This window comes from Typha latifolia, chromosome 10 (assembly GCF_019914945.1).
Source record: "Typha latifolia isolate L0001 chromosome 10, TyphaL0001v2, whole genome shotgun sequence".
NCBI lineage: Eukaryota > Viridiplantae > Streptophyta > Magnoliopsida > Poales > Typhaceae > Typha > Typha latifolia.
The window spans coordinates 10,227,991-10,365,063 of NC_133095.1; the positions used below are offsets into that span (position 1 = coordinate 10,227,991).

Consider the following 137,073-nt stretch of genomic DNA (forward strand, 5'->3'; position numbering starts at 1 on the left):
TCATTTTATATTTAACTAGATATTAGTTTTAATTATTGAACTATTATCAATTAATATTGTGTTGAATAATGTTGTGTTCAATAGAGTTTTTAATCATATTATGGAGTGTTTAATCATTAATATTAGTTTTAATAAATATATTTAATCATATTATGTGTTAAATAACATTTTTATTTGACTATTATTATATTTTAATAAAATATGTCATTTATAAAAATAATATAAAGATAAAATATCATATTTTAGGTTTTAATACATATATTCAAATAAAAAAATCAGATATTAACGTGTCGAAGATCAAAAACATATTTAAAATATCCTAAATTTATTTATTAAAAATATGTTAAAGGCGTGTCACTAGCACACAGCACCGTGCCTTGTCGATAGTGGCACGACATGGCACGTGCCTTCCGCACGACCATCACTAAGTTGAATTAATATAGACCGGGAAAGGAAAAAGTAAATTCTCGTGCATTTGGTTTTAATGAATAAACTTGAAATTAACAATCTACTCATTTATAGTAGATTAAGATCTTGTAAATGATTGTTAAACAATTCTTGTAAATGATTGTTAACTCAATTGTTTACTGATTTTAACAATTCACATTTATGTGAATGAGTTCTCCACCTAGGGTGGATCATTCTTATTCCTGTAAATTGTGCCTCATAGTAGGGGATAATTTTTATTGAGAGTATATTTTAACAATTCACATTTATGTGAATGAGTTCTCCACCTAGGGTGGATCATTCTTATTCCTGTAAATTGTGCCTCATAGTAGGGGATAATTTTTATTGAGAGTATATTTTGTTACTATGACTATATGATGTCTATATATGTTGATGTAATTTAGCTTTCATCCATCACCAATGAAGAATGGACACAGACACGTTACGGACACAACGACACAAAATATTTAAAAATTAGGACACGAACATGGCACAAGACATGACAGAATAAGTAAATAAAATATATATACTTTATTGATATAGCTAAAGTAAAACTTTGTAATCTAGTAGTGTAAAATACTCATACATTGAGCTATAAGAAGTATTCATGAGAATGTAGAGATTGTAAGACAATAAAAAGTGTAAAAATTCTAAGAAGCAACAAGAATTGTCATTTCGAGTCGCAAAACATGTATGAGTAATTGAGTCCATAGAAATTAAAAAATTAACAATTATTTCAAAGGAAAGAGGCAATATTAGATCGTTCAGATTAAGTTGGTGGTGGATCCTCATTGCCTTCATTAAAAAATAATAAAATATTATGGTCTTCAAATCCGGTTCATCAATTGAGAGATCCACAAACTCTAATACTCCAGCACCATTAAAAAAATCGTTAGAATTCTCTCGATGGCTCACATCTTGGTCTTCTCTTTTAAATAATCCAAAGACCTCTTTGAATAAGGCAAAGATTAATATGCATATATACTAAATCTTCATTTCTCTATGGAGTTATCTTGTTTCTTTTTATTGAATGGATGAAAAATAGATATTCCAATTTCTCTCACAACCTAAAGAAGAGTAAGGTTGCCCAACTAGTCTAAGCGTTAAATTCTGAAGTATAGGAGCAGAAGTACCATGAGCAACCCACATGTTTAGATCAAAATCATTTCTCTCCTCTAGAATTATAATCAACAAAACTTTTAGTTGCTATAAGGAAACTGTTATATACTTGATATATCATTTTTCATTATTCTGTATTTGGAAATAACCTTTTTAAACATTTATTTCTAATATTAGAAATTTTCAAATTCTTATGTGGTGGTGAATGGTTTGGATTCTCTTGAATCTATAATGAGTTATTATACTTATTTACATAATCATTAAATTAGTAAACAATATATAACAATGACAATAAATAATAAAATATTTAATCATAAAAAAGTACTATAGAAAATAGAAATTAACTTCAATTTTGGATCCAAAAAATGTGCTAAGCAATGTAGTGGTATATTGCTGTTGTCCCATCTATCTACTAGGATCTTATGCAATATTGAATAGAAGAGAGATTCCTCGCCTTCCTTCTTGTTTTTGTAAATAGGTTTGTATTTACCTTTTCAATTATGGTATCCTATTACTGAAATCTAGCTACACATCAATCACAATCTCATTTACCTTGGTGTTTTTCTGGTATGTATATGTTCCTTAAAGTTAGGTTAAGATTTTGAAATACATATGGAGTCCAACAATTAGAAAAAAAAAATAATAAAAAATTAAAGTTAGGTTGAGAGTATGAAATACACATGGAGTCCAACAATTATAAAAAAAACTTTGCCTTAAGAAGCATTCCTATTGCCTTACAAACATGTGCATTATCTGTGACCACTTGAACTATATTATGAGATCTAACATCTTTAATGATTTTGATAATTAAATTGGAAATAAAAAATTTATCTTTATATACTTCTGTATTATTAATAGCTCTAAAGAACATAGTCACTATCATTCACTGTTAAAATTTTTATATCTCTATGCATCAGTCCAACTATCACATACATACTTTTCTTTCTCTTTCAATGTTTGCTCTCTCTTCTTGAAATAGTGTAGTTTTTAACACATTATAGTTATGGGCACAAATCTAGAAATATTATTAATTGCTGCAAATTGAAAAGCTCTAACATATTTAGAGTTCCTTGCCAAATGAAAAGACAAGCTAGCTGAATAAAACATCCTTATAGTCTCACAATTTAAGAGCATTGGAATTAAATGACCGTTCATTAGTTGTCATTCCTATTGCAACAGAAAAGGAAGGGGCCTCTGTTTTTGCCTAGTATTCTTCACAAATTGTCATGTTAGTTAATCTAGTCAAGTTATTCAATTTACAGAATGTAGCTTAGAACATTACTTGCTCAAACAAGACTTTCTGGGCATTCGGGCCAATATTTTTCTTAGTTGGGTATTATATATGCATTTACTTGCTGTGAGAAGACGCATCAAGGATGTTCTATATCTCTCCTTTAGCCAGTATCTATGTTACTGTCTAGTTCTGGTCATCTTCTATAATTATTGTAACAACCATTGCAGGATATCTCCACCAACATTACGCGCTTCTTGATATTGGCTAGGGAACCTATAATTCCAAGAACTGATAGGCCCTTTAAGGTACTAATATTGCACGATATATTGCTCAAAATACCATTTTGTACTGAAGGAACATGACCAGAGTGTACACTGATAATTCCAGACAAGTATCGTCTTCACTCTTGAAGAAGGGCCCGGAGTACTATTTAAAGCCTTGGCGGTCTTTGCTCTTAGGAGTATTAATTTGACAAAGGTATTGAAACAGCAAGGAACATTATTTGTCTTGTTCTCTGCCTTGTAATCAAGGTTGTTTCTTAGTTTGTTGACCAAAATGGTGATGTTCTTATCGTCCGACTAAAGATTGAAAGCAGACCACAACGAAGTAGCCCTATACGGCTTGTTGATGACTCAAACCATGGCACTGCCAAGTGAGTAACTATAGCTACAGTTTGTTAATTTTCTTGTGATTAAAGAGTACTTATCTAACTATGTCGTTCGCATGTCATCTTGTGTTGTAAATTCTTATTAGAAATAAACAATATTCCTTAAGAACAGCTAAGAAGCACCTTTATTTTTGCAGATGTATTTTTCCTGTAGTCTGATTGACAGTTCTTGATTTAGGTACTTCGATTATCTTTTCTACATTGACTTTGAAGCATCCATGGCTGAGCCTCGTGCGCAAAATGCCTTGGCTCATTTGCAGGTTAGAGTATTTTTCTTTGTGCATATACATCTTTAAGACGATACAATATGAGTTACATTAAATGCTCCTTTGCCATTTAAATTTCCATTTTCTTGATTAATTAATGTCCTAAAACATATTGTGCCACTGATAAACTTACTTCTTAAGATGCATCTACTTATCCATGAAAGGTCACTATGGGAGAATATCTTCGTATTATGGAGCTGAAGTTCATCTATTAACTGTTATTATTTCTACTGAGTGCCTTAAATCAATCCCTTTAAGATCATGGGAGAGCAATACCGAGGATTTACAATGTCAAAATGGTAGGTGATCTGTTAGAGAATAATGCAATTCTATCCTGGGGAAACTAATGCCTTACTAAGAAGAATAAGTGCCATACACAATGCCATGAGGTATAAGGTTACATCAAGTAACTTAAAGATAACCACAAGTACTGCCATCAGTATTAGCAAACTATAATTCTCGACAGTACTCAAGTAATTAGTAGTTGGTTCAAGCTTATTATGTTGAAACATAGTCACTTAGTTGTTGAAATCCAGGATTGATTGTTATGCCAAAATATGCACAATTGTGTGAGAAGTTGCTACTTCATCATAGTTACCTATTATTGTCACTGCACTTTTGATCTTCAGCTGCGATGTCTGCATTAACTTTCGATAGCCTCTCTGGCGAATCATTGGCTAAGGTCTCCTCCCCCTCTTGAAGCACAGTCTCCACATCTCAGCATAACAAGCAGCTAGCATTATCTGAATTATGCCCATCTGACGGGTCACGCGGTCCCCTGGATGCCGTAATGCCAAAATATGCACAGTTGTGTAAGAAGTTGCTACTGTATTGTAGTTAACTATTATGGTCACTACGCAACTGAAGCTGGAGAGCTGTGCACCTATGACTTCAATTTTCTCAATCTTGGACCAAGAGAATTGTGACTTCTGTTATCAGATCCTTTTGTGTTTTATGTTTGACTAACTTACTAGACAGTTTTGGGGCTCCTGTCTTGGCACACCTAACATTGCTCCAGAGATTTTACTTCTAGAAAGGTGGGTTTGTTTAAACATGAAAATGAAAAAAAAAAAAATCAGCTTGCAGGTAAATGAAAGGCACTTGATGCCACAAACCTTTTTTTTAAAAAACTTCCATCTTAATGGCCAGGCTCCCGCCTTAGGTCCCACCTAGATGACTGCCTTAGCATCTCATATCATATTTTAGTGTGTAGATTGACTGAAATTCAAAATTATTGTACATGTTGATGAATTAATAGATTCTAATGGCTTATTATAGTTATTAACAAGAATGCATTAGTATATTGTTTAGATTGTTTGTATTAATTTTTACTTCTTCTCTAACTATTATTTATTTGATTTAAAAATAATTGCTTTGAATTCTGGGTGCCGGCATACATCTAACACCTGAGCACTACATGATCCTTTGTCCGCCCATCTATCATCTATAGTGGCCACAACATGGGAAATCAAGCAATATTTGTTCTAATAAGTCCTGCTCTAGGTATACAACATAATATTTACCTTGCCCACAACATGGGAAATTAAGCAATATTTGTTCTGATAAGTGCTGCTATAGGTGTAAAACATAATATATCATGATATATGCTATTTGCTAATGCCACTATTTTAAATGATCAATCTAAGATATGGACATATGGTATAACACTAAGCTAGTAGTCTGAAAAAGAAACATAAGTTCAAACGGTTACTGTTCAGAATAAGGTGAGTAGTGTAAGGGTGTCACTCGGTGTTATAGTAACTTGTCCATTGTATCCAAGAGGCGACGGGTTTGTCGTGGAACCAAACTCTTTGGTAATGAAGAACTGAGTATATCTTGAAAGTAGTAAGCTGACTGGGAAGAAAGGAAAAAGAAAAATATTATAGCACTTGATTTGGCAGAGAAGCTCGTAAATAGAGCTGAAAAGAGGAAAGACCAATATTTTCAGTACTGATGACACACACTATGCTTGTTTGCACCACCTGTTCACTGTTATAGGTGCTAAATATTGAGATCAAAGGGTTGACGGTTGTTTTACTGTACATCTCTACATAACAATTGATCTAGGTCATGTGGTCAATCTATCTCTTGAGTGACCTTGCTTTTAGAGAGGAACAGGGCACCAACTTTAGATTTTTGATGTTGGGTTGACAAGAAGTCCCATATATTTGTTATTCTCTTGCATGCAGGCTTACTCAACTTACAGGTTTTTCTGGCCTAGTCCATATTATTAATGGTGGATACTTGATGATGATAATATTCATACTTTTAGGCTTTACATATTGTGGTTGGCAATCGCTCCCTTTCTTAGTAGCACACAAAATCTTATTCATACCTATTACAGTTTGAAGATTAGCTGCCATAGAACTGCCTATTTATTTTTGGTTGCTGTTAAATAACCAGTTGATCCAAAAATTCAAATTATTAGGTAACGTTCCAACAATGGGTGTCATATTTTTTTAACATGCACCCTCTTATTTACTTGGGCAGATGGTTGATAAGAGGTTGTGTCGCCCTCCATAGTAATTAAATTAGATGGTAGAAAATAGTGATTAAATGAGATTTGAGGAGGCTTGAACTTATGATCCCCAGCGACCAACATCAACAATATATATCATATCTTTACTAGTTGCATTGAACATATAACTGTTGAAACCTCCAAAGTGTATCTTGTGTTAGTGAGATTCCTATTCTTGTGTTAGTGTACCTTTGTGCGAATTTTTGGTGATGCTTATTGTCATAGAAGTCTACTGCAGAGTGTATGCATGCTTTCTTTGGTGTATCTTTTCTTCCAAAGTTCAAACTACTCTTTGGGTACAAATTTATAACTACTTGCATGCTGATGGTGGAAATCCATTTAGTTAACTTAAAATTATTGGGCATCTGCAGGAATTTGCTAAATTTCTTCGAGTACTTGGCTGTTACCCGATGGACACATCTCTGTAGATGTCTTACGTGGAATTCTCTATACCGATACGTGAACGCCCAGGGATATTGTATAGTACTAGATCCTCTCCTGGCTTCACCGACAGTCAACAATAATCCAACTACAACATATGACTCTGTCCTGCCTATGCTTCAAGATTTTGGGCAGATCTGTGTTCGTCTCATTGATTTGGCATCACAGATTTTGTACTTCTGCTAAATTTTTTGCTGCTCTCCAGATTTCGCTACCAGTGCAGCAAGTTCACCTTATAGAATGTATGCAGCTGAGTTAGAGCATTCTTGCACCGAATTCTATTTGTATGAGATTGCATTACAACAAGTTCATAACTGAAACAGAGTACACTGTTAACATATCTCTGGCTCCTATTTGTTAATTATGCCCATGGGACTATTCAATACAAAGTAAGATTTATTTGTTAGCTTAAACTTGCTTTGCAGTACTCTGTTTTGCTATTCAATTTTGTGGATCTATATGATATTAACTATCTAAATTCATGTGGTTTAGTTGCCAAGTCTGACGATTAAGCGATAGATGAGTTGTGCACTATGTTTCTTTTACAGTTAAGTTCACTTGTGGAATAATTCTCATATTAGTTTAACTGTGCTCCATTTTTAAACTTGCATGAGAGAGTTTATACCTGTTTAGACTATGTTTTAATGTAAACCATAAGAAAAGTAAAGATATTTTATAAAATGATTAGAATATCTTTTATGATGTAGGGATGGAGAGAAGAAAGAGAGAATGATTGAAATGATGGTCAATCAAATGATGTCTTTTCATAGGTAACATAATAATTAGTAAATATAAAAATATTGAATGGGAGAAAAGATGTTGGAATAAGTAGTATTGTGATAAGCCTTTATTTATATATACTTAGTATAAAGAGACTTATTTATTCTTCACTTTGCTGCTGCTACATCCATAAGGTAAGTGTAAAAGAGATGTGAAGGGAAGAAAAAAAAAATCAATCTACATAAACTACTGGTACTCATCTTAATAAAGTTCTATATCTATCAAAAAAAAAATGAGGTTCTTTTTTTCTGAAGAAGAAATGTCGGTAGACGTTATTTTAGAGTAGTTGGTTATAGAAATCCAACGGTGGATCGGTCCATTCTTTATAAAGATGATCTTTGAATGGCTAGACTGCTAATAGTGTGAGCTGCTTTGTATTTTTTTTATTAGAAAGAGCTGAAAATCAGCTTGATATTACATTAACCCAGATCGAGGTTTTGTCTATCGTATGCAATAATGTCAAACAACTCCTTAGGTCGGGTATCGGACGGACAATCCCACAGCCATTCGCCATCTTCCTACCTGCCTTCGCAAGCCAATCAGCAGCTCTATTACCTCCCCTATATGTATGACTACAAAATTGGGAAGCAGCTGTGAACTGTGCTCCCTAAGACACCATGGCACATTGCTCTCGCCTTGGAACATTTTGACCATAGCTTTAGCATCCGTCTCCACTATGATTTTGTCCCGCTTACCCTGAGGACTTAAATCTCATCATTTAGGGGTTGATAAACTTGTTATTTGATTCTTTTTGGAAGTATAATGTAATAATTAAAGCACATTTGTTTGAGAAGATGATATATATATATATATATATAGTAGGATAAAACTCTCTCTCTCTCTCTCTCTCTCTCTCTCTCCAAAAATAAAAAATATCATGTTGGTTTGTTTGGATCTCCAATACAACCAACATTGTTGGCATTGATGCTCAGTGGGTAACTTAGCACATGAATTCTTTTATTTATTTAATTTTTAAAGGAAATTTTGGAGATTAAACCCCAATTAAGACCATTAAGATAATGAAAAATATTTCTAAACTCAAAGAGATTGGTTTTACTGCCAGGGGGAATAAAAGCAACTCCACTTCCACTCATCGACCATCTTGATGAAATCAAATTCAATGAAAATATGTTGGACAAATTCATCCTTAACGAACATAAGCAATAGGCTAACAATGAGATCCTTAATAAAAAGAACATTGAATGCATGATTAAATGACCTAGAGTTTCATCTGAATCCACAAAATGAACACACAGTTCAATCACCAATCACACCTTAATTTCTTATTCAACATCACAGAAAACATTACAGAAAACACAGTTCAATCACCAATGACATTATACAATTTTATTACCTAACATTCAAATAATAATTATTTGATGATAATGGAAAGGAATTGCAGACATTACATTGCCATCAATGTTGCAAGATGGTTAATTTATTACTACTTGCTAGCTAGTGTTAGTGTATGCACAGATTATTGCTTCTGTATTAAATTCAAAAGAGAAGATCGGTCTAATATAGTTTGAACAAAACTCGTTGCAAAAAAAAAAAAAAAAAAAGTACGTCTGATTATTGGTAGCTATTTAAAGCTTAATGTAAATGCAAAACGTAATTAACTAATAAAACTTATTATATACATGATAATGATTCTGTATACAGCTTGAATATGTATAATTAGCATAATATAAGGTTCAAATCGTTAGATAGATTCATGTGCCAATTGTAAGCATAGGAAAAGCTTCTTACTTTTATAAGGATAATCTATTGATTTTGGGTGTTTTATGGAATCATTTAGCACTTCTGATCTCTTAATATTACTTCCTGCCATGTACTATAAATATTACTGCCAAATATTTGTGAGCATAGAATGATTCATTCTTGATTACTTTGTGGTCATCTATAGTTAAATTCCATTAATACTGTGAGGAAAACATTCTAGAGAAAAGGGTTTGTGAAGTAAACTTTTGCTATCAACTGGGTGCACACTTTGTTCTTTGGACATACATATAACCTACAATAGCTTTTTTTATACAAGTACAATATTAACTACCCTACCTCTGGTGTCATTGAGTGCTCATATTTGGCTAGACATCTGAGCTAGACTTCTGTCAGATATTCCACTAGCTATGGGTTTCTTACTGAAAGATGCAAACTCTGGACAAAGATAATTAATGCACATGAAGAACAAATTTCCTTAGGATTGTCTGTAGCCTGTTACATATTCTTGTGCTGTTTACTGAAATATAAACACACTTGTCGAACTACATATGGTTGCAACCCTGGCTATATAATTCATGACAAAATCTAAGACAACTGAGAGGCAATGTGTATGTCTTACTCATTTGTTTTGGGAACATCTTACTATATGAATATTCAAATCATTCTCAGTGCATGTAACTCACTTGTTGTTAAATCAAATTAATCATCATTTTGACACAAAATAAAGTGTTTTAACAAGAACATGTACCTGCATGCTTTTGATACCATGTTTATTTATCATCTTCTATAAAAGCTTAAGTTATTAGAGAACGATAATTTTAAGCGGTTTATGGAGACACTACGTATGCTTTATTGGTAATTAAGAGCTCTTAACAATTTACAGATGCACGTCATTGTGATTCATTTTTCTGACAAGGATGACATTAACTTACGCATCAGACATGTGTAGATAGCTTCACAGAGTAAGAAGATTTGCTAGGCCGAACATCATGTTGAGTTGGATCGACCCATTGAATTTGATTTAAATATTGCTACTCTAATTCCTGCAGAAGGGACAGCAAAAGACTTCCTTTTTTCAATCTAATGTTTACTCCCATTTATGGGATATACTTAATTTGAACAAGATCAATATTGACAAGGACTGATGATAATGATTAGATAGATCATACAAGTTCTCATAAACATGAAAGAACATCATTAATAATAGTAACATAAAGATATATGCCTGCTGAAAAATAGCTACTCTTGTCACTTCTATGGGATATATTGATATACATGAAGCCTCAGTTTAACTGTAATGACTAATTTAGACAAGTTTTTCTTAGTAACAAAGCACATAAAAAGTTATTAGGAGAGCATCTATCTGAAGGATATATATATATATATATATAGTACTTGCAATGCCATTCTATGGCAACTCCTGAGGCTGCCATATTTTTGACTTGGTCATCATATTTAGGTGAAGGTCCTTTTCTACGGCATTTGATTATAAAATTTCTCAGCTTCCTTTCCTAGTGTTGTTGAAAAAGCTTTACTAGGTGCTAACTGCACTAAAGATAATAATATATAACAATCAGAAACCAACCAAAAATTGTTGACAAAAGATTTCGGTCTTCCAGTAAGGTTGGTGGGTTAACCTAACTTTCTACTAGAAGCATCCATAAACATTTTGAGCTTTGAAAATTTTCATCAATAACTTATCATCTATCATTGCTAATGGCAGGAAAAGGAACTTAGCATATACATCACAAAAATCCATTGCTTCTTCTAAAGAAGAAAAGGAAAGAAAATTCAAAGTACTTTGCTCAAAAGGGAGGGGGGAAAGAAGAGAGAGAGAGAGATAACATGATATGTCCTAGTTTTATTCAAAGAGCGCAGCATAGCATCATGTAAGAATAAGAAGAGGAAGAAGAAGAAGAAGAGGAAGAAGAAGAAGAAGAAGAAGAAGAAGAAGTACCTTGGACATGAGCTTGCGTGAAAGGGAGATATTGACGCGGCTCAATCCAATTATATGGTTATCTAAGTACTCAACCATGTCGTCGGATTGAGGCACGCCAATACCTCCAAATCAATCAACAAACTATAGATCTAAGTTTCAACCTCCCAAGCTCGCATGACGATCGAGGACCGCAGCACTAACTGACCGTACCAGTAGAGCATAGGGTTTGAAGTACTTCTTTCCAGCACCATTTCAATATAGAGGCAAATGAATGGTGGGTGGATCAAAAGGAAGATACTTTGTAGCTTTACAACTCTAGGGAGGAAGGAATTAGAGGATACATCTTGAAATATATAACAAATTTTCCTCTATATTGGCTTTCTCCCTTCATAGAGTTATTCTTGCTCTTTTACATGGCTATAAATTGTTTGCATGAAGGGAAGCGTAAAGTGAGAGATGAAGAAAGAAGAGCAAGGTTAGGAGAGCACACCAAAATGTATGCCTTGTGAAACTGGGGAAAGAAACCGTCTTATTATAGTTAAATATTAATACCCTTGCCTACTTGTCCACCTCTCTCTCTCTCACACACACCTATTTATCCTTTAAGAGGGTTATAAATTTCATGGAAGCACCAAAATGTTATTATGAGTGATTATGAGGGTCTAAAAACCATATATTTTGGTGGCATCTCCAAGTGCATGCACTACTTGTCAAGTTTGATTTTTACCAAATTTTTTTATCACTTTAGTTCACCCGTTTATTACCGAAACGTTCTACTTTAGTTAGCTTAGTAGTTTCACCGTTACATAAAAAGTTGAACAGTACAACAATTTATTTAAAAAAAATTTATATAATATATATATATATATTCTTAATATGTTTATGTTTTCTATGTATTTGTTGCGCTTAATATTAGCTTCTTCTTTTGTGCGAATATTTTGAATCCATGAGTTAGCAGATATTTTTCTGTATGATTTGGTTTGTTCTAAAATTGAATGATATTTTGGATGTCCATGATATTTGTATCTAGTTTGTAACAAAGGAGTTTTACCTTTCTGATCGTATTTACCAAGTATCAAATTTTTACAGTTAAATGAAGTACTCTTTCTAACTCACCTCTTCCCATTTGCATCATGCCATGCATGTATCACTTTGTTCACGAGCAAAGTATAACCTCAATCTATTTGGAAGATTGTGATAGTTTAGATTATGGAATACGGTGAACATTAATTGTTTTAGTAGGTTTGAGTGTTGTTATGCCAGAATTGATAAAGCATTGAACAATTCAATATTTTAATATTAAAATTCTGAACTATTCAGCATTTCACAATGAAAATGCTTTTAAGTAAAACCATTGTATTGTTATTGATTTTAACTAAAAATGCTGAAGCTAAACTCTTTCAGCATTTTATATTCAAAACACTATGCTTGTTCTTTTATTTTTTGAATTCTTCGGTGTTTTATCTAACAATAAAATCACTAAATTGTTCAATAATTTATATATTTTTTATATAAATCGCTGAATAGTTCAATAATTTGTGGGTGACTTATGAAGTGGTTCTACGTTGATTCATAATCTTTATTAAGTCGAAAGGAATTTTAACCCTCTCTTATGCTAAATTGTGGAGGGAACTATTGTAAATTCCTCAAATATTTAGATGCAAACAATATTTCTGACAGCAAATGACAAAGCCATTGAATAAGAATCATTATATGATGAAATGTAGGAAGAATATAGTCAGTGATACTCGCGTTTGTCTTTATTATGTAATGAGAAAGATTTTCCTTTACTGTAGGAGGATTTCTTTTGGGTATACACCTATATATATATATATATATATATATATATATCTTACACTTTGGTTCATGTGAATACCTACACAGATATATTGGTACTTTGGAAAACTATGTCAGCAGTGTTTCCCACTTAGAGCCATGTATGTATAAAGAATGGCTTTCTTCCAGTCACCAGTACATCCATTTATTTATCATCAGCCTAGATAGATACTTCAGACCACCAATAAATTGAGAACATTTTCAAATATATATTGTTAGAAAGTATATTTCCTGAATAAAGAACTAATTTATTCAAATGCAAAGTTTGCTATCAAAGTAGTAACAAGTGTTTTATCAATTGCTTAATTTAGACGAATAAATAAAACTACTGTTATCTTAACGCGGAATCAGAACAGAGGTAGAATACTATCATATCCAACTGTTGTTTAAAATATAAAAACCTCTCTGAGTCCACTTCTTAATTGCCTAACAAAATATTATAGACTCAGAATTGTTCTCTACCGGCGAACTGTGAGTTAACAAGAACAAAACAGATGTCTGTTGGACCATTTGTGCTGACGTGATACTGAAGTGGGGTTGTCTTGCAAATTATTCCTGATAGTAACCACTAACCAGGTGCATGCATAGACTTCTGAATCCAGTAAGGACTAATTAAGTACTAGCATAGATTCTGAATTCAAATTAGTAATGACAATAAATTAAGTAAGTAATCAGCTAAGTAAATAGAGTCAGAGAGTGAAGTAGAGATGTAGAGAGAGAGAGAGAGAGAGTACCAGAATAGAAAGAGACTATGAACAACTTAAAAAGGCAATGAAAGGTTTTGACTGCAATTGTAAGAACATTGACTGCTGCTAAATGGTCTGGAGAGGAATCTTTGATGGACAGAGTCAGACATGTTAAGCAGAAGGTGGTGGGTGCAGTGCAATAACTGCATTGGGTCCTCTCTCTCTCTCTCTCTCTCTCTCTCTCTCTCTCTCTCTCTCTCTCTCTCTCTCTCTCTCTCTCTAGATCTCTCTTCTCTTCTCTCTCCTCTTTTCTCCCTTCCCTTCTCTCCTCTTCTCGTCTTCTTCTCTCTCTCTCTCTAACAAACTAAAGCAGTACATGTAGCTCCAACTTTAAAGAGCATTAAATTTGGGTACAGACAGTAGCTGGTACCTCTCTAGCTCAGCCATTGTGTCATACCTCCGGCCACCAACTCGGTGGGCCGCTCTTGAGGTCAGCTCCTCCAACCGAAGTTATTATTAGTTTTGAAATTATATAACAAAGCTTGGTTGGCATAGCGACATTCATTTTTCTGGTTTTGATTTGTTTCCTTGTTGCCATCGATTATAGAGACAATTATTTAGTAGTTTAAAATTTTGACTTAATAGTTTAACTCGGTTTGACGACTTAACGGTATAATTAATTTGGAGAAGCAGCTTGGCAACGTAACAACTTGAAACAAGTCTTAGCCGTGCTTAGTTAGAAGCAATTGTTTGACAATAAAATAGCTTGAATTCTAAAATAGACAACTTATTTTATTAATTAAAGTTTTGTTAAATTTAAGTGACTCTATCGAGCTCATAAACGATAAAAAAAATACCATAGAAAAGAGAAGGAAAAAGTTTAACCGCCAACTTCTCATTCTTGTTTTGTGTTTAATTACTACTCTGCCTACTAATTTTATAGATCCATTTTACTTGTTACATAAGCGGTTGATCCAAAAACTTGAAGTAATTAAATAGGGACCAACAACATATATTATATTAAACTATTAGATAATGATGATGTATAGTAAATATGGATACATGAAAGTTAGTGCAGGACCCTCCACATTATAAAAAATAAAGAATATATATATATATATATATATATATATATATATATATATATATATATATATATATATATATTAAAATATGTTATGTGTTATGGATGGACGATATATGTTTTACCTTTAAGAGAAATAAAAAAATCTTAAGAAAAATAGAGAGAGCTAAACGAATATATATATATATAAACTACTGTGTGGCTTAGATATGGAGTTCTAAAGCATGTCATTCTTTTTTGCTAAGTTGTTAGCTATACTCTCTTACATTTTGTATCAGAGTACATCCTAAACCTCAGTTGAATCAGCAGTGCTCCTCATTCTTTCTAACAAATATAGATAGATAGATAGATAGATAGATAGATAGATAGATAGGTCTAAGATTCTGGATCTCTTAAGTTATATTATGTGGCCTCTTTGATGGTTCTTGTAAATATGTAAGTTTTAATTGTAAAATTATGATGATGTAGTAGTCGCAGTGTGTAGTAAAGTAAACATAACATACGTGCACGAGAATATTAGCATGCACGCATGCAATATTACATTCAAGGAGACGCGTTGGATGCCAAGTAATTTAATCGATCTGGGATCAATTTAAAAGAGTCCTACTTAGTAAATAGGCTCCTAACAAAATAATGACGGATTCCAAACCAAATAAGACACTTAGCCATATGAATAATGAATTGTTAGCTGTTGATCCACAACATTAATATTACTTTCTCTTGTAAGCATTGTTTTACCTTGGTTTGAATTTAGTAGTTATAATCTTCAAAGGTTAATCATATTTAATTAATCAGCTTTGTCAAATTAGTCAATTTGCCTAATACCACATCTCTACATTAATCTATATTGATTCTCTGTTATGAGTAATTAATACAGATACACCCCAATCAGCGACTCATTTGTTAAAATTACTTTACGCTAAACTCTAGAGCTAATTCCCTATTAAAAATAATTAGTAACGACACTCTTAGGACAATCTTATTTATTAAAATTGATTCTAACAATTATTATACTTAACCAAGCCATCTTCAAAAAGTAATTAATAATTAGAGTTCAAGTTAACATGATTAATTAAAAAAAAGATTAAAGCAAATAAGAATAAATTATAGAACAATTAACCCATTTAGGTCAGGCCAAGGACCAAGCAACTGGCCGAGTTGCAACTAACTCAAAACCATAATATAAATCTATCAATACTAGCCCAAAGCCCAAACTTAACAAAGAAAACCATTTTGGTTGTGTTGCGGCCTAACCCACCAACCCAAACCCCAAACTACTTGGGTAGGACCGTAGCCCAACCCACAACCCACATGGGTTGGATCACAGCCCAACCCCTAAATAATGTGGGCTGAGCCGCAACCCAACCCACCCAACAACTTGGGTTGGGCTCAACCTAACCCAAGCCCCACAAGGACTAGGTCACAGCCCACCTAGGTGGGCTCGGCCCAGCTAGCCACCATCCTCTCCCTCCTCAACCTAGCTTAGCTGAGGAGGAGGGAAGGGACTGCCTATGAGCACTATCGCCGGCAATGAGGTCGGCACGCCGGCAAACACCTGTCAGCCGAGGAAAGCAACCATGGTGCCAATTGGCCGGTGAAGGGCCAACGGTCACCTGCAACCCTCCAAACCACCCGCCAATGGGGGTGAGGGAGCTTTCGACGGTCCCGGCTATCGGCAGTCCCAACTGACCCCATTAGAACCTTCCCCTTATGGACAATAGATGACAATGACCATCCTCACCGAGGCCAGCAGCTAGGGGGAAGGGCAGCCTGACAACTCCAGCCACAAGGGCTCAAATACCGGGGCCCAAGGCCACTCCTTTTAAAGATGGTGATCGGTGGTCGAAAAACTACTCGAACCTGATGAGGGGAGGCCACCACGTTTAGCCTCCACTAGGGGCCGAAATGGCCCACAAAGGACACCATTGGAAAGAAGTGGACGAGGGAAAGCCAACGGGGCCGGCAAGGCGAGGCAAGAGGTTGCCAAATGATCGAAATTTCGGTGAAGCCAAGAGAAGGAAGACATTGAAGAAAAACCTAAATTAATTAACGAATTTTAAATCAAACTTACCTAGAGAATGAAGGAGCTCCAACCCTTTGATCTAGGAGGTCCACGGGTTCGGCGGCATTCTGGCACAATGGAAAGAAGAAAGGGGGATAATGAGTTGCGGGTGAGGAGAAAAAAAGAAAAAAGAAAAGGAAGGAAAGAGAGAGAAGAAGAAAAGAGGGATTGGAAAAAAGAAATAGGGCGCACGTGCCCCGCACGTCTCCATGACATTAACTCTTATATCTCCTCCTCTTCCATCTTGTTCCAACATGTCTCCTACAAGGCAAAAGAGGCAGCTTTAAGCTCTTTTTGTATAAGGAGACTCAAGGTGTATATAGGGGTATAAATGAGCCAAGCCTATGCGAGATGGCTCCAACTCAGGCTTAGCTTGAAATTAACTTCGAGCCTTAGAATTGGGCTCAGTCTCGGCTCAGTTCAACTCGAGCCCAAGCCGGGCCAGGCTAGATAAAGCTCGAGCCTAAAATGAGCCTATCATCAAGCTGAGCCGGATTGAGCCCAAGTCGAGCTATAAGAAGAAGAAGGAGAAGAAAAAGAAGAGGAAAAAGAAAGAGGCCCGCGGGACAGCACTGGGGGACCTGTTGGAGAGTTGTGTGGCGGAGGTGCTGATTCGCTAGAGATTTACCGACATTTACCGGCATCGCGGTGGCTTACTATTGCCGAAGAAGGAGGAGGAGGCACCGGAGTGGCGGCTTAGCGAAGGAGGAGGAGGCGACACCGCAATGGCTGCTTGGCGAAGGAGGACCAGACAGCACCGTAGCGGCGGCTTGGCGAAGGAGGTCGAGCACCAAAAGAGGAGGACGAGGCAGCACCACAGCAATGGTTGCTGCCTCTCCACACCGCTTGGATCACTAGAAACAGACTTCGTGGCCCTCCGCTCCCTAGTGATGGGCACATCCTCAAGCTCCTGCCATATCTGGAGGATAGACGGTGCCTTGGCAACAATCGACTGCTCCATTGACGACGGCAACCATCGTGATTCCTTGAGGAAGGGAATCCAGCATGGAAATTGTGTCGCTCAGCTCCAATTCACGATTCTGCTGATCCATTGCCCTCGAGGTCCGACCGCCGTCGCCTTCGGCTATCGGCGGATCCTTGGCAGATTGGTGGCGTGCCAGGCTGAGGAGGAGATGGAGGAGGAAAAGGAAATGAGGAGAGAGTGTTGGGTTTGTTAAAGAGTTTTTTTTATTAAACATAGGGTTTGGATTAGATAGGGATAGGATAATAATAGCCATTAGATCTTTGATCTAATGGTTATAAATATATTTATATATAATATATATTAATATATATAATATTAATAAATATTATATTTAAACAAGCCAATCAAGCCGAGCCTGAGCGAGCTAGCTCTAGCTCAAGCTCGGCTCAAAATACAAATCGAGCTTAAAATAAGGCTCAGGCTTGGCTCGACTCAGGCTAAATTGAGCCGAGCCGAGCCTGAGTCGCTCGTTTATTTTGACACTCCTAGGTGTATATAGTAATACGTTAGATTGTATTTAACTTTGAGGTTATACATGTACCTTTTCCACAAAAGACAAAAATTTACATATAACAATATGTCTTTTAATAAAATTATTATTTATACCTTATATTTAAAAATTATGTCATATAATTTTACGAATAATATCGCAGAAAACACTCTTCTTAGATCTATTAATTAAACTTAATCCCACAGTGGGTGACAAAAGAAGGTCACATGCATCAATAAGAGACAAGATCTTGAACATTAATTCACAGTACTGAAGAATTAAAGCAAACCTAACAACCTTCCAACTATATTTCTTTTCCCCACATAAAAACAATGTCTAAGCACATTAAATCTATGAAAAGATACCAACTGTTGCAAAGCCATATTAAACATCAGAGCATATGGAAAAAGAGGAAGAATGAGACATTGTTCATCTTGCTACTCTTATATATTGGTAGGGGCCTTTAATTTGCACACACTATACTACTGTGGGATCTTTATTTCTATGTTGGCATAATTGTAGGTCGTGGAGCACACCTGAACGTGGTGCACATCCAAGACAAAACATACGGCTCTTATCGAGCTGAAAATAAATAAAAATTAGCTTTAAAATGACTATCATGACAATAAAAAATATAGCGAGATGAGTTTAGTAACATATTGACTATGTATGAAATGATGGTAGAATATATAGAAACCATTTAATGTGATCACGAGAGGTGTTACATCCTCTAGGGTTCTTGCTTGGCCGTACTGTAGCATTATACTGCACCAGAGGAGAGAATTAGGTGGCTGGGCTTTGCACCCAATTAATACCACTTAATCTATTCTTTCTTTTGAGCTTCGAAATATTCACCAAGCTTTATACACGTTTTATTAGTCCTTTAATAAATCAAACTCTATTGTTTTAGAATCTAGGCTTTCCCTAGTTCTACTTATTTTATATACATGATCTTCTAAATATTTAATCCTATCAAATAAGAACATAAAATTTGGAAGCTAAATTATGACTGAGAGAGACAGACGCAAAAGGTTTTATTTTTCTTTTCTTTAAATTGATTCAATTCATCAATCAACTAGCTTTCATTTTTCTCAATTTCTTTTGATCTTTTTGTTTTATATAAATTAGAAAATTTGCATATAACACCATTATTTTAACAAAATTATGGTTCACAAACTATATTTTCACTATTTGCAAATCGAGCTCAATAATTTAGTAAATATGTGTAGAAAATATCCTGCTATTAGATCTGTTAGTTAAACTTAACAAAACCTCTAAGTTTGGTTAACTATACTAAAATCATTATGTAAATACCCTTAATTAAGTCATACTAAGGATATTTTAGTTATTATAGAAATAAAATATTTCTACTTAACGGAATAATCTTACGATGTTAGTTCAAATCTAACTCAGGGTATTTTCTGCACACATTCGTTAATTCATAAGGCTCGATTTACAAATAATAAAAATAGAGAGTATAAACATCAATTTCATTTTAAAAAAATAGAGTATTATATATAAATTTTGTCACGACCAGAAATTGAAATCATAATCGGCCATGTATCTCAATATGCTTGAGATATACGAAGCCTTACTAATACTTTCTGAATACACAATAACAAGAATAAATAAAAGAAAATAATTTGATTTATATAATTTAAGCCAAATGTAATAAAAATAACCAATGTCGTCATTAATATGTCTGTAAACAAATTAAATTAATAAATTGTGTAAAACATAAGATCAAAGAAATGGAAAGATAGGGTCCCAGTGCATCTCGTTCAATCGTCATGCTGATCATTTACCTGAAATATAAGAAAAGAAAAAAAAATCAATGAGCCAACAACTATACCACTTGAAAGCCAAATAAATTAAGGATTTATAGTATTAAATAAAATCCAAATTCAGCGATGTAAAATGACCATTCTACTAAGCATGTTTTTAAATAATAATAATAACAGAAAGTCATAAGTCCTAATTCAACATACCAAAATTTTCTCCATAATAATAATGTCATTTATCTCAATTGAGTCTATACCTAACGGATCCATATTAATTAAAAGTCACATTGAGATGACGCTCGCATTCATAGCTGATTTAATTAGGGTCATTAGAAGGTATCACCTATGTGATGAACACACTCTGCCTTTTTCACTAACCGTTGGAAGAGATTAGAGTCACCTCAGGTAGGAAGTCTTTCGATCTATTTCAGAGTCACTTAAGAAAGTCACCGTAGTGATCTAAAATAGGATTTTCTCCTGGACTTCCAGTTAGACTTGAGTCACCACGGAAAGTCGCAAGCGATCTATATTAAGACTATTCTCTAAGTCATACCAATACTAGTTTTTTCCCCACTAAAATTTGTAATTTACACGAAGTACGGCGATGCACTGAATATAATAATGAAATGTACACAGAAAATGTAATAAACAAATTTGCATATAAAGAATGAAATAAATAAATTTGCACACAACGAATTACATGGTCTGATAAAAAGTATGAAATATAATATAAATAAATATGTGAGTGAACCCACTCACTTGAGTCTAAGTAAAATAATTGGAATCTCTAATATCTAGTCCACGTGCTAAAAATCACAATCTTTAATAATAAATAATAACAATAAGATTTTAAATTAAATAATATTAAAACTCTAAAAACTAAAAAAAAAACTAAAAGTATTACATATTTGAGCCAAAACAAGCTCGATTGGTTAGGTTGGCTCGTAGCCCACCTAACCACGCACTTAAATGGATTAGGCTAAAGGCCTAATCCAATTAAGTTAATTAAATTGGATCGGGTCCTTTAGATTCGAATCCAATCCGACTCGAATCTAATAACTTAAAGGAAGAAGGCCAGACTCGAGTCGCCCGAGTCTACCTTCTTCATCCGAAAGGGAGATCGACGAGAGCAAGAGAGAGAGACGCCAGTGGTCACTTGAAGGTTCATATCGCCTTTTTTTCTATTCTTACAAATTTCTTACATAAATTTCATATTTACCTTTTGCAATTTATAAGTTTCTTAAAAAACAGCATTGCTGGTAACTTGAAGGTTCATATCGCCATTCTCATCATTCTCACTTTCAGTTTATCTCTCTGAAAAGAAAAATCTTACAAAAATAGTCAGTAGATAACAAAAAAGTAGTAAAGATAATGAGATTATCCTATTTGGAAAAAAAAAGGACTCCACAATATAATTTTTTTTAATTAACTCATCCAATTATCCTCGTCATTGATTAAAGAAAGCACACGATGAAAGAGAAACAAAAGAAAATATCAAAAATATATATCATCTAAAAATCAATTTCTCTTGATAAAAACTGGTTAAAATTTCAGAGAAGAGAAGAGATAAAAATCCTAGTTTGACTAGGTAAAAATGATATGGAAAATCAAAGTCAAATGGTTAAATTCGAATCCTATTGGATTAATAAAGCTCAAGTCGGAAGGCGAAAATTCAATAATAAGAAAAACCAAAACTGAGAAAGAATAGAAAAATTAAGCACGATAAACACATGATCACAGATATTTTTTTTACAGAAAAGAAAAAAAAAATCACGGATTCAATTAAACAAGATCAATTTATATATCATATAGTTTTTAGAAATAAGAAGTACTTACAACTCTATTTACGGCTCTCCTCACTCTTTAATAGAATATCTTCTCCGTCGACCTTGAGTTCTTCTTAGATTGGATGAAGTCTCATGGCCTCTAATTCACTAGTTCTCAGAGTCTAATGGTTCATCACAATTGGTAGAAAGTTGAAAGCTTCAAGTAAATTGATCTTTTCAACAACTATAAATGTATCTATTTCTTTCTACATGTTCATCTATAGATAAAATTCTTGGTCCAAAGTCTGTTAGGCCCAATACAGCCTAAAGTGTTGAGTTGGTTTCAAGTCCACCAACTTCACCAATGCAACAATCTGTGAATAAACACGCAGGAATAGCTACTGGGATATCAATGCATATCCAAGCATTTATCCGGAAAAGTTATTACCAGACAATGTCAATTGAAAGGAAAATAATAGTGGCATATAACTTCATATACTTTGGAACTTGGGTCTTAGTAGGAGAATAGAAACTTTATCTTGTAGTAGAATATGTTTGCATTAAAAGCCAAAAGTTTTGCCGCCCCCTACATGCTTATCTTAGTATGATACTATCCAAACTATGCCAACACTAAGAATTGGAAGAAAAATATTCTTGTACAATAATTTTATTGGTACTAAAATCATGTCTCTCTAGCTAGATGTCACGAAATAATAGTATTGAAAAAGATATAACACCCTCCAAGAGATTGGATCTACAAATAATTAGAACCTCAAATTTTTCTTTAGGTGAAAAAACTTCTAAACTTAGAGTAACTGTAACTGTGAATCGTTTTTAAGATCAAATCAATTATTAATAACTATAGCAATTATAAGATTGACTTACAAACTACTTTTGATACCCACAACTATATCTATAATGTCTTGCTTGTTGGAACTTGCTATGTACTATATTCCTTGATTGGTTCTTAACATCAGTGATCTTAGATTAAGTTCTTTAAAATCTAAAGAAGATGAAATAGATAAAAACTCTAATCAATATGTTCCATCGAGACTCTTAAAGTCGTAATTTTGATATCTTCAAAAACTTTTGAAGTGAAGGTTCTTATAACTTGAAAGAGGTACCTTAGTATTAGGTCTAAAATCTTTAAACAGCTACTCCAAAAATAACTCAAATTGTTCTTCAAAAATTTATAAAAATGATCAAAAAAATCTCGATCTATACATACGCAAAATAGGTTCCGATCGCGTTTGAATGTGGCATTATTTAGGGACACTTTATCCATCTTTTACTTTAAGATTTTTATCAAACACCTTATAATTTATACAGAAATTTATACATAAAATCTAAACTATTACATTGAGTAAATAAAAATAAAAAAAAAACTTCTGGCTCAAATACGGACAATTATGTGGTGATCTTATTGGAAAGAGGTTACCGACTATGAACATAGATTCAAGTGAGAATTTTTAGAAACAGGCATTACTATACGTGTCAAATGTTTAATTTAAATGCTTGTTAACTTGGATTCTTGTGCTTGCGACATAGATGTCACGTATGGTTGGGAGGATAAATTTTGTATTCTTTTGTGTTTATGTTACCTAAAAGTTTTGCTAACAATATGAAAATAAAAAAGAAATTGTCAGTAACTCTTATAAATTTGAGCTCAACGGTGATGTACACAGTAAGACTCGTGCATTAAGTCTTATTCATTTTAAGAATAATTTTGTTCTTTATTTTAGAATATAATTTTTTATTTTAGAATATAAATAATATTTATCAAAATTATATCTTATACTACATAGTAATTTAATTACTAATTTACTCTTGATATCTATCCCATCAACCTACTTTATACCAAATCAAAAAGGTATTCATGATAATTTGATAACAAAATAAAACACAAATTTTTCATCTTTTTCTTTACTTTATATCATATTAAATATATTTATTACACTCTTATTTCATAATACAAGTGAACATAAGAACAATTATTCCTAGAATAAGGATCTCATTTTAAAAATAACAAAGAGGAGCACTTATTCTAGAATTGATCTTATTCCTAATCTTGTTTGTTTTGAGTTTAGGGACCCCTATCCTAGTTTAGTAACCAAATATTTGTTTATCTTTCTAATATTTAACCAAGTTTGCTCTAAAAAAAATTAAGACTAAAAAATAATACTAACTAATTAAGTTCGGAGCTTAACATCAAAATAAACTAGACAAAGTGTCTAAGTTTTTATTGTTTCATTAGTCCACTTAAAGCTTAGCAGACAATTATTATGATATATTAAAAACAAAATGTATGATATTTTGTTATAAATTTTCAAAAGAAAAAAAAAGAAAGAAAGAGAGAAGTGAATGCCTAGATCTTGACATAGATGAATGAGATGGACTTCCCAGCCTTCCAAAAGGTAGGCAATCTACAACAAAAAGGAGAGCAGATCATCTGCAATCTAAGACTATTGTAGTTAGTAAACAAATATTAGATAAGAATTAACCAAACTCCCAGAAATCCCTCCAGGTAGCTAGGGCTGCAAAGAGCCACTCTACCTTTGAAGGAGAGCCATGCAGCAAAAGCTGCAAAAGTCCATGGTGATTCTGATTGTGATCCACCCACCTGAATACTTGTATTAAAGTCGGCAGGAAGCAAAGAGAAGGAGAGACACATACCATGTGAATCCACTCCCCCATGCACATGGAGTTGCAGACTTCCCATCTCTCTCACTCTCTCACTCTCTCACTCTTATATATATATATATATATATATATATATATATATATATATATAGCTTTCCAATTACTTGTCTGAGCTTGGCTGAGTGGCCTCCAAGGCAAGAATATATACATGGCCTACTTTATTTATTAAACAGGTGAAAAAGGAGAGGCCAAAGCAACCCAGGTAAAGGTCAAAATTGTCTACATGTTGCTTGTATGGGGTCCTAAACAAGCCAACCTCATTCCACTCGAGCTTAAATGATAAGCAATTTTAAGCCTGAATCAATGCAAGCCTATATCGAGCTTGATCTAAAAGTTTGGTGACAGTATAAGAACTAATATATCTTGATCTAAAAGTTCATATTAATCACATATATATATATATATATATTATTTTTGAGTCTAACCGAACTTGATCAAGTCGGGTCACTTCTAAGCCAAGCTTAATCGAGCCTTGGCAAGCTGATTAATTAATTTTATGTCGCATCTTTCAAAGAAGTTCCAATACTTTTTCAGTCTTTGCTTGCGTTTTAAATATGTAAAAGACTAATATTAAGCTGAAGAGAGAATGGAGTATTTAATACAAAGTTTGTAGTCTTACATTATCAATAAATTCATCCACATGTCTACATGTTTAAAATATTTTGTAGATAATATAAAACTAGACATGACTTGTATATATACACACATATTATTTGTATATAGAAAGAAAAGGGATTTTCTAGATTTGCATACATATCCTTCAAAACCGATTGTTTTTTTTGTATAAATAGCCTTCACCCTTTTTGTTACCATTTAATAATTTATATGTTAAACTTTGAATCATTTATGGGTATCCATGCAAAACTTTTAAAGTGTTTTCAAGGGTGTAGTATTTGGTTTGTTTCAGAAGAAGAGTAATTAGGGCATGCATGCATGAGAGGTTAGGGTGAGCTTTCTTTTGAGATGTGAGCATGTGAAGTGAAAGCAAAGGTTTGGTGGTAGAGAAAGAGGAAGAGGGAGATGGGTTGGTTGGGATGTTGAGATCATAACATTAGGTGGGCATTTCCTCATATTAAATACCTTCATACAACTCTCTCTCATGTGACACATATCTTTCATATATATATAAAATGTTTCACCCCCTCTCAAGAGTTTATTATTCATATCTATGCCCATCTAAATTTTTATATTTGTATGTGTATATTTTTTAAGAATAATTCATAGTTTTTGCATGGGAACCATTCTTTTAACTCCAAAGAATATATAATAATAATAATAATAATAATAATAATAATAAATAAGATAAGAATATTTGTTTATTTTATCATAATTATGTTGACAAATTTAACGGCCAGTTTCGTATGAATATAACAGTATTCATATGAAAAAGATCAAAGCCGGTAGAATTCAAGTATTTCAACATATACGAAAGAAATTTCTTTGTGGAGATGAATTGCCATTTCTATAGGAGGTTTGGTTTTATTATCTAATCTGATTATTAGAGAGGAATAATTTTATTCATCAACCTAGAATATATATACAATTATAAAAAAAAATATTTTATTATTCATTTTACTATAATTATGTTGATCAAATTTAACCGTTAACTTATTTGGAGCGATTTTCATACGAAAAAATTAAAGGTTTTAAGGGCCGAAGATTATTTCTTATAAACTATAGGCTATTGAATTATTAAAAAAATATTTTGCTATTTGAAGTTTATTTTCTCTCTATTTGTAACATAATCTTACATTTAGACAAGAGAAATTATTTTTCGTTAAACTAACTGAAAAGATAAAAAAAAAAAATTGTGAAGAGTTGAGATCTGCTAGTTAAACAGGTGTTTTTTCCTCTTAGGGAATAGAAAGTACCTTATAAGGTACTAATAAAGTATAGGGTGTCATATGCACTTTTCCCTTTGATTTGGACAATGGGGAATTAATCTAATTGGATGTAATTAAGTAAAGCATTAAATATACACAAGAAATAATTCAATGCCAAGAAGTACAACACCTCTTCTTTAAGACATGGTCCTAAATAAGAGGACAAATAATAAAACAACATCAAATGACATTGGGATTAAAATAATTATGCATCTTGTTATTTTAATTCCCTGGGAGCATATTAGCTGAGTTTCTTGCTAATTATTATGAATTAAACTCATGTATGAATAAAATAGGAATTGGGAAGTTGATAATTAGAATAAGACTTTAGAAACTCATTAAGTAAGACTTTGAATTGATCTCATAGATCCAAACAGATTACATGATCAAATGATATAAACTTTTGTCAGTAAATTTAAGTTTTTAAAGTAATTACAACATGTCTTGAGTTTGACTCTTGTTTAATATAAACATCCATTCTTTTAATTTAGGAAAATTTGTAAACAGCATCCTGCATTTTACTTTTATTACGACATTAAATATAGTAAAAATGAAATGTGCGAAAAAAAAATTAATTTAATATTCACATCTTCGACCCGGCAATAATAGATGTAAGGGAGAGTATTAGAATACGAAAGATAAAATTATTAAAATTATTTATTCTCTAACGGCTTAAGTTTTAGTATACAAATTTTAAAAATAAAAAAGTCTCTTTCAATGATCCTCTCTATTCTTTTAACATGACTTGTTAGCTCTATGGCTTGTCAAGCACAAAGATAGTATGGGATGATCAAGCCCATCCTATTTGATGTAATGTCAAACCTAAACAAGTGTGACTAGTGTTAGGGTATATTGCTAATAGATTAATGTTTTAATTAAATCATAAAATTGACACTTAATAGATTAACCTTCTGGATCTATATAGGTTGTGAATCTTGGATGCATGCTGTCATTTTAATTAACCTCTAGATTCTATTTTTAAAGTCAATTGTAAAGGATCAGAAAATAGCTTGAAGAAGAGATGGATCTAGAGATCACATCAAATGGTGGTGGAAGTTGTTGGTGTAAAAAATATATATGGTTTCAATCATCAAGAGAAGTTTAATATTGAACATGCTACAAGTAAAGAATCCCCTTTAAAGAGAAGACCTTATTCTGATGCCTATTCATTTGCAAAGGGTTTGTTAATGGAGCTTGGTGTGCATCTTACTGTGATGGCTAATGTTCCTTTTCTCTTTATTCTCTCTGTTCTTAGACCTCAAGGAAGAAATCTTCATATATATATATATTGAGAATATTTAGTGAGCTTCAACCACTGAAATATTAGTCAAGAAAACTTTGTAAAACTATATTATCTATATTAATATTGATTTTGCAGTATTTTTTATTTGAATATTTAATTAGATTCTCTGAGCATGCATTCTCTTATGTTAACTATTCTTCCACTATTTAAGAGTATGTGAGGGTATTTTTTTTTGAAACAAATCAAATTTGATTATATTATTTAGGATTATATGAAAATCACTTTATATTTTAGTCAATTAAGTCATCTTTTTTATATCAGTTGATGGCATTTATATTTATAATTTATATCAAAAGTAAGAATACATTAATACAAAGTAAAATTTAGGATGAGGAGGTGATAAATATTAAAATTTTAGGGTGTGGGATGTAAGTTTCTCCTTAAAAAAACATGATAATAATTATAATAATAATAAATGCAAGCCCATGTCTGATGTATTGGTATTTGGTAAGAGTAGTTTTGTGTAGATCTGATGACGTAAGTAGACAATCATTAGACAAAATGATTTGACTCGCAAATCCAACCCACATGGCTGCTGGCTTTTCTATCGAGTGCTTAGATTTGAGGTTGGGTTCCAAGTCCGAGCTGTAATCCTCCCCTTGTCCACATGGCCATCTCCATTCTTTGGACACTTTGTTAAAATTGACTACTCTCTTTGGTCCACCCACCACCGTTCAGGGGCATTCTCGTCATTTCACACCGTCCAGCCCACCACCCCACCCGTCCATCCTAGTTGATGTTCCCAACTTCTAACATCAATTACAAAAGCAATACAACCAAAGTTCGTTGAATGCAGCGGAGGGGGAGAGAGAGAGAGGGAGAGAGAGAGGGAGAGAGGTGGAGAAATATAAAAATTGCGTCTTTTTACCTGTTTCTTCTTTGGATCTCTAGCGTAGTCGTGTCTTTTTAGAGGAATTGGAGAAGACCCACATCGCGGATTGCAGATTGGAATGGGTCGTTTCGCTTCTCCTCTGTCGGTGGATTGAGGAGGAGGAATAAGAGATTGCGGCGATGAGTTTCCGGAGCAGAGGAGGGGCGGCGGGAGGGGGAGGGGGAGGGGGAGAGGTGACGAGGAAATGGACTTTCTTGCTTTGCCTTGGGAGCTTCTGCTTGGGCCTTCTCTTCACCAATAAGTACTTTTGGTTTTTTTTTGTTTTTTCTTGGGCAATCTTTTCTTTCATTGCTTTCGGATCATGCTTCTTTTTGTTTGTTTTCCTAATTCGTGATGTTAATTGGGTGATTCTGGCCATATGCCGAGTTGGGTGTTTCCAATTTTGAACGAATTGAGTTCTCGGATTGTCTCTTCGTTGCATTTCGATGTAATTTCAGTTATTATCTTTTCCATCATTTTGATCCATTTATGGAAAGAAAGTTAGATTCTTTGACAAGCTAGTTCCTGTCTTGGTTATTGGATCAGTAAAGTCTTAACTCATAGTTTGGATGAGTATAAGCAGATGGAGGATTTGTAATTGCTTTTTTTTTTTTCCTACAACAATAGAGAATTTTGAGTCTTTGCTTGCAAATTGTGCAATAAGAAAATTTTCATTGCTCGGAAGATCTGGTGCACTAAAGGTTACCGAAGTGAATGTCGAAACACAGTAGTTGGATCTGAGTATCCATTTTTGTGTAAATATAATAAGATCTTTTGACACTCTAGTTTAGCCTGGGTTGAATTAGCTAGCTCCAATCTTTTATGACTTCAGGTGTTATGGTTGTACCTTGTTTCTCTTGAGAAGTATGATGTAGATATTTATGCTTGTGATCTTTCTCTTCTAGAAGAGCACTGGCTGCCATATTAATCTTAAATGCGGCGTGCTTGCAGGATGTGGACGTTGCCTGAAGCAAAGGAGATTATCAGGAAGACTGCAACTGAAGGGGAGAAGTTGAATCTGGTTTCCAGTGATTGTAATATAATAAGTGTATGTAGACTTCACTAAATGTGCATTTTTAGTTCAAAGTTTGTGCCATTTGAATAAGTAGTTTGGTATGAATCATGATATATTCATCTTGCTAATTTTATTCTTTGCATCAAGTGATCTACATAAAATATGTTTGAAATTTAATGGCTTATGATTCATATTCTTTTTCTTTCTTCTGGTTGTCAGACAAGCGGAAAGAGAGAGTCTGAGGATGTCATAGGGGAAGTTTCAAGAACCCATCATGTTATACAGTAAGTCTGCTAAGCAATGTTTACCGTTTTTCATTTCATGGTGTTCGAATCAAATTACCGCTGTAGGTAATTACATATCTATAACAATTAGTTCATTCAGAAAAGTAATATATTTGCCATCTTTCTATCTGCAGGACACTAGACAAAACAATATCGAACTTAGAAATGGAATTAGCAGCTGCAAGGGCTGCACAGGAGTCATCACTCAGTGGTTCTCCATTGTCAGAAAATGTAAAGCCTACTGAATCAATTGGAAAACGAAGATACTCTATGGTTATAGGAATAAATACTGCATTCAGTAGTCGCAAACGAAGAGATTCAGTTCGTGCAACTTGGATGCCTCAAGGTAGAGAGTACTTGCTGCATTTTTTTTTTTGGTTGTCAGTATTATCTTGATTGGATCATCTTTTGACAAACAATAACACATAAATGAAAGCAGGTGAAAAAAGAAAGAAGATGGAGGAAGAGAAGGGTATCATCATTCGATTTGTCATTGGTCACAGGTTTGTTTACATATCGACAATCATGATTTTGCATAGTTCCTTGGAAGCTAACTGATTTTAAGAAAAACAATTCATATGGTGATGTGCAAGGGAATAATTGAATAAAGAAAAATATGCCATTCATCCACAGAATTTTTTTTTATAAAAGTAATGCAAGCCTAAGGCAGCAAACTTCCACAACCAAACAATCGGCAAGATTTTTCTGTTAGTTCTTCAGGCAATTGCAATAAATGAAAAAATGTCAAGCACCAGTTACATCTTAGTAATTACCTCTTAAACATAGTCAATCTATTTGGTTGTTTTTTTTTTGGCCCTCAATCTATTTGGTTGTTTTTTTTTTGGCCCTCAATCTATTTGGTTGTTTTTTTTTGGCCCCCCTCATATCCTGGAACTTTCTACTGTTTTTATTAGTTTTTCCCTGAACTGTTCCCTCTTTTCTTCCTCATCATGGATTCTTGGACTCTTATCAAGTCATTTTTGGGTTACATGGGGTTGCTCACATTAAGCTCTTTATTTTTTCCAACTTATGTCATACAAGTAGACTGCTTTTCAAATCTACTGATGCATTTTCAATGTTCTTATGGTTTATCATTTTGGTTGCTATCTCCCCTTACACTACTTCATAAGCACACACATGTGTGCTCACACACCCACTCTATTTGTCTCTTATCATGTGTTTCTCTTGCATAGATTTGTAATAGATCAGAAGTTGAATTCTTGTGATATAAACATTGCCTACAGTTTTCCCATAAAATAATTGGGACTTGATATTAGACTATGTCATTTAACCTCATACTGGATGCTTCATAATTTGCAACAGTGGAGTAACCTCATATTTGTATTCAGATTCTTAATGCAACAAATGTATGGGCAATTAGAAGCTACTTACCATGAATTATGACTATCTACAAAACAAATGAGTATCAGATGTCCAGGTTTAGTAGTTTAAATTTCGATAAGCCAATCTGCAGTTTAGATTTGCTTCTTGTTAAGGCACAATCAGTTATAGCTGGCTGATTATGTGATTTAAAGGCAACAAAACATTTTGGAGAAGATCTTTTACCAAATATTAAACAATATCTTGTTGGGGATTAATAATTTAATATTTCTTCTTGAATGCAACCATGTCATATCGTTTTGCACTTTATATTTTGTTTGTTATCTTCTCTACTTCGAGACAGTGCTTAGAACTTTAGATTATACATTTTTATAATTTTAAGATGTCAAATCTAATTGCTTGATGTGTTGGATTCCATGTAGTGCTACATCAGGTGGAATATTGGACAGGGCAATTGCAGCAGAAGATAGGAAACATGGGGACTTCATGATGCTGGTAAAGTTTCTTTCCAATTCTCTGTACATGCCTACTGTCAGCAATTCTGTTAAATAGTCATTATTGTGCAATTACAGACTTGCTTATCTAGTGGAACTTAAGGTGGTTTGAAGATTATTAGAATCTTATTTTGTTATCTCGCTACATCTTTCAGGATCATGTTGAAGGATACCTTGAATTATCAGCCAAGACAAAAATATATTTTGCTACCGCTGTATCTATGTGGGATGCTGATTTCTACATCAAAGTCGATGATGATGTACATGTAAATATAGGTGCAGCACCTTAACCTGATGTGTTTTTCTATTCGAATTGACATGTTCTACAGTCAGGTTGGTCAATCATATTTGGATTGCTAGCAGTGTAATATGATAAACTTTTCAAGCGCAGCTATTTGCTGTTTACTATAGACTAGCAACATAAAAAATTGTGATCGAAAACTAAATGAACATGTAGATTTTTGAAGCTATATCTCTTCAAGCTAGAGATATAATAGTTTTTAGAAGTTGCAGTTAATTTATCATTTGATATCCTCATATGAATCTGTAATTGATTCATTTTCCTCTACATTCATGAGCATTTATAATTTACTTATATAAGATTGTAATCGTTGGCCTTATTGATTAATCCATCAGTGTTGGCAGCATGGGTTAATAGGTATTGTGCCAATAAATTACCTACATTGATATGGGGGAATGATATTCCACATGTCCAACCTATATCAGGATGATGTGGCAAAGGGGCACATGTTATTGGGCATGGAAGGCATGCCACTCCATGCCAATGGCTACTGATATTCTCCATGATGCAGTTTATACGATAAGTTGATAAGTTATAATGTCACATCCATGAGAAATTTATTTGCTGAATTTGTTAGTGATATCTTATCCAGAGATTATACAATAAGTTGATTCCTATTCAGTTATTCAGTTATTCCATTCAAGGGTATACATAACATAGTACATACTTTGTTGGTACCAATAAATTTCAATTATTTTGTTTACAACTTCTTGAATTTAGAGGTTTATATATAAAAGGCTGTCTGAATATCATTGACATTTTTTTTTGGAGAAATGATATAACTTTTGTTTGGAGTGTTAAATATGTTCACATATAAGTGATAAGTTTTGAATACTGTGAAGTAGCTAATAAGCAATTACAGAAAGTTCCATATGGTGATACTGAACCCTCTGCTTCAAAAACTGTTGCAGCTACTCTTAGAGCAACCTTGGCTAGGCACCAGTCAAAGCCTCGTGTTTATATTGGATGCATGAAATCAGGTCCAGTCTTGGCTCAGAAGTAAGTAGTCGCATAAAAGATGATATATGTAATAGATATGCTGCTCTAATACCCTAGTCTTAACTTGTCATTTTTATGGTCAGAGGGGTGAGATATCATGAGCCTGAGTATTGGAAATTTGGAGAGGCTGGAAACAAGTACTTCCGCCATGCTACTGGTCAGATATATGCTATTTCAAAAGACTTGGCTACATATATATCGATCAACCAGTAAGCCAATTTTTGACATGTCATATCTTTTTAATTACTGCTTTGTTTCTTTTTGGTCCATGCATTCCGTTGACATTTCATATCTTTTTAATGATGGGAATGATTTCAATTAGTGAGAGATTACTTGGGTACTGTGATAGAAGTAGACTTCTGAATTCTGATAGAAGCATTTGTTATCCTTCTCAGGCACGTCCTCCACAGGTATGCTAACGAGGATGTATCACTGGGAGCTTGGTTTATTGGATTAGATGTAGAACATATTGATGATCGAAGACTTTGTTGTGGTACTCCTCCTGGTAAGGTTTTTTTCTTTTGGTAATCAGAGTTCATATTTATCTTCCGTCTTTTCTTATATACCTATCATTCTAATTTGGAGTAAATGTATTCTAGTTTACAACATTTTGTTGCCAAGCTAGTTGTGCAGTTCTATCTTTGTTCTCTATGTTTGTGGAGACTTGAAACTGATGAGACAGATTTTAACAATAGTAATCTTCATCTGATATCTCTAATATGATCCAGCACTTTCTTCATCTTGCAATAACTTGGAAATAATATTCACTAAGAGATATCTTCCTCAACATGCTCTTCTTGTACATGATAATGCACTTATCTCATTCGAAGCTGCTACTTAGTGCTGTCATTATTTTCTTTTGGACCTCCTTTGAGCTTTTAAGATCTTCAGACCTCTTTTTATTTTCTCTCATATGAAATGCTTGCATCAAACCGCAACATGCCATTGCTACAAATTGTAACCTTCTCAATTTATTAGTAGACGGAAACTAAATTTTAAAATCATCCACAGATTGTGAGTGGAAAGCTCAGGCAGGCAACGTCTGTGTTGCTTCGTTTGATTGGAGCTGCAGTGGCATTTGCAAGTCGGCTGAAAGGATCAGGGAAGTCCATCAGCGCTGCGGCGAAGGTGAAAATGCTCTGTGGGGAGTCCACTCTTCTAGCTAAGAGTCCTTCGAAAGCAATAAGAAGCACTCTTGAGCTGGTCAATTGTACCTATATCAACATGCGCACGGTGCACAGTAAAAGTGATATAGAAGAGGATTACTTTGTGTTTTTTTTTTCTTTCTCTCCTCAGCTTGGGGTCCTCCATTTTCTGTTGGAAAATATAGATCCCTGCAAGCAGAAAGGAGAAGAGATGTAGAGAGATGGAGAGGGAGAGTCTGTTTCCCCCCAGCATTCTTTTCAAAGCACTAGTGCCCATTTTGTATTGTTACTGTTGTCTTGATGGCAACTAATATTACAATAAGTGCTAGTTATCTACAAGATCTTTTACTTTCTCTTTGTGAAGAAATCTGTCCCTCAACTAGACATAGTTGTTTTGGTAGCACTTCTCAATAGATGATTGTTGACAAAAGTAATGATAAAACATATGTGAATGGGGTATGTGACAATGGATCTATAATGTTCTTAGGTCTGATGTCAAATATTGGAGATTGCCCAATCACAATCTTATTATTTTATTTCACTGGGGACTGCCCTATTGATACAACCATATTGTATGAGCATTAAATCTTTGTCCACACCTAACAGTTCTGGAGTCCAAACACTTGTCAAAATCTCCTAGAAAAAACAATCCACCACCACTTTACCTATCAGAAGATGCCACTAATTATTAGCATTACACTGTTGCTAGTTGCTACTGAAAAGGCCATCCACCAACCCATTTGTCTAAAAAAAGACAAACCTTTACTCTTTCAAATATCAGTCAATCTTTCTTATTTGTTGCCTTCTTCCTTGTTTGTTTTCTTTGATCTGGGAAGATGAGGAATGGAGCTGATATCAATTCTACTACATCCAAAATGCCCAAATTGTTCATATTTCTGGAGTTATCCTTCAGGCTCTGTGTGATACCTCTCAGTGCAGCAACCATTGGGGTGATGGCCAGCAACAAGCAGTCCAATGAAACCTATGGAGGAGTGGCATTCTCCAACCTAACAGGATTCAAGTAAGAACCATCATTCTATCTCTTAGCTGCTGCTTCTTCTTCATCTTCTTCTTTCTTTTGCTCTCAGTTAGCCCATTTATGATAAGTACATGCATTAACAATATAGGTACTTGGTTTGCATCAATGCCATCTCTGTTGGGTATGCTCTTTTCTCAATTCTCCTCTCATGCTTCAGACACTTCAACACTGACTGGATCCTCTTTCTCTTAGACCAGGTTAGTTAAACTTCAAACCCTTGATTTACCATGAGTTTTCAATTAGGGAAAAATAAATCTTAAGCCCCCCTTCATTAAGACAGAATTCATTCATTAATGACAGCCCTTATGGTTCTGACATATCTGTAATTGCCTAACAATTGCTTAATAAAAATAACTTTTAATTTACAAGAATCAGTTGACAAAATAGATTGTATTAAAAAAAAATTATGAGTTTATACTTCTTTCATACAATAACTCCCTCATTTCAATGATTAGAGATTGCGAACATTAAAAAAAAAAGATGTTTTATACTTCTTTCATACAAAATCTATCACTTCAAAAGATTTAGAGAGTACAAACTAATGATTGCACATAGATCAAAACAAAACGGTAGGTTTAAAAGTGTCACAAATGAAAGTTCGGGAACACAATCTCGACCAAACTACAAGGGGGGTAAAATGTATATAATTCTCTTCCGCTCGAGTGTTACGCTAACTGATTCTGTTTGTAATATTTGTTGGTTTTTAACCACTTTGCAGTTAGTAGCATATTTAATGGTAACATCAGGGTCTGCAGTGGCTGAGATATTCTATGTAGCAAATGAGGGTGATAGGGAAGTTTCATGGAGTGAGGTGTGCTCTTATTATGACAAGTTCTGCAACAAGACCAAGGTGTCATTAGCACTGCATGCCATGTCCTTGCTCTGCTTCATTGCCTTGTCTTTGATCTCAGCCTTCAGGCTCTTCACCAAGTTTGAGGCTCCTACTCTTTCTCCCAAAGAAGTGGATCAACAAGGTGAATAGCCTTGGTGATGCTGGCCTCCAATTCTTGTTAAACTTCATTGGAGAAATGAATCAAATTTCCAAACTCTTTTTAGAGAGAGATGTAAATCGCTTCCCCCGAAAGCAATTCGCTATCAAATTCAGCAATCCTTCAATTTAGTATTCTCTCAGTGTTGTTATATGTTATTATCGAGTCATAACTATATGCATAAAACTGCTGATCCTGAGAGGGAATCGCGTTTAATTAAATGTGGTTTAACCTATTTACTTAAGATTTCTTTGAAACTCATCTATTTCTTCAATAGGATTGCAAAGTAGGCATATTTTGCATCAAAAGTAGCTCTTCTTAGTGTGTATGTGTTTTGTAACCCCTTGGCTAAGGGGTACTACTTGGTTGTTCCTCTTTGTAGAGTCTATTTGTGGAATCACTTGCCATGTATCTAGAGCTTGATGAACTTGGCAATGTTTAAAAAAATTCAGCTAAAATGGACATCCATATGTGTTGCTTTTAAGTAAATATGTCAAAATTATCAAGGGGGCTGACTCAAGCTTGGCTTGAGTTTAGTTGGCTAAGTCTCGATCGGCTCAAAATTAAGTCGATTCAAACATGGTCAGCTTAGCCAAGCTTGATCTTGAGCCAACTCAATCAAACTCAGCTTGATATAACTTGATATATAATATAATATACAATTAATATTAACTTTTAGATCAATGGTTATAATATTAGTTACTCTAGGGTTTGAAACTAGAACTTAGAACCCAACCAATTGTTGTTCAAATTATTTGCACACAAACTATTGAATCAAAGCTTAATTAAGCTTAATTCAAGCCTAAATATTCAAGTTTGATTTAAGCTCAATTTATTTTTGAATTGAATTGATTGGCTAGTTTAGGTTCAAGCTCAAAATTGGATCGAAATGAAATTGAATCAGTTCAGGCTCAGAGCTTAGCTCGATGCCATCTAGAAACACTTAAATAGTATTTTAAGTAAAAACAAAACAAAAATAAAAACAAATTGGAGCACCGTCCAAACTTGAACATATTTTTTCCCCATTAATGAAGCTAGCAAATGTTTTATAGTCTATGCCTTGCATTCTTAGAAATATCATAATTATCCTCGAAACTTTTGGTTCTTTTTAGAGAGAGTAGTGCTATATGTCCTTTGTTGAGTCATATAAATATGTCACATAGGACATTCTACTAATTAGGCGCATTTATAAAGACATTAAAAATGACTCAAAATATATCTCCATTTTGGCTAAATTTTTGAAAAGGAAAATGATTTGGATCGTTTGAAGTATCTTCATAAATACATACGATAAGTAGGATTAGCAATTGATAATTTAGTTCAAATAATAACCACAATATTTTTATGTATTGCACTTTTATTATATCACATAACTAACTACTCTTTCGAAAATAAATCTAGCTAAAATTGAAACTAATATCAAGCTTAAAATAGAATGATCACTAAAATTTAATCTTTCACTGGCGCAAGTTAGATTCAAGATCAAGTAATCCAGTGATAAAAATGAGGCTCAATTACATTTTACTCTCTTGAAATTTGACTCAATATCACTTTGACCTTCATTAGTTGAAAGGATATAGGTTAATTAAGCCTATACTCTCTCATTTATTTTGTCAGGCATTTATAATGGTGTAAACAGAAAGCATACTACCATCTTACTTTTAACTTCTCTCTTCTTTCTTCTAATATAAGTGTAAAATAGTTCTCAGAGCATTTAGGCTAGTGATATCTTATTAATAGAAAAATTAAAAGGATTACTAATAAAATGAGTATTTGAGAGAAAAAAATAACAATATATTTAAATATATTTTCACCCTATCACATGACACCTTGAAAAATAAAAGTAAATAATATACTTCTTTTTTTATTTTACTAGGGTATATATATATATATTCGGAAAGGTAACGGAGCGGGAGGGGTAATCTTGACGTAAACCTAGGGACGATAATATCAATAGAAAGAGATGTTGTAGAGATGCAAGCGGGAACCAAGTTAGAGAAGTCATTTAGAAAGTAGTAGAGCTTGAGACAATCCTGTAAAAATGACCACTCCATTCTGTTAAAAATTTTGAATAATAAATCCACCTTGAGTATAAATGAGCTGATCTTGCTATTAGAGCAATTTAGATACCTAACCGTTTCATGGGCTCTAACATGATTGTCGATAATTTATCTACTTGGAACGAAAGCATTTTGAGAGCTAGATATTAGAGAGGGAAGGAGAAGTTTCACTTGAGAAGCGAATATTTTTAAGATGAGTTTGTAAACAGATTTACATAGGCTAATATGTCTTAGTCACTAACCGAGCTACGCAATGCCTTCTTAAGAATAAGAATAATATTAGTTTTGTTAAGATTTTGGTCATATGTGGCCTAAATAGATAAACCTCCTAACCTCTCACAGATGTTAAACTTTAGATTTCGCCAATATAGTTGCAAAACATGGGCAAAGAAGACATCCAGAGTGCATGGATTCGGCTAGAAACTTTTAGCACAGTGATGATTTCCTCATCAGAAAGGAAAATCCAAACTTTCTATGACATTGGAAGGGAGCTTGGTAATAGCAGACAAGTTTATTGAAGTTAGCCAAGGGCACCTAATTAGAAGAAGAGAACATTTTCTAGAAAAAGGAGACGAACTCCATCCGAATGATCAGAGATTACCTCTTTCAAATAGAAGCTGTAGAGTGAAATGACTTGGGGATTTTTTACATCACACCTTATATTTAACCTATTTTGCGATCCACAACTCGTTTTTGAGTATTTTGTATCTCGACCTCTCTTTATCTACATTATTATTTAGCATCCTAAGTTAATTTGAACGTTACCAGCAAAAAAATATTTTGTTATAATATACTAAATAATTTTTAAATATCTAAATTACCTCTGTCTTCTTCATCCTCTCCTTCTCTCTCATCTTCTTATTATTCTAACCACGTCCACATGCCCAAGCTAGAGGTTTTGATCACTAAATTAGAGTCGATCGAAATGCTTGACTCTTTCTATTGTCTTTGACAAACTGTCATTCGAAGCAAGGATAGTTAGAAGAAGAAGAAGAAGAAGAAGAAGAAGATGATGATGATGATGATGATGTTGGTGAAGAGGTAGAGAGGAGACGAAGGGGGCGATGGAGATATTTTAGTAATTTGATCAATATCAATTAGTCAAAATAACATCATGATGTTAAATAAAAATTATAGAGAAAATAGAGGGGTCGAATTATAAAATTCTCAAAAAGGAGTATCAATCACAAAATATGTAAAATATAGGGTGTAATTTGTGAAAATCTCTAATAACTTATTATTATGATCGCCGGAGAGGTGATCATTGGGCATGTTCGGCTAGGTTTAGGCCACTGGGCTTAAATATTTATTCACGGCTTGACCCACTGATTACTCGGGCCGAGTTAAAATACCGTAGCCCATTACTGCCCATTAGCCCATTAGATATCGAGCTTGGGTCAGGTGTAATGGGAAACATAACGTGTTGAATTTAAAAAATATTATATCTTATTGGACCAAACATAATGAGCTTCTATGAAAATATTTTAGTTATCTTTCATAAGAATATATATATATATATTGATTTTTAGTTTACTAAATATTCGATGTGAGACTAAAAAAAATCATGAGAATATATATGTATTATGGCTCGGGCCATGGATAGGCGTAGAGGGCCAGGCTTTCGGGTTGGGCCAGGTGGGCAAAGGCTTAGCCCATATTGCCAACTACCTTCTCAAGCTTGGGTCCGGCTAAGCCCAAAGTGTGCTCGGGCCAGACTTAGCTCAATTTTCACTGGGCTGGTTCAGGCCGAATTTGGGTGAGTCGGGCCTAATGATCACCTCTAGGCTCTAGCCATCTGATGTGAGATCTTTAATACCATTACAACTCATGCTTGAGGAGAAGGTCTTGATGCTTCGATCTAAGGGCTCTTTCAATTGATCAGTCCTGCTCCTCCTTTGGGTTAGATTAGATATTGAGGATCTTTCTTTCCATGGTCGCAATCTGCTTGTTAAGGTCACCATTTGCCAACGTTGGCCCGAGCTATGTTAAACCCATTATACCCAATCCAAAGTCCAAACCCAATGTCTAATGGGCTAGTGGGCGGTAATTGACTAAAATATTCTAGCACGGCTCGAGTAATTAGTGGGTCGGGCCATGAAGAAATATTTAAGTCCAGTTGGCTTGAAAAACTTGACCTGAACCCGACCCAGCCTGCTTGATAGATAGATATGATCATTAGGCGGGCCGGGCTGGGTTCGAGCTGGGCTTTTCGTGTAACACCCTTAGTTACTGACAATCAAATAAATATGTATCAACCTCATAATTTTATCCACAATATCTAAACTAATCTAACTATCAACAGTATACAGATAACCCTACTTGGGCCCCCACACAGGCCACAACACATCATCAAGAGCTTTTCACAACCACATATACACAACAGTGGTATATACATAATTATACAAGTACAAAGTCACCTACTAAAATGTAAGATAAAGATATATACACATTTTGGAGAATGTCCACTAATACATCAGATAAGATAACTCATCTAGCATATAACACTAACCACACTCTACTCCTCACTCACCGATAAGGCCTTTAAGGGAGTATTGTACTCCACTCGTTCACTTAGGTTGTTGAAAAGGAGAAAACAAAGAGAGTTATGAGCTAAAAGCTCAATAAATAGACCTTACCCCGAATTAGTGAAGCTAAACAAAGAGTAAATCATGTACTGGATAATATGAATCAGAAAAAGCATCATGTCATGGATGAATATGTGAATGCATCATCAATAATATAAATGAACAGTAGATAACATGTCATGTCATAACTGATAAAATACATAATCCTCGACAATGTATAAATAAATCTCCAAGTCATATCATCATCATAACTCTCTCTCTCAAATATGACAAATAATGCGTGCCAACCATGACCATGCTATGATATCAAATACAACCATATATGATGCATATTGATCACTCGATAATCAGGTAACCAAATGATAATAAAATCATATGCATTTTTTAACATCACAATCATCACCGACATCTCGGTATAATATCATCATACTAGACCACTGTGCACAATCAACACCCAGTACTCGGTCTCAACATCATGCTTAGAGGCTCAGAGCATACTCTGCCACCCGCAAGAGTATCTCAAATATAACCATACCCCGCCACCCGCTAGGATATCAACATCCATCTAGATCAGGCACCCTTCTAGTTGATAAAAATCTCGTGAGGATAACTAGCCACATATGTCCTAGCGAACGGCATGTGTCTGAATGTTTGCTGCGCACACAGACTAACAACCTCAGAAGTAAGGCCAACAGGATCGCGACTATGTTGAGCGATCAATCATCCACCAAGCGCGTTCTAACCCTCGCGCCCACTCGAGTATCCTCACGCTTTCTATCAACTATCATATCAATCACATTTCATGCTTTACTTCTAAATGACAGATTATATGCATATATCCAGTACGATAACAAGTCAATACATAATAGGAATTTAGGTGGAACATGAATCAAGAGAAAAATAATGCAATATAGTCTCTGATCATGTAGTCAACACATGCATACTCATGCCAATCTATTATATGCATACTCATGCTACAGATCAACTGGACAAAATATTATAACAGTATAATCATCTCTCATTATCTCTATATATCACCAATGTGCTCATATCCCAAATCAACCTAATCAGATGCATGATAAAATATGCTCGTCTGTAATCATCAATAGATAAAGTCATATACTCACGCTGGATAGTAAAATATACATGTACATAATATATAATATAACCTAATTTGAGAAAGGCGGCTAGGGGATAAGACTACTCACCACTACTGTAATTACCAAACAACCACTCGTTCACGTTGCTACGACAATGATCAAGCCTTGATAACTAAGTCCACGGGGTCTTGAACAGGGGGGTCGGAATCTGAAATTATTTAAGTAGTATGATGTTAGCTGTTTATCTCATTAAAATCTGTTCATGTAATATATGATGATTTAGAAGGTTTTAGAATTTCTGCTTATCTTTGTAACTAGTTAGATTTTTAATTACAAATAAAAATATAAATATAAATATAGATGAAAACCTAACTATAACTATATCTTGATTAATTAGAAATTACTTTATAAAATAATAAATAAATACATAAGCCTAGTATTTTATTTGTTACAAAAATAACAATATATAATAAATTAATAGAATTACTTAAAATGTATATCATAAGAATATTAGAATATAAATCTAATAATTATAATTTACAAATCTATCTATTAATCTAATATACATATAAGTAAATAAATAACTAAATAAATATAAGTATTACCTATATTTATGTGTAATAGTTTATAACCTAATTAATCATTAATTAATTATAATTAGCGATAATCATAATGATGAATATGTATTAACATAAATAATGTCTAAATCTATTTGTATTAATTAATATAGAAATACCTAAATAAAATAATAAATAATAAAAATTAACAAAAAAAATAAGGGATCACTAGTACTAGTGCTTGGCTTGGCCTAGCACTGTTGCAGAAAATAAGGAGAGAAGAAGCAGCTGAGGAAGAAGAAGAAGAAAGGAAGAAGGAAGAAGAAGGAAGAATAAAAAGAGAAGAGAAGAAGAGGAGGGAGGTGCGAACCCGGGCCGGCAGGGAGGGCACCGGTCGTTGCTGGCTAGCAAGCGGCCGGCCTCTCGCCGACGGCTCGACTCTGATGAGCTCGACCTCAGGCGAGAGAGAGAGAGAGAGAGAGAGAGAGAGAGAGAGAGAGAGAGAAAGAGAGAGAGAGAGAGAGAGGTCTCACCGGCGGCGGCGGCAGCTCCAGGGAAGGTGTCGGTATAGAGAGAGAGTAGAGTGAGAGGGTGGCTGAGAGGGAGAGAGAGAGAGAGTGAGAGAGAGAGAGAGAGTGAGAGAGAGAGAGAGAGAGAGTGAGAGAGAGAGAGATTTAGAGAGAGAGAAAGCGGTGGAGGAGGGGTAGCGGCGATGCCGGGGCCCGTCGGGGCCAGCTGGCCGCAGGCGCGTGGCGCCCTACCACGCAAGATGCGTGAGCAGCTTACATGGGCACGAGGCCGGCCACAGTGTGGCCGGTCGCGTCGTGCCCTTTTTTTTTTACCTTACTTGGGTTATTACATTTCGGGCCAACCGGACTTAAGTATTTGTTCATGGCCCGACCCACCAATCACTCGGGTGGGCTGAGCTAGAATAGTCTAGCTTGTTACCACCCGTCGGCCCGTGAGAGATCGGGTTAGCCAGGCCGGGCTGGGCTGGGTCGGCCCAACCCACCTTTTAACTATTTTTAGAATTTTTTTTACCGTTAGCTTATTTTAAAATATATATATATTTGTTCCTTCATTTAAAAATAATAACAATAAATTAAAAATTTTAAAGGTGTGCTTAAAAAAAAATATAAAACGGTACAACACCAAAATTTCTATTGGTTTTCATTGTAGCAGAACAGGCACGCTATTGTAGTAGAATGGGTGGGCTACTGTAGCAAAACTGGCGGGCCTAGTTGCAGGCTGAATGGGTGGGCCGAACGAACTAGCTTCCTAGCTGGGTCGAGTGGGCAAAGGGCTAGCTCATGCTGCCCATTGGTAGTTCGGGCTTGGGCCAAGCCGGGTCTAAATTGGGTCCGGGCCGGGCTTAGCCCGATCCAAATTGGGCCGGGTTAGGCTGGGCACGAGCGGGCTGGGCCGTTTGATGAAGTCTACTGATAGATCATCTCTTGCCCGAGCCCACTTTTTAAGTTGATTCAAGAGGGAGGAAAGGCTAGCTGTGAGAGGTTTAATTGAGACAAAGGAAGTTGACCATGCAGATCTTCAAAACAAAGATTTTTTTTTTGATATTGACTCATAGTTTAGGTGGTATGTAGATGAAAATTATCTATAGTTTACCATGTACATATGTAATTAACCCAAATATTTCCTAAAAAAAAAAGTTGCCTCATCAAAGACTGGTGCACTGTTCCTTTTAGTCCATTAAAGCTGTCCTCGTAAACTGTGCAAGTTGACTGGTCACTTTCCACCTGACATGGCTAACAAGGAATTGTCATAAAAAAAAACCCCAACCAATCAGAAGGGAAAAGCTGAGTAATATTCCAAGTGCCACTCCAAACCCTAGATCTACACAAGGGTGTAGGAAATGCCCATTGGTTCGTTGAGATATAGGTCCCACTCTTACAAGAGATGGTGTGCAAATTTGTTGATAAAAAGTTCTACCATACCCAGCACAATTAGATATATCTTCTAAATGAGGGAAAGCAAGAGTGGTGTCATTTCCTACAATATCTGAGAGCTAAAACCACCTGTGTAATTCTTTCTCATAAACAAAGAGGTAACTCTCTCTTTCTCTCCTCTCTTGCTAGACTTAGTTTACTGTAGATTTCCTCCTTTTGTTTGTTGGTATGTTGTGTGATTTTTTGTTCCATCATAGTAGGCATAGTGATGTTGCTCTGATCTCTAGTAGAAGCTACTGGTTGTGGGGTTAAAGAGCTTAGAAAGACCATTGAAAAGAAAAGATAAAAAGAGAGGAGATATTGAAGATTTGTTTGGTACTCTCTATGTTGTAGATGATATGTGATAGATTGACATGACTAGGGTATGGTTTCCTTGGTCATATGAAAGCAATAGTTATAAGAAAAATGAAAGATAAATTAATCATCCCACTTTTCCTGCCATATGGATGTGGATGAATCTGTTTACACTTGTGCTCATAATTTTGTGCAATAGGATGACGAATAGTTTGAATATCTAGGCAGAGAACTTTGATATATCATGAATCCGAAGGTCAATCCTAAGCTAGATGAAGGGTGCTAACACTTTTCGATATATAGATTGGATAATTGAGTAATCCTATTAAGCAATAGGCCACAACAGGTCCAAATCATATACAAACAGCACTTGGTGAAAAATTTACTATATGTCATCCCTAATGCTCACGAAGGGTTTTGAATCCATAACTTCTAGGTTACAGCTAGAATTTGGAGTTAGTAAGATGGTAGAATCAGTATGAGCTTTTATTTGGTATGAGGTCATAATGGTTAAGAACTTAAGATGAAATGTTAAACTTGAAGCCTTACTCATTTTGGGATAGCAATTGGGGAGAGTAGCATTAATTGGCATTTATTGGTGAAATGAATTTCTTCTGGAATAAGTGGAAATAGATGAATCTGGAATAAGGAGATTAACTTATCAATTTATATGATGTTATTGTATGCCAATCACCTGATCCTATGAAACAGTACAGAAAACTTGAAACTTTTATGTATGATCCACAACATCAAATGTAATGAGAATACTAAATGATCGAATTCAGAATCATTTATGTAGTTCCAAGGAACAGAGGAATTAGTGGGATGAGAAAGAACTGAAAATGAACATCTGAATTGCAGAATATGGCGTCGACTGGCGAAGCTCCAAGCTGGGCAGATCAGTGGGGGGCAGGCGGGGTTGGCGACGACACTGTGAAGAATGAGACGAAGGAGAAGGACAACAAGAAGAACAAGATGGCCAACGTGAAGGCCGCAGCGTCGACGAGCCTGGATAAGGCCAAGGCTGCTGCAAATGTGGGAGCTCAGAAGGTCAAGAGTGGCACAACCATGGGCATCAAATGGGTCAAGAACCAGTACCAGAAGAGGACCTCCAAATGACTGAATTCTCTCTCGTATGTAAAACAATGAAACAAAGAGGAAATCTTAAGAGTGGTTTTATTATTGTTCGAGGAACTGAGTAGTTTGTTGCACAGAGTGTGTGTGTGTGTGTGTGTGTGTGATGTTAATTTTTCTCTTTGCTGCTTTTCAATCCAGCCTTTGGCAATGCATTGTTTGATTCTCTTGTTGCTGTTTGTGCTTGCCATCAGCATTGAAAAGATTATGGCTTGTTTTCCATAGTAACTCATTATCTTCAAACTCTTTCAAAACAATTCAATCTCCAACTATTCCAGAAGTTGCTGCTTCTATTGCATAAATCTAATATATTGCACCTCCATGCAATCATCTGTTCACAAAGAATATTGACAATAAACTGAATACTATAAGATTAGATCCAAAAGAAAACATTATCAGATTCAGTTTATCCTAGAATCCATGACAGAGCTGACTTTTAAGCAGGCGATACCTTGAGATGGAAGAATAATCAAACAAAAATAAATTGCAGACATCATTGCAGCTGATGGGAGAAATTACATAATCAGAAAGATAAATCTCAAAGTTGAAAATCCTACAAAATTACTGTTTTGTTCTGAACTGATCTACAATTATATTATACTATATTTTTGTTATGCTCTAAAATTTACTTAAGTGGGTTATTCTGTACTTTAATCTTATATAGAGTTTAGTTCTGAATTTATTTTAATTCTATTATGTTTTTCTTCAAAGACATGAAATTTTTTATTAGTTTATATTTTTGTAGTTGAATTAGACTTATTTTAAAGCTTGATTCAAGTATAAATTAAACTTGATCATATTAAAAGCTTATTAATCCTCTCATTTATGCTCAAGCTCTAAATTAGTTCGAATTAAAATGATTTGAATTCAAATTTGATCACAAATCTAGACTTCAAATTATTTTGGATTCAAGCTTGACTAGCTAGGCTCGATTACACACACCCCTTTACTAGTCCATATCTATGCTCGGTTATAATTATCCTTATCGGATCTATTCGGGTCCGACCCGTTACTTGAACCTTCTTCAGGGCGGTGCGAGGCGACCCAATTGGTGCTCTCCCAACGTTTACCGCCGGCATCCATTTCCGCCGACGAGAGAGAGAGCTCGGAAATGGCACGCTGCGAGAAGATCCATGCCATCTTTGCGATCACTTGCGTCGCGGCGGTCGTCTCCATCATCGCATCGGCGGCGCTCCTCCGAAGAAGGCGGCGGGAGGCGGCCGGCCGGAGGCGGCGCTGCTACGAGCCGGCGGAGAAGCCTCAGCACCGGTTCAAGCGCGTCCTCGCCGATAACTCCTACTCTCCCTTCAAGCATTTCAAGCGAGAAGGCAAAGAGAAAGGTGCCGATCCTCGTCTTTTCCCCGAATTGACGTTTTCCTTTACACGTATGTGGATTTGATATGGAATCTAACAAATTTATTTTGGAAAATGAAAGCTTTAAGTTACCTTAGTGTAAAGGTTTGACCTTTAGAGTAATCACATGCAAAAGCATGAACTTAGTTGATTATCTTCTAATATCTGATGTTACCTAAAATATATCATCCTTTTGCAGTTAGTAGATAGTCTTATCTCACTGTCTTCCTCTGAAGGCTTGAGCTAATATAGAACATTTGTGTAATCTTCATATTCTAACATCCTCTAGGACCAAAACGTGGATTTGAATTAAATGGCCGGAGATTGCTGTGCTAACCATCTTTATCTGAACTATCAAGCTGTTAGAAAGCTTTCTCAGAGTATACAGCAACCCTCATTGATCCCCCGACCTTCCCAACCAACGAAATGACACATGGAAATAAAAAGGGAGTTATAAAGTGACGAAAATTAAACTTTTGAATCCCACTCATATGCCGTGGTTGGATAACCATCTCATCAAAAAGCTTGAACTATTAGAAGGTGGGCCCAGAATAAGAATCGAGCCTCAACAGTGATTTTATATTTTTAATTGATTAGTAGGAATGGTGATTATCTCTCCTTCTTTGATCCCATGTTGACTCACCATCTTCCTAAACATTCAAGCTTATAGAGGACTATGGTTTGATCTCTTATTCTAGCAGATCCATTTATTCGATAAAGGAAAGAAGTTGGGAAGCATACTTATGACTAACAGATATGAGAAAAGCTATCACACACACACACACATATGTATATATATACATGCGTGTGTCTGTTAGGAAACATTTCTTCCAACATAGACATGCAACGAATACATGTGCATTATGTTTGGCAATGAGGAGCTTCCTTTTAGGCTTCTTTTGCATGCATTTGCTTCTAAGATCCCTTATATGCACGCATATCATATAAAGTTGATTTTTGAATTTATACCCCTCAAAATGCTTTGTATTTGCATGAATACCTTTCTAAACCAATTTTATTTTTACATGGATGTCTCTCATAGGTTTGAAGGGTGTATATGCAAGTACACAATTTAGAAGGGTAAATAAGGGACTTTGAGGGGGTACTGGGGATCGGCCGAAACTGATCGAGATCAGCCCGATCCTAATCCATGGCCAAAACCAAGTTTCGACCATGGTATTGGCTGATAACCAATTCGTATTGGGTCAGGATCAGCTGTATTGACCGATCCCGTCCGGTACGGGCTCTCTCTTCTCTCTCTAATTTTTTTTTCATTTCTTCTCTCACCGGTGCCCCATCTCTCTTATTTCTCTCTACTCTCTCTCCCTCTAGCATCTCCCTCTCTCTTCTTTTTATTCCTTTCTTTCTTTTCTACAATCTCTTTCTCTATCTATTTGTCTCTCTCCTTCAATTTCTATTACTGCAACAAAAAATCTGCTGCAGTAACAAAGAGTAAGAGAGATGAGAGAGAGAGTGGAGAGTGAGAAAGAGAGAGAGGGCGGACGAGATTGAGAGGGACTAACAGAGAGAGAGAGAGAGGAAGAGATTGAGAGGGAAAGAGAAGGGAGAGATAAGAAATAAAAAAAATCAGAGAAAAAATTACCTTGCAACAGTAAGAGAGAGAGAGAGAGGAAGAGAGAGATTGTGAGAGAAAGAGGAGGGAGAGAGAAGAAATAAAATTTTTTTTTGCCTTGTAGCAATAAGAGAGAGAAGATAGAGCAAAGAAGGGAAAAAAACTTAGAAAAAAATAAATTTGCCTTTACAATAATAGAGAAATGGAGGAAAAGAGGGAAAAGGGAAAGCCAATTCGATATTTATCAAAGTGTTGAATAAGTTAATATAATTTTTAGTTTTTTAACTTTATATGTAAATAATTATTATTTTCTTATATTCTAAATTTTTAGAATATTTTCCGTATTTTTAAATAATATTTACAGTTTATATGATTAAAAAATAGTCTGATCCGATTGATACGGCCGATACGTATTGTTATTCCCGATGGCCAATCTCGATCAAGATACCGAGTTTTGGAACCATGGTATACACAAATAACCCTTCTTTTAATGCTTATTTTGAGGCAAATATACTTCTTGGTCGATCTTTGTTGCAAAGTTTTAGAAACCGTGGTCCTAGTCGGGCAGGCAAGGAACCACATAATGCAAACCATTGGGCGTAGGCACTAGGTGGGTGCGTAGGTACTGCCTAGAGATCAAATAATTATTAAACCAAAAGTTTGAATTAGTATCTAATATAAAAAGAAGAAATTATTGTACCTCTACTAAGAACCATAATAATCTATTACAATCCACAAATCTGGAACATACTGACATCTACAATGAATTTGAACTTGAAGACTAACCTATGTACTGAACTATGATAAAATATAATAAGGCGGACATCTAACAGAAATCATGTACTCCTTGTAGTGCGGGTGCCTAGGTGGTACCATTGTAGGGGAATCATTTTATAAAGCAATGCTTTGTTGCATTACAGAGTGGTCCAGTACAATGATATGGGTGATTTATATGGTTCCTTTTGCAAGATCAAAACAATATGTTTACCCCCTGGGAAGTTAGGAATATCTTTTATCAATGATAAGAAGTCCTAGTTCGTGATGAACGTAAAGTGGTGTCTTAGATTTAAAGTTCAGTCTGTATATGAAGATGCTGAAGTATTCAGTTCTCGAACATGATAGCAGGTTGTCTACGTCAAGTTTATTGCCGTTGCCAACTTGATATACCAGGGTCATTTGTGGGTGGGTGCAACCATTGGCTTAAGAACATTAGCTAGTCTAATTTGTTCTGATGTTGACTTTTAATATGCTCTTTTTCTTCTGAAAAATTCAAGTTGAAAAGCCCAATCCTGTGGGCAGTTGATTATATTGAGTGCTATGATTGCGCCACATGTTACCCCTTAACTTTCCAAAAATCCAAGAGAACTAGAGGAAAAAATAAAATAAAGTAAAAAAAAAGGGAGAGCTTTAAGGTCATCCCTATGGAGTGTTTTCTCTCCTCCCTCATTTTTTATTGTTTTTGTTGAGACTGCAGTTCTTCCTTCTGTCTATTATACTGTACAGCTGATAGTGAACAGTAAAATAATGTGAAATATTTGGAAATTTAATAAGACAATGACCTCTCATATTGTTTTCTTCTTATTCTTTTGTAAGTATTTCCTTCTTATTTTTAAATCTTTCTTCCCCATATAATAATGTCATTTCTCTTTCCTTGCCTTTTATTTTCTTTTGAGTTTTCATCTGAATTAGATCACCCCTCCTTAATACATCATACCATCTACTATTTCTTTTCTGCAGCCAAAATTTTCTATCTATATAAAAAGCAAAGTTAAATTTTTCCTATTAGATGTATAATATTCAGAACTAAAGGTCATGTAGGTTTGGAATACATCTTGCAATCACACTGATGAGGCCATGATATGTGGAAATGCCTTATCAAGCTTCAGGATTTCTTGGGTCATTCTTGACTTGCAGATGATCAACCTTATGTTCATCTTCAATTTGACCTCTTCAAATAAGAAGGAACACTGATATTGTTGGTACATTTGATGCATTGACAAGTAACCCATAACTGTTTTTTAAAATGGTTGCCATGATATAGAATGATAATGCAAGATTGCAGCTAACATGGTACAATTTGGTTCTAAATAATTGGAACTAAAAAGAGATGAGTAAAGAAGAAGGATCCATATAGTGTATGTATTGGTTCTATAATTATAATATATTTCTTTCTTGCACCACAAGTTTTTCAAATATAATAGTTGTCAATACTGAAGATTTTTTCAACTAATCCTTTGTACAATGTCTTTGGACCATGGTTCGCCAGATCAGCCGATTCCAATCCAGGCCTGATCTGGACTCTTTTTCTCTTTCTTTTCACTCTCTCTCTTTCTCTTTTTCACTCTTTTTTCCTTTTTTTTCTCTCCTTATTATATGGCCATTGTTCTTTTTATGGAGAGATCTGGCCTTGACAAACTCCGGCAAACTTCGACAAACTTCGACAAACTCCGGTATATAATTTTTTAATTTTATTTCTTTATTTTTTCAGTTTTTTCCATTTCTTTTGCTCTCTCCCTTTTTCCTCTCTTTTCTTCTTCTTCTTCTTCTTCTTCTTCTTCTTCTTCTTCTTCACTGCACCATGATTTTTTTTTCTTTTGTTTGATTTTCTTTCACTCGCTCTCTTTCTAATCTCTTCTTCTTTTCAGTTTTCACTGGACTATAGTTTTTCTTTCTTTATTTGCTTATTTTTTATTTTTTATAATTTTTTCTGAATTTTTAGAAGTTTTTCTGTATTTTTAAATTTAGAATTTTACGTAATTAAAAAATCCAATTTGATCCAAGCAACTGATATGACTGTTCCAACTGATACATATTATTTTTTCGGAAGGCCGATTCCGATTCCAATCCTGATTTTTCAAACCTTGCTTTGGACCATTTACCAAATTATCATGGTGTTTATCATCTCTACTTTCTAAGGCCAATGTCACATGAGTGTATGAGAGTATCCAAGATGTGGTTATTTATTTGAAGCCTTCTGATTTGGAAACACACTAAAGGAAATGCTAAGGTTTATTTTTTGGGCCAATCTAGACTTGTGGTCTAAGAGATTGTTTTACATGTCTTTACTATATTAGTTATGTTTCTTTTTATGTCAAGGTTTTCCTATTTCTAATCTCTTAATATTCATGTCAGGAGTCTCGTTGAAGATGCATCCCTATGAAGAAGAGATCACTTCTCTGCTGGACAATCCTGTTGCTTTTTCGAACTTTGTTTTAAATCATGAATATTCAGATATAAGTACTTCTTACACCTGGATTAATACAGAACCTCAACTAGAGTTCCTTGCAACCCTACTGAGTGGAGAGCAGGTCTTTGCTGTTGATACAGAACAACATAGTCTACGGTCATTCCTAGGTTATACTGCTTTAATGCAGGTAAATGTGGATGAATATTGGAACTGTATAATTCTTCATTTCATTTCTCTCAACTGAGATAGTTTATTGTCCTTCTATTGTAGATCTCTACTCAGAAGGAAGATTTTTTGATAGATACGATCGCTTTACATGATGTGATGGGCATTCTACGTCCTGTTTTTGCTGATCCGTCCATTTGCAAGGTAGTTTCTGCACTTGCTGTCTTTAGTTTTAGTTTATTATGTTCACTTGCTGTCACTACATGAGAATTTCTGGAGATGTTCAATGTTATTTTAAGAACATATAGAGTTGCTATTCTATTTGATGTATATTGAGATTATTATTTTTGAGTATAATCTTACGTTTCAGGTCTTCCATGGGGCTGATAATGATGTTCTTTGGCTCCAGAGAGACTTTCATATATATGTCGTGAACATGTTTGATACTGCCAAGGTAAGCAAATATTGCAATTCATTTTTGTGTGGAATTATTTTCTTTTGCCAGTGTTGGTAGTAAGTAATTTCTGTTTTATACAATTACTTAGTTTGTTACAAACAGTTGCTTCTATGCAGCATTGGAAGGATGTTATATACTAATTGACGTCTAAATTCCTGAAGGGCTCTTTATTAAATATCTCTAATTTTGTTGAAATTTGAAACTTGATAGTTTCGAGTGTTGTCCGTTGCATGTTAATGAAGATGTTTGCTGTTATTTAAAAATCACAAGTATATCCCTAACTACTTTGATAGGAAAGAGCTGCTCTGTTTTCATCTTTCCAACAGCAATTTTGAATGCATTTATTGATCCTTAGTTGATCATATATACACTTTCATGGTCTACATACATTATTGTCATTGTCTATGTACATGCATACACTTTCATAGTCTAGACTATAGACTGTTGCATGTGATTTACATGGCAATAATGTATGCAAAAGCTTCCATTTTAAAACTTTCATTGTTAATGCATTATGTGGTTCATGAGTTATGATTAAGATGTTGTGTCATATGACATATGAGAAGGTTTATCTAGGGTGATTAGATGAATTGGTGTTGTGGTCAGTGATGGAAAGGGGTGAGTTGCCGAGCTGAGTTGGTGGTGGGAATGGTGTCGGCACTGAGAAAGAAGGAAGGTGGTGGTTGCAGTTGGGGCTAGGAAGGCTCAGTGTGGGTTGGAGGTGGAGATGATGTCAGCGCTGAGGAGGATTAGAGGTGGAGGTGATGTCGGCGCTGAGGAGGATTAGACGTGGAGGTGATGTCGGCGCTGAAGAAGAAGGGAGATGGGTGCTGCAGGTGAAGTGAGCTAAGGGTGAGGTTAGTGGAGTGAGGGTGAAGTGAGAGAGGGCTGAGCTAGGTGTTAGATGGGGACGGGGTAGGCTCAGTTGGTGGCCTCGGTATTGCACTTGCTGAGAATAGGAACCTTGAGGGAGAGAGAGAGAGACAAAGAAAATTAGGGTAATTCTCATTGATTTCCGTGGGGTGCTCATCACACCTCATTTCTAGTGGCCACCTCATTTTAGGTGACTCGTCCTCCAAGCAGACCTAGACTAGACTAGACTTAACTAGACCAACCCACCAGGTGAGTTCATGACTCGACTAGACTATACCAATCCTGACTTGACTAGCTCTGAGTTGGTTCACAACAATCCATCATGCTTTCTCCATCTTGTCCTTAAAGTATGAAGTCGAGAAAGCGCGCTCAGCTATCTCGGTCTCAAGCTCCCACATAATGTCATCGGAGTGTCAACCCAACCACTCCACTAGAATTTCCGTCTGCAATCTATCGTCTTTGCGTCACCTCTTGGCCTGAATCATAACCGGCTCTACTAAGTGTGTCTCCTCCACGGGGTTGGGTATATCCACATCCACAATCTGGTCTGCCCCAACTTGAGCCTTCAGGACTGAAATATAGAAAACTGGATGGACGCGGGATTCCTCTGGCAATGCCAATCGGTATGTTACCAGACCTAGCCACTTGAGCACTTGGAACGACCCAAAGTATTCTTGTGCTAGTTTTTGGTTGCGCATCGGTCTCAGAGTCACCTGTAGATATGGTTAAACACGCACGAACACTAGACCACTGATCGCGAAGTCTTGCTCACAATGTTTGCTATTATAGATCTGCTTCATGATATTCTGCGCCTCAACTATGTGGGCCCTCAGCCTCTTTAGGGTGACATCTCTATCTGTCAGCTCTTGGTCATCTCTGTTCGTGCTACAAATGCTACGGAATCATAGCTCTGTAAAGTCAGTGGTGGCCTATCATACATTGCTTCAAAAGGATCATCTAGATGCTAGTGTGAAAGATAGTGTTGTAGGACCATTCTGCCAAGACAGATAATTGAGCCATCTACTGGGGCGCTTTCCTACAAACCGACGAAGGTATTGCTCGATACACTAGTCCACCACCTCGGTTTAGCTATCAGTCTGCTAGTGGTAGGTCAAACCAAGGTCTAATCGTGTTCCTTGCAGCTTGAAGAACTCTATGCAAAAGTCATTAATGAAGACCCGATCTCTGTTTGAGACTATGGAATGTGACATGCTGTGGAGCTTGCCGACATCGCATACAAATGCCTCTGCTATAGGCTTCACTGAAAATGGGTGCACCAGGGCTGAGAAGTGGGAATACGTGCTCGGCCCGTCTACCACCACAAATATGGAGTACCCCCATACTATTGATAGCTCCTCGATGAAATTCATGGAGATTGTCCTCCCAAATCTGCTTTGGAATAAAAAAGGACTGTAATAATCCTGCTGGCCTGAGAGAGTCATCTTTTGCCCCCTGGCGCACCTCACATGCCCTCACACACTCTATCACTGTATTCTTCATCTCAACCCACCTATAGCTTTGTGAAAGCTGTTTGTAAGTCGTTACTGTGCCCTCATGTTTGGCCTCTAGAGTGGAATGAAAGTTATTCCACTCTATGACTTGAATGCGCAACCTATCATCTGCGGAACCTGGATGCGCCCTCTGTCCAACAATAATCCATCGCGGCTCTCGAGCTCGGGGTGGCTCGCTGGGTTGCCCGCTAGCTCCTGCATCAACCTCAATATCTCCGGGTTAGCTGTACCTGCTCTTTAGAGATCCTCGAGAAATGAAAAACTCAGCATCAATATGGTCACCAATTTCGTTGGTGTAGGCTGTCGAGATAGTGCATCCGCTGCTTTGTTCTCTGTCCCTTTTTGTACTATAGCTCATAATCATATCCTAATAGTGTGGTGATCTATCTCTGCTGTGCCGGAGTATGTATGCGCTGACTCATTAAATCGGAAAGGCTCTGCTGATCTATCTGAATCACGAACAACCGTCCAATTTGATAGGGGACAGGGTAGGCTCAACTGGTGGCCTCGGTATGGGTGCCGACAATTGAGAATAGGCTCAACTGTTCTCTAGTTCTTGATTTTTCTTTTTTTAATTATTATCTAGTTGGGATTTACAGTCACATCCAACTGTTATGTTGTGTATACTTAAAAATTCAAGTTGAAATTAGAAACACTTGTAAGGTAAGAGAAAATGTAATATAATTCATAACCATTTTCATGTATGTATGTGTATATATCTGCATGTGCATTATATCTTATATGTCTCTGTGTGTGTGTTTGATCCATTTTAGTCCACCGAGAGGCTAGCCATGTATCTACTATCATTATTCACAAGTTGTGACGAGGATCTGCAATTTATGTTCCTGAGCACTAAATTTGGCACTGCAGAGTCAGTGAGATTTGGCACTAAATTTTTAAGTTTTTGAGATATGCTGGCCAGCCCAGTCATTCTTGAATTATATCCTTTTCTACAAGCAATTATATTAAGATTTTGAAAAGGAATCCACTTGTGTCTAAGAAGGCATGAGCTCCTATATCTACAGTCTATAATATTACCAATTCAAAAGTTGGGAATTGGAAAGGCGTGGATTCCAGATTTGATGAAATAAGCAGCAAGGTCCATTGATGGGCAGGCTAGCATTCACATGGGAGAAATTGGCTATGAGTTGCTCTCAGCTTCACAGGCAGTTCTAAAATCCTTTTAGACTTTGATGGATGATATGTTGATACATGACAACCAAGGTGTTATATTTGAACTATTGCCTCCTTTTAAAATGATTTTTTTTTTGTATTTTTAAAATGGACAACATTGTCTGCTGTCTTCTTTTTTAGGTGTCTTGTGTATTGTCTATATGATGGTTTATTCTGCATTAGTACTCCTGTATAATGGTTTAATGATACTTTATTTGTTGCTCTTATATTTATTATATAGTATTGACTGTTTAACTTTGCTAACCTTTCAGTTAAATAATTAGCTGAGAACTCATTATCAGATAAGTTATTATGCATTGTGTTAGGTTGAATTGATCTTCAATTTATTTTTATTTTTCGTATTTTAATTAAAGCCATTGCTATATATATGGGCAAGAGATGCAAATTGCTGTCAAGCTATATCTTGTGCTTGAGTGATATCAAAGTGATTGTTTATGTTCAACAATATCTTATTTGTTTCCTTGTGCAGGCATGTGTAGTTCTGTCAAAACCTCAAAAGTCGTTAGCATATTTGCTTGAAACATATTGTGGAGTATCCACTGACAAAACTCTGCAGGTTTGTACGAGTATGTTTGTTATGTTTGTTATATTCATGATTGAATTAAATTTACATTATGAAGCAATAAAAAGATTTGAAGAAATAAAAAGATTTGAAGTGTGGGTATTAGATTGTCAATCACTTTATTAGTCTGCAATTATTGATATAAATATGCTATGGTTTAATTTTGGTATGCATTGGTGACCTATCTATCTGAGTATAAATTTCATGTTAGGGATTAATTTAGTTACATTGGTTATTCTACTTGTCTGGGTTTTGTCTTTGCTAATGAATTTTCTATCTGAAACTGCAGCGTGAAGATTGGAGGATACGTCCATTATCATCAGAGATGATTGAATATGCTCTTTGTGATGCTCACTATCTGTTGTATATTGCAGATTGTTTGGCGTCTGAACTCTGTATGAAAACCTGCGGTATGATCTTCCTCTACATGGAAGTTTAATATAGATGGTCTACATTAATATCTTAAGTGATTGCTATGAAGCTTTTGCCACTTGAAGAGTAGATAGAACTAAATCCAAGTAATTCATCCGCTGGGGGAATAGGAAGAATGTCACATTGATTGATTAGGTGATGTGAGTGTTCTACCCATTGAAAACTAAATGGAACTTAATTTTCTCCTTAGACAATCTATAAATTATCATTGCTTGATGGGCATTACTTCTAGTTTTTAGTCATATAATGGTTTTCTAAGGTTTAACTATTAAATCTCCAAAAACTGATTAACCTAACTCAAAGAAATGATTACTTCATGCCAACAGTCAGCATAGTTTCAGAACCATTGACTCTTGACGATGTGATCACATCTTTAAGACAACAGATTATTATCAGAAATTGTTTCGGTAGTCCATGGAGAATTTTCTTGTCACGACCCAAAATAGGAATCATGACCGGCCATGCATTTCAATATGCTTGAGATGCACGAAGCCTTATTAATACTCTCTACGTGTACGATGGCAAAATAAATAAATAAATAAGAATGTGCGATATTAAATTTTATAACTAATTGCAATAAAAATATAAAACAATGTTAATGTTTTTGAGTCTCTAAACTAAATAAATAAAAAGTCTAATCTAAAGTATAAAATCAAAAGAGCGGAAAGGTAAATAGGTGAATCCTAAGTGGAGGTGTAGTCCGGGTACATCTCGCTCAGTCGCCCCGCTGACTATTACCTGAAATAAATAAACAAATACAAAAAAAACAAAAGAACCCGTGAGCTAACAACTATAGCTTAGTGAGCGGAATCCACTCACTAACCTAATAAATTTTAATTCATATTAATACTGAATAAATTAAACTAAAAGCAACAATATCCATCACAATATGCAATAGGCATGCTCTCTAAATAATAACAATGATAACAATAGAGAGAGATGTTACTACTTGTAACCTTGCACGTTTTCAACATATTAACATCTTTTAATATTTATACTGTCATATGTCTCAATGGGTCTAAACCCTATGGATCCACATCAACTAGAAGTCACCTCGAGATGACACTCAGGACTTTTCTTCATAGCTGATCCGGTTATGGTCATCAGAGGGTATCACCCTGTGATCAACACACTCTGTCTTTTCCTCTAACCGTTGAGAGAAGTTAGAGTCACCTAGGAAATTTTCTCATTTGTTCCTAGGACTGTTCCCTAACCCCGCCAGAGTCACCTAAGAAAGTCACCGCAGTGATCTAATTTAGGACTTTCCCCTGGACTTTCAGATAGACTTGAGTCACCACGGAAAATCGCAAACGATTTATACCGGGACTGTTCTCTAAGTCATATCAATACTAGTCTCATTTTTCTTTTTACAAATTTCAATATTAGCACAAAGTATGGTGATGCACTGAATATAATAATTAAATGCACACAGAAAATAAAACAATTAAAGGCCCAATCCGATTTAATTGAATTGGGCTCGGGCTAACCCGCAGCCCACCAACTTAAGTGGTTCGGTTCGGGTTTGTGGATCCGAAATCCAAACCCGAACCGAACCCGACTTAAAAAGGAAAAGGTGGTTGGCTCGGGTTTCACCCGAGCCCAGCCAACCCTTTTCTTCCCCCCTCGCGACCGACGCGAGAAGATGACTGAGGGAGAGGGTGACCGCCGGCGACCTCTCGCCGGCGACCCCTTCACGACCACCTTCAACCTCTCCTCTCCCTCTCACCCTTCCTCTGTCGTCCTCACGAGGTGGAGGACTCATCACCGACGGCCGACGCGGAATCCGTCGCCGATCAGAGCCATAAGGGCCCCATAGAAGACATCTCCGACACCAAGCTCGGAGCACGGAGCCTCCGGTGACGATGCGGTTGCGACTCGAAGCCGCCGGTCGGTCAGATTTGCCGACGAGGCCGAATTCCGCAAATTAGGTATTTCGGATTTACCTATTTAATTTTAAATTAAACTAGAAGGATGAGAGAGGGCTCACCGGGGAGGAGTGTGGTGGTTCCAATTTCCTCCGGCGACGCTCCGGCTGGCCGATTCCACGGCGACGACTCCGACGGTGAGGAAGAAGCGAAAGAAGGGAGGAAGGAGAGAGAGAAGAGGGCTGGGGGTTGAAGAGAGAGAGAGGATTATGGCTAATTTATAGATTAGAAGAGGATTAAATCTAATCCGATTCAGATTAGATGAAATCCCTCCCTATCAGCCTCGACGCGTGCTGGAGAGGGAGAGGGGAGGGGCTGCACGTGCAGAGCACGTGCACCCTCCTCTCTCAACCCCTATTTTTTTTAATTTTTTTTTATTATTCTGGTTTTGACATTTCTTGTCTTACTTGCATAACCGATTGGATCAATAAATCTAACTTTGTCTAACTGATTGGCGTATTGGACCATGGTCGTAGGAGTTGTACTTTAATATTCAGTTATCTAGTCATGTTGAACCATGCAAGTCCCATGCTGACCTGTGCCGGCCGAGAGACAATATTTAAGCTCAAAGGCATTTATTTGGCATGCAGCCATACAGACATTTGGAATCTATGCTTATCAGAGCAAACCATGCTGATAGTTTCTTGGTAGGGATTGTTCTTCAACAGATTATTCCTTAATTAAAATCATACAACAAAACATTATTACTGAACATTAAGAAGATGGGAGTTAACATGGTTAGTGAAGAAATACTTAACTATTAGGAGTTTTTATCTGTGGAGTTCTTTGATAAGAGCACTAAGGAATATTTTGACTACGGATCACAGTATCAGACGAGATGGATTGGCCATAGCCGATTCCAATCTCAACCCGAGAGGCTGAGACATATCAAGAGAGAGAGAGAGAGAGAGCTCTTTCACTTCTTTCTCTTTCTCTCTCTTTCTTTCTTTCTTTCTTTCTTTCTCTCCCAAGCCATCAATCTCCAATGAGCTTCTCTGACGAAAATTTAGCTTCCTCAATCTTCGGCGAGCTTGAGTATGTTTTTTTTTCTCTTTTTCCTTTTTTTCTCTCTTTTTATCCGACTCCTCTCCCTTTCTCTCTCTTTCTAGCCTGTCCTCTCTTTGTTCTCTTTCTTCTGTTCTCTTCCTCCCTCTTCTCTCTCTCTGAGGCTGTTAGTGTAGCAATCGAATAGAGAGCGACAGAGAAGGGGAGGAAGAGAGAAGGACTGTTATGAGAGAGAGAGAGAGAGAGAGAGAGAGAGAGAGAGAGAGAGAGAGAGAGAATAGAGAAGGTGTGACTGAGAGAAAAAAAGAGATGGGAGAGAGATGTGGCAGTAGAGAGTGAAACAACTGAATCCACCATGTACCTCCTACGTGAGGTTGCCCTCACGTGAGATTCATGTGGAGGATAGGAGTCTAGCAACATACTATCAACATCGAGTAAGATCAAAATAGCATAAACAAAAAAGGGGCCCATAGGCTGTAACGAATCCATCCAAAATAAAATAGTACAAGTGGGGTCCCCAAATACAAGAATACATACCAATACGAATATACAACAAAGGGAAAACATAAACCCTTCACAAAATATTACAATATAGAAAGTGAAAGCCTAATGCCCTACTAAGTAAAACTCCTACTGGGTTCCTACCGTGATGGCAATCAATATACGTTATATATTAATTATGAATGAGCCTAATGCTCTATCACTAGCAATATAACATAGATATGATTCTACCCAATATGGAGAATGCAAGGATATCTAAACAATTGATCATCATAATAAAAGCATAAGCCATGCACATAATGTATCTAGTTAGCATGGTTCGACTCCACCACATTCACTTAGTCTTAACATCTGGCCCACTGACCGTCAGTCATACTCATCCAACATAAACGCCTCTAAGGGAGAGTAGGCTCTACAGTGAAATCGCCTATCCCTCATTGTCCGACACCGCAGATAGACCGATTGTCTGACACCACAGATTAGAGATTGTCATAAGCCTATCATATGAGTCAGCATCGCACATCAATACTACTCATTCGAGCCCTTAGCTCAATATTATCACACCACTATGTGAAAATTATGAATTGTCGCTTAAGGAAGCACTCATCCTGCATTATCGGGTACCCCTAGGTCTAGATTATTCTACCTTTTAATTTTTAACTTAAATACCTTAAATAGTTTGACCAAGGATGGCCGTGCCGGTCGGCACGCCCCGTGCTAGTAGAGGCATGACACTTGGCACGGGGTGTGCCAATGGCACACTCCCGTGCCGGGCCGTGCCGATCAGCACAGGGGCGTGCCGACCGACACGCGTGCCGTGCCGATCCGTGTCATCCAGCACAGCCTCGTGCCGGTCATGTGCCAATATTGAGACATTTTTTTAAAATTTTTTCTATTTTCATCAATCTTTATCAAATCAACTTTACTTATTTTCTTAACAAACATGATATGACATGTAGAACCCATTTTTTTAACTTTTTCTTATTTTCATTAGTTAACTTTTGTCATTTACCATTTTTGAAATGATAACTTATTTGTCATTTTTTAAAATTAGAATGACAATTGCTAGACCTAAACAACCACAAAGTCGAATTTATCAGAGATAGAAGAAAGGAAAGGGACCATCTCAAGCTCAATATGATTATAGTCAAATGAGGGAAAGACTTGAGTCTATAGGTAACAGGACATCAGGAGAGGTGTGCCCACAGGATGATATGAGTTCATCATCATTACCATCATATCAATCATACTCACTAGAGCCACAACACTCTTATTATACTCCATATCCACAATCTGCATATGTTTATAGTGTGCTTGTGCCGGTCGTTCCCGTATATATTCAATATCCATATCATATCATCGAAGAATTATAAAATTCTTATTTCTATGAAGACTATGTGAGATGTTATAACGAGTAATATTATCAGTAGATAAGTTTTGAAGAATATCGACAGTATTTAACGCAACATTCCCGTGTTATTCTTGTGCCAGCAAATGAAGTCTTTGATCCTCCTCGTCATTCTACATTCAACTAGATATTAGTTTTAATTATTGAACTATTATCAATTATGTATTGAATGTTTTTATGTGTTCAATTATATTATGGAGTATTCAATCATATTATGGAGTGCTTAATCATTAATATTAATTTTAATGAATGTATTCAATCATATTATGTGTTGAATAATATTTATATTCAACTGTTGTTTTATCTTTAATAAAATAAGTTATTTACAAAAATAATCTAAAGATAAAACATTGTAATGTAGATTTTAAATTTTAATACATATATTTAGACAAAAAAATCAAAGATTGACATACCAAAGACCCAAAAACATCTCTAAATATCCTAAAAAATTTATTAAAAAAATTATAAATGTGTGCCACTGACATAGGGGGTGTGCCATTGGCACGGGGGGGTGTGCCGAGGCGTGTCGCTTGGCACGGCCATCACTGAGTTTGACACTCGTCAATCAGATAGTATCACCTATCTCTCGGCGAACAACGTGCCTTCTTGTTTGGGATTCACAAACCGAGATCTCAAACATAGGTCATATTATATAATAATAATATAATTCCCTCCCCTCTCTTACCCTAGTTGGAGAGGTGTTGGGTACTATCGAGACACAGATGTCACCTCCTCTATGGTAGTGTATGTGTGTTGGTAGTATGATAATATACAACACAAGTAAGCATTATAAAAAGCATTATTATGATGGAGTAGTATGTGTTAGCATACATAAGCATGTAGATGAATATGCACATATTAAAGCTAATCATATCAATTAGCTTGTTAAAACTAACAAGTGCAATTAAAATATTCAAGCTATCATGTCATAGGTACATCACATCAAATAATAATAGCAAGGATTAATAATCCACTTGCCTGAACACCCTAATTTTCTCGGTGAAAAACTGTGCCACTCTAATCCCAATTCTCTCTAGGGTGGGTGTTGGTTCCGGAGACCTCTATGGTAAAATAATAAGTAAAAAAACCTACATTTCAATATTTAAATTAAAATGGAAATGAAAATTGCTCACAAGGGTCGCAAGCTTGGGCCCAGCCACCTAGCTCAGGTTAGGCAAGCCAAACAAGCCCAAAAAATAGGGCTTGTGCTAGGCCAGCATAGTGCAATTCAAAATGGGCTCGGGCTTGATAGCCTGCCCGCACACCAACCCAGCCAAATCAGACTTGGCTAGGCCAATCTAATTGAGTTGGAACCCAGCTAGCCTGATTGGCTCAGATAGAAAGGAAGGGGAGGGGGTCACTCCCTCACGAACACCATTGCTTGTGATTTAGAGTAATGTGAAAAATGTCACGACTCGATTATTGAATCATGACTGCCTATGTATCCTAATAGGCTTGAGATACACGAAGTCTTAACAATAATTTTCTACCTTAATAGTAATTATCTAACTCTGTAATATAATAAAACTCAAAATCTAATAATTTATTTAATAACTCTAATTCAAAAACTTCCAAAGACAAAATACTTAAATTATACAATCAATATCTTCTAAATACTAAGGCAATAGTTAGCTTTTCAATTTGAACCTAAAAACCACTACTATATTTGGAGGCATAAGTGTCAAAATCCTAAGTGGAGATAGAGTCTCGATGCCTACGTTCATTTGCCATGCACTAGCAACTGAAATTTTAAAATATTTTAATGAGCTAACAACTTTAGCTTAGTAGGTGAATCCACCCTAAAAGCTAGAAAATCATACTTTATTCAGTATAAAATATTAATTAGAGCTCAATAATTAATAACAATAGCTAGCATGCTCATAATATGAATAATAAGTGCGAGTAATGATAATGCTTTTAATAAGCTAATATCATGCTCAATTTTGTTCGTCAAGTTTTCTTAATCTCAATAATGCCAACGGTCTCGGTTTAGAACTGTGCTTATAGATCCATATCAACTAGAAGTCACCTTAAGATGGTGCTTAAATCTTTTCTTTATAATTGATTCTATTTGGGTCACCAGAAGGTGTCATCATGTGATAAATGCAACCGTTTTTTTTACTAATTGATGAGTGAGATTAGGGTCACCTTAGGGAGATTTTTTATCACGACCCAAATTAGGAATCATGATCGGTCATGCATCTCAATATGCTTGAGATGCACGAAGCCTTAACAATACTCTCTACGTATACGATGATAAAATAAATAAATAAAATGAGAATTTGCTTATTAAAAAAAATACTTTATTACTAAAATGCAATAAAAAAATAAACAATGTTAATGTTTTTAAGTCTCTAAACTAAAATAAACTAAAATAAAACTTCTATATCTAAAGCACAAAATCTAAAAGAGCGGAAAGGTAAATGGGTGGATCCTAAGTGGAGGTGGAATCGGGTACATCACGCTCAGGCGCCCCGCTGACTATTACCTGTAATAAATAAACAAATAAAAAAAAAACAATAGAACTCGTGAGCCAACAACTATAGCTCAATGAGTGGAATCCACTCGAACCAAATAAATTTTTACTGCATATTAATGCTGAGTAAATTAAACAAAAAGTAATAATATCATAATATGCAATAGGCATGCTCTCTAAATAATAACAAGATAACAATAGAGAAATGTCACAATTTGTAACCTTGCATGTTTTCCACATATCAACATCCTTTTGATATTTAAAATGTCATATGTCTCAATGGGTCTAAACCCTGTGGATCCACATCAACTAGAAGTCACCTCGAGATGACGTTTGGGACTTTTCTTCGTAGCTGATCCGGTTAGGGTCATCAGAGGGTATCACCCTGTGATCAACACACTCTGTCTTTTCCTCTAACCGTTGAGAGAAGTTAAAGTCACCTAGGAAATTTTCTCATTTTTCCTAGGACTGTTCCCTAACCCCGCCAGAGTCACCTAAGAAAGTCACCGCAGTGATCTAATTTAGGACTTTCTCTTGGACTTCCAAATAGACTTGAGTCACCACGGAAAAACCGGGACTGTTCTCTAAGTCATATCAATACTAGTCTCATTTTCTTTTCAAAATTCTCAATATTAGCACGAAGTATGGTGATGCACTGAATATAATAATTAAATACACGCAGAAAATAAAGCAATTAAATTTTTACACATGAGGGTGAAATAAATAATTTGCACGCAGAAGATTTACATGGTTTGGCAAAAATACGAAATACAATAAAATAAACACGTGAGTGAACCCACTCACCTGAGTCTAGGCAAGACAACCAAAATCTCAAATCTCTAGCCCACGTACTAAAAATCACCACGGGGGAGTCGTGCGGTGGTCTCTGCTGGCTCCGGCGATGCTCCGGCTGGCCGATTCCACGGTGACGACTCCGTCGGTGAAGGAGGAAGAAAAGAGGGAGAGAGAGAGAGAGAGAAAAGAGGGCTTAGGGTTCCAGAGAGAGAGGATTAGGGCTAATTATAGATTAGGAGAGGATTAAATCTAATCCAATTCGGATTAGATGAAATCCCCCCAAATCAGCTGCGTGCTGGAGAGGGAGAGGGGAGGGGCTGCACGTGCACCCACCTCTATTTTTTTTTTTTTTTTTTTTTTTTTTTTGGTTTTGACATTTTTGGTCTAGCTTGAGATTGCTCCATAATCTCTTTAACCTCGCCAGAGTCATCTAACGAATCATATGTTGATCAGGAATATATTTGTCCTCTGGCCTTCAATGTAGACTTGAGTCACCATAAGGAGATACACAAAACTCAACATTTCATGGACTAAAGCATTGTATGGAGTGGGTATGACACAAAATATAACATCATAAAAATATGGTAATATATGGAGTATAATACTGTATGAATAATAATACAAAGGAATCATAATATAAAATACGAGACGATAAATTCACTCACTTGAACTCCATAGAGGATAGCTCAAATCCTCAGTTGAGGTACAAGTATAAATTTTATATTTACTCATAAATAATTCTACACTTTAATAGTATTTTTAGAATTTAAAATAACTTGTATTTCTCTAATTGGGCTTAAATAAAACCCAATACTTGAGCTGGCTCACAACCCACAACACTAAGCAATTGGTTGGGCCAAGACCTAGCCTGAACCAAAATGGATTGGGTTATACATCACAACCCATCTACACTTTCATTAATCAGACCTTAACATGGCCTAATCAGTAAAGACCAAACTCACTAATCCACTAAGCCACTAACTAACTAAAGTTCACACACGGGTTGGTATCTTTTGATCCCATCCCATTGCTTTTCTTCCTCCTTTGAAGGAGGAAGATGAAAAGGCAGGTGAGATGATTATCGGTGATCCTACTGTCGTCAAATATGTTGTCAGCACCCTGAATCAATGATGTGAACACCGACCCTACGATCTTGAGGACCCATACAAAGCGGAGGAAAGACAACTCCAACCGGCTGATGGGGAGAGAGACACCATGCTGGTTGCAGTCCATGGTGGAGCACCCATTAGGGGCTTCTAAAACTTGAAAAGGACATCCACGACACAAGATTGTTGACATGAAGCTCTTGGATTGATTCGGCATCAATATGATGTGGCCAGCTGGTGAATTACTCCGACGAAGCCATGAATAGAAAGGCAAAGCTACACGACCACATACTCAAATAAATTGAAATTAACTAGAGGGGCTTGGATGAGAACTCACATGCGGTTCCTTTGGTGATGGTAATTTATTCCGGCGATGCTCGGTGATGAAGAAAAGGAAGGTGAAGGGGAAAAAGGAGGAGAAGGAGAAGGAAAGTTCCAATACCCCTCACGGAGGGGTTTGATATGCTTTTATGGTTAGTGCATCGCTAGATTTCATCGATCGCTCCTAATCCCAGTCAAAGATAGAAAGAAGAGAAGAGAAGGAAAGGAAAAGAGAAGGGGAAAGCACCTGCCTTGCATACAACCGCCTTTTTTTGAATATTACAAAAACTATTAACTTTTTCATCAAACTTAATAGAAAAAGTACAAAAAAAAAGTTAAAGAATTAGTAGAGATAAAGAATTAGTAGAGACAATTTTCCCACCATAATGAATATTAAAATATCTAAATTGCCCTTTTTCCTCCATTAAATTTATTCACTGTATTCTACTCTTCAAATTTAAAACAAAATAAACTTTCAATCTTGTCATGACCCGAAATAGGAATCATGATCGGTCATGCATCCCAATAGGCTTGAAATATACAAAGCATTAACAGTATAATATAATGAAATTCCAAATTTATTTAATAACTATAATTCAAATACTAAAATTATACAATCAATATATTTAGCTTTTCAATTTGAAACTAAAGCCACTACTATAATTGAAGGTGTAAAGGCCGAAATCCAGAGTGAAGGTAGAGTTTGGTGCTCCCGTTTATTTGCCACGCTGATCAGCATCTAAAATATAAAAAGAGTTTAATAAGTTAACAACTTTAGCTTAGTGAATAATTCTACCCAAAAGCTAGAGAATCATTCTTCATTTAATATGAGTTATTAAGCAAAGCTCAATAAATAATAATAATAAATTAATATGCATATTTATAAGCCATAAATATGCAATTTAACAAATTAATATGCTTGATTTCATTATGCAAGCCTCCTCAATCTCAATCATGCCAATTATCTTAGCTTAGAATTGTCCCTATGGGTCCACACTAACTAGAAGTTACTTTGAGATGGCGTTCAAGAGTTTTCCTCATAGCTGATCCGGTTAGGATCACTAATAGGTATCACTATGTGATAAATGCAACTTGCCTTTTTTCACTAATCTTGGAAAGAGATTAAAGTCACATTGGGCCGGTCACCACGCTCACCCAAGTCATTACCATAACTCCGTAGGTAATATCAGTATTAATATTAAGTGGTCTGATATAGAATGATTACATAAACTTTGCAATTCAATATTACTTCATTTAATTATTAATATATCATAATTAGGATAAAATGAATTAGAACAAAATGTAAATATCCAACTTGAGCCCACAACCCACTTTAACTAACTAGCCCTAAGGAGGCCTTGCAACAACCCAAGGAGATCGAACATTATAGGAAAAAGCATAGGAAGAAAGAATAGAAGTTGCTGGCGGCCTAGGACTTGGTCCAAAAGCAAGAGGGCAAATAAGGAGGGTGAGATTGGCTGGCAATGACACAGTGAGGATGATGATCGTGGCCAAGAATGCAGTCAAGAGCTATTGGAGGGATTATAGATGGTGAAAGATAAAGAGAAGGTTTAAGAAGTTGTTGAATGCTGCCAATGCGACGAGGACTAGGAGATAAAGCTTCTCAGGTAGACGTGAGGTCAATCAGATATCATTGGTCGACGAATAACTCCGACGAAGTCCAATTAATAAACTTGAGATTAACATGATATAGATGTAAAGAAGATGAAATTTATTCCAAGGGGTGAAAGAAAAGTCACTTGCAATTTGTTTGATGTTATTCGCTTACTCCGACAACTCCCCGACTTTGACAATGGTAAGCTCTGACGGGTTAAGGATAAAAAAAAAAAATTAGATGAGGACGGAGATGGTGGGTTCCTCATCTCGGTACTGTAGCAGTGCTACAGTACTTCCGCAGCTGAAAAACTTCATTTAGGTATTTTTCTTCTTTTTCTAAGGCTCCCTTTTTATAGATCAAAGATATAAAAGTCCTAATAGGATAGAGATTCTAATCTCTTTTCTTACTTAAAGATATACCAAATATTAATTTGATTTAATCCAAAATTCTAAAATATAAAGGATAAAACTAAATCTTTCATTATCTAAATGATTATCTCTAATTTTATTCATTTATTTTTGAAATTCTGGGTTGTTACAAACCTCTTCTATCTTCTCCTATTTATATTAGGCTCAAATCTTAGTTAATCTAACTGTTGCAATTTATCTTCTTTCAAATATATATAATCATGGAATGGAAAATTTCAATCTTCTTAAAAATATGGGTAGAAAATTCATATTTACTAAAACAATGGGATTATTAATATCACAGGGGTATTATGATAATTTGTGTTTTCTTTGTTAATATTAGTCTAAACCATGGGTTGGGTTGGGGAGAGGGCAATGTGATACCAAATAAAAGTTGATGGAATACTTTGATTCTAGGCATGATCATAGGGGGTAAATCAAAATTTACCCAAGTTTAATTCATGATACGTAAGACCAATGATTGACATGGCAAATTTCCTTGATGGACCTTGTAAAATATTTTGATGAACATTACAATCTAATCAGATACTTCAGATTGTGGCGATGATAAATTCAATTTTTTCTTCGAAGCCAGTCGTCGCTCAAATATGGTTTGCATGCAACTTTATATGAAGGAGATTGAGTCCACTCCAGGAGCTTCTGCAGCCACATCTATTCTTTCACGGAACTTGCAGGTTCAAGGATTTGACTCCTCAAGAATTTGTGAACTAAAGGTACCTTATGTTTAATTTTTAGACTATATATACTCTGATGGCTTATCCTGATTTAATTCACACAATTTCCTTTGTAGGATCTTGTTTGGAAATTATGTGCATGGAGGGACTTAATGGTTAGTTAATACATCCTTATGCTGTTATAGTATTCGTGATACTTTAGGAAGATTTCCTCTTTAAAGTTTAAACAAAGTATCACTATGCCTCTTAGATATTTGAAGTCTTATATAGTTGAGACATCAAAGTAGGTTTTCTTCTGGTTTAGTATCACTATGCCTCTTAGATATTTGAAGTCTTATATAGTTGAGACATCAAAGTAGGTTTTCTTCTGGTTTTATTGTAATATAAATTTTTGTCACAAGCTGATAACTTTGCCTTGGGGTAGTATCTTACATGGCTCTGGGTCTTTTCACTTGAAGAAATCTCAACATTTTCCAATATACCTTTTCACTGTTGAGAGTAGCTTTGGTGAATTACTCAAATTTAGCAGATAGATGATATTATTATTCATTCTCATATAAGAAAGAAGCTTCTCATTTCTAATTTTGATCTTGTCTGGCTTATGGTAGCATTTTCTAGACGGTTGATGTCAAATAGCAACATTGTCCAAATGCTTCATTAAGGAGTATTCTCAACTTTGGGATATATTCTACCCTCTAGTTAGCTCTCTATTATTGTGAAATAATACTTTGGATTATGCTGAAGCTCATTATTACGCTTCAAAATATTGGGCAACTAAGAAATAACATATACAATAGTTGAGCGTAGACAGATAAGGTCGGTGATGGATTTGTGGTCACGCACATTATACATTGAGTATAACTTAGAGATCACTAGTTACCTCAACATCTGCACATTGGATTATCAATTAACATTCAGCTTAAAGTTTTTAATCCAATTAGTATGTTTGTCTCTGCATAGGCATCTGCCTTTTACAGATATTGTGTATACATTGGTCCAAAGATCTACTTATTTTTTAGTTCCCTTGGTCACTTGAAATGTACAAATCAATCAGTTGATTCATGTCTCTTCAGTGCACCAAATGTCTGTATCAAGGATGAATCAATCAGTTGATTCATGAGTTACTCGTGATGTATCGAACTATCCGATAGCATAGTGTTACCAAACAATGGATGAATCAAGGATGATCGTGCCAAAAGCATGTGCAGTGCTAATACCCGGTCGGCATGGGGTGTGCCAATCGTGCGTCTTTGGCATGCTTCTAATATATCTTTTAGGGAATTTATACATATTTTTGGTTTGAATATTCATATTTAAACCTACATTGGAGTCTTTAATCCTTAAGTAATATTAATAAATGACTTTTTTTATTAAAGATATATCAATAGTCAAGTAGAAACATGATTCAACATATACTATGATTGAATACATTAATTAATTTACAATAACTCAATAATTAAAACCAAAATTTAGTTGAATGTAGTTAATCCAACATGTTCCTATATAAATTTTGACATAATTTGAATTTGGATTTTTGAAATTCAGGAAAAGTTAGGGGAATTCTAATCATGCTGAACTTTTAGCGTTCAAATAAATTTATATGTAGTTGATCTAATATGTTTATATACCAATTTTGATCCAAGTTATATGAATTTGACATATTAAATTTTATATTTTTTAAAATTTGGGGGAAGTTTTGGGGTAAATAAAAAATTTTCATTGATTCCTATATTTTAATATGAAACAGAAGAAATGGCCCTATGCTAGTAATTTGCTAGTATAGATTGACATCTCTTCTTGGTTCAAAAACCCTGGCTATTAGTCACCCGTTGGCTTAAATAGCTGTGCCAAACTGTATTTAACTTTTATGGAACCAGCATGGGACGATTGTATATGGAGGGCCAAGGGCACTTCCCTATCTTCTTGCTGATAATGTTATGTTATGTGCTGACTTGCACTGATCGACACACCCTGCGAGGCACTCATTAATGTTGGTACATTCTGATTATCAAACATCATCATGATAGTTGAGGCATGTGCCAGCCATGTATACCATCTTGCATGTTGATCCATGTTTTGATGAAATCTAAGCTCTGAAACTGATGGTTAAGTTCATTATGTTATCATATCTCACCAAATAAAGATGTCTATATATGGAAGTTGCCAATAAATTAACTTGTCTGCTAAGGAAGGTGACATCTTTATAGGTCTATCACCTCACTTTCCTTGTATGGGGTTTTGAAAACAAGAGAGAAGAATTTGTATACGCATGTGAGTATTTAATCCACGTCTTAGTTTTTCTTGCGCTTATATTTTGCTAAATAATATTATTTTTTGAATATTTCCTTTTGGCAGTTTCACTGAGTTGATGAAAGTAATATACTAATATGGCCTTAAATAAAATAAAAAAAATAGGCCTGCATAATAGCTAGTGAGTTTCAATTTTTTAAAAATATACAAGAGTAGAGTACGTAGGAACAATATGAAAGCTCTTGTCATGGGGTCTTCACCACAATATTTCAGAAATCATTAATCATTTAATCCAGCACTAATGTTGTCTAGAAATTGTCAAATACCTGTTAATCATTTACTTTTTTTTGGAGTAACCTTAATTCTTAGTAAATTTGTTACAGTGTTTTTTCTTCTATCTCTTTTATTGTGAGATTCCTGTTCCATCTGATATTATATATATATATATATAATATCTTCATGTCAAGAGAAATGTTTTTGTGGCAGTATCTGTAACTTGCTGGACATTTTTCCAGGCTAGAATTCATGATGAAAGCTTGCGGTATGTACTTTCAGATCAAGCTATAGCTGCTCTTGCTGTGAAAGTTCCAACAAGTTCAACAGAAATATACAATGTTATAGTAGAAGCTGATTTGAGTAATGGTTCCTCAAAGATATATCCTTCCCCTCCACTATCTCCTGTTATTGTTAGTCATGTTGAAGAGCTCTCCTGTTTACTTCAAGATATGACTGTCAGCTTAGATGATGTTTTTAAAAGTTCTGTTGATAAATTTCTAGATCCAGATGGATGTTGCCCTCTATCCATTTACAATTATGCTCTTATGTCTCAATTCAATTTGGCAAACATCAGTATGATTTCCTTGAAGCAAAGTGGAGAAAGGTTGATGACAACAGGTGGTAAAAAGGCCTCCCGGGAACTTTTTGTTCGAAAGTTCTCATGCAAATCTCCAGTATATCATAACTGCAGAATCTATGCTAATGATGGGAGACTGCTTTGCTATTGTGACCGGAAAAAACTGGAATGGTCAGTATCCTTGAAGTATGCAGTTCATATTTGAAAATATATTTATGTTTTCTTTGTATTATAATATTGCAGGTATCTTCGACGCCATCTTGCAAAGGTAGTAGAAGATAATCCTCCAGCAATCATGCTTCTTTTTGAACCAAAAGGCCGTCCAGAAGACGAAGGCAATGAATTCTATATTCAGAGTAAGAAAAACATATGCGTTGGATGTGGGGAAAAGAATCACTATATACGCTACAGGATTATACCATCATGCTACAGAATGCATTTTCCAGAGCATTTGAAAAGCCACCGTTCACATGATATTGTCCTACTATGTGTTGATTGCCATGAAACAGCTCATTCAGCTGCAGAAAAGTATAAGAAGGAAATAGCAAACGAATTTGGGATTCCTCTTTTTGTGCAAAAGATAGTAGATTCTGGAGATAAAACTATTGTCACTATTGGATCAAGATCTGAGAACAAAACTAATGAATCAGGTGTATCTCCTTTGCATTTGAGGACTGCAGCTATGGCTCTTTTACGCCATGGATCCAGTATGCCTTCAGACAGACAGGAAGAGCTGATGCAGGTGATACACCATTATGCTATAGTTATTAGTTTGATATCCTCTGATATTAATATATTACTCTGTATTGTTGGCTGATTCAGACTGATGCTTAGTTCATGGTTTTATGGTGTCTGCTCCTTGCTATACCATGATGTTTAGAGTTATATTGTACTATATTTTGGTTAGAATGGTCTACTCCTTTTGACTTTGTAGTGCATGCTGATCGACTACTGGATCAACAACTCAATAAGTTTGTGTATATAAATAGTCATGCAGTACTAAATGAGAATTTGTTTCTTCTGACCTTTTCTAATTGACAAGAAATTAATATTGTAGATATATATAATTCTTATTAAAAATAAAAATATTAAATTCTTGTGAAACAAAAGTAGACAAGTAGAAGAAATTCTGGTTTGGTAATGCATGTCTATTTATATAGATAAAATTGGCTAGAGTTTTAATATTCTATCTACATGAATTATCATGGGAGTATCAGTTGGTATGTTGGAAAGTCTTGCCTCTTGCATCCAAGATGTAATGGGTTCAAGTCGTGAAAACAATCTCTCCATAAATGAGGGTAAAGCTAAGTATATCTTCTCTCTCCAGACACTGCATGAGAGCTTTGCACTCTGGGACAGCCTCTTTTTATATAAATTTTCATGGTTGAAAGTGTAAAAGTATATGTTCCTGAACCTAGCGCAATTTATTTCACTGGTCTCAGACTGTTAAGGCATACTATGGAGGAAGGGAAGTCACTCAAGAACATCTGAAAATGGCATTACTTGTTGGTATGAGTCCTCATGAGAGACGAAGACTTGAGAAGAAAAAGGGATTAACTTTTCAAAAAAAGGAACTAATTTTCACAGGGAACCATAGCACATGCACTATCCAAGAAACTATCAAGTATGAATTAGAAAAAAATCATGCGATACCTCAGGAGTTATCAGAAGGTGATATTAATGAGTGTGATGGTGGGCATTGGGATAAATCCACTTCAAACAAAGATACAACTTTCCAGTGCAATGATTCTTCCACTTTTGGTTCCAACATAGGCAGCTTTGATTGTAACAAACTACACGAGCAAGGAAAAAACAGCAGTTCAAATAATGGCATTATGGAAGAGAATATGCACAGAACTTTTGATTCTTCTGTCACTCATCAAGTCATTTCATCTGAAAGAGGCAAGAAGTTATCATTGTTGGGGCATGGCCCACATGGGAAACAAGTTGTGGAACATTTATTTGACAACTATGGTGAGGAGGGCATTTGTCAGTTTTGCCAAAGATGGAGAGAGGTCTTTGTTGAAGCCATTAATCCTCGTTTCTTACCTACTGGCTGGAACATAAAGCACAGGTAAACTAATAATTTGTTCGGTGTGTTATCTTTGTGTTCATCACAAGCTAAAAAAATATATACTTTATTACCGTTACATTCTTTCTTTCTTGAATTTGACTAGCAATTTCAGCTATGCTTACAAAATAGTCACATAGTATAATTTTTTGATACTTTCTAGAAGTGGCATGTCAGCAGATATCATTTAAGCTAATCTGTTGTGCTTCATAATTAGGGTGAAACTTCCTTTGTTTGGATGGTTGTTGTTGAATGTCGGGTTATCCTCCACTGTTAAAGCATTGAAGTCCCAAGTGCATGCTCTGGTTCACCAGCAGGTCATGTTTCATTGGCCTCGACTAGACTGTTTAACAAATTGGTCAGTTCAAGTTATGAATAATATAAATATCAGGACAAATAGGTCCTAAAATCCTTACTACTAGCTGATGAACTTTGAATGAAGCACATAAATGAAGGGTTGTGCCTAGGTCTTCTTGGCCCATGTAAACAAGTTTTGGTAAAGATTTTTTTAATCTGCCAAGTTCAAAAGTCAAAACTACAAGTGAATTATTCTACTTAAAGGGTGGTCCCTTAGTTATGGAAATGTAACTTGTGGTGTTTACTTGCAACCTTTCCTCTTTGTGTTTACTTTACCTACGAACTACTAATCGTGTGGGTATTAGCTGTAGAAAAGTTCTGCTTAACTCTGAGGAAGATAATTTTAGGAATATGATAGCCACAAATCTGATTTAGGAATATGATAGCCACAAATCTCTAATATAAAATTCAGAGAGACACGAAAGCCCAATTCTAGAATCGGATCGTAAGTAGAAGTTGACGCAGTGGAAATGTACTCAGTCCTTGAAGTCACTCTCTAATACGTTTCTTCATTTTCTGAAAATTAATAAATTACAATGAACTAGAGTTCAAGAAGTAAATCCACTCTACTATGAATATGTTTAATGACAAAAATCAACATATGAATCATAACGGTATACATAAGCCGTCTTAGAAAATAAATAATTTACTTTGTCGCAATAGAAAGAAGAAGTATTGTTCCCTGCTAATGGTCTTTCCCCTTCGTCCCCTGCTTTTGACTCTTCCTCTGAACTTGATCGTGACGAACAAATGGTACAAAGTTCTTACGCGTCATTTCAAGATCTAATACATGCAAAAAATTACATTCATTCATAATATCTCGTTGGTGGGTATAATAGCTAATAAAAACCATAATCCAGAAAGCATGATTTTAAAAATGCAAATTCGACAATTTATGATACATGGATAGACCAAGGCCTAAGCTTGCCAATATCATTGATAATAAGATACAAGTAATAAAATAACAAAATCCTCAAATTTCATCATGCGGAAACTATCAATCTCAATAAATGTTATATTTCTCTTTCTTGGGTTTGTGTTCGTCAAAGGTATTATGGTAAAAACTTGAGCGAGCCCGACTTCTGCTCAAGCTTAATCAGGTAAATTGAGCCACAGTCGAGCTCGAGCCAATTCCAAGCTATAAAAGAGTCTATTTTTGAGCCTTAAACTAGCCGAGCTCACCAATGCCTTAAATGAGCCCATTCAGTTGTAAATGAATCGAGCCTATTTTATGAATTACTTTGCTTATATTTATTCAACATGGCAATTTAATCAGGAAAAATAGTAAAACGGTATCCTTTAAATTGTTCCTTCCTTTAGTTTTATATGGTTCAATGAGTTCTCTCTTGGTGATTATATGGTTTTATGTCTTATGATTTATGTCTTATTCTTGAAAGGTGAGTAATAAATGCAAAGGAGGCATGGGCGTTGGATTAAAGACATTGTTAGTTGTTATGTTTGTAAGCAACACCAGCTGATATATATGATCAATTCCTTATTGGTAAACAAGTAAAAGACTGTTTTTTTCCTCTATATTTGGATCTTATCAGAATTGCTGAATGCTTGATCAACTTGAGTGCTCTTTGTAGTTTATCATATCTTTTTATTCTCAGATTCACTCCTAATAGTTATGATAAGTTGTTACTGCTTGGCAGTGGACGGCGGGATTTTGGTGAGCATAGTGTTTATAATCCAGCAAAGAAAGCTCCTCAGATTGCTAGTAGCTAGGTAGGTATGTACTTCTATTCTCTTGGGCACAAATGCCTAGCAATTACAAATATTGAGGCCCTTCCATTTTACTGCAAGAATTATCCATAGGGGAAAAGCAACATTGTAGTGTCATGTCTTAGTCATCTCCTCTTTATCTCTCTTCATCTCAGCAACACTTTCCAGAACATATCTTAATGTCTTAATAAATGTTGTGCCATATTCTCATGCTTCTCTTGAAATGCTTGAGATAAAACAATTACAGGAGATTGTAAATGAAATAATTGCAGTCCTCTAATATTCATCCTAATCATAAGATTTGGTTTGATTAGGGGATGAGAATCTTATGGAGCTTAAGGCTTTTCAATCTTGTGAAGGCATTAGGACTCTTACTCAGCCGTTAGTGTCTCTACCTTAGCAATTCCTACAGTTAGTGCCTTTCTTGTAGCAAAGGCTAATGATACTCCCTTGTGGGGGCAACTGGGCAAACATGAATAAAGGTCATCATAATAATCTCAGGAGCCATAGGCATTTGAAACAAGTTCTCACTAGGGACCAGAGACTTGGAATTGGTTTTGCTTTATGTGTTTAAAATAAATATGTGTATCAAGATATGAATCTTTGGGTCTTGGGTCAGCATTGTTGAAGGAGCATACTGATATTGATTTGACAATATAAAAAGAATGCTCATATTAGAAACTAGTCGGCCTTCACTGTTGAATGAGATTTGGTTAAAACAGAATAACATCCTCAAAAGATCTTTTAATTCTATTAGTTATGGATGTGGGCACATGACCAGGGACCACCAATGTATTACAGGGAAAGGTACCATCAATAGTGGATAAAGGGAGTTATTTTTCTCATCTATCAGCAGTTTAAAAGATAAAAATTTCTGTAACGGAGGGCTTCAATGGTACGGCAGATCTCCACATAAAATTTGCAATGGAGTGGCTTTGGGAAATTTTGTTCAAGAAGTATTAGAAATTACCTGTAGAGATCTAATCTTCTAAACGATTGCATCACTGGCTTAAGAGTAAAAGCACATAGCCGACAGCTGAATAAACTTCGAATGTGCAAAACGGAGAATATTCAGTGTTTTGACATGCATATTGGTTCTCCTTTTCAGGTTACTTTTAGCAACCTGCAAACAGCTACATTTGGTAGAGATCTAATCTTCTAAACTATTGCATCACTGGCTTAAGAGGAGTAAAAGCACATAGCCAGCAGCTGAATAAACTTCGAATGTTCAGTGTTTTGACATGCATATTGGTTTGAGTCTGTAAGATAATTTATCTATTATCTCACGTAAATGCAAACGGGTCTATTTCTTGTTCGAATTTGTAAGCAAATATCTATTCTCTCCCATACTCAAATGTAAAAGTCCTACAAGACTGATGGGTGTAATATTTATCCATTCCTGGATAGTAGTGTGATTCTTGTTTTGCTACTTAATGATTCCTGTTTGTTTGTCAGATACAAAGAAACTCTTCCCCTAGCAAGGAGGGTCTGGGAATTTATATGTACCAATCATATAGCTGCAAAAAAAAAAAAAAGGAAATATTCTTGAAGAAAATTACCTTCCATTTCTTAAAGTTGTAATATCATCATTTTGTGTCATTCTTGAAAGAATACTGTGTAAACACGAGTATTGTCGTTAGGAAAATTTGCATTTAACATTATATTTTTCACATATTTACTGTTAGTCAATGGGGCAGTGCTCAGATGATTAAAAAGGCTCGTGTTATATGATATTAGTCAAGGTGATCAATCCAATATTATTAGTGTAAAAGGTCTAATTTGGTGAGTATTTGATCAAACTAGGTCTCCCAACTAACTCATTTACCTATATGATCTACCTTTCAAACTTATTATCTAAATGGATCTATTTTAGATACATCATCTGCCATCTCATGGGTTTAACAAAAACATAAAAAAATTGAATTTAATAGTATTTTACATGAGATATAAAACGCTAATTTTTTTCAACACTTCTATCAGAGAATTACATATGTAATGATTATATGAGGAGAGTGGAGAGAGAGGGGAAAAATAGATTTGTATTTTATCTTATTCAAATGAATCGAATATTTTTTCCTAGTTTATTAAATTGTAGCATGATAAACATATCGCCTTTTTTTTGTTTAGAATAAAACACTTAACTATTGAGTATTTTATAATTTACATATAATTAGAGGCATAAACGAGCCAAGTTCGAGTGAGCTTCGCTTGACTCGGCTCGAAATGAAAATTACTCTTAACCCTGCGCAAGCTCGAGACAAGCTAGTTAATCGGAGCTCGGCTCGGTTTACACAAGTATCGGGCTAGCTCGGCTCGGCTTGAACGACTTGTGTCTAAAATATTAAATAGTATTTTATTTTGAGAGAATAGATCAAGAAATCATTCACAAAAGCCATTTCAAGTTTATTAGTTTATTTGAGAATAACACACTACTGAGCTTAAAAAAACTCAGCTCAGCTCTAAACTTGAGCCCAAAGGTTAAATATGGGCTAGACAAAGGGTCAATCCTCCATAGATATAAAGACACTTAAGTCCTACCAAACTTTAGCCAATGTTGTAAGAGCCATATACGCCACCGAGACCTGTTTAAAGCCGTCGCACAGCTGAGCTATTAAGTTAAGTCACCAAACAATTTTATTTTGTTTGGGATTGGAGTTAATCCCATGACTCTTTGATTATGGGAAATGGTACCTACCAACTCTAGTAGGTAATTTTGACAGCTCTGGCCAAAACCTCTTTGTGCTATTGTTGGATTCCCTGCACGAGACCTAACAGCTGATCAAAGAAACTTTGAACACAGCTACGTGTCCCCTCCCTTCTCCTTTGCCGCTCTTCGCCAGAGTCCAAAATCAGAACGACAAACTCTTCTACCCTTCCCCCCTCTTCTCAATGATTCCACGTCCACACCGCTTAGCTCAGCAACACCCACTTCCCCATCTCTCGCGCACTCGACGCGAGTACTCGCTCGATGTACAAAGCGATCGCTTCTCCTCTTGCTCTTCGCGAATTGGCTCCAGGCTTCTCTTCTCGGGTTGGGTTTGAATCGGTCGCATTCGCGAGGTTGGGGAGTTCTTTTACTCGGAGGATCACGACGATGGGTAGTTTCTGATGCTGTTCTTAACTTCTTATTGGAAATGAATCGCCTTTCAGGCCAAAATAGTAATCTTTTTTTTTTCTTTCACTCTTCTTTGAGTCGTTGAAAGGAAGAATTGGCGAAGATGGGTGATTTCTGATTCGGTTCTTGTTGGAAATGAATCGCCTTTTAATGCAAATTTAATGGATTTCTCTGATTTCGGGTGATGTTGTTGGTCTTTCATTTCAAAGAACCTTGCGTATAATAAACCTTGCAGTAATTTGACGCACAAACCGAATTGGATTGTTTGCATATCGAATTTCTTTTGTTTGTGGTATGGAATGTGTCTTATATGTGCTGTAGTAATTAGGTTTTTGATGTATGGGCAGCTGCTGGGAGTTGTTTTGAGGAAATCGTGACTAGCCTCCCGAAGCCCGGAGGTGGTGAATATGGGAAGTACTACAGTTTACCTGCTCTTAATGATCCAAGAATAGGTAATGCGTCAGATCATCTATATGTTGATGTTATATGAATGAAACATAACCTGAGTGATCTATATTTCCTCTCTTCCATGCAGTATAGTAGGGTAATGTGGGTGCATCCACTTCTTGAATATCATCCATTTAGTGGGTTCTTTGAATCCTTTGAGGTCTACATTGTGGTTCATCTACTACTTGACCAATATATCAATGAGAAATCTGTACTACATTTGCACCAATTAGCGTATATATATAATGCTGGATGTAGCAGTACTAGTGTTGTTTCTGTTGTTATTGTTCTTTGTTGTGAAATTGCTCTTTAGGTACTTGGTTTCTTTCGTTTTTCTTTTAAGATGTATGGTACTGGCTAGTATATTTTGGAGAATTAAGTAGCTCCCTTATACCAGTATCCCAGATAGATGAACGATCTCCAGAATGGAAGTGAGATAGTTGTAGATGGATAATGCTTTTATCTGCTACATCTTTTACCTTTATTTTGTTGAAAAGCTGCTGCTTTTTAACCGTTTGAAGAAAGGATCTTCTCCACCTTTCTGCCTTTATTTTAGCAGGACAGAAAATTCTATTGGGGAAAATAAATTAGCTAGATCGAGAAACTTATGTAACTAATGGAAAACATGTCGATGATGATCTATGACACTACCAGGAGAGGTTTCAACATGTAAATTAAGTGGTGTAAAGACCTCCACTTGGTAGTCCGTTTGGCTTTCTTTTGTTAACTTACTTTTTTTTTTCTATGAACTGAGCCCTTTGGTCTTCTTGTTTGTTGAAGATAAGCTGCCATACTCTATCCGTATTCTTCTTGAGTCGGCAATTCGTAATTGCGACAACTTCCAGATTACCAAGAATGATGTTCAAACTATTATTGATTGGGAGAAAACTTCCTCTAAGCTAGCTGAGATCCAATTTAAACCTGCTCGAGTTCTTCTGCAGGTTTGTGCTGAAACAAGCAATCTATTTTTTTCTGAACTATTTCCTAGTGAAATATATTATCAATTGTGTTTCTGTGGCAAGGATTTTACTGGTGTGCCAGCTATTGTTGACCTTGCTAGCATGCGAGATGCTATGGCTAAGCTACATGGTGATCCTAATAAGATCAATCCATTGGTGTGTACTTTTCTCCTTGGGCATTTCTTCTATCCATCACAGTTTATTTTCAGCTAACTTCTGTATCTTGTTTTTAAATTAATTTATGATAACATATATCCCTTGTTTCTTAGCATGTCTCAATTATTTGTTAGTCATGGCCTCATCGCATGATTTCTGTGCTTCATGTTCTATCTTATGGTGTGGTTTCTTACTCCAGGTTCCAGTAGATCTTGTTATCGATCACTCTGTTCAGGTGGATGTGGCAAGATCGGAAAATGCAATTCAGGCAAATATGGAACTAGAGTTCCAAAGAAACAAAGAGCGGTTTGGTTTTCTTAGATGGGGATCTACTGCATTTCATAATATGCTTATTGTCCCACCAGGTTCTGGTATCGTTCACCAGGTAAAGTTATTTGCTTCGTTATGAAGGTCTATATGCCTTCTTTTGCATCCTGCATCATATCTTATTTTCTGCTAGAATTGGAAGCTGATCATAGTGATGTTCTTCAATGATTATATAATGAGGGATAAATGACACTATTTCAGGTTAATCTGGAGTATCTTGGTAGGGTGGTTTTCAAAACTAATGGCATCCTTTATCCTGATAGTGTGGTTGGAACTGATTCTCACACAACTATGATTAATGGTTTGGGAGTTGCTGGCTGGGGAGTTGGAGGGATTGAAGCAGAAGCCGCAATGCTTGGTCAGGTAATATTACATTTTTCAGGATATCCTTTTAATATCTCCCAAAAATATTTTATATTGTAAACGTGTAAATTAAGCACTTCATTGTACATTAGAGTATTAGACAATTTAATTATTCTTGTTCCTACTTTTGACCAAGTTCACGTTCCAACTTTTCCGAAAGGTTGATTCATAGACTGACCATGTTGAACTTATGTCTAGAGGAATGAAAATTTGAACTCGCTATTTAGTAAATAGATTTCAGAAGAAACTTTATGGCACTGGCTAAGAAATGTCCTGCCATATAATTGATCATACTGGTTTGAAGGCATGATTTGTTTGTATGTTCTTGAAGGTTGATACTGAGATTGATTATGTTGCACACGACTATCTAAGAGGCACGTTGAAATTGCGGAAGAAAATATTCACTAGGGAAGTTATTACATATCTTATGATATAGGTTGAACTATCATTTGCCAGTAGTCAATCCTATTATGCTCTCTACAATTGAGATATCAACTTTCAATCATTGGTGATTCATGAGACATTGAATATGCGATGTGTTACAATAAGGTACGTAAATGTATTCTTCCATATGAATGATCTGGTTCTATTAACTCACCGTCTACTCTAAAAGCTTAAGCTATTAGAGAACAGTGGTTTTATATTTTATATTTTAAAAGTCGATTTAATATTTTTCAAGCAAAAATGAATATGGTAGGATTTGAACCCATGACCTATGGCTCTAATACCGTATTAATTCACCAACATATCTAAAAACTTAAGTTGTTAATGGTCTGTTTGGTTTTAGTCCAATTCTTGAATGTGAAATTTAGTATCTTGAACTAGGCTAAGAAAATATAGTGTTTAAGTGTGAACTAGGCTAAACTGTAATTATTACTTTTGATGTGACGTGAAAAAGTAAAACATGTGTTAGTTTTGAAGAAAATTAGAGATACTTTTGCTTTAAAAACTTGAGATATGTTTCAGGTTGCACTTTCTCCCCATTTTATGTTTCCATTACAAATTCTCTCTATTTCACTATTTTTTTACTGATTTGCCCTCGCCTTATATTTTGAAAAATTCTAACAACTCTATTTTTTATTTAATGAATTACAATGAAATGATATGATATATTTCCAATTCATACAAAAAATATAAATTATTTTAGAGGAAAACTCTTCCTTATTAAATGAGACTAGGTGCGGGGGAAGAGCTATGACCATGTGCGTGCCCTAAGGTACAGCGCATGTGCACGTCACGCGCCAGATTTTTTCTTTTAGGATGTTACATGCAAGGTTCGTCAGAGATGCCGTTCTCGATCTAGATTGGCCTATCCGGATCGGGATTGACTAGACCCGATCCAGATCCATGGCCGATCCTTGTCAAATGACTAGAATTAGCCAAGATCAGCCAGGATCGGTCGATCCCGATTCAGATCGGGATTAGCCGGTTTTGATCAAACCGGGTCCGACTCGGAGACATCAATTATTGATGTCTCCAAGCTCTTTCCCTTTCTCTCTTTACTCTTTTCTTCTTACTCTCTCTCTTTCACTCCTTTCTTTTTTTATTCTCAATCTCACTTTCTAGTGGAGAGAGCTAGCTCCAACGAACTCCGGCAACGTAAATCTCACTCCAGCAAACTCTAAAGAACTATAGTTTATCAAGTATTCATTGTTTGGAACAATCACATGATTTATATGCTGATTATTATCTTTCTTAATATCCTTAGTATCTTCAAACATAAGATCCACATATTGATTATTATCTTCCTTAGAGACAATAAGATCTATTTGATATGAATGATATAATGCAATCACTCTTTGGAGCATCAGACCTTAGACATTATTATTTTCAAACTTATGGTGATTATGATAACGATCACAGGGATTTACGAGAGCCAACTCGGCATTCATCGAATTTTGACTTTTGAGTAAGTTAGTACTTTTGTTTAATTTTTAAGGCTCATATGTGAACAATTATTATTTTCTTATTTTTTTGTCATGTTTTCTAAAATTTTTAAAAAAAATTTGTATTTTTAAATAATATTTAGAATTTATGTAATTAAAAAAATTCGACCTGATCCGGGCGACCGATCCGGCCATTCCAACCAATATGTATCGTATTTTTGGAAGTCCGATCCTAATCCCAATACCGATTTTTTGAAACTTGGTTACATGAATTGATGGGTGGTTTCCAATTGGTCTGATGATGCTCTGATGGCCCGAATCTGACAATGGCATGTTCATCTAGGAAGGATGAAGAAGAAGATGAAGAGTGAAGTTGGCAAGGGGAAGAAGGTAAATAGGATATTTAAAAGAGGTGGGGCCTTGGGTTTCATGTTACGATCTCTTGATGAAATCCCAGGAATTTCATGATGCTCTCCCCTTCTCGTAACGACTAAACAAGAGGGAAAGAAGAATAGTGTGCACGTGCGCCCAATTTCCTTTTCCCAGTTATTATATTGTTGAATGGGGCAAACACAAAAGATGAGGCCATGTTTGATGTTTCTCATCTCTATTTAAATGTGAAAGGAAGTGTTGTTCGAACATTAATCAAACAAAGAACTCATTTTGGATATCAGCAAAAAGCAAGGTGTAAAACATAATAACTTCAAAATATCTGGGTATTAAAATTAAAATTTCCCTTAAAGAATTGTAGTATACTTTGTAGTGTACCTATTCTTGCTATCACTTTGTCTTTCTGTCATTTTTTCTACAGCCACATGATGGCAATCTATGACAAGTTATAGAAGCAAGATATGGACACAGGTGACAGGGCATGGTTTTAGCTGGTTACTTTTTAGTTCTTCCAGAACTGGCCCTTCAAAATCCAGTTTCTTGTTTGGTTTCCTTCATGATTGTTTATCTTTTATAATAGAGATGTCTTTTTTTTTTATTTTGGTAGCTGATGCTTTATTTACATAAATGAGCACTGAGCAGCCCATGAGTATGGCACTTCCTGGTGTCGTTGGATTCAAGTTGTCCAGAAAATTATGCAATGGTGTTACAGCAACTGATCTAGTGTTAACAGTAACACAAATGTTGAGGAAACACGGCGTTGTTGGGAAATTTGTCGAGTTCTATGGTATGTCAGATGTTGCATGTAGAACTTTCAATTTTCATGCAGTTGTATAATTGGTTCCTTAATTTGAGACTCTTGTATGTAGGTAATGGCATGGCTGAGTTAGCATTAGCTGACCGGGCTACTATTGCTAATATGTCACCTGAATATGGAGCAACTATGGGTTTCTTTCCCGTAGATCATGTCACCTTACAATATCTAAAACTTACAGGAAGGAGTGATGAAACTGTGAGTATTATATCCCTTTTGATAAATGACTCACAAATTTTACTTTGCATGATGACGCATTTATTTGAATTTTTGATGTTACTAAACACATTTCATTTTTTTTAATTTAAAAAAGTACATGTTTATTCAGCTTTCATGAGTTAAACCGAATATATATATTTATGGAAGAGCACAAGACTACCAAGAATCCTCTGTGTTGCAAAACAAATGTAGTGCTGTCTTGTTTTTTATTTTTTTCCTAATGAATTTGTTGGTATTGACACGATGGATTATTCGTGAGGCTTGTTTGTCATGTAGTGATATTGTGTTTTTACTTGGTAGGTTGCAATGGTAGAGGCATATCTACGAGCAAACAAATTGTTTGTTGATTATAGTGAAGTAAGACTATTACCTAATAAGTTGTCTTGAGCTTCAGTTAGGCACTGATATAATGGATTATGTAACTGATTTGCATTTTAAATTTCAGCCTGAAATAGAAAGAGTGTATTCATCGTACTTAGAGTTGGATCTAGCAGATGTTGAGCCCTGTGTTTCAGGTCCTAAGAGGTAATATCTGTGGACGCATAGACTTCTTTCTTTCTTTCTTTCTTTCTTTCTTTCTTTTTTCTTTTTTTCCTTTTCTTTTATTTAATGATCTCTGGTTCTTCCTTATGTCATTTAAAACTTTATTTCATCATTGTTGATGACAGACCTCATGACCGAGTTCCCTTGAAAGATATGAAAGCTGACTGGCATTCTTGTCTTGATAACAAAGTTAGTTTCAAGGTATGAGAAATAACCTTCATTATAAATTGCTTACCCTGGTTTTATGATATTTTTTTTTGCTTTCATTGGATAATTTGGCACTTAGGAAAAGCATGATCAACTCAAGATTAACATATTATCGCCATTTAAGATGTGTGTACGACGCTCTGAGGATGATCTTAGGAAGATGATTAGTTGGATGCGCTCATCCAGGAAAGATGGGATCGCACAATTCAAATTAAGTGATTATTGGGATTGAACAGTTTAAATTTTAAGTCATCAGAACATAGTAAAATAATTTGACTACTTTAAAATGTAGCTCTTCATGGAAGCGCATAATATATAGCAATAAAAAGACAACAATATCTTTATTCTTTATTTATAATAATTACACCTATACCCTCTGAAGGCCTGAGCTATTGCCCTTTTTCACATAGACGCCCCTCATTGATTTTTTGTGATATTGACTCCCTCAACTATGTAAAAGCTCCCAAATGTTCTTCCATTAGTTGTTTATTTGATTTTTTTCCATCAAGAAAATCTCATGTCACTATCAGTCTATCACGTGATCAATTTTAGACGCTCTCAATATTGTTTTACTCATATTTCGAAAGAAAGAAAGAGAAGTTATGAGTGGAATACTCATCTGACACAATTCTCTATCTGCATGACTGCGCTGTTATGAGATGGGAGATAATAAATAGTTGAGGGGTCAAAGTGACAAAAAAAATGAGGTAGTCCATGTCAAAATTGGCAATTGTTTGGAGAGATTTAGGTATAATTAACCCAAGAGCATGCATTCCTTTTGGTAAAAATATTTTTGTCTTTTTCACTTGTTAATGGTTTAGATTTTAACTTATAGTTATTTCCCGGAAGGTATCCATGCAAAAAAAAAGTTGGTTTTGAAGAGTACACATGCAAATTCGAAATTTAGAGGAATCTACATGATGACAAACTTGGAGGGTATCTCCGCAAATCCATATGTTTACATGTCTCTACTGCAACACAATTGTGATCCACTGATTTTACAGTTTTCAGACGTTGAGTATGTGAATTGGATATTGCAGGGCTATGCTGTGCCAAAGGATTTGCAGAATCAAGTTGTCAACTTCTCATTTCATGGACAACCTGCAGAGCTTAAACATGGTAGTATTGTCATAGCTGCAATAACTAGCTGCACCAACACCTCCAATCCTACTGTCATGCTTGCATCTGGTCTTGTTGCAAAGAGGGCTTGTGAGTTAGGTCTTGAGGTTAGCATTAGATAAGGTTTAGTCAATATTGGGTCTTATATATATATCCGTGATTTCTCTTATTATTCTGCTTTCTCCTGAATTTGGACACTAACGAGTTTATTATCAGGTCAAACCATGGATTAAAACAAGTCTAGCACCAGGTTCTGGAGTTGTCACTAAATATCTGCTCAAGAGGTAATTCAACTTCTAGACATGATTATGATGCTTGGAATGCATGTTTCTTGTTGTCATCCTTATTGTTCTCATTACTGTCATCATAAATATCATGATGAATTGCTGAATGCTTATGAATAAATATCATGCTTTTGATTTATGCTATTTATTTCCTAGCGGTTTGCAAAAGTACTTAAATCAGCAAGGCTTTAATATAGTTGGATATGGCTGCACTACTTGTATTGGCAACTCTGGGGATCTTGATGAGACCGTTGCTTCAGCGATTTCTGGAAATGGTATCTTCAGTTTGCTTAGTTCCTTTCCCCATCTATTTCCATTAATTCATTCTTTTTATCAGAGTTATTTTATATATGAAACATTATAAGGAATTTACTTTTTTTTGTCATAGACATAATTGCTGCTGCTGTTCTTTCTGGAAACCGAAACTTTGAGGGAAGAGTGCATTCCTTGGTTCGAGCTAATTATCTTGCTTCTCCTCCACTGGTTGTAGCATATGCTCTTGCTGGCACTGTAAGTAGACATTTACTTGAGTCATCAGTTCTGCTTGTCTTTCAATTTGTAGGTCTTTGTCTACCTCGGTGGCTGCAATAAAGTTATTCCAGATTATTCAATTATCTAATACTATGTACTTACCATCCATCTCTTGTATCCCTCGTGGTACTCCTTTTAAATTTTAATAGGTTCAATCCAAGCAAGCATTACAAATAACCTGCTTGAGTCCCGAGTGATACTGCTATATATATTTACTTTCTTCACATCTGTCAGTGATTCATTTTCAGGTTGACATTGATTTTGAGAAGGAGCCAATTGGGGCAGGGAAGGATGGGAAGAATATCTACTTCAGGGACATATGGCCATCTAGTGAAGAAATTGCAGAGGTAAACTACAGCTCTCAAATAAAGTTTGTCACCATGAAGGTCCTCTTTTCATATGTGCCTTTGTCTGAAACATCAGATGTTGGTAGTTAACCTATATGCACTTGCTTATGTCTGCAACTATGAGTAGATAAGTGGTATTAACAAAATTTAAATATATGCATGCATGCAAGACTTGACAGATTCCAATTCCAAGATAACTTCTATCTTACTCTGAGACCCAGATGGATTACCTTTCAGGTTGTGCAATCAAATGTGTTGCCTGATATGTTCAAAAGCACTTATGAGGCAATTACAAAGGGAAATCCTATGTGGAACGAACTCTCGGTTCCAACCTCAAGCTTGTACTCATGGGATCCTAATTCTACCTACATTCATGAGGCCCCATATTTTAAAAATATAACTATGACTCCACCTGGGCCACAGAGTGTAGAGCGTGCCTACTGCTTACTGAACTTCGGTGACAGCATTACAACAGATCACATCTCGCCGGCAGGGAGCATCCACAAGAACAGTCCAGCTGCAAAGTACCTTCTTGAACGTGGTGTGGTCCCAAAAGACTTCAATTCATATGGCAGCCGGCGTGGTAATGATGAAGTAATGACAAGGGGAACCTTTGCCAATATCCGCATTGTCAATAAACTCTTAAATGGAGAAGTTGGACCAAAGACAATTCACATTCCCACAGGAGAAAAGCTATCAGTATTCGACGCCGCAATGGTCAGTTAGTCCCTTATCTGTTAACTGAAATTTATTTCAAAGCTTGTATGGTTCATATTATCTTTTTCTTAACTATCAATAGGTGCTATGGGTCCTAGATGATGGTGATTGTCATTTCCCCTGACTTTCAGAAGTGTGAAAGATAGTATATCTTCTGACATGCCAACATAGTTGTACCTTAGACTTGCAAAAGATGGATAACAAGGAAAGCTTATACTGTAACATTCTATGATACCGAAGATTTTTCAAGAACTGTTGCACACTAGAATGAACGAGTGAGCTGGATTGCTTGAGTGCTGCATGCATGTGACATTTTAAAAATGCTTGGAGTTATATCACAAGTTATATCCTTAACATTCAACTGAAGAATGAGTTATTTCAATTTTATATTCCATTGTTCCTATGGTTGATAACATATATTGATTATGGACAACTACTATCTATTAGATAACTAGTTTATACAAAATCTTAAATTATTAAGTAATAAAACAACAGTGGATATCATGCTTTTTAACACGGCCCCTAGTACAGCACTTGGACAGATGATAGGTAATAAGATGTACAGCCTACTCACACCACAATACTATAAAATATGGAATAAAAGCAAGCTAATGAGGTTTGAACCCATAAACTTGAAAACTTGTTCTGCTGCTATATTAGATAACCAATAGACCCTAAAATTTAAGCTATTAGATAACAGCCCAACAATATATATCATACATTCAATACCTCAAGTTTGCAGAATTTGAGATAACAACAACCCTACCATTTGAGATACCCTATAATTTTGGTATAGCTTCCTTGGAAAGACTCCGGAACTAAAATTTTCTAGAATATCTATAACCAAAGATACATATATGTGCATATAAGTTGGCATGGTCTGCTGTGTTCTTATAAGGAGATTTATTACTAGGTGGCTTTTACAAAAAAATTCATGACTAGTAAAATGTTAGTAACAAGTTTTCTGGCTCTTTTGCATTTTGCTAAATGTACATTTCTTTCCAGATATCTACAATCACAGTGAAGTGATTTACTTGAAAAATTGTATGTGCCTTATATCTGTACATGAACTTTTCTTCAGAGGTATAAGGTTAAAGGACAGGACACCATAGTTTTGGCTGGAGCAGAATATGGCAGTGGAAGCTCCAGGGATTGGGCTGCTAAGGGTCCAATGTTGTTGGTGAGTTTTTCTTTGTGACTGTTATGAGCTCTTGTTTTCCAGTAGGCTCCTCTCACTATTTCTCTTTCATTTGATTCTTGAATATTCTTTGATCTAATAGGGTGTCAAAGCAGTGATTGCTAAAAGTTTTGAGAGAATCCACCGTAGCAATTTAGTAGGGATGGGAATCATACCGTTGTGCTTTAAACCTGGTGAAGATGCTGATTCACTAGGCTTGACTGGTCATGAGCGATACACGATACAGCTTCCTAGCAACATAAGTGAGATACGACCATGCCAAGATGTTACTATTGTCACAGATACTGGAAAAACCTTTACTTGTAAAGTTCGGTTCGACACAGAGGTAAATGATCTTCCATTTAACTATCCTGGGAGATTCTTTGTCATTTGAGTTCAATTTATTCCATATTTTCGATTAGGCTCCTACTAAGAATTGTTACTCCTACAAATTCTTGTAAATGGTATAAGGTTGCAGCAACTGGAAGTTGCAAGCTTTCTGGTTAAGTTGCATCAAATTTACTTGGAAAATTCATCTAAGAAACTTTGCAGCTTAATTTTAATGCCATGTTCAACTAGCCATATCTCCGTTCTCAAGAATTATAAACTAATGACTAATAGCAGTTATGGACTATAAATCTTTTTTGCTTGAGTAACAGATGAGATATTGCACTGTCTGTCGAATTATTCAAAGGTGAAGTTGATTTTTTTGTTTCTTTAAAGCAGTGAAGTACAGTAGAGGATCTTCATTACCTGAAAACAATTTTTATCGAGATTCAGATAATTTATTGCACAAGTATGTGAATAGAAAAGCATACTATTTTGAACAACATAAACATATTCTCGTAATAATGCTTGTTCGCTGTCTCTTCCTGCATCCTCTGTTGTCTTTTTGTTCATCTTTTTCTCTAACAAGCGATGACTCTAGAGTTGGTGTTACAGGTGGAATTGACTTACTACAATCATGGTGGTATCCTTCAATATGTGATAAGGAACTTGATCCAATCCCATCACTAGAATTACTTGCAAGATTTGGTTCTCCCAACTTTGTTCAAAGACTTGATCAGTTCCCATCAGTAGGACTACACATGCAGGTTTAAGTTGCAGATAAAGAGGGAGTATGAGGAAAGACTTTTTCCTTTACTTTCTCACCAGGGCTTGATATATATATATATATATATATATATATATATATATATATATATATATCTAGCTGTTTCATAGCACAAAGTCAGATAGAAGTTTTTGCCATCTTGTTTGATAGAGCATCAAGCATTAGATGAGTATTAGTATGTTATCTTGCTAACTTGTTTAATAAAAATATATCTAACAGTAAGACTTTCAGAGTACTATATATTCCTAGCATCAATGTATAAGTTCTTCACATTCGGTTTATACGACGTTGTAACTTTTTGATACATAAATTGTTAGATAATTAGTTGACTCAAAAACTTAAGCTATTTAGATAGCAAACTAACAATGTGTTTCATGCCTTTAATATGCCTTTTAATGTATGACTTTTAAAACCATACATGAACATCATACTGCAAATATTGAGAGTTGAGTTAGGGAATATGAATGGCCTAGTGAGGTTTGAACAGATGACCTTAAAAAAAATTATGATATTGTACTAAGAAGTTTTAGTAAATATAGGTTATATTTTACTTGGATAAATTTTATTTTAGGGAAATTTATAAAAAAAAACTATGTTTTGTTATTATTATTAACATCCTTATTTGACTTTATATTTTTGTTTCTATTGTATGAAAAATATATTAAAGGCAATGAGACAGTGCTCAAATGGTTAAAGGAGCTTATGATTGCACTGCACTTTGGTCTGAAAACCTGAAATCAAACCAGTTTAGTTTTGTTGTAAGATCTAAAATGCAAGTAATTCAAATAAAAATCAATTAACCCAATGGTTCATCTAGTGAATCCTGCAACTAGGACATATTTCTACAACCGACTATTCTAAAATTACCTAGTTATTCTCCTTAATGTTTAATTATGTTATTACTTACCCTAAGGGTAATATAATCCTACAATTGAAGTAGTTATAATTTTCAAAAAATTAAAAGTGTAATGAAGATATAATTTTTGTATTACATTATATGATTTGATGTACTTAAACCTAAGTATTAGTTTAACTAAATATTAAATTATCTTTTTTTCCTAATCTTATTCAATACCACTTTCGAAATAAACACTAATATATAAATTCTAATATTATTTTAAATTAACTTTAATATGCAGTTAAACTTACAAATGCCCACTATAAAAACTAAATAAGCTAACAATTGCATTTAAGCTCGCAAATAGATATTATAATACTATAATATTTATATATTATAACATTATTATAATATTATATATATATATAATAATAATAAATTTTAGTAATATAATATACTAATATTATAATATTTATATATTATAATACACCATAATACTGTAATATTATACTATTATAATATTATAATATACATATATTATAGTATTATAATGTTAAAACTTAATAATATAATATATAAATATTATAATAATAATCACCATCATGAGAAAGATATTTTCGTTACATATTATTCATTTTCTTCCAAAACTAACATTTTTTTTCATTTTTTCAAATCACATCACAAATAATAAATACGTCCTAACCTAATTCAGAACCAAACACCAAATTATTTTAGTCTAGTTCAAGGCATTGAAATCAAGACTAAGAAATGACGTTAACTAATCTAGTTCAGAACTTAATCTCAAATTAAATCAAATAATCTAACTATGTAATTCGAACTCTAATCCGATCAACTTGATGATTTTGATTCGGATAGCATTTGACGAGTTTTTAACTAAAATATACCATAGTTTAAAATATTCTTCAAAATACAACACTGGTCAAACTATTTTCAAAACTTACTCTACGGGAAATCGTTGTCTCAAACAACGATTTTTAGTCATTTCTTTTGTACGAAAGCGATTTATATAGAAGAAATTATTTTCTCTGAAAGTAATTTATACAGAAAAAATGATAAAAAAAAATTTATTTTCTAAGACAATAATTTTTCTAACAGTTTTTTAGTATATTAAAAACAACTATAAAAATCACAGTCTCAGACTAAGATTTTAGTATAGTACTAGTTTAGAAAATAGTTTTAACAATGATCTAATTTGATAAATATTTTAAATTTAGCATTATTTTGGTCAAAAACTCAGCATATGACTATAGACCTCTTAATTTCTCTCACCTGCTATATAAGTAATTCTTTGCCACGTATATGATATCCGTGCTCTAATAACCGTCCGATGTAAAACAGACGGCTTTGATTGTCCGAATTGTAGCGGTTCAGTTACGTTTCCGATAAATAGTGACGGACAGAGAGGGCGAGAACGAAATCGTTCGCGAAGCGCCCAAATCTTGGTTTTCGAGATTAGGGTTCCTCGGATCGGCCTTTCCAAATCCTTAATTGAGGTGAGTTCTCCTCGATTTCTCCCCTGTTTGATTCCTAGAGCTCGCTGTTTCTTTCGTGCTGTGTGTTGTGTTGGGACGATTAGGGTCTTGTTGTTCGTGGTGGACCGCGGATTGTTCTTGATTTCTCTTTGCTCCGCTCTTGCTTGGCTTTATGAAGATGTTGTCGTTGAATTGATTGATTCTTGGTTTTATTCTGAGGTGGGGAATCAAGGAACAGTAAGAAGTTGAACGTTGATCATGTAAATTAGTGTTCTTTCTTAACTAAAGAAGTTAGCTTTGCTCGATTTCTTGAGGTCCGAGAATAGTTGGAAGCGACTCTTGCTTCTGGATTATCTTTTCTTTTTGTTATTTTTTTTAGATCTTTATTGGGTTTTTTTTGTATCTGATACCTAATGAGATGCAGTGTATAGTACGAGGTTTATGGTTGCATAGCTTCCATGGTGTATTTCGTATCTCCATTTTGCTAGGTGTCTTTGTGAGCTGTTTTAGTTGAGCGAAAAATGCCTATTTTAGGTCAATCGTGACACTGCTTCGGTGGATGGTGAAGAAGGGAATATTTTGTTTATTTTACTGTTTTGACAAATGTGGCTAGCTCTTATAGGGGACCACGATTAAAACAAGAAAAGAAAAACAAATTCATGTCATATTATTATTTTTTTTATATTTGGTGGTTATTCTTTATGGGCGTGATGTTCTTAATGTTCTTGATAATAAAGAAGGCACTAATATCATTCCTTTATGGCCCTGCTTTTACGTAAATCTGTGGGGTTGTGACTTGTGTGTTGTAGCATGTTGGATATTGGGATTTGCTGCTACTTAAAATTGGGTGCTGTATACGTATATAATTGTCAGATATTGCAAAATGATTAACCTAATAAGTGAGTTTAATTGTGCATCTGCATTGTGCTCATTCATGTCTATGGTTGTAGAATTCTACCGATGTGTTGAACTTTCCTGTACCCTTTCGTTTAGGGAAATTCTAGGCATTCATGTATTGGTTGAATCTTGAGATATGCATGACTTTGGTGATTCGCTCATTTTATATGGGTTTTTTTGTGGCCCGTGATTGAAGGGTTCATGCAGCTAAACCATGAACTGATTTTTTTACTGCTGTTCCCAAGGAGTGTTGTTTCCATTTTCCATATTTGCTTCTGTTTAAAATGAATCTTGATATATGTGGATTGCTGAATTAGTACTTGTCTAATAAATAACGGTGGAGAGTGATGATGATTGTCCATGCAGTTTCAAGTGCATCAGGACCAGAAGAGGCTGAGCAAGGAAGTTTGATCCATTTCATCCCGGCTATTATATAAAAGCCAAAGTTCATGTCTGATCTTGACATCCAGGTTCCCACTACTTTTGGTATGTCTCTTATTCAGTTATTCTTTTCCTATGTACATGGGAATGGGATCAGTGGGAGGTCTTATTATTTTTTCATAGTAGAAAAATGTATTGGTCGACTGCTACATCAGGCTATTTTTAGATTTGTTTCTTGTTGCCCTGACTAAGTGCTTATGACAGATAATGTTTGTGAGATTGAATAGATTTCCACAAGAGGATCTTTAGGTTGATACTAACTTTAATACCTTATTGTCAAGCCAAAATTTCTTTCTTTTTTCGTATTTATGAAATACTTTTTTTTTCAAATTTGTATGAAATAATTAAATGGGAGTAGAGAAGGACTTTGTGTAAGATCATACTAGGTTATGCTTTTGTCTGTTTTATAGGAAGAGTAGTAGAAACTAGAAAGTTATTTCGCTTTGATATATCAGCAATGTTTTGAAAGGTGGTCATGGATGGCGGGTGGTCACCCCACCTCCTAGCCTCTAGGCATAAGGCGAGTGACAAGGCGGTCTAGCATTTTTAATATAAAAAAATAATAAATAAATAAATAAACATATATAATACAGATTAACAGATAATTACTGATTTACTTCAGTTAATTTCTTCAACAGATAATTACTTCAATAGATACTGACCAACTTCAATTAGGAAAAAAGAAGTTAAAAACTAACATATTTAGAGAGAATTGATCAATGGAAAATAAAAATTAAAAAATCATTCGGTGTGAGAGATTAATAAAGTGAGAGAGAGAGAGAGGAGCAGTGGAGTATTGCATATTCAATGTCAAAGAAATATCAATTTAGATACTGCTCTCTCTCTAAATTGATATTCAAAACACACCTGCCCTAGCTCTGGATCCTGGACCCTACCAAAGCATCCCCCTTCCATTCGCCGGCGCATTTTGGCTTAGCAGGGTGGCCAGTGCGCCGCCCCGCCATGGCAACCGCCTTTTCCACCATTCAATATACTGTATTTCAGCAAGTTACATTGTATTGCTGGCTTAAATTGTTTCTGTGTTTAATGACCAGGTTAAATATAAACTAAAAACTTGAAGGTATCTCTTTTGTTCTAGAAATCAATGTTATACATGATCCCCTTGATTGGAAGTGTCTTTGGTGACCAGAATAATGGGTTGGATATTTGCGAGCACTCCTCTAGGAGGAATGTAAACATCTTGATATAAATGGTTTTGCACAAATTTGGAAACAGAACAGAAAAGACGAGCAAAAAGACCTGGTTTGCAAAATATCAATTTGATGACAGTGATGATATTTCTTTGAGACATGGTTTTTATAGTCTTTTGAGTTAGTTTCTATTTTTTTGTCCTATCTTTGATAGGTATATTGGCTTGCGCATTCTGTTCCAATTTTAACATTGCTTAATGTATTGAAATCCAGAAGACTGCAGCTTGCATATGTAGGTATATTTTGTTGTTTTATTGTTAACCACGCAATAAAACGTTTTCCAAGTGATATCTGGAAAGAAAACTTTCTAGAAAAAAGCGGTGCATCTTATACCATGCTTCAGGACATAGTTTTACATTGGTAATATTGATTATTTGACGTTCAATTATTAGTTTTTTGTTCCCTTCATTTGTTCTTAGTACTTATGTCCCCAAAGTTAGCATATGATGACGAAAGGAAATTTGGCCTTCTCTAATGGTGCAGCACTCTTGCAAATGGAAAGATAGACTTTGTCAGCCATATTGAAACTAATTCCTTTTTATGCTTCAATTTCTAAAGACCCATTCGCTGAGGCAAATGCTGAGGATTCTGGTGCTGGGTCAAAGGAGTATGTTCATGTACGTGTACAGCAACGGAATGGAAGGAAGAGCTTGACAACTGTCCAGGGCCTGAAGAAAGAGTTTAGCTATACTAAGATTCTGAAAGATCTCAAGAAGGAATTCTGCTGCAATGGTACTGTTGTCCAGGATCCAGAGCTAGGGCAGGTGTGTTTTGAATTTACTTGTCTAATTAATTCGGGTTTATGTGAGTCATCCATTAATTTCGACACTTTTTTTCTATAGGTCATTCAACTCCAGGGTGATCAGCGTAAAAATGTTTCCACTTTCCTAGTTCAGGTACTTCATAATTCATGTATCAATCTGGTAACCCTACTCGGTGTGTATTTGTTGTTTGTAACTGTTTTTTTTTTCTTTTTTAAGGCTGGTATCGTGAAGAAAGAAAACATCAAGATACATGGGTTCTGAGAAACACACATATACTTCTGGATATATATCTTCTGTTGTAAGACCTGGAATTTCAGTTTTGCTACCAGTTTGCTTTGTTTGCTCCTTGACACTGCTTAACTAGATAAGTCTTGGTTAAGGCATAGTACTGCTTAAACTTTGATGGCAGTTGTATCTTGGTTTGAGTTCCTATTATTGCCTTATGAATAATATTGATTGCTTCCAGGAGTTACTGTACTAAATTGTGGATTTTGAATCTGAGATGCCTCCCTCAGTAGGATAATGATCAGATATTTTCCATTTCCTCTTATTCCCACTGTGCAGCAGCATCTTTATGGATGCGCACCCAGTGTTCCTTGGCATAAATAATGGCTTTTTAAATTGATCTTGGATGCCTACAATAACTTTTCAAGCCTAGTCTGTTCTGTCATGCTGAAAGTGTTTGTGGGAAGTTGTCATATAAAAATGTAAATCATGTCTATAATTTTTGGAATCCAGAATAATTGATCAGGGCATACTCAGTTGATAATGTTAAACAAAGCGGAGAATCAAAACAGTGAACTGGGTCATCAGTACCTAACTGGTTTGGAATTATTCTGGGATTCTAGTTAGAAGGTATTTGATCCTACTTCTGATCAATTTCAAGTTATCACCTTCCTTTCTCTTTTATCACACCCAGGATTTGAGCTCTGTTGTAACACAGAGGTGTTACAGATAACGAATCTTGCTACCCAGCCAAATTTTCCGAGTTTGATGCATCGGTTTGATTGAAATACTATTAAATATTAAACTTGTCTAAAACATAATTTTTTTTGCTCCCCAACTTTATCCTGATAATAATCCTTCCACTTTTGACGGTATTTTGAATTTAGAGAATGATTAATGGCTGCTTTCCTGCTTTTATTTTGATGTCAACTTTGCAACCAAAACGATCTCACAATATCTTCTTTCCATCAATCTAAACGAAAATTTAAATAGCAACGAAGAAGAAAATATCTTTTATTCTCCTGAGATATTCTTGCACAAGCAAAATCATACAAATTAAGCCAGATATACACAACTACACTCACCCAGGAAAATAGTACGACATACAAACTTGTTCCTTTTGATGCCTCATCCCCGCCTCATCCCCTTAATCAGAGCGAACAAATGCTCCAATGATGATCAAAAATCTTTTCCTAGGTTACATAAGCTTAACCGGCTGTTGAACTCCGCCCCTCATCATTGCGCAAAATTCGTCGTAATTAATCCTTCCATCCTATAGTCATTAAGATTACAAATGAGGGCATGAACTTTACTGCTCAAGTGAGAACATAGAAACAACTTACATTATCTGAATCAACTTCTGATATTATCTCTTTTATTGTGGCGGCATCACCCATTCCATGCTCCATCAAGGCAGATTCCAGTTCGTCTCTAGTGATGTAACTGTAAAAGGGTATGGCTAGTAGTATCAGATAACATCCAGAGTAGATTTGAACAGTGATGATCAACCAGTCGATGATCATATTGGTTAGTCAAAGCCAGTATATAAATTGACAATACGCACCCGCTATTATCTTTATCAAAGTACTGGAAAGCTTTGTATAAGTGATCATCTCTCTCTAGTTTGTGCCGGTGCATTGTGGCTGTGATGAACTCAATGTAGTCAATAGATCCGTTTCCATCCACATCAGCCTGGAGAGAACAGAAGAGTTCACAATTAGGTCGAGAACAAAAAATTGAAGAAAGATTCAAATATTTTCTTATATCCGTCGTCTTACAGCTTCCATCAGCTGCTTTACTTCAGCTTCTGAGAGCTTTGATCCAAGTCTGGCGAGCCCTGTTTTCAGCTCTTCATATGTGATGGTTCCACTTTGGTCGGTGTCCATATTAGTAAACATTTGTTTTAATCCTTTGATTTCTTCCTCGCTAAGATTTTCAGCAATAACCTGGAAACAGTTTACAATCTCAGAACTGAAATATAATCCATGCAACCAGATCTGGAGCAGTTATAAAATCAAACCTTCAGAGCCATCTTCTTGAGTTTGTTCATAGCTCTGAATTGTTTCATCCTGGAAAGAACTGCACTGTCTATAGGTTTATCAGATGCATCTCCACCTTCTCTAAGCCATGGGTGTTCTGTTTAAGCAACGTAATAAGTGAATCATTCCAAATTTGATGTGAAACCAATAATTAGCAGGACAATTTAGTGGAACAACAGAAAATTTGACAAGACGCAGACCAAGAACTTCGGCAGATGTAATTCTTTTCTTTGGATCCTGTGTTAGCATCCTTCTGACGAGATCTTTAGCACTATATGATATAGAATTCCATGGTGCACTTTCAAAGTCAATGTCTCCTTGCAGGATAGCATCAAATATTCCTTTCTCCGTTTCTGCAAAACACAGGCTTATTCAGCAAAAAGATATAGGGTGGCTCACTAGAATGATATTGTCAAGGAATAACTGTGGCCCTGATTTGTTCCCGATAGGGGTGTTCATCCTAAACCCTCTGACACTAGCCAAATGGATCGAATGATAAAACTCTGATAAATTCAACTTAAACTAGGGCTACTGGGGCTTTCAAATCTGACATATCAGCCATTATAACGTATGAGGAGATTGGAAAAGTAGGACTGATAAGACACATGTCCAAAATCAACCTCATCTTCTTTATCCATTATCAAGGGTGACTTTGATAGAAAACTCACTTTTTTTCTGCATTATGTACTGTTGTCATTAAAACTACCTTTATCCTACCAGCCAATCAAGTTTAAAGGATAAATATCTCAGTCTCAGTTATGCACAGATAAGACAACCTTTAATCCACTATCATCATCTATTTTATGGGGAAACAATACAAGGCCTACAAGAACAAGCAAGTTTTTGGTATAGGAATAGAATTGAAATTTATCCATACCAGCCCAGAATGGAGGTACACCACTGAGAAGAATATACAAAATAATGCCTGCACTCCAAACATCTATTTCTTTCCCATAATTTCTCCGCAGAACTTCAGGAGCAACATAATAAGCGCTCCCAACTATATCCCTGTATACTTTTCCTGGAGTATTAGTAACAGATTGGTGAGCACATATCTATACCAGAGTTCAGAAGAATAACAAGAAATAAATAAAGTAAATTCGACAAAGAAACAAACCAAAGAAGCAGATGAAAATTTTTAAGCCTCATCAATTGTATACAAAATATAAATTGTCAACAAACCAGTCCCACACAACTTTGCTCCAACCTTCATCCTAAGTTGTATTGTGACTGGAAGGATAACAGTCCAACATGACCCTGATGTAACCTAACTAGACAGTAACATACTTGCACATCCATGATACTAAAGCCTAAATGTATCCAACCATATAGTTCTCCTTCTTATTCATCTTAAGGTTCTCGATCATGTAGATCTCTATTGATGAGAGAGCAACGGTATCTTGTGAATAGGGACACTTTCTACGTGCACAAAATGTTGCAAGTTTATGATTGTTCAAATTTTCTAGGAGCTAAAATATACATCCTTGACTTGCTAAAGGTTCTTCTTGTACATTGTTATAGATTTGTGTGTTATCATGATGTTATCAAATTAAACTGACTTTCAAGTCATTGAGCTGACATAACGTGAATCAGCCTACATATGGCTTAGATATATGTTAGGTTCTATTTGAATATTAGGAATGATTCTAATCACGGTCAAGAGAATGAGAGATACTATACCTTATAATCAAAATTATGCAAGAAAAAATGAACATGTTCAAACATCCTGTGAAATTCTCAAAGCTATTGTTTAATGAAGAAAGGCAAGAACATCAACTTGAAATTGTCAAGATTGAGTCTCAACTCTCAAAGAAAAGTTAATGCAACTCATTGTTTTAAAGAATTTCTACCTTAACGTCTAGGCTCTCGCCGTAAATAGAATATAACTAGGCTCCTCTTAGGTCCCGCCTAGGTGACAGCCGTAGCATCTAGTATTATATTAAGTACGTCAATTGACTCTTATAAATCAAAATTACTATACATATTAATGAATTAGTGCATTATATTTTAACTTCTTCTCTAACTATTTTTTTTTTAAATTGCTAGTAGCCTAACACCCGCTAGCGTTTAGGCACTACATGATCCCTTGTTTGTCCATCTATCACTTACAGTCTCTTAAAACCTTAATGCAACCAAATATGGTTTAAGGCCTTGAAATCTGACAAAAACAGAAATCATAATTATGCCAACATGAAAAGTTTCAATTTGATATGCTATGAAAGAACTTGACTAGAATTGGATTTTGCAATTCAAATTGATGTAAATAGCTTTATCAACCACAACTCCACTCAAGATTCAGGTTAGGGGCATTTGTAGTGGAAAACTCTGACTTCGATTATCCAGTAGGATTGTTAATCATACAATGTAATCAAGACTAGCTGTTTCACTTTTTAAAAAAAAAAATTGTCATGTGCAGTCGCCAATAGTAGCTTCTACTCCTGGCATTTGTAGTGGAAACTTTTTGACACAGAGTTGCACTTTATCAACATTTTAACACGGTTTAAACTATAAGGCTTCTATGCATAATAAACACACTCATTTACCTGAATGGCAAGCATCAGGACAGGACTTGTTATATTGTGTTGATAAATGGATGTCCCATCATGCAACGCAGTTAAAACATCAGCCAGATTGTTTTCATTGCTTATACATCATCCTATGAAGTCTGAAATTTTTTAACACACCAATACCTTCTACTTCTAGGTCAGCATAAAGCATATCTTGATCCTAATCCTTAAAATGTAAATGAAGATATGTGGTTATTCCTATTTGTATGAGATATATTGTTTACCATGTAGCATGAAGCACTTCAGATTGATTGGAAGCCAAGTATTGCAATGACCTTCGGATTAGAAGTGCAAAAAGCAGGAGAAGAAAAGAAAATATTTATAATATATATCCATTATCCATATATCTGACAATGCATATCCTGATAAGTTATGAAGACAGCATGATTGAAGAGATAAAGTAAATTTGGTCCTTTGTCAAGAAAAAAAAACAAGGTTACAAGACAAAGTGACTATTGGACACCAACAACAATAAGGTAATACACGACAAATAACTGAATAAGTTATGACATTATGTTACGAAAACAATGGAAATAGTACTTCTCTGAATATCTACAGAGAAACAGAGCAAAGAGAGGAAAAGTCAGGAGAAACTCTATTTAGGAAGCATTATTGTACAAACAAGTCAGGTTACATTATGTTGTTGTTGATAAATGGATGAATCTTCATGCAATGCAGTTAAAATAGCAGCACGGTTGTTTTTGTTGCTTATATATCATCCTAGGAAGTCTGAATTTCTTTAATACACCAGAGACTTTTTACTTCTAAAGGAAGTAGAACATCTGCATAAAGCATTTCTTGATTTTATAATGTAAATGAAGATGTGTAGTTTTTCCTGTTCGTACCAGATATATTGTTTATTTTGTAGGATAATGCACTTTAGTAGAAAAGCAGGAGAGGAAAAAAAGAAATAATTGCAATACATATCCATTGTCCATATATCTGACAATGGATAAACTAATAAGTTGATTGAGGCAGCATGACAGAAGAGATAAAGTAATTTGGTCCTTCCTCAAGGGAAAAAAAAGAGATAAGACAAGGTGACTATTGGACCACAATGACACTAGGTAATGCTACTGCTCTGAACATATGCGCAGAGTCCTAGACAGATACAAAGCCAAGGCCAAAAGGAAGAGGAAAGGTAGGTCAATACCCTTCTTTCTTCCTATATGATAACATTGTCATCATGTCAATTTAAGTCCTATATAGCAGATGTGTAAGAAACTAAGAAACTTTTGTATTTAGTCTGTTTAAATTAGCACTTTAGGGAACCTACACATATGTTGGCATTTCACGATTTGTTGCAAGGGAAAACAAGATTGCAAAGGGTAGTGCAAGTGTCTATCCATGTGGTTCGACCAAAACAGAAGAAAACATAATGATTTAAATCAAAGTTCCAAATATCGAGATTGGAATTGACTATGCTAAAAAATGATACATATTGGCCATATTGATGGGTATCAATCATCTCAATTGGCCTCTATTTTAGAATAATTTTTAGAATATAGAAAGATTCTAAATTGTAAAAAAAAAATAGTAAAATATAATTAATAAATTACTCAAATTCGAAGTCTAAAAATTAAAAAAAAAATTATTTTCTCAATATCTCTCCCCCTTTTTACCACTCATTCTCTCTCTCTCTCCTCTCACACAAATAAAAAAATATTTTTTCTCTCTCCTATCTCCTCCTCATATGTAATCTCTCACTCTCACCTAAAAGAAAAAACAATGCTCACTCTCCCTTAAAACCCTCTCCCTCTGCAAATCCCCCTCCCCAGCCTGTTTTTCTTTCTCTTGCACTCTCCCTCTCTCTCACAATGCCTCCCTCCCTCTTTCTCCCAAGCCAATGCTTCTCTAACATGAAACGAATCTCCATTAACATCCGACCTCCAATACACATCCAGCTCCATCAATCTCCGGCAACCTCAAGTATGCAATTTTTTTCTTTCTTCTCTTTGTCTCCAATGAGCTCCCTACCTTCTATTTCTCTCTCTCAGCCCCCTCTCTCACTCTCCTCTCTCTCTTTCTCCCTTCTTTCTTACTCCCCCCTCTCTCACTCTCCTCTCTCTCTTTCTCCCTTCTTTCTTACTCCTCCCTCTCTTTCTTCTTTCCTCTTCCCTGATTTGAGTTCATTTTGATCAAAACTCAGCCGATCTGGATCGGGTATCAGCCGATCCGACCAATACCCCACGGAGACCAATCAACGGATTGGTATCGGGGTGGCATTCAGGATCGGTCAAAATTAGGAACCTTAATTTAAATGACATTTGAATGTTCAATGGAGTTGCCTATTACTAGTTTCTTTTTAGGAAAAATGAGTTACTTTTAAAGCCCTAGATTGTTTGGAAGCTTTGTTTACAAATTAGAAATAATCTCTAATCAAGTGTTATAAGAACTTCAAGAAACAAAAAATCCTAGGTTTATTCTCTAGTAAACAGAAAAGAGTGACTTCAAATTTTTTGTCACATCAATGCACGAGTACTACTAATAAATGGCCATATAGCATAGCAATGTAGATAAGAGTATTAAGTCGCAATAATGTTTCAGATCTAGCAGGAAGCAGTGAATTTGAAGGCTCAACTATTTGTAGAAAGAAATATTTTTTGCAATCACCTAAATTATCTTATCAATGGAATTTATCAAGAAGCAAGATATCACATGCTCTGTGCATGAATCAATGAGAATTCATTACCTTCATCGATGAACACTGATAGCCCAAAGTCAGTAGCCTTAAGCATTGCTCCCTCATCCTTAGTTGCAAGCAAGAAGTTCTCCGGTTTGAGATCCCGATGCATCACACCCATGAAATGGCAAATGTTCACCACTTTAACGATTGCCCGACAGATGGATGCTGCAGCGCGCTCCGAGTAGTGCCCCTTTTCGATAATCCTATCAAACAGCTCCCCTCCAGCACAGAGCTCCATGACAAGGTGCACCGATTGCTTGTCCTCGTACGCCCCTTTGAATTCCACGATGTTTGCTTGCCCCGTCAGATGCTGCATGATCTGGATCTCGCGCTTGATGTCTTCGCGATCATTCTTGTTGATGAGCTTGCGCTTGGAGATAGACTTGCAAGCATATTGCTTTCCTGTGGAAATCTCCACACAGAGGTAGGTGATGCCGAATTGGCCGCGGCCAAGCTCTTTGCCAAGGGTGTAGGAGGATCTAACATCTGAGAAAGGCTTGCCAAGGATCGTATCAGGGGAAGGCGCAGTCTTGGGTGGGGCAGGGATTGGGGTTGGAACGGAAGCCATTGCAGGAGGAGGAGCAGTCCGACGGTCCTCGGGCGGCGGCGGCTGAGGCTGGTAATACGACTGAGGAGGTGGGGTGGGCTTGGTCTGTTGTTGGGGCACCACTGGCCTCTGGTAGGAGTAGCCATTACCTCCTTGCTCCGAACCCTTTACTGCACTACAGCACTGACCCATCTCTCACCAAGAACAGGATAAAAACTTGATCTTTCTCTCAAATCCAACCAAAACTACTAATCCCCAATCTAAATCACAATCCTGAAAGCAATTCAAGTAAAATTCAAATCGAAATTACAACAACGAAATCCAATTACACCCAAAAGGAAATAAGACCTCCTCAAGCTGAAAGGCGAATCTTCTCCACCAATCCGCATCAGATTCTTCGGATATCCCCGGCAGAACGATAGATTATGATTCTTGTGTTAAAACTGGGAAAGATTAGCGAAGATTGGGAACGAATTAGGAAAAAAAATTATAGGATTTAAGATGTTCGATAACGATTGAAGACTCGAGAGAGGAAGGGAATGGAACAAAGGATATGAAAGCGAGGAGACGACGACCAAAGTGTGGACAATTAAACGTGACGACTACTAATCCGAAGCATGTCTTCGTGGTTTCTTCGGATTAATTTTGGGATTTTTGCAAATGACTACCGACGTTTTAGACATATTTCATTAAGCATCTTCCGTCTCTGTAAAACAGTAAAAGTTGCAACAGGAAAGTGGTTCTTGCAATAAGCACAAAAGGTAGGAATTATTTGCAAGAAGAAACCTCTCAATATCTAGGAAAATGATTCTCTCGAATGGAGAAAAGAATTTCAGGGGAAATATATTTTTTAAAACAAATTTATTTTAGCGCTTTGGATTCACGCCGGTAGATATGATTCAAATTTCTTGAGAAGATAGAAAGAAGCCAATTGGGCTAAGTTTTCGACCCTTGTTTTAAATGACCAATATATTGTCTCTTAAATTTATTACACTTTTTTATTTCCCTTGGTAGAGAAGGCGAAGCATGGAAAAAGTACAAATGTGGTTTACAACACAATCACCCCACGCTACTAACGTCGCCGACCATGTTGCATCCGCCGTCCATGAGTTAATTACCTTCAATTCGGAAGGGAGGTGGGGAGGGGATTTAACCTGACACCATGGCATCCACTAGCATAGGGACCAATGTCATCTTCCCCTATTGTAGAAGAAATTAGAGTCTGAAAACTAGTCTTTCACCAACGGCGATCTAAGCAACCTCAGCCCTAACAACGATGCTTGGTCCCTTCTGTGAGACCCTTACACTTGAGCCAGGTCAGCAGAATTCCCGCGGTGGTTCTCTCCACTACAACAAACTCAAGCTTCATAGCTTCGGGGTCGGCGCGCCGGTAATCACTAGTGACCACGGTCAGCTTCCACTAGTTGACTGTAAGCTCGCAATGGACTCTGCAGCTGTTGGCAAGCATCAAAGGGCCAAGTGCGATGCCTTACTACACTACAGCCTTCACTAAGAGTCATCTCGCCGATGCATTGGCCACTGGTTTGGCCCACCATCACAACTCCCTTGTAGTGGAGATGAGGGTACTCGCAGCTGCTAGGGCCTATGGGGACTGCCACAGCGGTGTCGTGGTGGCTTGGCTTGCCCAGCTCGTGGAGAATAATCTCCCTTCATCACCGTATGTCGGCGTTCCATCGTTGAGAGGACTAATCGTAGGTTAACTATCAATGACCCACGACCAAACCCAGCCATCGCTGCCCCCTATGCAACATGCAGCAGCGCCCCTATGTTGAATCTCAAATTTAGCCCTAGGGTTAGGGTTTAGTTATGCGCATAGAAGAGGATGAAGTGTATGAATCCTAAAACAAGCCAAATTTTTGCAAATCGGTTTGACCATGTTGTACGAACTAGTTTAGGGCCCATGAGCATGACCTTGAGCCTGAGTACAAGCTTGACGATGACCGGTAAAACGACCATGTGGGCCCATGTTAGTTGATTAAGTTGAAACCGCACGTAACCCGAGCACAACATGAGTTATATTGTTTTCTTATTCTATGTTTGGTCGAGCTATAAAATTAGAACTGGGATCAAATTGATATATTTACCAACAAAATTTAATTATTATCTTATCCTTTTAAAAAAACATCAATTCAATTAATTATCATCTCCATCTCTCCTTCGTCCTAGTTTATCCACTAATTTTAGCCATTTGCTATAATATATTCTAAATTTATGACTTTTTGTATCACATAAAGTATTTATACCACCAGTATAGCTTAAATTGTCACTGAAAGGTACATTTCTTAAATGGTTGCTTTCATGCTCTATATCTATCAACAATTATTACGAATTGGCCTGATCCGAACCGCAATGGTTCTGGACTCAATTAAACTTTTGAAGGAATCTGCAAACAATCCAACTGACGAATCTTCCGAAATTTTAGATATGTTGTCGCTATTAAAAGAGCTTTCCAACGAATCCAAGATCATAGGATTTGGATGGTTAGATCTCAAAATATCAAGCAAACAGTGGTCGAAGGTCAATGAAATCTTAGCTTGATAGCCTTCCAATGGCTATATAGATGCTAGGGTAACTCCTTGGTGTGAAGGGGAAAAAGTTGTTGTAGAAGAAGAGGGTTAGGAGCTGGAGGAAGCATACTAAAGATGTGAGCGGTAGAAGAAGGGAGGAATAAGATAATGTCAATAGCTAAAGACAGTTAAGAAGGAGATAATGGCCAAAGCCAATTATAATTATCAAAGATAAACCTCAATTAGGGTTTCCTCTATATATTTATAAAAGTTCACCTTAGGAACCTATCAACTAAATTAAAAAACCCTAACAAACCAACAATTTTCATAGTGGTGCATTCAAACGCACAATTTGCATTCTCTATTTTTGCGAACGTGTGCAAGCGTTCGCATTCCCGTTCGAACGCGCCTCGGCAAAATCTTTTTATTGTTTCTAACAAAACTTAACTAGATAAATATGCTCATTCCAATAAACTCAATGTCGCAAATAGAGCCAATATGGATCGATGTGTCAACAATCAACCTCAGAGATGAATATAAATGAAAAAATATTCATAGCCCAAGTCAAATGATTGATGGCGTGCTCCTAAAGAAAGATGAGCAAAGAGTATATGCTTTCTGATGCAAGTATAGAAAATGGGCATAGCTAAATGAGTTTAAAGGTTATTCCACAATTCCCCCTTATTCTAATAAAACATGCAACTAGTTGTCCTCAACTAGGCAACTAGATAGAATAACAACTATCCACAAAATTGGCAGTCTTGTCAGTATATTTAAAAATTAAAAACACTTTAATTTAAAAATATATGTCAGACAAAGGTATTTGAGTTTATTTTTCACTTTTTATTTATACTTCTGGTTCAACTATAAATCGCATCAAAAATAATTATTATAATATTATTTTAATCTAAAATTATCCTACTAGATCATAGACACAATTTTAAAAGTACCCAAGAATTTTCTTTTATCGCAAACCAAAGAGTTTTTTATGTCAAAATAGTCTCTTTTTTAGACTTAATATCAAAATGGATATGTATTTTTGTAGTCCCATGAAAAATACAAATAAAATCAACATTTTACTTTTAGATAAATTGCTAAAAAGTTTATTTTATAAGATGTTAAAATATTCAGTATTTTAAAAAATGTTGAACAATTTAGCGTTTCATCAAAAAATAGACTGAAAGAAAAAAAAAATTTTGTAGGAGCTATGCTCTTTTTTTTTGTGATTCTGAGCGCAATTAGCTAGGAGGAATGATCACATGATTCCAACTTATAGATCTTTCTATATCTTCACATGATTAAAATGGATAATTGTTACGAACCCGTTTGATCCGATTCATAACAGTTCTGGACTCGATTGAGAACGTGACTTTCGAAGAAAACTGCGGATAATCTAATTAATAGATCTTCTTGAATTTTGGATATATTGTTTCCCTTAAAAAGAGCTTTCCAACGAATCCAGGATCGTAGAGTTTGGTTGGCTAGATCTTAAGATATCAACCTAATAGTGGCCGAATGTCAGATAAACTCTAGCTTGATAGCCCTTCAATGGCTAGATAGGTGCAATGTTAACTCTTTAGTGTGAAGGTGGAGAAGTTGTTGTAGAAGAGGGGATTAAAAGTTAGAGGAAGCTGACCAAAGACTTAGGTGGTGGAAGGAAAAAAGTGGGAGAGGGTGCCAATAGCTAGAGCAAGAAGAGAAGAAGATAAAGGCACAATGTTGTTTTCAATTATCAATAAACTCCAATTAAGGTTTCCTTCACATATTTATAGATGCTCACCATAGGGATCCATCAACTAAGTTAAAAAATCCTAACAAATCAATAATTTTTGTGCGGTGCGTTCGAACGCAGAATTACAGTTCCTTATCGTAGCAAACGCGTGCATGTGTTCAAATGCACAATTTACGTTCTTTGTTTTTGTGAACGCGTATAGATGTTCGCATGGCTCATTCGAACGCGGACTTTGCGTTTGAACGCGATCCCTGTGTTCAAACACGGTCTCTGCATTCGAACACGCCCCGGTAAAGATCTTTTTATTTTTTCAAACAAAAATCAACTAGATAAATAGGCTCATCCCAATGAACCCAATGTCGTGAGTGGAGCCAATATAGACCGAGTCATATTAGCACAAAATTATGACGTCTATAATTTCTTTTCTTTATGTTTTTCTATATTTTTTATTATTTCAGGTCGGATTAAGTTTCAATCAAAATCATTAAATTTGTTTTTCTTTCATTTCATAGTGGCATATCATATGTCTAACATGGACTATTGGTTACAAAATTATGATTCACAAAATTGAGTAGTTCAATTCTTAATAAAGCACCAAATAATTTAGCATTTTTAACAATAAAATGTTAAACTATTTATTATATATATATATATATATATTTCTTTTTATAGTAAAGTGCTGAATTTTTACTTTTAATAATATAATTTTATTTTTAATAACGTTGATCCTCAAATGCTGATATGATCAACATTTTACTTTTATATAAGTAAAATGTTAATAATTTAGATTCTTACTTAGGGCTACAGTTAAATAGATGTTTGGTATTAAGTTTGAGGTGTCTTCTATTCCGGTAAATAAAATTTTAAAAATTACCGATTTGGTAAAAAATTCCAAACCAAACGCGTAATAATGAACAAGAAGTTATTAAAAAAAAATTCAATGAATTTTATGATTATTATTTGGGATTTTGACAAATTATATCTTATATTTTATATATTTTGTGATTCACACTCTATCTTTAAAATTTTGTAACCCAACCCTTCTTTTTTTTCAATAATTCTCATTTAACACTCTTAGTTAATTTAGACGGTACTAGAAGAAAAAAAATATTTTATTCTAATATACAAAATTATTTATAAATACTTAAATTATCTCTGCTTCTTTTTTTTTCTTCCCAAAAAAGAAGAAGAAGAAGAAAAGTAGGAGAGGAAGGGGGAAGATGAGGAAAAGTGGTGGCGGCGACGACTACGACACGATAATGAGAGGAAGTAGGTGGGAAAACTTGTGGAGGGATATAGAAAATGAGATAGAATAGTAGGGTTATGTAGTAACTCGGTCGATATAGGGTGTGATTTGTAAAAATCTGTTATTATTTTTGTAAGTAAATTTGTCAATTATTGCATCGTAAGTTGTTTTTGTTTCCAATGTGCTAATCTTAAATAATAGGTGAAGATAGGGCTTGAGTCAATTTGTGAACCAATCCGGACCCACATAGTTTTTTTGGATCCCGAATATATATATAAAGTTTTTCTTTATTGGAGAATAAATAACTGGTGGTCTCCGCTCTGGAAATCATAAAGTTACATGCAATGTTTGGTGCATTAGCCAATGAAAACAGCGCTCAAATGAGAGCATCACCAACCGATGCACCAAAAATAATAATATAAAGAATAAAATATTTATATTATCTATTTTAAATTACTTAATAGTTTCTCTTAGTAATATTATTTTTTAATAAAAATATATGGTTAGAAAACTCTCATCGAGATCTTTAAAATAAGACTAATATCCAATAGTTTCAGAAGTAATTTTTTAATTAAACACATGGAAATTACATTACACAAAATAACGAGACGAGGAACCTGATATTGTTGATTTTACTCGACCACTAGTTAAAAAGCTATAAAACAATGATGATGAACGATTTCAATGATTTCTTACTTGAAATAAAAAGATCCAAGATAGAGAGTCTCATTGTGAGATTCGAAATGCACTGATTGAACACTTATGGTAGAGGCACAGAAATGAAGGAATATAATTTTTTTTAATGTAACTTTTATTTGATGTATTTCATGTCTGAAATATTTATGTATTTCATATCTAATGTATTTTAATATTATTGAAAAATAATTTTGAGTAATATATTTTAGGACACATCGATTTTAAGTAATAACAAAAATATTTGTTTTATAAATAATAAAATATTAGACTCATTTTTATAAATAATAAAAAATTAAAAATTAAAATTAACTTAGAATTAGGGCATTGTAATGGTACTATTTTTATTAAAAATTGGTTAGCAAAACTAATTATATATTCAGTTTAATTAATTAAATTATTTAATAAATGATATAAACGGAATTAAAATTTTTGAATTAAACTTTTGTAGGGCAAAATTGGTATTTCTAAAAGTTAAATAGTATTGGAGCCGGGCTCCAAATTTTTAAATGGGGCTCGAGGAGCTCGAGCCCGGTTAGAGTTTCACCGGGCTCCAAATTTGGAGTTTTAGAGTCTGGTTAGAGATGCCGTAAAAACCTAAGTTTAATAAAATTTAAGTTTAACGAACTGATCTAGCGGTAAGATATTTTAACGAATTGATCTAGCAGCAAGATATTTTAACGAACTGATCTAGCGGCAAGATATTTTCTGCACATATTCCCTAAATCATAAAGCTCGATTTATAAATAATAAGAATACAGAGTGTAAATAACAATTTAATTAAAATACAGAATGTTATATACAAGTTTCTCTTTTTTTTTTCCCTCAAAGATAGACTAATAGCTCTCCCGAATAATCTAAAAAAATCCAAAACTCGGACATCCGGCCCGGCCGATAGACTAGAAATCTCCCAGCCCGAACCGGTCGGTCGTGAAGAAGGACTGGGCCGGGCTGGATTTGGGCTAAAAAAAATCCAGTGGGTGTGTTTTTCGATCAATTCCCGACAAAAAAAGAAAAGAAAAGAAAAGGACAAGAATATTAACCCGTGGAGGTGGGATGCGTTCGTTCCGCTCCCAAGTATCTCATTGACTGCGGGCAGGAGCGCCCACTGTCCTTCTCCTCCCCCTTCACAAACCCTTCTTTCTCTTCCCATCTCCAATCTATCTCTCCTCTCAGATCGCCGCAGTAGTTTAGAATTCCTCTGGAGATTGTTCGGCTGGGTTCTACCTCTCCTTTCCAGGTACTTAGTAGTAGCAATTTTGTGATCAAACGGTGAAACTTTTGCGGTTTTGTTGGTTAGTTTGTAGCTAATTAGTAGTCGTGGTAGTGAAATCGATCAGTCAAGCAAGAAGGAAAGAAGGATACTTGTAGGATGCTTCTTGAATACTTTTAGGAGTATAAAGAAAAGCCAAACTAAAGGTTCCTACTAAGTTGGTAAGGGTCTATCTGTAATAGATACTACATTAGAAATGATCTGTTAATTTGAAGAAGTCTCGTGTTAGGATTTTATGCTTAAATCAATTTACTCCTCTTTGCTCTTGATGCTTACTAACCAGCAATTTGTTATGACAAAAATCAACTATAATACAAGCATACAGAAAATAGATCTGTTATAAGTACAGTATGTATCCTTAATGTATCATACCTACTTATATATGTATCCCTTCTCCATAACCTGCCTTCCAATGTAGGGGCCCTGTAACAAATGTGCTATGTAAGGGGTTTTCTTTCTTTAATGTATTTTGATATTCATAGTCAAATGGTTAAAATACAACAAGGATTATTTGAGGCTCGGGATAATATAGGGTCTAGGAAGAGTAACATGTTGGCAACCTCATTCCAATGTTAGAGAGGTTGTTTCCTTGAACTGAACCAAAGATGTAAGTGTGCACTATGACAAGTCCTTTGGTTACATATTCGCTTCCTCTCTCATGACCTTCATATGTGTTAATGTACTGGAACAACACATGATGGAGTTTGGTTTATAGAGAAACTCTTGAGAAGCACAACTATGGTAGAAAAGGACCAACAATACTTTACTTGTATAGAGCTCATGCATGAAAATGATTAATATAATAATTAGTAAGCCTACCTATTATGAAACAAGGATTGGCACAGCATGACAAGCAATCTGTTGAGCAGACCATCTCTTGGAAGGACAAGAGCTGAAAGCCTGTACTTTTCATATCCTTTGTTTAAACTTGCTTATGAAATCAAACAATATAGAAGATTGCAAATTGGTGCATCTGTTGTACTTGTACCAGATAATATTTGATGCCACATTGGTGCCATTTCTTAGTGAAGCAGTTCATCCATTGTAGTAACTCACAAAAGAAAAAAAATATAAATTTCAAATTATAAGTAGATCCCCCTAAGTTTTTCTCATTTTATTCTTTTTATGGAATTTGTTTTGAATAATTACCTAGCAAGACTGGTAGATTCTAATGTGTGGAGTGTTTCAGATGTAGATATCAGATGAAGGCCTTGCATTTATATAAGGTCCGACCCCTTTTTTGGTTTGCTTGTTGTTGGTTATGTTTGATTGGTAGGGGGTTGATATACTATGCAAGGTTATGTGCTGTTGGTGTTTGGAAATATTTTAATCTCTGTGATGGTCTGATGGAGGTTAACTGAATTAATTATATTTCCATGAAACAGGGCTGTGGCCTTTTTGTCAAAAAAAATGTGTATGCAGCTGTTGTCATAACATCAGTTATAGGGTCTTGACCCTTGGGGAATGACATGTGTAGCGGCTCGTAGTAAGTGCCAAAAATCTAGTATGGAATAGAAAACTTAACAGTCTTATCCTTTTCCTTCTGAGTTGCTAAAAACTACAAGACAAGTTGTTACAGAATATGGCAATAATGAGCAGTTCTGTAATGCTAAAAACACTTGCCAGTTCGGATGGCAAGAGCTGCAAATCCACATGCATGGTTACAAGTTGAGTTTTTCAAATACTATGTTTCTGAAATCTATTCTCTAAATTAGTTTAGACAGTAACAAGAAGTGGTATCGGATTCATTTGGTGTCTAGGATTGGGCATTTTTGTTGACTATGTTTCTAAAATAACTTCTGGAGTTCTTACTTCAGCCATAAGCAGTGATGCCCATTTTTATTTTTAAATTTTTTGAACTCATAACTTCTGTAATGACTTTCTGACCGTCTTTTCACTTTTCGTCCACTTGTCCTTGCAGGGGCAGTGAAGTATTAAAAGTGTTACAGAATTTGCTGCATCCAGTTGTTCAAAATCAGCTTCCTTGTGTAATTATATATCTCCACTAGCTTTCCTGTTATCCAATTTCGATAACCCCATTGGATTTACTTAGTATTAGTAGCATGATCGAAATAAGAAACTACTGATTGCATGGTGGACTACAAAGGTGGGGTGATGACTGCCAACTCTAGTAGCAGCAGGTTATGTCATGTGTGGAAGGCGCTGTTAGGCATGGGAATGCTCTCTCTCTTTATTTATTCCTCTTATTTGCTGCAAAGGTTCTCTGGCGGCCGCAAGGGCCTTTACCTCTCTGTCATCACATCCTCCATGTCCTTCTCCATGACCTCCAATCGACGCCCACTTCTCTTTAACAGGTGAGTTTCATTATCAGTTGCCTTAAGTCACGATACTTTTGTACTCCCTTTCTCCATGCAAGCCAGCAATGCTTCTCTGTACATGAAGTAACAAAAGACAAAGATATCTGCTGCTATGTCTGACCCTTTTAGGTTTGGACAGGAGTATGGCGTCAGCTTTGGTTCAGGCAAAGGGCCTTAGTAGTAGCAACCTGGGGCGAAGGATGGGGGAGGGCTCCGATGACATTATCAACAATACCACCAACATGACTAATGAGTGGAAGATTGTGAAGGAGGAGTTCACATTTCCCTTTGGAAGTGCCCCTTTCCAGAGCTGCCATGCTTCCACAATTGTTGAGGTTATTTTGACCTCTGATCCATCTTATACTCTATCAAATGTCTTCAGATGTGTGCAGAAGAAGGATTTCTAATTTGTGGCTGTTCAATATTTCACTTACTAACTATTTGTGCATTCTTTTGTTAGCTTGAGAAGGACAAATTTTTGGTGGCTTACTTTGGGGGAACTAATGAAGGTGCTCCTGATGTGAAGATTTGGTTGCAGAGATACAGTGTTGGTTCGATCCACCCAACACAACTTTTTTCTTGTTTCTTCCATTTTCTTGTTTTAATCTAGTAGAATGTCACTTATAGACATGGGGATCTTAATTTGTAGGATGGATGCTGGCATCCTCCAGTAGTGGCTGATGAAGAACCTGATGTCCCCATGTGGAACCCTGTTCTTTTCCAGCTTCCCTCACAAGAGATTCTTCTCTTCTACAAGATCGGCCAGGAAGTTCAAAAGTGAGAGTTCTGTCTTCTCTTAGTGTCTTTAACTCATAACTTCCTTAGATCAGAAATTTGCATCTATTCTTTTGCCAGCTCAAGCTGACAATTTAATCCGTTATGTTGTATTCGTGAAGTTTCCATTATCCCATACAATACACTTCTGAGTTACTAATCTAACTCTGCTTAGGTGGAGTGGTTTCATGAAACGATCTATGGATGGTGGTATAACATGGTCAGAGAGAGAGCAACTCCCACCTGGTATCCTTGGCCCCATCAAGAACAAGGTATATGCACATGTTATAGAAGCTAATTCTGTCTTCCCAAATGTTTCTCTAATGCCATCTTCCAAAATGCAGCCTATCTTGCTAGATGATGGCTGCCTACTTTGTGGATCATCTGTGGAAAGCTGGAACTCATGGGGAGCATGGCTGGAGGTAACTATTCAGATAAACTTTATGTGGAATTTATTCAACTTTTAAATATATTTTGCACTCCCTTTTGCCATGTATAGGTTACAAAGGACGGTGGCCGGTCATGGAGGAAGTATGGCCCTATTCATATTGAAGATGAGACACTGGGCGTGATTCAACCAGTCCCTTACCAGACGGCCAAGGGGGCTATACGCATGTTGTTGCGATCGTTTGAAACCATAGGTCGGATATGCATGGCAGAATCAAATGATGGGGGAGTTACCTGGAGCTTCGCACGGCCCACTGAGCTTCCAAATCCAAATTCAGGTCAAAATCCCCTTTTCTTCTCGAAATTAACATCGAGTAATGTTTGGTTGCTGACCTTCCACATAATTTAACAATGATAGGCATTGATGGCGTCAAGCTGAAGGATGGGCAACTTCTTCTGGTATACAACACTTTTTCAAGAGGAGACCTTAAAGTCGCGTATTCTTTGGATGATGGCAATTCCTGGAATGAAGTGCTGACATTGGAGGACACCCATGGTATGGAGTTCTCATATCCAGCTGTCATACAGACCAATGATGAACTCATACATATTACATACACTTACAACAGGACACAGATTAAGGTATATATCTGTTTAGAACTCAGTACGCTGACGAAGCCGAAATAATCTTTCATGTCCTTTTCATATAAGATAACCTTTATTTCCTCTTTGCATTTTGCAGCATGTCGTTCTCCGGCTAAGCAATACCATCAGACTGTGAATGGGGAAACAATGGAGCATCAGTTCATAATAACCCGACAAATGCAGTTGTAAATTTCTAGTTTGATCTTTGGAATGTATTCCAACTCATTGTTAAATTAGTGAAATCTACTGCAATGTTACAAGCTAGCAACTTCTTGACGTCTAGTGAAAGCTATTTGTTTTAAGTTAAAAGATAAACATTACCACCTGTATTTAGCCTTGTTGCAGAAAACCTTATCTGTTTGATATTTTTGCAAATAGACTCCCTGTGAAGGTATATTTGGTAAAAGACTAATTCATAAGAATATTTTAGTTTATTTTATTCTTCTTTTTACTAAAATGTATTCTCTCTCCTTTTTTCTTCATCTGAAATTTGGATCTTTAAAGCACCGTCTTGTTGTTATAGCTTAAATCCTGACAATTAGACAACATTGTCTTAGATTTAAGAGAAATTAATTAATTGCATTCCCTGAATTGATTTTAACCTAACAATTACTTACCTAATAGAGTATATTATATTGTTCTAAAATAAAAAACTAAAATACATGTTATCTGACTTTAAAAGTGTGGTTCTCTTTTTGACTTTTTTCTGAACCTTGAAAAACTTAATAAAAAATATAAATGCCATTTAACATCTATAGTTAATATAGCTAACAAATATTGTAATTGTGTAACTGCTTGCTAAGAAATTAACAGTTTTGAGTAGTTTGCACCAAATTGGCATGTTGTAGTTTTTACTTGTAAATATGGTACTTTTTTATTATTTCAAGTTATGAAATATTATAAGATTAATGAAGAAATATATTATGATACTTTTCTTCTGCCTCTTCTTATTAGTTTATTTCTTCCTCTTTCTCATTCTCATCATTTTCATTTCTATTCAACTTCCTAGCCATCAAGACAAGCAATGAGGTTGGTTCAGTGTGCATTTATTGGATCTTTTTTATTCCTAGGATTACTCTCAAGAATTTATTCATATGTTATTACTTGCATTATACTTGTTTGCCTCATTTGAACTGAAGGATCACATTAATTAGTTCAGATCCTGTGTTGCGATTAAAAATGTTGATGAGGATGCTGAGTTCATCATATTGGCAAATGATGGCTTGTGGAAGGTAGGGAGATCCTTCTAAATTTCTAGTGTTGCTCTTCTTCTTTTTTCTGTAGTAGGCTCATGCATTTGATAGAAGTTTATTGTATATGTTGTTGTTCAAGGTATTATGTCTGAAACACTAGCCTCCAGATAAAAAGAAGTAAAGTAGTAAGGAAATATATACCACTTTTTTTTCTTTCAAATATCAGTTTTACAACTTACATGGTTGGTTAAATTGCATGGTAATTTTGTTGCTAGATAGACATTGCTGTAAGCTATAGGTAAAGTAGTAGTACATGGTCCTGCAATTCCACATGGTATATAGAGATGATTCTTGGAATTGTAATTTCTCATATATCTTGCCTACAAATAGGGCAAGAAGCATGTCCCATTAGCCACCTATCAATGCACAAGGTGTGGAAAAAATGTCTACATACTGGCATTCTTCTTGCATATTCTCCCTCCTTGAAATCCTGCAAAATAAGAAACAAAAAAGATGTAGTCTATGACATTTTGATATATTTTTTTAATATTCTAACATATTTGTTTGTGTGATTATATATAAGTTTGTCGAATTTCAGCCTTCTCCATCTCCGATCGCCATCCCCCTTCCGTTCAGGCGAGAGTGATGGCTGTGGAATTTTAGCGGCCGTCGGGTTACTTATATTTTTTTGGTTGTGTTTTTCGAGATCGAAAAGAAACTAAAGCTAGCTAGTTAGGTAAGCATGAATCTTGCATACCCTTTGATCTTGATGTTTGTTTTCTGTTGTTTTTTCGTATGTCTATTAAGTTTGTAAACTAAGAATGGAATTAATAAAATTATCTGCTGCCTACGGGCTATTTATTATATTTATTACTCATATTATTATGTATACTATTTCTATATACCTATAATCTTGATCAGTGTTTATACCTAGGAAGTAGTTGTCAATGATGAATAGCAGGTAAAACATCTTATTCTCCTCACTATGGTTCAGAACTAACTTAGTTCAAGTGCATGTGCTATTCATTGTGGTCCATTATTCTTACAGTGACATTGAATTATTCTTACAGTGACATTTAATGTGAGTTATCTATTAGAGAATAATACCTGCAGGCAAACAGCACAAGATATCATCTCCCCATGGGGATCCACACACTCATTGCAGCTGGTTTCGAACTCCGGCAGCTCTCCGTCGATGATCTCCTGCGGCAAACCGGAGTTGCGATTGGTATCGAAGATATCTGAACTCTCATTGTAACTGGATTCAGTTGCACTTATCTGTTTGTTAGAAGGGAAATTCGAAATTGAGAGATGAAACTTTATATTTATATGACATAATTGCTGCTAAAATAACTTTAGAATATCATAATTTTGTTATATAGGAAATAGCTTTTGAACTATTTTAAACAACTTATATGAGAAAAAAAGAAGAAGACCTATTCATAATTCAAGTTCAATTTTAACAGTAATTAATTAGATATAACTGACAAATTGATCTTTTTAAAAGAGTTTAATGACTTCAGTTGCAAATATAATAACTATAGTGGAAATATAATATTTGAGAAACAATATATATATATATATATATATATATATATATATATATATATATAGGAAGATATTATGTTGGTTTAATGCTACCTACTTGCCATTGGTATGCCTTGAGCATTGCAGGACTCACCCACTCCCTATAAATCTTTCCATTTAGAAGGCTGTCAAAGATGTCCATCTGCATCAAAATTCATAGTTAGAAACTTAGAATAGACTCCAAGGGTGGATAATAGAATAATAATACTGAACTATTATGGTATCAGAGTTTTTAATATTTCATATTCTAATACCTTTCTCTCACTCTTCATTAATCTATCTCTCTCTATCTATCTACATTTTATGTATGGGAAATGCTTGTGGTCCTTTCTGAAGTGGTCTTATAAATGCTATAGCTGTGTAGAATGTCCTGTGTGCAGTGGAGGAACTAGGGTTTTGTTTTACTTGGGATATATCCTACTGCACCATTAACATTAATATCATATCAGGTAGAGTTATGACCACTGTTTAAACTCCTACCAAGACAAATAAATAAATAAATATATGTATATATATATATATATATTTATACATATCAATAGTGGTGCATTTAACCTTGGATAGTATGTCTCCTTGGAGTAAAGCTTCAGTCACCTCCATGGACACTAGGGCACCGGCAATAGCCCCTATTCCGGCGCCGTGGAGGAGCCCGGTCTCCGTCGACAACCCTTTCAAAGCCCCTGATATGCACCCTATAATGCTTCCACCTGCAAACCCTAAAAAGAAGAAAGAAATTTCAGCTTAAGAAACCAACATGATATAATTGATCATGAACATATATATATATATATATATATATGTAAACTAGCTAGATTCATGCTTACACAATGCAAGGATGCAGGTGAGGCTAACAAAGGCTACTCTCTTGGAAGCTTGCAAGAAAAGCCCAAAAGAGAGACAAGAATGCTCCTCCCCCCTCCAAAAGCTATTCATCTCTGAAGCTTCTTTTATCACTTTGGAACAGGAAGAAGAACAAGCTTTAGAGAGAGAGAGAGAGAGAACAAGGCAAGACAAAGAGACAATGAGACAAAGAGAGAGGTTGGTGCAAAGCAATAGCAAATTAGCAATATGACCCAAAACTTTTGGGGGGCATATATATAGATCTATAAAGGAAGCATTTAAGAGGTGAGTTGGGAATCACTAACACCCTAATCCCATGCATATATATATATATATATATATATATAACACACATGTAGGCCTGCATACCTAGAGTTTTTGACCAAATTAGCCTTTCTAAATATTTATTTTATGTGTACACTTTAAGGATATTCCAAAACAGCTGAGACACTGTTAATAACTTTTGAATATAAATTAGCTATTAGGTTAGCGACTTATATTAAAATTTTAAGTTTTTTTATTAAATAATTCAAGTGTAACGAAGAAATTTTTATATAATTTGATAATCCAATCAGCAACTAGATTAGCATTTATCAAACATATCAAATTTTGTATTTAAATTTTGAACTAAATTAAATATATAAAAAAAATTAAGAGCAGACTTAAAATTGTCGTACTATCTCTCATATTTTATATGTCTTATATTTCAAAACTTAAATACGAGATTAAAAATTTTCTATATGCATGCATATGTAGGCTTGCATACCTAGAGTTTTTGACCAAATTAGCCTTTCTAGATATTTATTTTATGTGTGCACTTTAAAATCTAAATACGAGATTAAGGATATTTCAAAGCAGCAACTTATATGAAACTTTTATATAATTCGATGATCCAATCAGCTACCGAATCAGTTTTCAAACATATCTAATCTTATATTTAAGTTTCGAACTAATTTAAATGTATAAAAAAAATTAGAAACGGACTTAAAATAGTCATACTGCCTCCCATATTTTGCATGATTATACTTCAAAACTTTCAAAACTTTCAGCGAACTTTTAGATATAAGTTATCTTAAATCCTCTAAAACTATTAGCAAGTATAAGGAAAAGAAATTGTATAAATTGATGATATAGTGAAGGGTTTTCAAATATATCTAGTCTTGTATTTATATTTTGAAATGAAATGATTTTAGGGGTGTATAAAAATTAGGGACAGACTTTAACTAGTCCTGGTACTCCCCCCCCAATATGGCAATTAAGAAGGACATGAGAATTACTTTGGAAACCAGAAACCACATAGCTCAATCCAGTGGGCTGGTTTTGGTATGAGAGTAGTTGTCATATTGGTCTATGGATTCATTTGCTATTGAGATGCCTATCAAGTGACCCACATATTGAAGTGTTCAAATGAAGGGATATATAACATTAGCAACCCCTACATTTCTCCATCTTAATTTTGATGTACTTGTCTTTGTATGAGGCCCAAAAATGAAAAGGACATACAACTGGGGAGTTAATTAAAGTGAGAAATATTGTATTTCCATAAATATTTTATAACCGGTATAAGTTATGTTTAGATAACTTGTTAACCTAAAAACTTAAGCCGTTAAATAACGAATAAATATTGTATATCGAAGTTTTAACTCCCTCCCTCCCTCCCTCCCTCCCATTTTTTTCAATAAGTTGGCTGCTATGTTCTCTCTTACTTCTCTTAGATCTTTTCTCTCGTATATACAAATAATAAGTACAAGAAATTTTTTCTTCTTCTTCTCTTCTCTTCTCTTCTCTCAATCCAAACACAGTATTTGAGCAAAACCCACCTTAATTAAACCATTTAGATTATAAAAGAGAGAGGGTTGTTGTTGGTTATTGGGTTGCTATCACTTCTCAAATGGGGCCAAATATCTGCATGTAATAATGTATGCATGCATGCAAACGAAGGACTCTCACCAGTACTACTTGTCATATGTCGGTAGAGCAAAGTGGTCAGATTGAAATAATTCCTTCAACTTTGCTTTGGAATGCATCAAACCTGTCTACATTCTAATTGCATCATAAATATATATGTAGGACTTTGCATACTTTTGAGAGGTGATGAGCCATTGAGAGTTATGATAAGACTTAAAGCAATTACTTCTAGGGACCAATAAAAGGTTATATGTCTTAATCGATTCCTAATATACGTCTTAATCGTTTTTAATCCCTAGGGCTCATCACATACTATGGATAATTTATTACATATACCACTTTAAATCAAGATATCCTAACTAACAGATGACATTTTAGTCCTAACCTAACGTGGGCCTTTGTACAAATCTTGGGAGAGTTGAATCTTATATTATCAACCTACTTAGATTCAAATTCAAATGTGGGTTGACACTAGGTGGGTCTGTTCAGGCCGCATCATTTGATATGTGCCAACTCCGATAATGCCTGCTCAAATTCCACAGTCTCATGATCCCTGTATTTTTTTTTTCGAATTCAATCAAAACCGTTAGATATGCACAATTAATATGTGCTATTTTAGTGATATATTTACATCCAAACTATATGTCTTCATATGATTCCTATGCTTCATCATACAACAAATCTCTCTTATCTAACTATCTTTTCTTTTCTATTATATATGATATTCATGCCAACTAGATAGAAATTAATTGATTAAAAAAAATCTCATGTCGTATGAGAGCACTCGGATTCAAATCCTAACGGCATCGATTGTGTAAGATTTTTGAGATATTTGGTACATTTTAAATTGGCACATAATGGCGTGGAATAAATAACTGAATATTTGGTTAATTTTTCAATAATATTTATATATTTCATGCTCTTATCTTACTCTTCTTTTATGACCTTTGATAACGGTAGTCTTGTGGGATTTGATATAAGCTTGATTTGATCCTATTATATTATAAATTGGTATTTTAGTTTGTCTTCAAGCTGTTTTGGATGCATAGTTTAATTTTGTAATTAAGTTTGCGTGATGGTCAGATTAAATTATAGAGTTAATTATAATTTAGATTAATTCTTTTTTCACCCCTGAACTATCACTTATTTTAACAATGGCCGTCTGAAGTTTTTTTTAGTACACACGGACTCTGAACTATCAAAAATACATCACCTTCCTAATGCCATTGACGGAATTGATAAATTAATCAAATTGCCCCTCTACTTATAGTAGTAAGATAGTTAAGTGGCTTCGTTTATAATATATTTTTAATTTTTTTGATAAATTTCTTTATTGCCCTCATAACCCATCTCCCTATCCCATATCTCCAGCCTTATCTTCTTGAGGAGAAGTCATCTTTCTTGAGTTTTGTGGGCTTATGGGTGAGCTTTGGCGCTTAGAGGTCACATGGGACTAAGCTGGAGAGCCATGTCGATAACAACGACACACGAGGAGATGAGCCAAGTTCGAGCATGGGTTCTAACATGGCTCAATCCTTGCGGTGCTTCAATCCTTGGGGCAGAGATGTATTCATCATTGCAAAGTGCATGTGCACCATCCTATCTGAAAACAATTAACTATGGTGAGACTTCAAAGATGCCAAACAAATTGTCTCCACCAATGCAAAGCGAGTGAGTGCACCACGCCAATTCCAGTTAGTCAAGTCCGAGCAATGTTGGACTTTGACTCCAGTCGCAATTGTATAGTCATAGTAAACGACCAAAAGTGCATATGCCATTCTGTTAGTACACCATGCAAATTTCTGGGTGTTCATTCTCAGCCTACTAACTGCAATTGATTTTCCTTTCTATAAACTTTCTTGAGTTCGAGTCTTCTTCTTAGATAAACTTGAGTCTTCTAAATTTAAATTCCTTGCTTTAATAGACTTTGGCGGAGCACTAGGAATTTTAATCTCCACCTGTTGTGAAAAGACTTTGCTTATGTTGTTTCTCCAAATGCTCTTGATTCAAGTTAGAGGATTTCCCAAAAGTTACAACTTTCTTAGAGACCACCTTTTTCAAATTTAAGCTTCGTGATTTATTACCATGTCTGTTTATTATAATATTGCCTTGCAAAAAATACAATTTTATTTTTCAAAGGCCTTTTATCACAATTAGAGTAATGCAATGCAATTTTTCAAATCTCCATCCTTTATTATGATTGTGAAGCCTTTAGATTTCGATGTACTCAATAAGATAAGATTCTTCTTCAAATTAGGGACATACCAAACATCTGACAACTCTCTCACTGATCTATCATGCAATTACAAACGAACTATGTCAATTTCTTCAATTTTACAGATATTTTCATTACACATAAAAACTATGTTGTTCTTCAATCCTTCAAAATGCAAAACTTCAACTCAAATAAAAATCACTCATTTATTTGATATAATATAGATGAACCGGTAAGTATAATATCCAAATCCAAGTTATCAAACTCATCTTTATGATCGACCATATGTGCATTTTCCTTCTGCTAATCCCTACCATTCAAAGTCAGATAATCCTTTTTTTAATGCCCTCTATTATAATAATATGAATATTCATCTTTAGCAGAAATGTCTCTGCTAGATGATACACCCACTTGCTAAACTTTCCAATTTTCGATCTACCACCTATTGTAAAAACTTTAGATGGAGAGTCTGTTTAAACCTACTTCTCCATCTTGCTATATTAATTAGCATTTGTAATATTATCATAGCAAATAGATTATTTTTCATATAGTAAGTAGTAGTCAAATATCATATACATCGGGTAACAAATTCAATAACGCCAATGTTTTGTCTTCATTCAATATTCCCATATCTAAATTTTGCAAATTCACAAGCAATTTGGAGAAAGAGTTTAAATGCTTAGTTATAAGTGTTCCAATCTTAAATTAAAATTTAAAAAACTTCTTCCTCAAATAGAGCAAATTTTTTAATGCTCTTCATTATGAATTTGTCCTTAAGTTTCTTCTACAAGTTCTTCGCTGAATTTTCCTTCATCACAAAGTATTTTTAATCATTTGCCAAACAAAGCCGAATAATGCTATATACCTATTCGGGTTTCTCTTCCAAAATGATGTCTAATTCTTGTTGGAACAAAATGTCCACCACTTCACATTGCTACATTCCAATATTATTAGTGCCATCAAATTTCTCTATTTTAAAATTTTCATTTGAAACAATTTTCTTTGATTTGGATGATTTTGACATATTTGCAAATCAACACACCAAATCCAATATTATCCCCAAATTCAAAACCCTAGGTCTAAAACCTTGAAGCTTTGATAACAATTTGTTGTGCCTAAATTCTAAACGAGTGGATGTTAGAAGAAGCAATTTTCAATTCTCTCAAATAATACTAATGTGATAGCAATAGATTTCAATAAATTAAATATTAGCAAAACTAATATTAATACTAAAGTAAAATCTTTAACCACAATGTTAAATATAGAGAACTTGTAAACACTCACGATAACCATAAATAAGAACTTCAAATACAAATCAAAAAATGGAAAAGAGAGAAAGAGATCAGATTTATGTGGTTCAGCGATGTGCCTACGTCTACAAGTAGAATAATTTTCAATCCACTATGCAAATTACCACATACAAAGAGTTTTGAACTCTAGTCTCACTCTAAACAATAGTGTCTATCCCTTCTAATTTTTTCCTCATGCAAAATGCTCACACTCAACCATAAAACCCAACATTTTAATTTATAGAGCTGACTAAAAGCTGTTGAAAATCCTACTTGGTATTCGAACGCCCGTGGGGTTGTTCGAATGCTAGTAGAATTCTAATTTAGAGTGCATGAGGGCTTTTAACACCTATAGAGTGCAAATTCTCTTAGAAAATTACGTTCGAACGCCCCAGCACAGCAGGTCTAAAAAGTTTGAATTTGAGCCAAACTTCAATAAATCAAGTCTTGGATCTCCCTTTGTCGGTCCTCGCCTTGTTGATAGCACTAACTCTCGACCCCTTAGATCAGACGGAAGAGGCAAAGGGGTTTTATCTCTACCCCTCGCCAAGGACCACAGCTACTACGCCCAAAACTCTTGATCAAAACTAGGCCACACAAAAACTAAAGAAAGAATTTGTAGGCTCAATCATGGATGTGGAGAGGAATAAAGAAGGGGACCAAACTAGTGGAGGAGGAGAGGAATAAGTCTTGCATATGCTAGAGAGACGTGAGGACAATGGAAGGGTATTTTTGTTCACTTAATGTTCTCTTATGAGTTGTATGTGACCTGCACATGCATAAGAGTAGACATGTCATATATTTGTCATATGGTAGTCACATAATAATTTATGGACGAAAATAAGTAACAAAATTATAATGAAAAAGGTCGAGTAAGATATCTAATAGTTTACAAGGTTGGAGTCATTTAAAAATATATATATATATAATACTTTATTAACTAATTAATAATCATGGCACTTTTTATAACCACGATGGTTAATTAATAATTTTCTTATTATCTTAAAAAAGAAAGAAAATATTTTACATTTTATGAATGTAAATATTACTAAACCAAAATTGCCCTTAATTCTTTGGCAAATCCAATCATCACTTCCCCTTTTCTTTTTTCTTTTTAACCAAGGGTATATTAAACATTTGATGATTTTAACCAATAGTAAATGAGGTTAGCAATTATGAGGATAGAGTGTTACAGGGACAATTTTTGGGAAATATGATACTGGATTTATAAATAGCAAAAAAAAAGTTGAGTATGACCAAGAATAAGAGTAATAATATTTAGGGTGATTTTTATTATAGGATTAAATAAATGGGGATAAATTATCCCTAAGTTTATTTCAAGAGATAATATATCTCCTAGAATTATTAATCTCATATTACACTTTTAATATACTGTTTGATTTATATAAGACTATATATGGGATGACTAAATAACATTACACTATTATCCTCAATAAAAGAATAGTAACCTATATGATCTCAAACTTAAATTATATCATTAAATATCATTAAATTATACTGTATTAATTATAAAAATTAATCACGTTCAATTCAAAATAATAAGATTTAAAATCAAAAGTAATACAAAATAATAGAATAAGTTATATAAAAATGTTTAATAATAAAATATAAAAATATAATTTTTTAGTATAGATTTAAATAAATATAAAATTCAAATTACTAATAAGAAAAAAAAATTTGAGTAATTGAGATTGTTAGTTTTGCTATTTATATATCTAAATTTATTATTTCTTATATAAGGGTAATATAGTAATAATGCCCTTATTTCTCCACTCGGGATATATCATCTCACTCCTCAGTGGGATGCTATATCCTTTTTGGAGGATATGGTATTCATTTCGGACTTCTAATCTTATCTATTAATTTCATACTAAGATGATGTGGGACCAATAGGATAATTAATCCAATCCCATCTTTATATCCCTTAAACAAACACTCCCTAGGGTTTTCTATTCTATCAATAGAAAATGGACTAGGGTTTTGAGGTGAACTTAGATCGTTAATTATTTTCTGTTACTCTTGCAAAGTTTATTCCTCCAATTTTAATAAATATTTTTTTGTTAAAAAAACAAATATATTAGCAAAAAAAATATAAAAAAATTATTAGATATCTAAGGAGATACCAAAGTATCCATATGCAAAAAATGAGATAGATCATGAGACCGCAACCACACTAAAAGTAAAGACTAGGATTTTCCTGTGTTGCCTAATCAATAAGTAACATGGTTAGCTTCACTATAACAGTGAAAACATAGTAATTAGACTTAGACGGGTTTTACGGTTATGATCTACTCCTACAAAGATAAAAATAATCGAACGGCTACGATATAATACTAAATGCGATGATAATAAAATAGGTAAATTTAATAACTTTTCAATACTTGGATGTTTAGATGATTAAACAAAGCAGCCGAACTCCTCTATATATAGAGGTCATGTATAATAATTCCTACTACGATTAGCCCTAAAGGTTTACACGACTATAACTAAGATTTATATTAAAAGCTTATATAACTTAATTAGACTTGTCTTAAAAAACTTACTTGATTTAACTAGACTTGTCAAACTGGACTTGTTATATGAGATTACATGATTTAATAGACTTTATTAAAGAGCTTACATAAGCATAAATCAATTAAAAGATAAATAGACTCGATTCATCGAACTCAATTTCTTCATGATGCGATTCGAACTGACACAATTCATATCAAATATCCAAACTATAGAAAAGTTTAAAAATATCTGAAAATAGAGATCGAAAGTGCCACGAAAAAGAGGTCTTAAGAAGGAGGGTAGGGTATTGATAAAATATTGAGGGTCAGATTTTAGCACTAGCATGGGTGATTTTAATAAACTATAATAAAATTGTTGTTGTCCAATGGTATGGTTGGGCTATATGATTGAATGCCCATTGGGCTTAAAATTTGCTTAGAAGAAATTTGCATTTGGCCCCCTACCTTTTCACAGATTTAAGATTTACACTCTAAGCATATATGTAAACAGTGTTAGTATTAATCTAATCTAAAATATGTTTTGCAAATATTGTTATAACATATAGGGTGCTATTTATAAATAATAAAGACATAACATGTAAAGCACAAATATGCAAAAATTGTAGGGCATTAAATACAAATTTCCCTATATTACTTGTAACACATATACTAATATATCTACCTTTGTACTTACCAAAATATTAAATTAATGATATATTATCTTAAAAAAGGAAACAATTGAAATGAAAGTCTTAAAATGGAAAATAAATTTTACAAATTCTATAAATTTTGTTTATGAATTTTATTTATATTACTTAACTATCTTGTAGTTCTATGTGACACTGTTCATTTTTCCCTCAAAACTATTATAATTTTTTTTTATCAATTTTCTCTTTACTTCATTGTTAAATAAATTTTTCATAAGATACAGAATATATAATTATTTTTCTACTTAGTTGATGTGAAATAGAAGAGATATTTCAGTTATTTTATACTAAAATTGCAACAAATAAAAGTTCAAGAGACATTAAATTTTAGAGTAACTCAAGCAATGTATATATATATATATATATATTACTTCCTAACATTTGATATTTATCAGAGTAAAAAATAGGATGAATTTATGAGATAATTATATTTAGCTATTTTGAGCTATCATAATTTTCTAGGTACATTCTTCCTTAACTAAGAAAAATAAGTGACTACATAGACCGTCTAAAAATAAAATTCAAGACTATAGGGGCTAATTATAATTAACCGTGAATTTATTTTATTATTCAGATGAACGATTGTGATCATTTTAACAGGACGTCTAGTTTATGAAGTAAAATCGGAGAAGTCTCCAATTACTAGTTTTTGTCCAAACCAGTCATATTCTAAAACTTATTACCAAATAAGGTCTAAATTCGCTGTAGCCCTAATAAAAATATTAGACTGATCAATATTTTAATTCTCTAGACAAAAACACTAACCGGTTCAACATTTCTGTCTAGTCCTAAACAACTGAACTACTCAGTGTTTTATGTATATAAATTTCTTTAACCTAGTCTTTCGATAGTTAAGGCGGCAAAAAATACATAACGATAAAGATGCTGAACTGATCTTTAGTTCATAGATTTTATTACGAGAAAAAGTCAATTTTAGTAATAAATTTTAGTAATAAAGATCCTATTTTGGTAATAAATTTGAGTGACAAGTCAATTTTAGTAAAAAGTCTCCAATTCCAACAAATAAACAGAGTCAGCAGTCAGCGCTGACGTGACTCAAGACACCGCCCGCGTAGGGTTTAATAAGCAAACAAACGAGACAAGGAAAAAGAAAAAAAGGAAGCAATGGCGTGGATGGCGGCGAGGTCTGCTGTAGCCGGCGCGCCGGCCGTCGACCTTCGTGCCCTGCGCTCACGTGCCCCTCTCGCCGCGGGGCTATGCTGCGTCTCCTTTGCCGGGTCGAGGCTCTTCCCCTCGCCCCACTCGAAGCCCTTCGCCTGCGTCGGCGCGGCCATTTCCACCACCACCCCCGTCTCGGCCGCCGGTAATTATTTCCTTAGTCTTGCTCTAATCGTCACTTGGTTTCTCTTTTCTCCTTTGATTTACTTGGTGGGTTTTTCGACCTGAGGTTTAGAGTTTGTATTCCTTCTTTTTGGGGGAATTTTCTCAAACATTTGCTGTGCATATATGCGCTCTTCCTTTGTCGTCATTTTTTTTTCTTCCTTTCTTTCTCCAAACGCCACATTTCGTTTATTTTATCGACGAAAATTTTGTGTTCATTCAACCATTTCCTCATTCTTTTGCAATTCCACCAAAAATGCTTTCTTTCTTAATCTCTATTAACCGTTTCCTGATGTCTCCCTGTTTTTGTGCTTATCACTCGCTATATCGCAAGTACGTCTTTGATTCTATCAAGTGAATTCCGTGGTTATTTCACTAATAATTTGTGTGAGATAAGGTAAGGATTTGGTTGGTGGTCTATATAAGTGGTTATATCATCTATGTTCGTAGAAAGATTTTGATTGCTTATGATTTGTTTCCATTAGTCAATAGTATTGCCATTATAGCATGATTAACTTAGAAATACGACATGTATTAATATGTATTGGAGATAAACTTCATTGGGAAACAAATAAGCAGTAAACCAATTCTTAATTCCAGCAGACTAAAACAAAATGTACCTAGAAGAATTTCACTTAAAAGGCATGATCAACAAACTATTATAGACTGTAAAATAGATTAGCTAATTCATCGCCAGACATTTTGGTTTATTCTTTCGAGATGGTTTACAGATTAAGCATTTCAAATAAGTTTAGCAAGACCTGTTTCAAGATGGTTTACAGATTAAGCATTTCAAATAAGTTTAGCAAGACCTGTTTCAAGATGGCTTACAGATTAAGCATTTCAAATAAGTTTAGCAAGACCTGTTTCAAGATGGTTTACAGATTAAGCATCTCTGGTAGTTTAAGCGTAAAGCTTTTGCCCTTTTTCAGATAAAAAGGAGGTTGTCCAAACAGAAAAGGCTCCTGCAGCACTAGGACCATATTCTCAGGCTATTAAAGCCAACAACCTTGTTTTTGTCTCTGGTGTTTTGGGCCTTGTTCCTGAGGTTTGTTAGCTAATTCATTGCTTTGTTCTGTACTACTAGGTAAAGTAGGATTTTTTTTATATAATCTCTCTCAGTTTATTCTTTATAAGAACATCTATTTGACTACATTGTATGTTTCTAGACAGGAAAATTTATTTCAGATGGCATTGAAGAACAAACTGAGCAGGTACTGAAGTTCACTGTTTATATAGAATAAAAAGACAACCAATCTCAGTGCTTCCTTTTCTTCTCTTTAATGTTGTTATTTTCTCTTTAACAAGTTCTGCGAGGTACACTATGCTTAGTAACAATATGATAACTGTTGTATGAGATGGAGGACATGAATTTTTCTTGTTCTGTTGGTATAAGAAGGATAATCCTTTTATTGGATTAGTAGTTGTCATGCATGCCATATTTGTTTGTCCTTTTCAATAGTTGGAAATTTCAGTTGCATTTCTTCTATAAGCATATAGATGATGTACAGACTTGAATCTATTTGGCTTAGAGGGAACGTATGAAACTGCTGATGGTGTCAAGTCGTTGGATCTTAGAAATTTGTGTCAAAATGGACTAAATTGCTTTGTGTAGTTGACAGTTTGTGGACTTACTGTGAAAGTATTTTGTCCGACTGTTGGATCCTTATGTAGAATTGTACCAACTCTTTTACAACTTTGACTGATTATGGGACTCATACATGAATGGTTAAGCGATTATATACTCTACATTATCTAGAAGAGAGTTGTCATGGGAATTGCCACGACCAAATCTCACCAACATTGGTCAGAACTGGACATTCTTAATACTTTTGGTACTTATGTGAATGATTTACTACGGAGATAATTATGTCATTTCTGCTTCACAAATAGATGTTTCTAAATCTGCAGGTTTTGAAGAATATGGGGGAAATATTGAAAGCAAGTGGCGCCAGCTACTCTTCAGTTGTCAAGACAACAATCATGTATTCCATGGAGCTTTCTTATATGGAACTTCTCTGTGGCCTATGAAAGTTAGGGGGATATAATATTTTCTTTCTTTTACTTTGTAGGTTGGCAGATTTGCAGGATTTCAAGAAGGTGAATGAGATATATGCTAAATGTAAGTTCTAGAAATGTCTAAATCTCTTAACTCAGCGTGTCTCACCTTTCAGTTAGTGTAAAGCATGTTGTCTAGAAACTTTTCCTTGATAATATGTTTGCAGGAAGGTTGGTCTATAAGTTTTTTCATAACTTCTCTTTTTTTTTTCTTCCCTCAAACTGCTTCTGTTATTTAGGTTTATGTGAAGTATGACATCCGGTTGAATATATTCATAGACAATTTTTCTCTAACAAGGTAACAATTCTTAATGTAGATTTTCCATCTCCTTCTCCGGCACGTTCAACTTACCAAGTAGCAGCATTGCCGATGAATGCCAGGATCGAAATTGAGTGCATTGCTGCTATCTAGGGCTCTTCTACCATGTCTGAGTTTCTCTCAAATGAAAGCTTTGAAGAATAATTTGGCATTCTGGGTATTTGATCTTGTGTTAGAACCACAGTTCCTGTGGAACCCATGACACAGTGGTGTTGTATCTGATTTATTTGCTCTAATAAATGGCTTATTTACCTTACATAGGAGTAAGAATTACAGTTCTAACGTTCAGTTTGATGGAGTGTCTCATGGCTCTTTGATCCACCAAGTGAAGATCTTGTCTTTTCTGCTCAGATTACTACTCCCTATTGTAGTTTTCAAGTATTTCTCTTAGTTAATGGTATTTTTATTTTTATTTTCTATTAAATGACTTAATTTAAATCAGTGTATCTATATAAATAATGTATATTTTGAGGGATATACATATAATTATATTACTTCTATAAATATTTTTATTTTTAGAATTATGTAGAAATATCTATATATTATTGAAATATTTTAAAAAGATCAGTAATCCGATCGGTTAACCGCCGGTTTGAACTAATAACTCAGTGAATCTACCTCTAACCGGGTCAAAGTCTGATTCGATTTTAATAACTACCTTATATAATGCTTCACAAGGAAGAACATTATTCTTGCCTTTGCTTGGTTCTAAGTTTTGTGAGGTGAAAGAAAATCTTGTGGAATAAATCAAAGTCAACTATTTTTTTTTTAATTTCAAATATAACTGTAGATAAAAGAATAGGGCAGTAAATTAGACAGCAGAGAAGATCACAATAATTATTTTATTTTGCCAACTGACCTCTAAGATATCTTTTTTTTAAAACCTTTATGGTGATTATTCCAGCTTTAAGCTGCTTTGCGGCTTCTTTTAATTAAACAAAAAATGTGACATTGAAAACAAAAAAAAAATTGCAGTCATATAAGAGTTTTTGGCCAAACTAGCATGTTCCAAATTTCTTTTACCAAAATAGATTACTCTTTAAACTTATTGTCAAATAAGGTATATTTAACTGTAGCTCTAACAAGAACGCTGAACTAATCAGCGTTTTATCTCTATACAGTTCAGCGTTTTTATCAGGTCTTAAAACGATGAACTGATTAGCGTTTTATGTATATAAATTTTTTTAACTTAATATTTCAATAGTTAAGAAAAAATTATTTGACAATAAAAACATTGATTAATTTAGTATTATTATTAGTACTACAGTAAATTAAACTCCATTTAGTAATAAGTTTGAAGTACAGTCCATCTTGGTTAAAAAATAAAGTGTCTAGTTTGGTCAAAAACTCTTCATGTAATATAAGGTTTTTTTATATATGATTGTCATTAAAAACTTTTAATATTATAATAATCACTACATTCTTCAAAAAGCATAATTAAGGCTGTTTCAGAAATGGTTAAATTTTAACTAGTCAATATTAGGATTACCTTAGATTAGCAAAGGCCTATTTTACCCTTGTATCTCAAAAAAAGAGGAAATTTTAGTTATTTATATATACTTACTTTATTAATAACTATTGTCAGATATATTCTATGACAGTCATAAGATTTTTGTGCAATTATGATGTTTTGGGAAATAGAGTGGCAAATATAGTGGAAATATACTCTGGCACAGGACTCATTAACCTAGATATGAAAACTACATCCCTTGGTTCACGCCGGCTGTAAGTTGGCCTACCAAATACTACATCTCCCAACCGTTCTTATTGCATGTTGGGACGGTTGGGCCAAAATTTGGGCCTTAGCTGTCCTTCTGGGGGTAGGTTGCCTACTAGAGCCTACTTATCTAATCTCAAACTTACAACGAATATTATTTATCCTATTTGCTCGCTTGAGACTGAGACCATCAACCATCTGTTCTTCCATTGTCACATGGTTGTTACCATGTGGGATTTTGTGAGAGACAACTTGCTGGTTACTCTCAATTTTGAGGATAGGTGGTCGGATGGTCTTTGGCTTAACGAAGGAGATGAGCTGCTAAAAAATAATAAGACCTAGTTTTAGGGCTGCATTGATATCTTTGGCATATTTGGAAGTATCGAAATATGTTCCACTTCAGTATTGAAAGAGAAGACCTCCATATGGTATGGCTACGAACTATACCCTTAAATAATGATTATTCTGCTCAATTATGGGTCGGATGTATGAAACCTAGTCCTGTCCCAGCTAGTACTCTGGTTCGCTGGGAGCCACCACTTACTGGCTAGGTTAAAATCAACAGTGATGGCTCCTATGTGAACGATATTAAGCTAGGTGGTATAGGTTTCATAATCTCTCAGACTAATAGTACTGTAATCTTGGCAGAGTGTAGAAGTGGCTGGTTCGGATCAGCGCTCATGGCTGAGGCGTTTGCTTTGAGGGAGACTTTACTCAATTTACAACACTCCAAACCACTTCAAAGTTTGGCTTGAAACTGACTCCTCTGTTCTCATTGGTATTCTACAAGATGGGAAGAAGCCACCTTAGTCAATTAATTTTATTATTGATGATATTAAGTTCCTAACATGTAATTATCAAAATTATAAAATTAGTCATATTTACCAGGATGCTAATCGTGCTGCTAATTGGCTTGCCAATTATGGTAAGAGCTTAGACTTTGGCTATACTTGAGATGGGAGATACTAGTAGAACTTATACGTATTTTGGTCTCTCATGCTTTGAGAGGCTTCAACTATTCTATAAAATCTTCTCCTTTTAACAAAAAAGTATTTAATGGCAATTATGTAAAAAAACTAAATATGATTCGGCTCGGCACAACTCTAGGGGTGAAAATGGTTCGGATACGGATCGGATAGTGCTCAATCTACATCCGGATCCATATTTTTTCTCCAGATACGAATACGGATACAGATACGAATATTAGACGGGTAGTAAAATTTAAAACTATATCCTAACTAAACGGATACAGATATTTTTCGGATATAGATCGGATATTTTTTGAATATAGATCAGATATTAAACGAATACGAATAGGAATCGGATACGAATCGAATCTTAATCGGATATGAATACAAAAGAAATTTATTACTAGAATCTATACATAAGCAAGAAAACTTACAAAATCAACTAATAAACTCATAAAATCTGCACATCAAAAGACAATAACATTTCACAAAATCAACTAATACAGTATCCCTCTTAGGCATTTCATCAAACATCTGGTATGCCTCTTTCTCCGGTCCTCACCAACCCAACAATCATAGAATTCCAAGAGACAATATCTCTATTAGTCATTCCGTCAAATACCTTTTAAGTAGAAGCAATGCCCACATCTCTGGCCTTATAATGGGAATCAATTAGTGAGTTGGGCACAAAGATATCAAATAAATAACCCAACTTTACGACATGGGTATGAATCATCTCGACTTGGGTAACCACAAATTGTTGAATTGGGTAACCATAAATTGTTCGCATCAAGCCTTTAGGAGGAAAGAATATGTGAAATTATCTAGAAAGAACCCATTTTCCTGCATGTTGAAGAAGGCAGAGAAGGCTCACAATAATAAAATCATAAGCGTTTCTTCCATGCCCCAAGAGTAGGTATCTTAATTGGAGATCCAACAGTTAGAATTTATGAGGGTATAATGGGAATGTAAACGAATTAAGAAGGATGACTGGTTCAATAGGTATTTATTTTTAAAATAAAATTTTAATGAACGGTTGGTTTCTCTTCTAAGTGTGCTTTTGCTCTCCCTTTCCTCTCTCTCTCTTTCCACTCTCTCTCTCTCTTCTGCTTTCGAAATCCTCTCTTCGCACGTCGTTTTCTCTCCTATTTTCTTTCAATCTCAACCGAAGTCACGCCGTCGGTGCGTCGTCGAAGCGGATCCCACAATATTCTGGTAAGGCTACTTCTTTGTGTGTTTTTAGACTTCTGAAAATTATCGACGAATATTTGAGATCAAAACTTTTGATTCTATGTTAGCCAACATCTCGTTGGCTTTCACACCATAAATCTAATGAGGAGAGATATTTGTTTAGATGTCATGCTATTTATTTTTTACCCTATGCTCTGTTTTCAATTTTCTCCCTAAATCAAGCATGCCACTGTTAAAGTCAAAGTAATTTCTCTCTCAAATCAACTCCTTCCATATCTCTCCCAAATCGCACCGAAATTTCTTGTATTTTTTACATCTTTTTTCTTCTAAAAAGTCCTACAACAATGCCAGCCATCTATACAGTAATACACTTTTTTTTACTTTACTAGTTCTCTTCCTTGTGCGAGGCAATAAAAGCTTTCAGTCCTTGCTTTCATGGTTAGGCGAATTCGTCCTTTACTTTGATTTGTATTTTAAGTTGTTAGGTGTCAATCGTGAAAAAGTTTT

At 35.0% G+C, this 137,073-nt stretch overlaps 11 protein-coding genes and 1 long non-coding RNA gene across 25 annotated transcripts in view; 9 read left to right on the forward strand and 3 right to left on the reverse strand.

The window, feature by feature from the left end:
- The window catches only part of LOC140796867 (arogenate dehydratase/prephenate dehydratase 1, chloroplastic-like), a 19,339-nt gene extending 12,234 nt beyond the window's left edge, over positions 1-7,105 (forward strand). For both annotated transcript variants that reach the window (XM_073150020.1, XM_073150021.1), the window contains exons 7-11: positions 3,028-3,105; positions 3,188-3,277; positions 3,385-3,452; positions 3,646-3,727; positions 6,623-7,105. In XM_073150020.1, coding sequence (XP_073006121.1) covers positions 3,028-3,105; positions 3,188-3,277; positions 3,385-3,452; positions 3,646-3,727; positions 6,623-6,679 — 375 coding nt within the window. In that variant the 3' untranslated portion in view covers positions 6,680-7,105. The remainder of the gene's footprint in view (positions 1-3,027; positions 3,106-3,187; positions 3,278-3,384; positions 3,453-3,645; positions 3,728-6,622) is intronic.
- Positions 7,106-19,905: 12,800 nt separating this feature from the next.
- On the reverse strand, positions 19,906-24,547 carry LOC140796870 (uncharacterized). The gene is made up of 3 exons (XR_012110547.1): positions 24,497-24,547; positions 21,277-21,371; positions 19,906-20,081 (listed from the first exon to the last, which is right to left on the reverse strand). It is a non-coding gene; the product is annotated as an uncharacterized lncRNA (long non-coding RNA).
- A 3,916-nt stretch (positions 24,548-28,463) lies between these two features.
- LOC140796866 (probable beta-1,3-galactosyltransferase 2) lies at positions 28,464-34,498 on the forward strand. The gene is made up of 11 exons (XM_073150019.1): positions 28,464-28,842; positions 29,532-29,628; positions 29,815-29,879; positions 30,014-30,225; positions 30,319-30,382; positions 31,643-31,715; positions 31,870-31,990; positions 32,927-33,014; positions 33,098-33,223; positions 33,410-33,519; positions 34,026-34,498. The coding sequence occupies exons 1-11, from the start codon at positions 28,721-28,723 to the stop codon at positions 34,178-34,180; spliced, it is 1,233 nt and encodes a 410-aa protein (XP_073006120.1). The 5' UTR covers positions 28,464-28,720; the 3' UTR covers positions 34,181-34,498.
- Positions 34,499-34,913: 415 nt separating this feature from the next.
- LOC140796868 (CASP-like protein 2D1) lies at positions 34,914-36,431 on the forward strand. The gene is made up of 3 exons (XM_073150022.1): positions 34,914-35,180; positions 35,287-35,395; positions 35,917-36,431. The coding sequence occupies exons 1-3, from the start codon at positions 34,996-34,998 to the stop codon at positions 36,178-36,180; spliced, it is 558 nt and encodes a 185-aa protein (XP_073006123.1). The 5' UTR covers positions 34,914-34,995; the 3' UTR covers positions 36,181-36,431.
- Positions 36,432-44,408: 7,977 nt separating this feature from the next.
- LOC140796869 (uncharacterized) lies at positions 44,409-46,047 on the forward strand. Its single transcript, XM_073150023.1, has 2 exons — positions 44,409-44,551; positions 45,609-46,047. Exon 2 carries the CDS (start codon positions 45,612-45,614, stop codon positions 45,864-45,866), a length of 255 nt encoding a protein of 84 aa, XP_073006124.1. The 5' UTR covers positions 44,409-44,551; positions 45,609-45,611; the 3' UTR covers positions 45,867-46,047.
- Positions 46,048-46,830: 783 nt separating this feature from the next.
- Positions 46,831-78,135, forward strand: LOC140796578 (protein RRP6-like 3). 8 transcript variants are annotated; one of them, XR_012110474.1, is made up of 14 exons: positions 46,831-47,221; positions 51,940-52,181; positions 52,265-52,363; positions 52,530-52,613; positions 56,664-56,750; positions 57,046-57,166; positions 69,297-69,484; positions 69,562-69,600; positions 72,211-72,719; positions 72,792-73,290; positions 73,991-74,622; positions 76,374-76,477; positions 76,632-76,708; positions 77,810-78,135. XR_012110474.1 is itself a non-coding variant. In XM_073149632.1 (13 exons), the coding sequence occupies exons 1-12, from the start codon at positions 46,993-46,995 to the stop codon at positions 76,702-76,704; spliced, it is 2,802 nt and encodes a 933-aa protein (XP_073005733.1). In that variant the 5' UTR covers positions 46,831-46,992; the 3' UTR covers positions 76,705-76,708; positions 77,810-78,135. The 8 variants fall into 8 exon arrangements, 6 of the variants coding, with proteins under 6 accessions (XP_073005733.1, XP_073005734.1, XP_073005731.1 ...); XR_012110475.1 differs by having other exon boundaries at positions 76,632-76,704; XM_073149632.1 differs by lacking the exon at positions 76,374-76,477.
- Positions 78,136-79,611: 1,476 nt separating this feature from the next.
- LOC140796526 (putative aconitate hydratase, cytoplasmic) lies at positions 79,612-91,753 on the forward strand. Its single transcript, XM_073149570.1, has 20 exons — positions 79,612-79,799; positions 80,164-80,268; positions 81,044-81,204; positions 81,286-81,378; positions 81,578-81,763; positions 81,907-82,068; positions 84,987-85,131; positions 85,214-85,356; positions 85,678-85,734; positions 85,823-85,902; positions 86,046-86,121; positions 87,168-87,353; positions 87,463-87,530; positions 87,687-87,805; positions 87,919-88,040; positions 88,310-88,408; positions 88,646-89,125; positions 90,207-90,305; positions 90,406-90,648; positions 91,245-91,753. The coding sequence occupies exons 1-20, from the start codon at positions 79,670-79,672 to the stop codon at positions 91,317-91,319; spliced, it is 2,829 nt and encodes a 942-aa protein (XP_073005671.1). The 5' UTR covers positions 79,612-79,669; the 3' UTR covers positions 91,320-91,753.
- A 1,728-nt stretch (positions 91,754-93,481) lies between these two features.
- Positions 93,482-97,542, forward strand: LOC140796111 (protein translation factor SUI1 homolog 2-like). The gene is made up of 5 exons (XM_073148984.1): positions 93,482-93,768; positions 95,011-95,130; positions 96,855-97,060; positions 97,139-97,192; positions 97,277-97,542. The coding sequence occupies exons 2-5, from the start codon at positions 95,094-95,096 to the stop codon at positions 97,319-97,321; spliced, it is 342 nt and encodes a 113-aa protein (XP_073005085.1). The 5' UTR covers positions 93,482-93,768; positions 95,011-95,093; the 3' UTR covers positions 97,322-97,542.
- A 727-nt stretch (positions 97,543-98,269) lies between these two features.
- Positions 98,270-105,736, reverse strand: LOC140796110 (calcium-dependent protein kinase 19-like). The gene is made up of 9 exons (XM_073148983.1): positions 105,473-105,736; positions 104,584-105,397; positions 100,202-100,345; positions 99,525-99,677; positions 99,306-99,421; positions 99,064-99,231; positions 98,850-98,977; positions 98,629-98,728; positions 98,270-98,558 (listed from the first exon to the last, which is right to left on the reverse strand). The coding sequence occupies exons 2-9, from the start codon at positions 105,314-105,316 to the stop codon at positions 98,484-98,486; spliced, it is 1,617 nt and encodes a 538-aa protein (XP_073005084.1). The 5' UTR covers positions 105,317-105,397; positions 105,473-105,736; the 3' UTR covers positions 98,270-98,483.
- Positions 105,737-112,363: 6,627 nt separating this feature from the next.
- LOC140796682 (uncharacterized) lies at positions 112,364-117,154 on the forward strand. 3 transcript variants are annotated; one of them, XM_073149757.1, is made up of 11 exons: positions 112,382-112,563; positions 113,982-114,082; positions 114,518-114,911; positions 115,054-115,249; positions 115,375-115,461; positions 115,564-115,691; positions 115,864-115,960; positions 116,033-116,110; positions 116,188-116,413; positions 116,494-116,717; positions 116,818-117,154. In XM_073149757.1, the coding sequence occupies exons 3-11, from the start codon at positions 114,688-114,690 to the stop codon at positions 116,854-116,856; spliced, it is 1,299 nt and encodes a 432-aa protein (XP_073005858.1). In that variant the 5' UTR covers positions 112,382-112,563; positions 113,982-114,082; positions 114,518-114,687; the 3' UTR covers positions 116,857-117,154. The 3 variants fall into 3 exon arrangements, with proteins under 3 accessions (XP_073005857.1, XP_073005858.1, XP_073005859.1); XM_073149756.1 differs by lacking the exon at positions 113,982-114,082 and having other exon boundaries at positions 112,364-112,563; XM_073149758.1 differs by lacking the exons at positions 112,382-112,563; positions 113,982-114,082 and adding an exon at positions 114,176-114,263.
- Positions 117,155-117,988: 834 nt separating this feature from the next.
- On the reverse strand, positions 117,989-120,562 carry LOC140796684 (NEP1-interacting protein 1-like). Of its 4 annotated transcripts, none has more exons than XM_073149762.1 (5): positions 120,325-120,562; positions 120,056-120,207; positions 119,595-119,642; positions 119,021-119,191; positions 117,989-118,403 (listed from the first exon to the last, which is right to left on the reverse strand). In XM_073149762.1, the coding sequence occupies exons 1-5, from the start codon at positions 120,431-120,433 to the stop codon at positions 118,281-118,283; spliced, it is 603 nt and encodes a 200-aa protein (XP_073005863.1). In that variant the 5' UTR covers positions 120,434-120,562; the 3' UTR covers positions 117,989-118,280. The 4 variants fall into 4 exon arrangements, with proteins under 4 accessions (XP_073005863.1, XP_073005861.1, XP_073005862.1 ...); XM_073149760.1 differs by having other exon boundaries at positions 119,559-119,642; positions 120,325-120,544; XM_073149761.1 differs by having other exon boundaries at positions 120,056-120,216; positions 120,325-120,544.
- A 9,458-nt stretch (positions 120,563-130,020) lies between these two features.
- Positions 130,021-132,946, forward strand: LOC140796998 (reactive Intermediate Deaminase A, chloroplastic). The gene is made up of 6 exons (XM_073150236.1): positions 130,021-130,296; positions 131,246-131,361; positions 131,483-131,527; positions 132,225-132,298; positions 132,386-132,435; positions 132,689-132,946. Exons 1-6 carry the CDS (start codon positions 130,098-130,100, stop codon positions 132,781-132,783), a joined length of 579 nt encoding a protein of 192 aa, XP_073006337.1. The 5' UTR covers positions 130,021-130,097; the 3' UTR covers positions 132,784-132,946.
- Positions 132,947-137,073: the final 4,127 nt, after the last annotated feature.

Bases quoted from the DNA above. Each gene is read 5' to 3' on its own strand.
- LOC140796111 (XM_073148984.1), top strand. From the start codon at position 95,094: ATGTCTGATCTTGACATCCAGGTTCCCACTACTTTTG. The intron at 95,131-96,854 runs GTATGTCTCTTA...CAATTTCTAAAG, and splicing joins CCAGGTTCCCACTACTTTTG to ACCCATTCGCTGAGGCAAAT. The intron at 97,061-97,138 runs GTGTGTTTTGAA...TTTTTTCTATAG, and splicing joins AGGATCCAGAGCTAGGGCAG to GTCATTCAACTCCAGGGTGA.
- LOC140796868 (XM_073150022.1), top strand. From the start codon at position 34,996: ATGAGGAATGGAGCTGATATCAATTCTACTACATCCAAAATGCCCAAA. The intron at 35,181-35,286 runs GTAAGAACCATC...TTAACAATATAG, and splicing joins TCCAACCTAACAGGATTCAA to GTACTTGGTTTGCATCAATG. The intron at 35,396-35,916 runs GTTAGTTAAACT...ACCACTTTGCAG, and splicing joins TCCTCTTTCTCTTAGACCAG to TTAGTAGCATATTTAATGGT.
- LOC140796866 (XM_073150019.1), top strand. From the start codon at position 28,721: ATGAGTTTCCGGAGCAGAGGAGGGGCGGCGGGAGGGGGAGGGGGAGGG. The intron at 31,716-31,869 runs GTAAAGTTTCTT...TACATCTTTCAG, and splicing joins ATGGGGACTTCATGATGCTG to GATCATGTTGAAGGATACCT. The intron at 33,520-34,025 runs GTAAGGTTTTTT...AATCATCCACAG, and splicing joins TTGTTGTGGTACTCCTCCTG to ATTGTGAGTGGAAAGCTCAG.
- LOC140796110 (XM_073148983.1), bottom strand. From the start codon at position 105,316: ATGGGTCAGTGCTGTAGTGCAGTAAAGGGTTCGGAGCAAGGAGGTAAT. The intron at 99,422-99,524 runs GTCTGCGTCTTG...TTGCTTAAACAG, and splicing joins TACATCTGCCGAAGTTCTTG to AACACCCATGGCTTAGAGAA. The intron at 98,559-98,628 runs GTAAGTTGTTTC...TAATGACTATAG, and splicing joins CAGAAGTTGATTCAGATAAT to GATGGAAGGATTAATTACGA.
- LOC140796578 (XM_073149630.1), top strand. From the start codon at position 46,993: ATGGCACGCTGCGAGAAGATCCATGCCATCTTTGCGATCACTTGCGTC. The intron at 52,182-52,264 runs GTAAATGTGGAT...CTTCTATTGTAG, and splicing joins GTTATACTGCTTTAATGCAG to ATCTCTACTCAGAAGGAAGA. The intron at 52,364-52,529 runs GTAGTTTCTGCA...CTTACGTTTCAG, and splicing joins CTGATCCGTCCATTTGCAAG to GTCTTCCATGGGGCTGATAA.
- LOC140796869 (XM_073150023.1), top strand. From the start codon at position 45,612: ATGGCGTCGACTGGCGAAGCTCCAAGCTGGGCAGATCAGTGGGGGGCA.
- LOC140796998 (XM_073150236.1), top strand. From the start codon at position 130,098: ATGGCGTGGATGGCGGCGAGGTCTGCTGTAGCCGGCGCGCCGGCCGTC. The intron at 130,297-131,245 runs GTAATTATTTCC...GCCCTTTTTCAG, and splicing joins CACCCCCGTCTCGGCCGCCG to ATAAAAAGGAGGTTGTCCAA. The intron at 132,436-132,688 runs GTAAGTTCTAGA...TTCTTAATGTAG, and splicing joins GAATGAGATATATGCTAAAT to ATTTTCCATCTCCTTCTCCG.
- LOC140796682 (XM_073149756.1), top strand. From the start codon at position 114,688: ATGGTGGACTACAAAGGTGGGGTGATGACTGCCAACTCTAGTAGCAGC. The intron at 116,111-116,187 runs GTAACTATTCAG...TGCCATGTATAG, and splicing joins CATGGGGAGCATGGCTGGAG to GTTACAAAGGACGGTGGCCG. The intron at 116,718-116,817 runs GTATATATCTGT...TGCATTTTGCAG, and splicing joins ACAACAGGACACAGATTAAG to CATGTCGTTCTCCGGCTAAG.
- LOC140796526 (XM_073149570.1), top strand. From the start codon at position 79,670: ATGTACAAAGCGATCGCTTCTCCTCTTGCTCTTCGCGAATTGGCTCCA. The intron at 89,126-90,206 runs GTCAGTTAGTCC...ACTTTTCTTCAG, and splicing joins CAGTATTCGACGCCGCAATG to AGGTATAAGGTTAAAGGACA. The intron at 90,306-90,405 runs GTGAGTTTTTCT...TTGATCTAATAG, and splicing joins CTAAGGGTCCAATGTTGTTG to GGTGTCAAAGCAGTGATTGC.
- LOC140796684 (XM_073149759.1), bottom strand. From the start codon at position 120,433: ATGAATAGCTTTTGGAGGGGGGAGGAGCATTCTTGTCTCTCTTTTGGG. The intron at 119,192-119,558 runs GTAGGTAGCATT...TCTAACAAACAG, and splicing joins TCAAGGCATACCAATGGCAA to ATAAGTGCAACTGAATCCAG. The intron at 118,404-119,020 runs GTATTATTCTCT...CTTATTTTGCAG, and splicing joins CTTGTGCTGTTTGCCTGCAG to GATTTCAAGGAGGGAGAATA.